This window comes from Lepeophtheirus salmonis, chromosome 10 (genome assembly GCF_016086655.4).
Source record: "Lepeophtheirus salmonis chromosome 10, UVic_Lsal_1.4, whole genome shotgun sequence".
In the NCBI taxonomy this organism is placed as follows: domain Eukaryota; kingdom Metazoa; phylum Arthropoda; class Copepoda; order Siphonostomatoida; family Caligidae; genus Lepeophtheirus; species Lepeophtheirus salmonis.
Genome location: NC_052140.2, coordinates 10,457,999 through 10,602,177, shown reverse-complemented (window position 1 = coordinate 10,602,177; position 144,179 = coordinate 10,457,999). Strand labels below are relative to the sequence as shown.

At 32.7% G+C, this 144,179-nt stretch overlaps 4 protein-coding genes and 2 long non-coding RNA genes across 6 annotated transcripts; 4 read left to right on the top strand and 2 right to left on the bottom strand.

Annotated features, from left to right (window-relative positions):
• Positions 1–26,331: 26,331 nt before the first annotated feature.
• LOC121125310 (protein TEX261) lies at positions 26,332–75,505 on the bottom strand. Its single transcript, XM_040720473.2, has 6 exons — positions 74,992–75,505; positions 74,837–74,916; positions 53,000–53,153; positions 37,030–37,097; positions 28,249–28,363; positions 26,332–26,640 (listed from the first exon to the last, which is right to left on the bottom strand). The coding sequence occupies exons 1-6, from the start codon at positions 75,059–75,061 to the stop codon at positions 26,522–26,524; spliced, it is 606 nt and encodes a 201-aa protein (XP_040576407.1). The 5' UTR covers positions 75,062–75,505; the 3' UTR covers positions 26,332–26,521.
• Positions 26,621–27,928, top strand: LOC139906458 (uncharacterized). The gene is made up of 2 exons (XR_011782005.1): positions 26,621–27,144; positions 27,274–27,928. It is a non-coding gene; the product is annotated as an uncharacterized lncRNA (long non-coding RNA).
• Positions 75,506–76,658: 1,153 nt separating the features above from the next.
• On the top strand, positions 76,659–77,754 carry RpL7 (ribosomal protein L7). Its single transcript, XM_040720412.2, has 3 exons — positions 76,659–76,846; positions 76,905–77,303; positions 77,364–77,754. Exons 2-3 carry the CDS (start codon positions 76,910–76,912, stop codon positions 77,699–77,701), a joined length of 732 nt encoding a protein of 243 aa, XP_040576346.1. The 5' UTR covers positions 76,659–76,846; positions 76,905–76,909; the 3' UTR covers positions 77,702–77,754.
• A 455-nt stretch (positions 77,755–78,209) lies between these two features.
• Positions 78,210–80,798, top strand: LOC121125703 (uncharacterized). The gene is made up of 4 exons (XM_040720907.2): positions 78,210–78,775; positions 78,842–78,987; positions 79,039–79,479; positions 79,692–80,798. Exons 1-4 carry the CDS (start codon positions 78,471–78,473, stop codon positions 80,147–80,149), a joined length of 1,350 nt encoding a protein of 449 aa, XP_040576841.1. The 5' UTR covers positions 78,210–78,470; the 3' UTR covers positions 80,150–80,798.
• Positions 80,799–80,935: 137 nt separating this feature from the next.
• Prp39 (pre-mRNA processing factor 39) lies at positions 80,936–83,535 on the top strand. Its single transcript, XM_040720905.2, has one exon. The coding sequence runs from the start codon at positions 81,014–81,016 to the stop codon at positions 83,276–83,278; it is 2,265 nt and encodes a 754-aa protein (XP_040576839.1). The 5' UTR covers positions 80,936–81,013; the 3' UTR covers positions 83,279–83,535.
• Positions 83,536–83,740: 205 nt separating this feature from the next.
• Positions 83,741–99,864, bottom strand: LOC121125704 (uncharacterized). The gene is made up of 3 exons (XR_011782075.1): positions 99,471–99,864; positions 99,177–99,413; positions 83,741–84,272 (listed from the first exon to the last, which is right to left on the bottom strand). It is a non-coding gene; the product is annotated as an uncharacterized lncRNA (long non-coding RNA).
• Between the last annotated feature and the right edge of the window lie 44,315 nt (positions 99,865–144,179).

Below are 144,179 nucleotides of genomic sequence, written 5' to 3'. Positions count from 1 at the left end.
CTCATTTTGTACGTGAGAGTGACGTGGGATGCTGGAAGAGAAAGATACATTCTGTAGTTTATTACGTAATAACACAAATTTTAAATTTAATCATTCAAATTTATTTTGTCGCCATCAAAGTAGTCTCCATTGGATGCAATACATGTATGCATACCAACGTTTTTCCAGTCCTCGAAACATTTTTTGTAGGCACTTTTGAGCAATGCCCTTCGCTCCTTACACGAATTTTGTCTTATGGATTCAATAGACTCAACACAAGTTCCATAGAGTAGCAATTGAAGTTTGAGGAACAAAAAAAACTCTAAATTAGGTAAATATGGTGGTTGATCAATGGTATTTATTGCGTGTTTGGCATTGAATTCGCTCACAATCGTGGCTCTCTGCGATGGTGCGTTATGGAAGTGTAAAACCCACAAGTTCTTCTTCCATAATTCTCTCAGAATGACTCGTGAGAGATGTTAAGGCAATATGATAACTCCCTTAACCCTGTATGACGATTCTTTAGCACAATTTCCTTCACAGTTTCAATGTTCAGTTTGGTGGTAGAGGACAAAGATCTTCCAGAACACTGCATGTCTTTGGCAATCTCACGGACCTCCCTGAACTCTTTTGTACCACTCATATGCACGGGTTTTTGATAAAACTGATTCAGCAAAAGCTTTTTTTAAATTTTCAACGCGTCAAGGAACTAAGAACACAACTATAATGCATTAAAGTGTCACAAGTTAATGGGTCCTTTCGAAATAGACTCCGCATCCCTGATCCATGATTCCTTACTCCTTCTTATAATATTAAATATATAAGTAGTAAAAGATTACAGATTATTACTTTATTATTGTTCCTTCTTTTTTTTCTTCTCATCGAGATACAACAGCAAAGTTCGAACCGATAATAAAAAAACATAAAAAGGCGGCGAAGATGTCATGCGAAAAAATCTGCTCGTGGAAAAATTACCAGTGGATAAAATCCAGGCCCAAAAGATGTAAGGGTCAAAAATGGTAGGGACAAAATTACCTAGAACCTTTTGTGTTGAGACTTAATTAGGATCGAGGAATGCAGTATATTCAAGTCTTGTCTAACTCTTTAAGTCCTACTTGTCAGTCCTTAAAGAAGATAAAATGGATCCTTCATTGAGATTTTTTTTCCTTCTTTTAAATTTGTCTGTTATATAATAGAATAAACTATTTAACTAAGTAAATCTATGCAGTAAATTTGGATATACAAAAGGATATTCTCCAAAGTATGATAAATGTGATTGGAACATTGAAGTAAATTAAGAGAAATAAAATGGTGTTGCCTAAGTCATCTCCTTTGAAGCCCTGCAAAAAGGGCATAAGTATTTCTTCAAAATCTTTGATATCATTGAATATTGATAATGAAATTGACCTTCCATATATTTTGACATCTCGTTTAAGTCAAGATTGTCTTGAAAACTTTTTTTCAAGAATAAGATATATTGGACGAACACACTCCCATCCTAATGCTGTAGAGGTCATAGATCGATTTTGGATACTCGTACTAAGTGGCTCAGATAAAATAGTTGTTTAGAATGCTAATGATAATGACCAATGTTTTGTTTTTATGTTTCAACAAATTGCAGGTTGTCCTGCAAAGTCCACTATGGCAAAGTGATCCTCTGTAGAAACTGAGACTTAGCTACATATGCTTCACTACGACGTGGAAGATCCCCAATGTGTTTGAATTTTTTTAAATAAAATGAAGACTTTGTCAAATTGTAGAATCAAGAATGTAGATTGTTTCTTTTTTTATACGATGGAAAATGTAAACAAAACACGCATCTACTTATACACCATGACGTCACTATTAAAAGCGTTGGGGGAAGTCAAACATTAGTCGTAAACACGCTATGGTATAACCTTATATCTCTATTAACCTTGAGTATGAGTAAAGTTTTAATCCAAGTAGCGAAACGCGACCGTTAGCCTTAGAAAATAGTATGCTCAGTATTTCTCATGTTTTTTCGGTAGATGTCGGTTTTCCTATGAATTCATTCATTGATTTGTACTGAAGAATGTAACATGTGCTTTTGTTTATCAATATCTTATACTGTATCATATTCTAGTCTTTAAAGGATATATATTTTGTAAATTATATGATTAAAATTATTAGTATTCTTAAAAAAATAAGGAGACCGGTTGTTATTTTTATTAAATCGAAACTTCATCTGTCATTATGATCTGTTATTACGAGCCTCTGCTCCCAAGCAAGCTGGTTTAAACTCATGTGTCTTGGTTACCAAACCAGACAATAGAGTGTTTAGTTATGTTTTGAACAATGTGTGCTTTACGATTTGATATTTATAAAGGGTACTTTCAGCCCCCTTATAAGCCATCAATCTGATTGTCATCTTAAGGGTATGAGTTACTTACAATGATGGTCACATTTAAGAGACTCGTGCTCTTCATCAATTATATCCATATTTTGAAATAATTACTAATACTGAAACTTCTGGGTTTTGCATCTTTTTTTTTTCGGATAGGAGGTTCGATAAAGGAGATTGATGAAATAAAATTAGCATAAATTTGGATCAAATTATCCCCAAACTTGTCAATACCATCTTTGAAGATTACAAGTGTATAATACCTACGGAGATGAAATCAGGAAGCCTGAAGGCACAGTTTCAGCATAGCTTGAAGGGTAAGTAATTTGCAATTCAAATATCATTTATTTTATAAGGCCCAATTCCTTCCTATCTTCTTAGATAAGTGAATGTTGACCTCCCTGTTTCCCTGAAGTAATCCACTCGCTCCCATAGTCTGGCAATATATCTTCTGGATCTTCGCTTTCGGTGCCAAGTTTTCCCATGGAATGTGATACATGGTTTTACACCAAGATCGCCTTATAGGCTACATATAAAAAAATCAAGGGAAAATTGACCTTAAATGCGCTCTTATACCAGAAGCTTGCGATTTATGTGACTGGTTCATGTTTTAAGTTAATAGAAACTAAAGAATCACAACATTAATAGCAACAACCACTTAAGAATTAAATTAAAATCGTCAATTGTCGATATATTGTTTCAATTATTTTACATTATCATTGCAGACTAAATAGTTTAAACATCTTCAAGAGAAGATCTTCCTAATGGCGATACATTTGTGAAGTTAGTATCTTTCCATAAATGAATCTAAAACTAAAAAGCAAATAAAAGTTTTACAGCAAACAAGTTGAAAAGAAAAGACAAAAATTCAAGCATCAATTTATAAACTTTATTTCCTTTCATTTATTATGAAATGTATATCCTTTATCTGAGGTATACTCTAAAATTTTAAGATATTCATAATTCAATAACGGCCTTTTCTGTGGCTTTGTCTTAAAGGTTCCATCAATGTAGCCCGTGGTCCTTTTACCCTCTTTTCCGTCTAAAGAAACGAGCATTCCCTATGTAGACCAGTATTGAGCTGTCCAATTTAACCTAATGAATTTCCATCAATTTCTCCACCTCCGGAGGAACCCCTTCAAATTATTGCATGAAGGATTTAAAGATGGAGCCTCGAATTTTGAAGCCTTTTCAAGCCATTTCCGATCTCACTCAATTAGTTTCCTATGAAAAAATATAATTTGTTTCCGAGCAATACATGATAGGATTTTCAAATAAAGATAATAATTATAAATCTGAATAAGAAATAAGATTAAAAGTTACTTTAATATTGAATTACTCTGCATCGAGTGATCAATGTAATCATGTGTTTGTTTTCCGGCCTTGTTAACAGGCCGCAAAATTGAAGGGTGAGGCATGATTCCAATAGGTGATAGTAATTTCGGAAGGGATGTAGTTGTCCACGCTATAAGTATCCTAGAAATAAGACTATGCAAATTCAGGGGCAATTTTTAAAATTGGGGAGGGACCTTAAGCCTCCAGCCATGTAGACGCCCTTGATATTAATGTTCTTGTAAATGTGAATTAACCACTCTAAAAAGTATATAACTATTATTTATGTCCCTTTTACGCAGTAATAGTTTAATTTATCTTGTACTCAACTAAACACATTCTCACGCTCTTTGTTTTTCATTTTTGTCTGTAATTTTTCGTATGGATTTAAAGTAGTAAAGATATTTGAGTTAGATCAATCAAACGTTACTGGTTGCAATCAAAGTTAACATTTTTTCAATAAATCTGGACTGCAAAGTATTTTTTCAATGTCGACTACATATCGGGGTTTAGTTAAGTAAAACTATTTATTTTTATGAAAAATATACGAATCATATATACAAAGGTAAAATCATTTATATTTATAAAATGACATACTATATTTCAAAGAGATATTACGGTAAATTAAATACATTGAATTCAAATTTATGGGATGAATTGAAATTGAAGTTGATAATTTTGTAGAGAAAAACGCGTGCAAGGAGAAGGGGGGAGAAAGACTTATGGTATCATTGTTTAAAATACCGATGTGATTATCTATTTATTAGCAAAATGTTTAATCAATTGACTTAGAAACTACAGTAGATTTGAAAACATGAAATAGTAATTCATTATGAACCATATTCTCAGAATAATAACTAATCAAACGACAAAGTAGAGTATTTCGAAATATATTTGAAGTTCCAAGTTTAAAAAGAAGGCTTAAATTAAATACAATCTACATACTAAAAAATAAACCATCATATAATTAAGTTAAATATACAAAATTAAACAATTGTAATCATACAACTAATAATAACAATAAATTAAATATTCAGAATATTGTAATAATAGATTGATCCAAAAAAATATTTTCTTGTTCTGACATCGGAATTCAGTTAAATATGTCATAACTTTAAGTTGCTAAACACAAGCCATACTTGGAGTTTAATCAAAAAGATGATCACCCCTCTTCTTCATGTGGAAGTTGCTATATGCAATTGTGCACAGGATAGATACATCTCTACCAATGAAATCTAACTAATTATTAATAATAAAGTAAATGTCAAAATCATAAAATTAGACAATAAATATACAAATAAAAAACATGTTACAAATAAATCCATCTTAAAGATTTAGAGCAAAAGCTAACTATGTAGTAATGTCCGGCCATATTACTCCTTATTAAGAGCATCAAAAAAGATATTTTCCCCATCATTTATGCTTATATAACAACATACTATTATCATGCAGGATATACACAATTGCTAATTATAATGCTACACCCAATGCAACTAACCCCATTGTTGTGACCATTTAAACAGTTGTTTTTACCTTTTATGAGTTTTCTGATCAACATTTCTTAGAGCTTATCCACCATAGCTAATCATTAAGTGATAAAAAAGTAATATTTATTGACTATGTAATATTGGAAAACCTAATGATCATACCAAAGTCTTTACGTGAAGAAACTAGTGTCAGACTAACTAGTTGCAAACCATCCAAAGCTGCTACCCCCATTGTTGTAATCATTTAAGCAGTTGTTTTTGCCATTTAATGAGTTGTGTATCATAATTCTTGATCATTTTAGCTAAAATAGAATCATATTTTATGATTACACTTTTAAAAAAATGAATACTTACTGTTAGATGGTACAAAATTCGGAGTTCAATTACATAATTTGGTGTGGATGGCTCTAAACATGCTGAAAATTATCTTAACTTCACAATTTACAATGGGGGTATTTCTATAAATGACATCATTACCAGCCATAACGCGTGTACAATTGATAGTTGACTTCCACTATGCTTTTAATATTGACGTTATAGTAGATGAATGGTTGAACAGTCGGTTTCATACATTAAATTGAAAATTTTAGCAATAGTAACGTCATAGACTATGAGAAGTTGCGTGTTTTGTGAAAATCTGCCTGTCTTGCCCAGCAGTCGGTAAAATACATCAGATTTAAAATTCTTGCAAGCCCGATTAGATGATGGTCTAACCTTGTATTTCTATTAACCTTGTCCTATACAGATGTGCCATGTCTCCTCCTACCCTGTATCATGTCTCCACCTGATGTATCAAGTATCCTACTTTTGGTTAGTTTCGAAAACACCACTAAATGGCTGTTAGTTATTGGAATTCATCTAAAATACTTTGGAATTATTTGTCTCGGATAACAGCCTATGTCGTGTTGGGCGGGCATTGAATTATCTTTTAAATTGTGAAGCTTATGACACTTTAAAAATATAAATTATTTTTTATAACATGTATCCTCACTCTCCCCTACTCAAAAATACATGAATTTCTCCAAATCTTAATCCAATAATCGTATATTGTTACCGAAAGCCGAAGTGAGGAACAAAAAGAATTCTTATCCTCCATCCAATACCCCTTCAGTGAAATTCTGAAGTCATTTTCTTCTTCTCAATCAACACTGCTTTGTCTCTTACTCTAGAAAAAATATTTCATTGATAAGAATTATTCAGTTTCCCTGATGTCTATAATGCACATATAACTTATCTCAAGCCCAATTCCATTTATAAGGTGGAGTTTGTGATGTAATCTCTACTGGGTGCGTGTACAAAATCTGCCGCATTTGAAAGACGACATTACTCCATCAGCTGATGTTTGATCCGTCTGTTTTTGGTGTTAAAATTTTCCCGGGTCATGGGCTTCAGTTATAATTTACCACTTGTAGCGATAGCATTATTTGAAGTGACCAAGAAATGTTCAATGAGATAAATCGTAGGTGCGCTGCTATTCAGATTATGCTTAGTGATCACATGAAATTAAGCAATACTGACATCTCTGTCCTTCTGTCAATACCAGTCAGAACGGTCAGAAGTCTCAGCTGGAGGAGTCATCGGACCCGATGGACGGTCAGGATCAAATCCAAAACTCCCAGAACCATCGCTGGATTGCTGTGAACAACAGAGACGTCCCCAGGGTCACGAAGACCAAGTTTCCAGCTACTGTCATGGTCTTTGGAGTCGTGTCAAGTCTGTTGTCAGCGACAGGCCATGAATGTGGCAGCAGGACTCGGCTCCGGCCCACAATGCTAAGAGGACGCGAGAAGGGCTGAAAAGCAATGCTTTTGCGTTCGTACCCTTCTCCTCTTGGCCTCCCACATCGGATTTGAACCCGTTGGACTATTTTGTCTGGTCCTACATGGAGAACATGACCAACGGATCCTCTGATTACACCAAGCAGTCCCTCATCACGTGCATCAAGGAGAAATTCATGGAGATAGAAGCAGTGCAGATCTAAAATGACTGTTCTCGGTTTTGTAGCCGCATTGAGCGGGTTTTGGCCGCAGACGGCGGCTACGTTGAATAGATAGCTGCTTTATATCCTAATGAAGATATTCGTTTATATATTATCAATAGATATTATAAAATAAGCTTGTAGTTTTTTGTTTTTTTTGAAGCGACAGATTGAGTCCACGCACCCTGTAAATGGATAATTATATAGGCTAGACCCTTGATTCCTTTATTACTTGTGTGCCTTTTTTGTCATTGGAAAACGAGTGAAAGATAATTCTAAACTCTTAAAGATAATGTTTGTCTCTTTTCTCGATAGTTTTGTCTGCATTACCAATGCATATTCTATTTTGCTCATAAGTATTTTTATTTCTGTATAAAAATTTATCATTTCATTTTGTAAATTTATAATGTCACTAATAATTTTTGAGTCTATTTGTTTTATTTTATATTAATAACCGTATTATTTGTCATTTTAATTTGGTCTGATTCTCTCCTTATAACTTCTTTTAAAATTCATAATAATTATAGTTTTCCTTTTTAATTGTATTTTTGTTTACTATTATGAACAAACGTTATAATACTTTAATAAATTATCTATTAATTTTCACTAATTCAATAAAAACGTCATACTTTGTAATTAAATAATAATAATAATTAATATCACAATATAATATCGTACTTTGTACAAATTTAAATAAAGTAAATACTTATTATATTTGCGATATTCAAATTTCCTACTAATCGTAAAAGGATCTCTTCAAGGTTTCAATCTTTTACGCTCCTTTGCAAGGAAAGAGTGGAATCTTTTGAGATGGATGATCATTGATCAAGTTAGAAGTATATTTCTTCAATTTCCTCTATCTGGCTTTGGTCCTATCTCCAGGAAAACATGGCTGAAGAGTTTCCGTATTTTCGTCTCATCGCAGTTGTAAGTTCATTTCTATCTGGATTTACGAACAACAGCTGCCTGAATGGTCTCGATGGGGGTTTTAGCTTCAAATGGTGTGCAAGGTGATTGTGTAACATCTGTTTCTTAGGGTAAACATTATAAAGGGTTTTTAAATAGGGACGATCACATTTTACGTTGATAGGTTTCGAAAATGACATCATATTTGTTATTGTTTCTTTGACAGCTGTGCTCAAAAAGGATTGTAACTTCATCATGGAGCAGTACACACTCGAGCAACGCCTACAAATTATTAAAATTTATTACAAAAGTGGTGAGTCTTTGATCCAAACTTATAGAGCGTTAACGCCAATTTATGGTCAACGTAATCGACCTGTAAAATCAACAATTCAACGTTTTGTGAAAAAAATTTGAGTCCACATACACGCTACATAATGTTCCTGTACCAGTGAGACAAAGAAATGCACTAAGTGTAAAAAATATTGTTGCTGCAAGCGCATCAATTCAAGATGACCCAAATTTGTCTCTAACGCGCCGTTCTCAATTGTTGGGCATCTCTGTGACATCGTTGTGGCGAATTTTGCGAAAAGATCTTAGGCTACACCCGTATAAGATCAAGATAACACAAGAACTGAAGCCGCTTGACCTCTTCAAACGTCGGGAATTCGTAAAATGGGCTGAAGGAAAATTCGAAAGTGACCCTGATTTTCAACGTAAAATGATCTTCAGCAATGAGGCACATTTTTGGCTCAATGGCTTTGTTAACAAGCAAAATATGCGCTATTGGGCCGGAAAAAATCCCCAAATGATTCATGAGGCTCCATTACATCCCCAAAAATTATTGTTTGGTGTGGATGGCATGCTGGCGGTGTTATTGGGTCGTACTTTTTTTGTCGACAATGACACTCACCACGTTACTATGAATGGAAATCGTTACTGCACCATGACAACCGATTTTTTTTAGCCTGAATTGGAAGATATGGACTTGGACGATATGTGGTTTCAAAAAGACGGTGCCAGTTCACACACAGCAAATGTTACAATTGATTTATTGAAGAGTAAGTTTGGTGAGGGTCTTATCTCCAGAAATGGACCAGTCAATTGGCCGCCTCGCTCGTGCCATTTAACGCCTCTAGACTATTTTCTTTGGGGTCACGTGAAAGCCCTGGTCTACACCAATAATCTGTCGACGTTGAAAGAGCACAGAACAAATATTCAAACGAAATTGCTTCACTTTCAGCAGATTTATGAGGAAAAATAGTCCAAAATTGGGTTCAACGATTGGACTTCGTAAAACGTACACGTGGTGGTCGTTCAAACAACATCGAATTCCATTCATAAATTAACTTGAATGTATTTTAACGGCAAATAAAGTAATCGTCGATATCTCAAAATGTTTTCGTTTTATTTTTAAAAAATATGTGAGCGCTGTTAATGAAAAGCCCTTTTATATATATTTATAATTTAGATTTGTCGCTAATAATTTGCTTAATCCATTTGTAATATTTAATATTAATCATTTTTATTTCGTATTCCCTAGTCATTATTAATTTTTTGATTTTCTATGTATTACTTCTTTTAAAATTCCTGAATACTTTTTTTTTGTAGTAGTTAATCATTTTTTAGGTTGTATTTTATTCTATCCATACTTTTTTAACTTAATATCACAAATATACGTTATAATACTTTAACTTATCAATTTACTAGTAATCTACTGCTACTGCTAAAGTGTTAGCCATTAGTTTTTGATTACTTGTCGTATAGCATATGATATTAGCGACTTTAAGGGAAGAAATTTAGGAGAACTCAATGTTAATAGATCTATAATATAGAAATATGAAAGTTATTTTTATGAGTTTCACCAAGGCTACTAGAAATACAAATTATAGCATAACGCTTTTCCGACTGATGTTTGACTTCCACTACACTTTTTAATAGTAACATAATAAAATATGATTGGTTGTGTGCTTTGTCGAAATCTGTCTTTCTTGCCAGCAGTCAGTACGATCCTTCAAATTCAAAATTATAGAAATAGTGACGTCATACACTATGATTGGTTGCATGTTTTGTCAAAATCTGTTTCATCTTGCCCAGCAGTAGATACGATACATCAAATTGAATATTCTAGCAAGCCCGATTACATGTTTGTCTAATCTTTTATTTCTATTAACCTTAAGCTGAGTTTCACGAAGTAAATAAAATATTCCTGAATTTGAAAATTTCGACTACTTTTTATATTGACTGTGGTCAGGGTGGGCAAGGTAAATCCAGAATAACTTTAATGGCTAATTATGAGACTTTTATAAGAGATGGAAAGATTAATTTTATACATTTGAAAGCTACATTAAATATAAAATGATTATTTATAACGAAACCCTTTGTTCTCAATCACAATATGTACTCGGCGCCTGAATGTCTTGCATGCCTTTGCTACCTTGTACACATCCATGTCCTTCATTGTATTGACGATGGAAGCTTTCAAAGCCTCATCTGAGGCATGATTATTCTTACTGACGATCCTCTCCACCCTCCCCCACAGGTAAAAACTAAAGATCTGGGGTATTGGCGGGCTAATAGAATGGAGGTAAAAAATCCAGCACATTTTGTATTAAAAACTCTTGGACAATCTTGGCCTTATGATGAGGGTGTTAAGTCTTGCTGGAATGTATATGGGTTCCCATCAGTGACTTCATTCATCCATGGGATGACCACACCCTTGAGAGCCTCCTTGCAGACCTCCTTCGTCACCTTCTGGTCCTCTTTGAAGAAGTGGGGGCATAAATTATACCTCCGTACTGGGCCATAACCGACGCCGGATTTTTTTTTTCATAACTGGTTGAACCTCATCAGCTTCCAGACAGATCCATTTATTGTTTCTACGTTTATGCTTGGAGTCAATCGTGAAGATTTTCACACCAAAAAAAACACATAACCACTTTTGCTCTTCATTTGGTTAATAAGAATCTTGCCTTTGCTCATTCTGTCTGCCTTATTCTGCCCTTTTAGCAGATGTTTTGAAGTTCTGACCCAACACAAGAAACGCAGATCAATCCTGATGACATTTTTGATGGTATCTTTGCCAGCCTAGCAACTGGTGTGTCTGTATAAGTGTCAATTAATCGTTTCAAGCCACCTATGAACCTTTTAGTCGGGATTTTATCCGATCTTGTTGAAGGAGCTGCTCTCTCAGTCCTTCCCTCCCCATCAAAGGCATTAATCACGTAATAAACTTTTGATATTTGAAGAAAGAAATTATCTCCTGTACGGAATATCTAAAGTTGGGAGCTTCGATGATACATATTATCATGACTATTTCCATGCTTGAACGACAAGATACTCAAAAACCTGTTATTAAATTCGACAGCTAACATATTTAGCCTGTCGCAAGTATTACATTTTTTTATAGCGTAGCCTCTACAATTTTCATTATTAGCCGCTACAGTTATTCCAGATTTACCTAGTCCACCCTGTATACAGAATGTCCAAAAATTGATGGTGATATTAAAAATATCCGTTTTATGGAAAAAAAAATATTTTTAGTCGGAATAAAATGAAAAATGACTGATACAATCATTAGGCAATATTGATTTTTTGATCCAATAACTTTTGATGATTGCATCATACATAGATACAGTGACGGCCGAGTACAACGTATCGGAGATCCTCAGCAAGTCTTGGATTTCCGCTTTGTCTCATACTGAAGAAACTGTACCTCCATTGGAGAGGAAAATTTTGTCTGACACATCAAGAGCCATTTAGCAGAAGGATGGTACCCCTGTTCACCACTCCAAAAAGACACAAAAGTGGTATTCAAACAACTTGGATTCCTGCCAACAGTCCTGATTTGTCTCCCAATGAAAATTTGTGACCCTTGGTCCAGAGGGAACTCGATGAAAATGTGTCAGCAACTTCAGAGGATGAATTTTGAAAAAAACTGACAAAAGTTTGGGAAAAAATTTCTCCATATACTTTGCATAAAATGTATAAAAAATGTATTAAGCTTAAAGGGCGTCAAATTGGGAAGTAAATAAAGTTTTTCGCCAAAAAAAATTTACATGTTTAGGTTATTTCAGGATTTTTTTTTAAACCAACATCAATTTTTGGACATACTGTATACAACTAGTGTTATTTGAAGTATACAAAATTATCATTTCTATAGTAGAATCAAGTGATATTATATGCTCCAAAACAATAACTTTAATCAATAGTACCATATGTGCTTAAGACAAGTTTGGAGAAAACTTTGAAGCTCAAGATTTCCTCTTTGTACCACAGGGAGTCCATTTTCACTCTCATAAAATTGTAGAATATCTATATCTTTTGGATTGATTCGAACAACTTGAAATCCGCTAGGTATACAAATGTTCCGTTCTGAAATGAAGAAAAAGAAAACATGACTTTCAACTAAACTGTCCTTGAATGAATAAGTGATTTTCAACAAAAAACAGAGATGGCAACCAGATTCATGAATTATCCTTTAATAAGGAGCAGACAGTTTCCAAGTTTTCAGCTTCAAAAAAAAGCTTTAGATGCTGAATCTACCCTTTCTTTCTCCTTCTCAGAGTGAGAAGCTGAAGTGGGCGTGGAAAATCTTCTTGATGTTGAAAGAGGGGATAAATAACTGAGTAAGTTGGGCTAAATGTAAAGAACAACATCCTCTTTTAAGCGAGGTATCGACACTTTCTCATATGGGATTTTCTATTTCTTTCTAATAAGATTCCTCTCCAAAGACTCATAAGTGAAATCATCGGAACAAAAATGAAGCGAGATTACAACTTTAACTTTTTTTTTAATCTTCTTGATAACCCTAATTGTTTCGAACTTTCCAATTTTTTCTTCGAATGGGATTGGCTGGGAGCCGGTGAGTTGAAACGTAAGGCGGGATTTTTTCCTTAAGTTGACCCACAAAACAATCAGGTACAACACAGGCGTTTGGCATTGTTAATTAATCCCCTTAATGATTAACTAAAGTATTTTTCAAGGAATCCAAATGGATACTACTTGAATTTAAATAGAACTCACGTTATAGTAAACATATGAAAAGGAGAAGAAATATTTGTTCTACTACACAGGAAGAGAAGAGGAAAAAAGGAAAAATAGTTTCTCTCCCCGTTATATCGCCTGCCTTGATATTCATATTTCATAATAACTTAACAAAAAAGTCCAAGCGGCTATAAATATTAGTTGGAGGTTGAGCAATATTATATATATATGGGATACTTAAAGTATACACGAACGAATCACTCATGCAACAGAAAAAGAGTCGTTCAAAAGAACGAGTCGTTCGCGAACAACACAGCACTAAGAGTTAATGACGTGACTTATGTTTCGTTTCCAAATCAAATTTTGAGTATAGTCAAAATTGAAACTTATGACCCATTCAACTAATTCATGAGGCTAATTATCCGTTGTTAAATTAATAGGAAGAGAAGAGTTGTCAAATCGATAATGTAGTTACTACTAGAAGGTTCGGTTGGTCTATTTAAAGTTGGTTCTGCTGGTTGCTCAATCAAATAAATAGTATCTAAAAGCTTCTCCAGTGTCTCTTGATATCTGGTATTGTATTTGTTGTGTCTTGACGAAAAATCAGAGGGAAGGAGACACGAATACATTACAGTATTCCTCCAATTGGGTATTGTAAACATCTATTTGATCTGAATCTATGTCCATCAATTCAGTATAATGTTCTTCAAATCCTTAATAGGCTCATTGAAGACAAATTCTTGCTTCATCCAGGAATAATTTACCTTCAGAAGTTTTCCGTGCTAAAATGGGCTTAAACAAACTGTTTATATTATTGATAGCTCTGGTTACTTGTGTCTTCATACTAGATGATCGCTTCCTTAAGTCATCACCTCGTTCAACTATTTTCACTTAGCAATTTTTATATGTTAAAATATACTTAAATCCGCTTTATATTTGTTTATTTAAAGTTTAAGAAGATTCTTAAATGTAACTATCAGAAATTACCGACTGCCTCATGGTGTGTTATTAATTGCAATGATTAGGTTTTTGCATTTAGAAATAATTCATTACGTCTAGAGATACTTTTTTATTTTACTATCTACACATGATGTATAGATACGAAAAAGAATGACTATGCTAAAAATGACACACAACTCAATATACATAAATAATCACGCAACTCCCCAGTCAAGTAGTACTATATACAGTGGACCCGCTAATTGTTTTTTATGTAGTCGTACCAATTGAGAAACAAATTTTATCCTATTAATATAGATATCAATTGAACGCTAAAAACCAAATCCTTTCGTTAAGTAACTGGAACTTTTTAATCAAATTCATTAAACTTTGAAAAAAGGGCGATTGAAAAGAGTTTTTAGACTTTTTTCAATCCCAGTATTGAGGGGTTTTAACGCGTATAAGTTAGTTCTAAAAAGGTTTTAGGAACCCTAAGCTTGGATATTTTAACAGATCTAAACTTAAAAAATTTCCCTTCTATAATGTGATAAAAAAAGCTTTACTTATTACGGGAACCTTCCGGTCAAACAAATAAGGCTAAGGTCACAGTCAAATCTATTTTTAAAAAGGGAACTTCAAAAGATTTTTATAGTAGTGATTTTTCGGTTGGGAAAACATTTATCCAGATACTTTGAATAATCTGTATGAAGGGATGCCAAAATGTATGTACCTATTCATTCGATTAAATAGTGATATAAAAGCCTGTTAACCCTTTTTGTGGACTTTGGCTGACTTTTGACTTCCTGGATCTCTACTGTTCTTCGTTGGAAAATTATCAAGGGATTCGAGAATCAAGAAGTATTAGCTGTTCCTTTGTCTTCTACTAATTGTAATAAAATAACTATATATTGAACGGAAGTTTTCAGATTTCAATATTCTTCAACCTTTCTATATATAACTACATATATTACTTTATGTATAAATATGGAGGAGGATTCTAATATCGACCCAACAAATGGTTATGAAATGTGAAACCATCACCTACAACGAGTTGGGGATAGAGGGTTAGACCCCAATACAATGTCATAAAGAAGGAATCCAAAAGGGACTCGAAAGAGGCCAATAACAAGAAAAATTCTGATACAAAAAAAAAAGGATTCAATGCAAGCCCCTAGCATTATGACACGAGGGGAAGAGGGCCCAACTACTGAAACCCCTCCTTCAAAGAGGATTTATATTCCTCAAATGCCTGCTTAGGACAATAAAGAATATAAAACGAAAGTAGGACCAAAAGGCGTTTCTTGAAGCCGATATTGCTAAAGAGACGAGCGAAATTTTCATTATAAAAAAAGAACGGTGACCACATTTCCATCATTGAATGGAATAAAGTTATTAAAATACTTGACACAGACTACGTACGTGGTCTGTCTGCACCAATTGGAGACCTAATTCTGAACAATGAAGGGCGTTGCTATACTAATCAAAGAGCGGTCATTTACGTAAATGATGATGCTTCTGCAACATTTGTGCGAAAAAACATAATTGCAAATACACCTCTCTTCGCGACCTCATGGAATGAAAGAGAGCGAATGGGGGAACTCACGGGTTTCGTTCGTGGGGTGACCAGTAACATTGGAGACGAGGTTCTTGCTCGCATTATAGCACACCAATGTAATACTTTTCCGATTAAAGTTAAGGTAGAACTTGCAAAATCTGACATTACTAACTTTGGTAAGGTACTCTACATATGCGTAGACTCACTGGAATTGGAAGCCCTGAAATTGATAGACTACACTATCAGCATAGCCTCAGCAGGAAAGGTATGTTTCCATGACCCACGGAAATCACCCATTCTCCAACATTATCCAGGAGGAAGAAGAAGTAGAGGGTCAAGGATCAAGGAGGTGATAATGAATCAAATACAACTTATGACAATAGTATTAAAGATTATACTGCCAATAATAAAAAGATAATACTAAAGTTGGTACACAAACTGTGATTGATAATGGTAGCAATGAATCAATAGATGTTGATGGTGCCACTGATGCCAATTGTAGAGGAACTGAAGCTCTTTATGAAGATTATGGACCCAGATAACTAGCAACAGCCTAGCCAAGTACGAAAAAAGTCACTCTGGACCCAAACACAGAAGTTAAAAAAACCAATTAGGAAGAGTCCGAAAAAGCAATCCAAATTAGACATGCTCTTTGATAGTGTTGTAGAAGAATAGATAAAACTACAAAAACCACCCAAAAAATAGGAATGATTAGTTGTGTGTCATTTTTAGCATTTGGCATTAGTCAAGATTGTTTCTTATTTATATAATTTATTCTATGTGTTAGAGATAGTGTATTGGACCCTTCAAGGGGGTTGCGTTTGTTTATTTTATTAATTGTTCGGCGTTCCTTGTTTTGTTTATAATTATGGTACTTTTTTGTATTTGTAGTTGTTGTTTTTTCCTTATCGTAAATAAACGTGTTTTTCAACTGTGAAAAGAGGTTATCCCAGCCACAGATTGGGAATAGAGTATTTGTTTCTTACACTATAATATAAATTAAATCCAATTATAAAAAGGAAAACCCCCTCATTGACGTCATGAGGAATCAAATTTTACCTTCTTTAAGGACCAACAAGAGGGATTGAGCTTGACTTGATGGGACAATACTGGACTAGACTGTGGTCCTCCGTACTAAATGAGAGATGACACTACTATATGGAACACTAAATGCAATACACACGTTGACTCGTAGATTACTTATTTGGATTCTCATTAGATACATTAACATTCTTTACTCCGGCAGGTTACTTCACTAATACAAAAACAGAGGTTTTCTGATTCTTTCCCCATATCAGTTTTCTGAACGTTGAGCTATTGTTAAACTCTGAAATATCCTCCACAATGATTGAAAAAAGACACAAAACTTTTTGCATCCCTTGAAAAACATACTCTTCTATTTGGGGGTTAAATCTAAATCCAATAATTCCATAAAGTTACCATTTAATACTTAAAACCTTTCATAAAAGAAGGTATTATTAACATCTCAGCCTTATAAGGAGATATACAATATACATTATTAAGCTTCATACAATAGAAATGCAAGCATTTACACCTTGGAGAAAGAAATGCATACATAGAGATGACAAAGAAATTTCGATTGGTAGTTCGACGTGTAGTAATCTGTAGTTGATTAAAATCTTCATCAATTAACATCAGCTATGGCGCAAAGGGTAGATAAAAGATATAGGTTGTTATGACCAAATCCGTACATTTCTTAACAATCTTCAAATTGTCAGTAAAGTCATTTTTCTGCGAATTTACTTGAATTGTACATATGAATGTTAAGAAAGACCTCATTTGATGTATTTGCCTCCAACATCAATCACAGACTGGATCTAGCCCTGATGAAAGGTGAGGCTGATGGAAGATTGCAAACAGAGAGTCGTTGATGGATGGGAAGTACAATTAATTGTAAATTCAACGTAGAAAACAGACAAAATAATACATTGATTAAGATCCGAACTGATAGGGCCCATATTTCCTTCCCGTTGATGTCACAACAATGCTCACTCAGCCAACTCTGCGACCTCTCTGAGCCATGAAAAGGTGCTGAGTCTTGAGGCAAGGTCCGGATTGGGACGCTATTTACTTTATTAAAGCAACTAATATTCCGGTTAAAAAGCAAACATAAACTTTCAAAAATCAACTGTTGTCAGCAAGGAGGAGAAAAGGCAAAGGTCTGATTTGCTCTACGCCCAAATGACTTTGGAGGAAATCATAAAGATAGTAGTGTGCTTCTGGAGTCTTGTTCACAAGAGTAAAATCAGGCTTCAGTTAAGAGCATTGTGGTAGGTTTAGAAAATTGGGATCATGGAGGATGTGTACACTACAATGACCAGAAGTCAATCCAAGTCGATGAGGCAGCATAACATTGCTCTCAATATCAGTGATTGGACTGTGAGGAGGTATGTGAAATATTTTGGGAATACCTCTTATGTAGAACGACATCGGCAAATGCATTCAATAGCAACTGTGGTCAATCAGATCAAGAGACCCCATAAGCTGTTAACTTGGTTAAAACTTAATGGTCGGTACGGCCAATCTCCTCACCAGAGTGTTTCCCCTCGTCTATGCCATTTGGAGCGTACTTGAGCAGATAATCTGTGCTCCCCAAAACTGAATTTTGAATGATCTCAAGGGTCCTGTTGAGCAGGAGTAGGCGGCCATTTCAGAGGTATTCATCAAGCTTTAGGCCTAGTTTGCAGGCTATGGTAGTAGACATATGATATAATTTTGAGGAATAGAAAGATATATCATTAAAGAAGTTTGTGATAAACCCTCATTGTTGTACTCCTTTTCATTCTTGCAAAAGTTTACCTTATTTGTTCGTTATTAAAAAGTCCTCGATTTTACCTCACACGTTGGAGATTTTCTTTCTTCAATAATGATTGAATAATTGTAACACCTAAGGAAAATAAATAAACCATGTACAGCTTGCAAAAACTATAAATCTTGAACTCGTCTAAAGCCCACTTTTTACAACTCTACTTATAATCACGACTTCCCTCCTACTATTGACATAATTTGCTAAGCCCAGGGGCATCCTTAAGAGGTAGGCTGGAGGGGCTGTAGCCCCCCTCCTCCCACTAACGACTTTTCCTTTGAATAACAAAGTTTAATATTTGAAAGTTTATTTAATTTTTCAAATTTTCTTCCCAAAAAAATTTAATTACTTTTGAAGAGCTGTGGATTTTTGATAAAGTTTTTCAAAACATTAAATTTTTTGTAATAGCTATGAATTTTTTGTGAAGAAAAAGTAAATATTTAAATTTGTTTGCTAAAAAAAATATTTTTTCTTGAATAGCTGTTGGATTTTGATTTTTTTTTTCAAAAAAGTTCAAATACTTATGCTGTAGTCAGAGGTATATCTCCTCATATGGACTTAGATCAAAGGTATTCATATCATAGGTTTCCAAAGTCACAAAATCGGATCAAGGCTTGTCGTAGAGGAGACACATTTAATCCTAACGCAGCAAAAATTTGTTCCAGACATTTTGAAAAAGGAATTTTAAGGCCAAACTAATGATAATTATGGCAGGACTGCCGCCAACAAAGTTTGAAAGACACTGAAACACGGTACGCAATTTGTGTTTGAGTAATGCTACAAGGATTGCGAAATTTCATGTGTACGTTAAAAATCTTAGAAAAAGCTTTTGGTGAATCAGTTTTATCAAAACCCGTGCATATGAGTGGTACAAAAGAGTTCAGGGAGGACCATGAGATCGCCAAAGACATGCCGTGTTCTTGAAGATCTTTGTCCTCTACCACCAAACTGAACATCGAAACAGTGAAGGAAATTGTGTTGAAGAATTGTCATACAAGGTTAAGGGAGTTATCATATTGCCTTAACATCTCTCACGAGTCAGTTCGTACCATTCTGAGAGAATTATGGAAGAAGAACTTGTGGGTTTATACTTCCATAACGCACCATCGCAGAGCGAATTCAATGCAAACACACAATCAATTCCATCGATCAACCACCCAATTTAGCTCTGTGTGTCTTTTTTTTTGTTTCCTAAACTTGTATTGCCACTCTGTGGATCCAGTTTTGAGTCTATTGAATCCATAAAACAAAATTCGTGGAAGGAGGCACGTCAAAAAGTGCCTTTAAAAATGTTCGAGTGCTGTAAAGAACGTTGGCATATGTGTATTGCACCCAATGGAGATTACTTTGAAGGCCACAAAATAATTTTTAATGATTCAATGTGAAATTTGTGTTTTATTTAAAAATTCCCAGTAATTTTTTGACAGAATGTATAAAGAAAATAATTGATGTGTTGCTTGGATTAAAAGTATTTTATTCTGAATTATTTTATTGATGCTTGAAATAACTCAAGAATTTAGTAAAACTTGTCGATAGATAAGTTCTTCTATACTTTTGGCCATTATAATTAAGATAAATAGAAATATGTCCCTCCTTCAACCATAATAACACTTACTCGCTTATCTTCTTCCTAATTCTCTTCTTCAATTCGTATTCACTATAAGTTCTCTCTTGTTCTGTTAGTACAATAATTCGATATTCGATCTTCTTTTATGAAAAAAATCAGTTTATCAGGGATAAAACAAACTTGCCTTCACGAGGCCAGGAATAAAGTCTTATCATAATTAAACATATCCCTGGGTACATAACTCAGAATTCTAAACAACTTTTATTGTAAGTCTAAAGTCTGTATCTGTCTCTGTTTTTGATATAAATACCCCTTAGCTTTTTATTACAATCATAGAGTTACTATATTATATTATAGTAGATAAAGTCAACTTTTTATTATTTTGTATTTCTCAAAATGTTGAGGGGAATAAAGAAGGATAAATAAATCTCATAAATCTCATCTTTAATTGTGCTTAGAATCGCTTTGACATTGAAAGCATTTGTAGAATTGTAACGTGTTCCTATAGCTTGTGTTACCTAGCTTTCAAGCTTTCATCTACTTTTGAACTATAGATTTGTACTACTGACGTTACTTTAGGGAAAAGATACGTAAGTATCAATACTGTTTTGACGGAAAAAGGAGCAAGTTTAGCTTCTTCCTTCAGTACGCGTGTTAAAATTATGTAAGGTCAAATAGAGACAAACATTGGAAACATAATTGATTCAGATGTTGATTCCATGCTGAAATTCAATTATTGTATTATTTATCGATTATGTTTTATTGGATGTATTTATTTGAAAAACTTTTGAATTAATTTAACTTGAATTAATTACTTTACGTAAAATAAAAATTGCAGAGAATAATAATTATATATACATATATATTTTTTTCTAAATATTCATAAAAACGAGTTTTTCAACTTTTGATACAAATTCATTTAAACAGGAAATCCGGATATATTGTGCATGTATTTTCTGCAATGTACGTTATTTTAAAAAAATAAAATTTATAGTTTTTATATTTATATATATATACCATGGAAGGTTTTGCAGGGTATTTATTTGTGTAAGTCGTTTTTGGACTTAAAGTAGAATTGAGAATCGACATCAGAGTATTTCCTTCCTGCAACTTTACAAAATACAATGTGGGGTTTGAAGTTTGTTAAACTTCCTCTTACAGCTGCTTTTTGACGTTAAAATAAAACGTTTTGACAGCTAAACTGCTTTCCTTATAAACATTCTTCAAATTTTTATGATTACCAATTTAATTATCGGTTTCTTTTATTTTGACAACTGATAGTATTTAATGTACTAGTACTAAAACTACTATTGTTGTGCACCTTTGACATCAAAATAACAGGAACAGTATCGACGAGACCAAAGTACAACGCAAATAGCTGATACAATATCAGAACCATAAATATTATTCACATTTTGATCCCCCTGGCTTGCATTCTCAGCTTTGTAGAATAAAAACTGTAAAATATGGTGCACATCTTGGACGTGCGTTCAAATAATACTGAGTCGAACAATCACAAAATGACTAAGGAATTTTTTTAATTCGAAATCTTATCTTCCAAATCGCCATCATAATAATTCCTCATATATCCTGCTTTTGTGGTATTTGTGGTCGAATTCCTATATTTGGCTATAATAGTCTTCCTCTGCTCATTGATGGCTCCAAGAAGCGCATCTTTGAGTTCCTAGTTACTGATGTGGACCAGTCTATTTTAGGATCACAAACCAGTCTAGCTCTGGATTTGGTATCTCTCCATGGTTCCTCTGTGATCATATATAAGCCCCTGAACTTGACATAGAATCTTTAAACTCAAATTTCTACCACATTTTCGATAACACTGGTCCAAATGTTGCAAGTCATGCCAAAGCCGTCATTCATATCGATGAAAACGCCAAGCCTCGTTACTTCTGCGCTACCCTTGTTTATCTAGGTCTGCAAAACAAAGTCATCGATGAACTTAATGCCATGATTAATTAAGGTACTCTCTAGATAGTTTAAACCTCTGAATGGGCATTTCTTATCGTCGTTGTTCTGAAGCCTAACAGTAAAGCGCGCAAATGTGCTGACTACTCTCAGAAGATCTATCCACTCATCAACAAGCTCCGCCTGCCTCATCCTGAGGAACTCTTTGCAGGTTAGGCTGATTCAAAGTATTTCACAAAAATCAATTTCAGGCACGGTTACTAGCAATAAGAGCTGGAAGAGCAATCAAAAGATTTGCTAACAATTAATACATATTTGGGCCTGCTATGCTTCCATGTCTTTTCTTATGATCTGCTTCCACCTCTGTTATTATGCAGGTTGCCCAAGAAAGGTTTATGAAGGGGTATTCCTAATGTTAAAGACTACATAGACGACCTTATAGTATTCTCGAAGTCTCTGCCTGACCACCTTTTCACACATCGTCTAGTTTACGAAAGAATATCTGCGGCTGGTATCCAGATTGAACAAGAGGAAATGTGTATATGTCCAATGACTGGTCCTGTGAATCGGGCAATCTCTATCTCTCAAAACGTTTTTCCTTCCTCTTAGAAATGGATTGCTGTTTTGAGGTATTCGTTTAGTGGTAGTCTTCCCTATCCGTGACAAAGGCCTGGATGAGCTTCATTTGTCTCATCGTGGTATGGTTTAAATGAAGGCTCTTGCCCATACAAAGATCTGGTCACCTAACTTTGTTGCCGCATGTAGAACATGTAAAGCCACTGCTTTGTCTCCTGCTGATGATTTCATATAATTTCCTCCTTTTGATGCTTAGCAACGTCTACACATTGACTATCTTCAAATGGGCTAACAAAATATCTTAATTTTAATGGATTTGGGATGCAAGTGGATCAAGGGTGCATCAATGCCGAACATCTCAGCTGCCTAACCCCTTCAAAAAACCTATTTAAAACCCTATTTCCAAAACTTGGGACACTGAAGCCGTGATCAAAGACATCCAAGATCATGGGAGATCATATATATTGATTAAGAACATTCGTGAATTGATTCGCTAAACAAATCAGAGATAGGCTGAAAGAGAACTGAGAAGATACAATTAATATATCTTCTACAGATGTTCCACAGGAGCAAAGTTGTGTGTTTATTTAGGGCTGAAAGTTATTCTGAAAATAGTTTTCCTATAAAAAGGAATAAGTAATAAATATTTAATTGTGATTTGAAAATATATATATAGGATATGAAAATTGAAATACTCGATCTAGAGGGATAGAGGGTTAGACCCCAATACAATGTCATAAAGAAGGAATCCAAAAGGGACTCGAAAGAGGCGAATAACAAGAAAAATTCTGATACAAAAAAGAAGGATTCAATGCAAGCCCCTAGCATTATGAAACGAGGGGAGATGGCCCAACTACTGAAACCCCTCCTTCAAAGAGGATTTATATTCCTCAAATGCCTGCTTAGGACAATAAAGAATATAAAACGAAAGTAGGACCAAAAGGCGTTTCTTGAAGCCGATATTGCTAAAGAGACGATCGAAATTTTCATTATAAAAAAGAACGGTGACCATATTTCCATCATTGAATGGCATAAAGTTATTAAAATACTTGACACAGACTACGTACGTGGTCTGTCTGCGCCAATTGGAGATGGGTTTCGTTTGTCGGGTGACCAGTAACATTGGAGACGAGGTTCTTGCTCGCATTATAGCACACCTATGCAATATTCGTCCGATTAAAGTAAAGGTAGAACTTGCAAAATCTAACTACGGTAAGGTACTTTACATATGCGTAGACACACTGGAATTTGAAGCCCTGCAATTGATAGACTTCACTATCAGAATAGCCTCAGTAGGAAAGGTATGTTTCCATGACCCAAGGAAATCACCCATTATCCAACATTATCCAGGAGGAAGAAGAAGTAGAGGGTCAAGGATCAAGGAGGTGATAATGAATCAAATACAACTTATGACAATAGCATAAAAGATTATACTGCCAATAATAAAAAAGATAATACTAAAGTTGGTACACAAACTGAGATTGATAGTGGTAGCAATGAATCAATGAATATTTTACTAATATTTACCATATGAAATATTTAAAAGTAATTGTCAGTATACAACATATCGCCCATATTGAATAAATTCATTCAAAATATATAAATGTCAGGGTTTTTTTATGCATCATGTATTTAACTCAAATCATTGTCTTGTTTTTTTTTGTTTTTTTAGTGCACACTTGTTTTTCTTTAGCAAAATTTTTTTATTAATCATGTATTTAACTCAAATCAGTGTTGTTTTTTTTTTTGTTTTTTTTTCGTGCACACAAAGGAAGGAATTTAAATATATTTAATTCATTATTACAATACGAGTATAATATGACGATTTACATTTAAATAGTTACCTTTAACTGATGCACTGCCATATTTCATTTAAAATTGTGTACAAAGTTCTGAATAGCCTTAAAAAATTAACTCGATTAAAGTATATTATAGGTATATTCTCATATGTATAAAAACCCTTAACTGTACATTAAAAACAATAAAATATTGACTCATTTTTATAGGATGTATCCCAAAAAACAAATATAAATACAATATTAAGAGTTTTGGCCATTTTTTTGGTTAAATCAAGTACTGTGAGACAGTGGGAGTGAGAAATATGGTACATCTAAATTAAGACCCTTGTCAATATTACCAACCTGTTATTTTATTTTTGGGGGACAAAATGAATTACTGCTATAAAGAGAAGACCTTCTTCATGTAAAATATGTCGTAAGTCAACTCAAAATGACGCTTGAGTTAAGATCAAGCTATTGAGAAATTTTCCTTTTATTTATTTACTTAATAAATATTAACGGCCAAATAGTTTATAGTCATATATTTTCTATTATGAGATTTATGTTCAAATTCGAGGGATAGCATGAGATCAAGAATATTAGCTATAATTTAAAGCGATTCATGAATTAATGTGACTCTAATTAGACTCGTGATGACCTTTTGAGTATAATTGGTCATATTCATAGCCTCAGATGCTTTTTAATATTTATTAGAAATAATGGAGTTGTCATTAAAATAAAAAAAGTTGATGCGATCTAGTTTTACACGTAGAGGAACAATATTAGCTCTTGCAATGTTCTTTATAGCTACAACTATACACTATTATACGATTAACCGTCATTATTATTAAGTTTCCAAACTCTTTAAATTATCAATGGCAATATTTATGCCACCTCCTATGTCGATACATGACCTTTCTGTCACGTGACACTTTGTTGTGTGGGCGAGGAAGAAGAAGGTGTATTTGGTAATTTTTTCGAAATGGGATGCAATTGTAAATTTCTTAAATTGATTGTACTATGTAGGTTTTATTGATGGTAACTTGGACGACAATTTGTAGCAGCCTCACTCATCAGTACACATTTAAGTTGTGCGTATAAAATACCCCTATTACTGAGCTTTAATATATCAAGAATGGATAACGTTATCATTGTTGATTTATTGATTCCATGACTGTTTTCATTCAGACCTTGAGACTAAATTTATGTGATCGACGTAGTAATCAATTAATTTCGATGATCACCAGAATTAATAAACAATTTAATTTTTCGCCACAGAGATATGATTATACAAGATTTGAAAACTATCAACATGCCTCTTCTTCATATCCGATATAAAATTTAAAAAATCAGGACTTGATTCAATTATATTTTTTGAATAAAGCCTCAAATTATTATCGTGAATACAACTTTTATTATGTTTTAAAATTTGAATTTTCTAAAGGCTTGGCTTCCAAAATCACAAAGGCCCTTTGAAAAAAGTTCTGGACGTCTGACCATTAATTAGAATATAATTTTGTAGTTAAGAGACTAATATGATTTCAATATTTAAAGGAGATGACAGTAGGTATAATATTGTCATTTCAAAGATTTATGTAGTCAAATCTTCCAATGCTTTTATTGAGAGCAATGTCATTTTAGGAGACAAATGGTCCAGGACTGGATCATCTGTAAGTCATTCAACCTAGTCAAAAACGGAGTATGATAATGTATTTACATGTATTTATTATAACAATTCTTGGCAATACAACATTGATTGAAAATTTATGATTATGGTTACGATCAAAAGTCTTTGTTGGACTAAGAATAGAGCTTAGACAAATCAGACTTTTGCCTTTTCTCCTCCCTGCTGACAACAGTTGATTTTTGAAAGTTTCTGTTTGCTTAGTAACCGGAATATTAGTTGCTTTAATAAAGTAAATAGCGTCCCAATCCGGACCTTGCCTCAAGACTCAGTACCTTTTCATGGCTCAGAGAGGTCGCAGAGTTGCCTGAGTGAGCATCGTTGTGACATCAACGTGAAGGAAATATGGGCCCTATCAGTTCGGATCTTAATCAAGTATATTAGTATCGGAAAAATTTGAATTTGTGTCGGAGTATTTGAAAAAAAGATGGGGAAAAAAATCGGCTACATAAATATCCTATAGACAGCCCTGATTGGCATGATATTTATTTTATTTATCATAGCTCATTATGTAATTTGATAAAACTCAATAATTGATTTACTTTGATATATATTGATATTAATATGTAAACTATAATTAACACAGACTCGTTTATAGTAACAATAACATTTGTAAACAAGGATAATATCATTGGTCTTTCAATCCTAATAAGACTTCTTTCCACGACTAGGGAGAAGGATCTCCTTTAGGGCTGCGAATCCTGCACGGAGTCCGTATTTATTCTCTTTCCTCAAAAAGTAATTGCTCACCACATCGTTTTCCTCTAAAAAAATATATATATATATAATGGTAATTTGGGAAATGCTAAATATGTATGTAAATACACTAGTGTTTAGATTTGGTCTGAGATCTGTTTTTTTATATTATTATTATACAGCCTACTTCAGTGATGATGTTAAGCCATGGTGCGTCCAAGAGAAGGTAATTAATCCCGTATGGTTCCCTTTACTTTCCCTGATTACGTCAAAATTCTAAGTACCAAAGGTCTACCATGGATCAAATCCATCTTTGGCAATTATCCCTGGGTGTTCTAACAAGATGGAAACCCTGCCCACATCACAAACAAAACTGAAGAGTGGATCCAAGCCAACATGCACTTCTGGCCGCCAAAGAAGACAGACTTCCACCCCCCGCCGGAGACGCCACAACAGCACCCTCCCCCTGAAGACTTCTGTCAACCAGGATTGGGCCTCCATGAGCGCCAAATACCTCCAGAGCATCTACAGCAGTATCTGTCAACAATTGGAGCTCAACATCAATTCGGAAGGTGAATTCATTGAATAAAACATGTTCTTTGAGTATATATTAATAGTGAATATAGTATAATAAGCTTATAAAGAATAATTACAAAGTTATTTTATCAAAAAATATGTTATATTTCGTTATTTGATTCAAGGGTATATGGTTGATGGAGTCTTGTTCTTCATATTTTATACACGTTTGAAATATTTTAAGTACAGTCCTTCAGACACATTTTTATGGATTTCTGGGTCAAATATTAAAAATAAACAAAAAAACTCAATCTTCCTATGTGTACTAGAAGCCGAGAAAATGCCGTCTTAATGCGACCTACGAATGTCAGTCTGATCACTTTTGGACGCTGGCAAGAAACCAACGGAGTAGAAGTTGTTAACATGGGTCCAGAACAACTACCAGACATGAACGTGGTGATCCTACACACACACGTCCAAAAAGACCCAGAAGCAGTTTGAGGACAACTTGCCTTTATGGCCAAAGAAAATATGGCCCCTTACTCACCAGATGTCAACCCATTGGACTTCACTTTTTGGGTGCATGTTGAGTCCATGGCCTGCATCCTCCGTCACACAAATATCAACAACCTCAAGGACACCGTGAACTAGCAATGGGACGCCATGTCTGAGTACTACATCTGTAATAGGAACAAGGGCTTCCGTGGCCCCCTAGAAGTCATCATTGCTGCCAAGGGGGGCTAACTTGATAATTAGGGTAGCCAAGACATCATATTAGTCAGTTTTTTTACATAACCTATTACAAATGGTTGCTGAAATACATCTTTATAAATTTCTAGATTGAAAGTGTAAAGATTTTTTTGTCGGACCCGATACCTTTCCAGACCGAACTTTTATTAAAGAATCAAGTTCTTTAGGTAGAACTAATGTTATAAGGGACACAAACTGGTCTAGGACATTCAATCTGAAACTAGTTTCTTTGGAACAAACCCCCGAAATACGAATGAGGAAAAATTACTATGAGGCCGCCCCAGACCAAAGTTGAACCGAATTAGTTAACATTATAATCGTCTTAAAACGGTCTAGGATTCCCAGACCAAAAACCATCACTAGTAGTACATACATTATATTATCAAAACAAAATACAGGATAAACTTTACCACTTAAAAGAGGTCTTCTTTCGGATAGTGTGGGTAGACTATTTTCATTGGCGGAAAGGGATACGAAGAAGATAAAGGGAACAAACCAAAGGCAGAGTGTAAAATATGCCATTACCTGAAATGAAATACATATGAAATAAAATATAATCATTAACCAATTTCGTGCACGAAAAATTGACCGGGAGAAAATTGCCGTTTGGAAAATTTACTTTCATTTACTAACAAAATCTGAATACTTCGTTCCAAAACTTGTTTTGTGCAGTAGCGGGGGCACCAATCAGGTTAAAGCCCAAAGCTGTATCTTCACAATGCATTTAGGGTCCATCCTAATACTTCAAAATGAACCCCAAGCCCATACGTTGTTTAAGACTAAGACAGACATAGCATAAATGTTAAACCTACAATTGCCACCTCACATAGCCTTTAAGCCCCTTTCAAAATAAAGCCCAGTCCCATGGGTTGCTAAGACTCTGACAGGGAGACAATGAAGGTTAAAAACCATCGCCACCACTTTGGCAGGGCAGTTCTAAAGGGTCAAAAACATATATATTTTTTTTTTAATATTTGGAGGGAGCCTAAATGCTTTGTGAAGTGTTGGCCGTAGTTTTTAGCTTTTATCGTGTCCCAGAAGTAGTCTTAAACTATTGATGAATAAGTGATTGGAAATTTTCGACCATTGCAATTTTCTCCAGGGCAATTTTCCTACAACCAAATAATTTTTATAGGAATACACAGATAAGCGTACAACCAATTTCATATACAATACAACCCAAAAATTATTTTCTTAATTTTTAAAATTAAATCGGGTGTTTGTACAAACAAACCTTTACAAAACTACTCTGCACTTTGGTAATAATAAAATTAATTAATTCCCTTTCTGGACCGGTATAAATATAGCAGAAACTCTTCAATATACAAAAAATTTTATGTTTCCCATAAATTACTTTTGTCAAATGATCCCATTCATATAAATAAGGTTTTGTGGTCTCTAGTTCACCTCCAGAAAAAAAAAAAGCAACGGATCCTCTAATCACTAGTCTTGCCGTATATACTTCCAAAAGAAATAGTGCTGCTAATGACGATATACTTGAACCAGTATAGAGAGTAATCCATCAAACCACTCCCTAGACTCCTTAATAACCGTGTGACAGTAATCATCATGCCCTTTCTTGCTATCTTTCAAACTATCTGACCCAATAAGACTGTCTTAAAAGACTTTTCGATCAAACCCTGTCTCAAGTATATATTATTTTGAAGATTGCAATTGTACAATTATCTGGAAAAAGTAGATTGTACCAAGGTTAATAGAAATACATGGTTATACCATCACACATGTACGACTGATGTTTGACTTCCACCACGCTTTTTAATATGGACATCAGTCTATGAGTGGTTGCGTGTTTTGTCAAAATATTCTTGCCCAGCAGTTGGTAAGATACATCAAATAGATAATTCTGAAAAGCCCGATTACATTATGGTCGAACCTTGTGTTTTTATTAACCTTGGATTGTACCAGTTATAAGGAGCAGTTAATTTTCCACGCCGAAAACGCTATTTTTCCGTTGTATTCATTAAACGTCAATGAAACAAACTGTGATCCCCTGTATCACTCAAATAACTAGGGGCCACTCCTGGTTGTAGCAGCAGGACTCTGCACCTTGCAATGTATCCAGCAAGTATTGTACCTGACATGAGGATAACTGCTACGACATCGTGACCAAGGAACAGTGGTCCCACAGTAGCCGCAATCTTAATTCGATGAATTATTTTGCCAGAGCCTACCTGAAGGCACAGACTAATGGACGTCCACTCACAACTAAGGCTATTTTCGTGGCAGGAATCAAAGATCACTTCGGATCCATGCCAAGTGAACTCATCATCAAGGTCTGACCCAACTTTAGAGTGAGTTTTATTTTTTTTTTAAATATGAGAGAAGCCTGCTATATATATTTCTAGCCTTATAATGAAAATGATTAGATTTATCATAAAAAAAAAATGGTTTTATTGTTTTTCAAAGTATTCTCCAGCATGATTTATACACTTTTGCATGCGCTCTAACCAATTGTCGAAGCTCCGATTGAGACACCTCCATGACATGGTTTTTAAACGCTTCAACAGCACCTTCTGGTGACAAAAATCGTTGACCACGCATTTTTTTCTTGATGTGCAGGAATAAAAAAAAGTCATTGGGTGCCAAGTCAGGGCTGTACGGCGGATGACCCATCGATTCGACGTTTTGGCTGGTCAAAAAGGCGCTGGTTAGAGCCGATGCGTGAGAGCTCGCATTGTCATGGTGAACAATGATTCGTCATGTCTTTTTCGTTTTTCGAGTTTCTCCGAAGACTTCAGGCAAACAAATTGTGATGTACCACTCAGAATTGACCATCCTACGATGCTCAAGTGGAACAGTCGCCACATGACCAGTTTCGCCGAAGAAACAACAGACTATTTGCTTCGAAGTGCTTCTTCCACGAACAACCTTCGTTGAATTTGGTTCATCTTCGAAGAACCACACGGTCGATTGTTGTTTTGTGTCGGAATCATACACATAGTTCCATGATTCGTCACCTGTGACGATCTTATAAACGTCTTTTGAAGCACTGCAGCGTATTTTTCAACATTTCTTAGCACCAATCGACACGAATCTTCTTTTGAGCCATTGACAAATTTTGCGGGATCCAACGAGAACAAACATTTTTTACGGGCAGGTGTACATGCAATATCGAATGTATACTGGTGGAAGAAATTCCCAAAGATGGCCCTATCTCACTGTATGTCACATGACGATCTTGAATTATCACTTCACGCAGGGCATCAATGTTCTCTGACACAACGGGCGTTTTTGGACGACCTTCACAGAATTCGTCTTGGAGCGAGCGGCGGCTATGATTGAATTCATGCCTGAAGGCACAGACTAATAAACGTCCACTCACAACTAAGGCAAGTTTCGTGGCATGCATCAAAGATCACTTCGGATCCATACCAAGTGAGTAGATTTCATCTTCGAGCCTTACAAGAACTGGGGTATCTTATTTTCCAGGAAATTGTATTTGATCGGGATCACGTTTGTAAACAATAAATACTGTGAAATTTATGTATTTCTTTTTATATTTTAGGAAGAAAAAATCACTTTAATCTTCAGAATATGCAACATCCTTTCCGACCACCCCCTAAAACCGACATTGAAAAATTTTATTTAAGGCATAATACACAAAAATGACCTTTAAAATTTTCAATCACATCAGATATGGGCAAAAAATCTTCTTTAAAAAAAAAAAAATTATGTTTGTAGAGCTTAGTTACGATTTAGAACCCTGATAATATCAATTGATAAAAAAATTAGAGCATATCAAAATAGATGATTTAGTTTTTTGTTCTTGACTAAAATTCCTACAAAAAATGTGTTTAATCATACAAAATCCATTACAATGAGGGATCTTTCTTATTTGGAGCCCATATCTATTTTCAATTGCTTTATGGTTAATTCCAAGCCAAATCAATCACTTACAAACCGCATCATCTTCGATTTTTTTCAAATTTGCTATATATTTTCATTCTTTTTATGAATTAAAAATGTCAACCTTTTTTTCGCATTTCAGAATTTAGAGGCTTCTCAAGTTTTGGTCTCAACCCGACTCACCCTAATTTTAATCCGCTGTATTTTGAATGTTTTTAAAGATTTCGATTCCACTTAAATACTACAGATGAAAATGGTTTTTTAGATTCCGTTCCAATAATTTTGATGTCAAAGATGCACCAGGCTATTGAAGGCCAATTGCCAAAAATGTGGATAAAATAATGGAAATCATCAAGTGTGCCCATGAGGAACAGCACTGTTTTGATTGCCAAGGAGATAAATAGAAAAAACAACATAGATTTTTTTTTTTTTTTAAATCCATTAAAAATAATAGATTTATTTTTGCTAATCTTAAATATTAAAAACATCAAATAAATTTGTCTTTCTTTTACTATCGACTAAAACATTAACCAATAAACTAAATATTGTATCATTTGAATATGAATCTATTGACAAACGAACTTAAAACAAAACAAAACAAACTCTTTCCGGGTAAGAGTATAAATCTATTTATTTGTAAAATATCGGATAAGAAATCATTTTTAAACTTAAAAGCCTAAATCTTGTTTGAGACATAATATATTTCCAGTTTGGTGGGTAAATGTATGACGAAAGAGAATGGTGTAACTCTCACATTAAAAGAATATAACAAAAAGCAAATCAAATATATGTTTGAAACAACAATTTTCTCAGCAACCGTGACATCTTAAATGAGATTTCCGTATTTTCATGTTTATTATATGCCCTTTAAATGGGTTTCTTGGAAGGGCAGGGGAAGATTTATATTCCTAATAAATATAAAGAAAAGCAATACAATCAGGCTCCAGATGACTCTGTTTCTACTCAATTACTTTGCTATCAAATCGTTATTTCTACATATCATTTATTAGTCGTTCAAAATTATACATATGCAATATCTGTTCTATCCGATGCATCTGTTACCAACATAGGGAAAATAAATCATTGTACTTCTCAGTTCATGTTTTTTTCATTTTCCATTAGGGATCGAGAGCCTAGTTGTCATATTGACTTAAGGACTCTAGTACTATCATATTGCTTAGTAATATTTCATTAATACATTTCTATAGTTAATAACTGTTGTTAAGATATTATTGCATTTGTACATGATAGGAAAAATTTAATCATAGAAATAATAAGATGCCCAATATATATATACAGGCTTATGAACGGAACGCAAAATTGAACGCACGTTCAATGGAACGTGCGTTTGATGAACGGAATCAGATTTACAATAGAACTTACCAAAAAATTCAAGAAATCAAATTTGATATATTTTTTTAAGTACGCTTTAAAGTGCCGATAAAGCAAAGACGAACGCTTGGTGAACATATTTTGTGGTAGTGGCACAGAGGGACGGGGGGAGTCTGAGGGAGCACTTTTTCAAGGCTCTTATCGAACATGCAAGTTTCTAGAACTCTACCTTAACTCGAACATATGAACTGGATCAGTTCAATAATTCTGAATCAATGGGTCAAGGCTCATCCTTTAGCCGTAAACGTATGCATAAGGGCCACTTAATTAAAATTCTGCTCTTGTGTGTTGCAAGGAACGCAGTATAGTCCTGTTGGGACACATAGTTTCCCTCTGGGTAGTTGGACTTCACCCAGGGCAAGACAACCTCCTTGGTACTAATTAATCCCCCGTTTTTCAGGGCTTTCAGGATCAAATACTAGGGTATCCTCATCCGTAAGATGCCACGATTCTCAGCATCATTGCAGAGGTTGGGAACTTAGTCTGGTTACCAGCGGAACCTGGTTCTCAAATGAGGCCTCACTGATACTATAAATGTGGACGTTGCGATTTGCTGTAGTACAAGTATATATGGTACTACCTTATGGTTGAGGATGTGGAACAGAACGGAAATACTAGCTGAAAGATGAACGCTGAACGAAAAAGAAAATAAATGGAGCAGAACACTTAAAAACCTGTATATATATATATACCTATACGACCGTGCACAGACACTTTCCCAAAAAACCTTATTGCTAAAAGACACTTTTCCGAACGGGCACTTTGTCAAAAAATTATAAAAATATTTAATGATGATTCATGCTCTAATAATATGTAGTTATGAATCCCATTCATGTTCTACAAATATTAAAAGGTAAAACAATAATTAATTATTATTACGAATTGTAATGATGAAGTGTTAATTAATTAATAGTTGATTCATTTCGTTGTATAGATGCTTAAACTGTTGGCTCAAACTACTATTAGAACAAAAAATAATACAAATGTCCAATGATTAATTAAAGTCCCGAGGTTGCATCTGACCTTATAATTATCAAGATGTCATTGGAGTAATCTAATAGATAATTACGTAGTATTGCAATCTGTGCAAAGTCTAAGAGAGGGCACTACTGGTGAGCATTGAGGTTATGTTTTATTTAGTAGCATCTCTCTCAACACCAACTTTCAGCCAGATCGGTCAATTTCTTTCTGTTTGGCATTCGTTTGAATCGAGTAATTTTCACATCGCCCTGTATGTGAGTAACATATTTTTTTTTTATTGAGTAACGGTATTTTTATTAAATAATGCTATCAGTATTACTATTTTGCCAGAAGACAGCGCTCCTTCCAGTCACTTTATTTACAAAATAAGATAAGGTAACAACAATCATGCCAAATTGCTATCTGCTTCCTTCTATGAGATATTTGTTATGGCAATAAATAATCAGTACTACTGATAGAACTGTGACTCGTACTTGAACCAACTGTTATATTTCTTTCTTTCCTTAAACTCAAAAAAATATAATCCTTTTAAGCTTTTCTCAGTCCAATTTCTTGAAAAAAACTTCATATTATATTAACATTTATCACAAACTTAGTCATAAATAAGAAATTTGCATTTTTTTCTATTTATTGAGCCATTGACTTGTATACAATTATTAGGTTTGCAAAAAGTAATTTCGATTTTTTCGCTTTTTTTCAATTCTTGTTTAAGAAGTGGGTACGCAGAATCATCCAATTTAAGCCATGTATTATGCCCTGTTCATTTCGATAAGTTGTTACCAAGGAGAATTCCACTTCGTAATACCCTTCTCCTAGACAAGCCTTGTCCCCAGTTGCAAAAAACTGGGACACCCAATTTTCACAGCAGACCAATTGAAAACCAAATGTGAACTGCCCAGGCCGTTGTAACATGTATTAGTCACTAAGTGGCAGGTCTAGACTATAGGGTGAATGCATAAGAACTTCTTATCCGAAGACTTAATATTTGGTTACTCTCAGACCGCCAAAGCTAAGAAACCTCACACCATTACCAAGGATTTGATGCTACCAGGAACTAAATACATTGTCAGCTGAATATGTTAACAACGGGGATACAATATCCCCGTTTATTAACTTTGTGACTAGTTAGCTCCAAAAATGCAGTGAATAAGGATCGACTCAAACATTTTGTTTCCTTGGGATTACCCCAACTTGGTAGATGGTATTAAAGGGTAACGGCATCACTCAACAATAGTACTAGTATAAGGGGAAATGTTCCCAGCCTGACACAGAGAAAGTGCTGTAATCGGCAAAAAAATAATGTTTCCTCCACGGTGCAAGGGTCATTCCTTTTTATTATTATTAGTTTTAACTAGTTTCATTTAACTACTCAGTATATTTTTAAATATATATTTTGCTGAAAAAGGTTTCCTTATGCTAGGCATGCTGAGACGTCATTAGGAAAAAGTATATTTCAAATGGAGCTCTATGATTAATATAAAAACCGGATTTAATTTCGAGGCGGCTAGGCATTCTGCCTGTCCATGTTTCTTTTGACTGTTGTAACAAGTCACAGAATGGATTTATAATATGTTTATTCATATCAAAATATAGAATGCTAAATTAATCCCAGTAAACTGTCGACATTAATGGGGTAATCAATTTTGTTGTCAAATATTAAGGGATTCCCGCGTTTATCGCGCTCTATAAGGGAAAAAACTTTTACCAAAACCAAACTTTAATATTTTTAACAGATTTAAACATAATATTAGCAAAGAAAATATTTTTAACATAATAAAGCAAGAATGTGCACTCGGAAGAGTGCAAAACCTCTGCTTAATATCATTTTATGTGACTTTTACCTCTCAAAATTTAATGACCTCTTACAGTGAGCATAGTCCATTGAAATCTGAACATTTACTAATTCAATAATTAATGAAGGTAAAGTGATTGAAATTCATTCATATTTCGATATATTAAAGTATAAATAGTTAGTTAGAATACAAACCTGAGCTTTTTAGCTTGCATACAAGTCGTTAAAAATGACACTTGAACGTAATCGACAAATTTCCATTGTCACACTTCAAGCAGTTGAGCATCGCCAGGACCACAGTCTACGCCATCAGCAAGTCCAACACGTTAGAGAGGAAGAAGGGCTCTATCAAAAAGACAAAACTGGATCCGGAGGAGTTAGAGAAAACAGTCCAGGCCAATCCCCTCAATTACGTGTAGGCCCATGCAAGAGATCTTGGGGTTTCAAACCAGACTGTCCAGAGAGACATCAAAAAAGTGGTCGGAAAAAGCCTGTGTGGCTGGAGAGAGCACATTTGCCGCCAGCAATGAAAAATATCCATCTCCTCAGTTGCAAAACTCTTTTGAATTCTTTTTCGACACTTTTGCCCCCCCCCCTTCCTCTAGCTTAGTGTAATCCCTTTGACTCAATTTTTTAGGTGCGTGTCGAGGGGCATGCCTGCAGTGTCTTTCATCCAAACACAGGCCGCCACTGACAGCCAGTACTGAGACGCCATGACAGAAGCATCCACAGCGAGTCCCAATCCTTCCGCCGCCGCCTGGAAGTAATCGGCTACTGACCTTGGCTACATTAATCATAAATATAACTTAGACACACATCTACCTATAGTATTAATTTCGTTGAAATTCTATTTTTAATTAATAAATTATATCTTGTTAAATTTGAAAATTGAAAGTGTTCAGATTTTAATGGACTACTCGGTATAACCTTTCTACATACAAAGTTATACCAAAAGCACTGCGTATCTTTTTCCGTAGTCCTGCTTATAAACAGATAAGCAAAACAAGCAGGGCAAAAAATGAATCTCCGGTCAACTTTTTTGGGAAGTTCTTTACTTAATACGGAAACATTCCACATCAGCGACTTTTTAACAAATTCTTATTTCTTCAAATGATATATAAAATATAAAATCCCCATTTAATACAATTAACAAACGTACCTCTGTAAATGAATAGTGGGTCTCTCCGAAGAATTGAAAAGCCAAATAATGGTTTACAAAAACAAAAACTAAAAGAAAAGAATGAATAAAACCATTAAATAGACATTAATTTTTTACAGTATATAAAATGCATTAAATACCAATATTTGATAAACGAATCTATATCATGTAGATGTGCATTTAACATAAATTAGAATATGCAGGGATATTCATAAGTTGTAAAGGTTCCATTATGGGTAAGAAATTTTTCAGACCTTCATCTATCAATCTACAATTGATGTGCTTAAAAAACTCAATCACAGTTTTACTCAGACAAAATATTTGAAAAAGTGTGAGGAAAAATGGTCCCACATTCAGTCATTATGCATCTCTTAACCAAGGGAAGTCCTACAGGTGGACCGCAGGCTGCTTTGCAGTACGCTTAATGTTCAAGTACAGCCCACTCCTCTTTCTCACAAAATCTTCAAGAATTCCAGAAAATACGAGATGACGTCAAATATTTTTCAATGTTTGTACCTATGCATAATACACGTAGGTACAAAAATTGAAAAATATTTGACTTCATCTCGTATTTTCTGGAATTCTAATAGCAAGGATGCCCACAATGGGGGAGGGGGCTGTAGCCTCAAATAAATGAATTTTTGCAAAAATTATCGTTCTGGGGGTGAAAAATTATGAGAAAACAGAGAGATTTTTTTTTTTTCGCAAAAATTCCAAAAAACAAAACCTCCTGACAAAATAAGTATAACCTTGCAGAAGCTTCTCAACAAGGTTACCCTATTGGCTTTCTTAAGCAGTTTGGCCATCAAAAATTAGATTTGATCTTCTTTTTTTTTATTTGGCCTAAATTTGAAATAAATATGTATTTAATTATTTTGTTTTATGAAGCCATTTTTGATGAAATTTATTTTTATAGAGCCACTAAAATATTTCAAGTGGCGGCAATGCAGCCCATTATAATACAAAAAGGTTGGACATCCCTACCTTAACCCATTAGTAGAGTTGAGTACTTGAGGGGGGGTGTTAACGAAACCTTTAAAAATTAGAAAAGGAAAAACTGTTGTTGCGTGTACTTTTTCTTCTTTTTTGTTCTTATGTGTTAACTTCTCCCTCTAAAGTAGGCATTCTCGCCTATCTGTGCTGTAAATTGTTTTGAAAATAGATATACATAAATTTAAATATAATTACAATATTTTCCCTGCACTAAAAATATTTTAAATGTAGAAGGTTCTCCTATTTATGCCAGAAATTCATTCTATCCCCCCCAAAATCATATAAGAGGCAGTTGATATTAAAAAGGGTCTTAATTCAGACATACCATATGTCTCACCTATTTTCTCCTTAAACTCTTTTTTTCCCCATACAAACCCATTGCCCATTAGTGCCAGAGGAGTATTTATGAACAACGCTCATGATGATCTAAATGAGGGATGTCTAATCCACAGAACCTATTAAATTAAATTTCATGAAAGATATCTTCATAAGACGAAACTATTAAATACATATTGTTTTCAAATTTAGACCAAATCTATTTTTTGAAGGATTAGAGCTCCTATATATATTTATATTGTGGGGTCTTGATTTTTTTGGTTTTTTTATTCCCTCTGTTTTCTCATTAATTTGTTTCCCCAAGATCGAACCTGCATCAAAAAATCCTTTATTTGGGGTGGGTTACATACCCTCCACCAACCCCTTCACCCCCATGCGGCCATCCCTGCCGTTAGAGTCTCAAAAAATACTTTTTCAATGTTTTTACGTATTATAAATGAATCGGCAAAAAGGCTAACCCAGTTAAACATTTAATTTTTAAACTAAAATCGGCGTCGTTAGAATATCTCAATTTTAAACCCAAGTTTACAATGTGTCTCCTGATATTTTTAGACATATGGAATAAACATCAAGTAATGTTTGGAATATGAAATCCACGTCCAAAGGGATTAAGAATTTCCTTTTCAAAACCAATCAAGAATTTTTTAGGGAATAATGATGTTTGTAGATACTTTAAAGTCGTAAACAGTATATTGTATGTAGCTTCATACTCATTTGGGAGTAAGATAAATAATCTTGGTACCAATAAAATTCCAATAAGTATATGTAATGCAAAAAGATGGAATAATTTTCAGGGCAGCATTGGAATGCCCTTCATAGGGACAATCTTTACATGGAGAGGGATCCTTTAATTATTTATATAGATACATTTTACCATTGTACTCAAATATTTTTTTGGTTATCATCAAGATTTATGGTAATTATTTCTAAAAAGTATTGCAGTCATAGAATTAAGACAATTTAAAATGCAATACTGTTTAGAGAAATATAAGGGGGATTGATACCTTGGAGGGCCTGGAACCTTCCCAAACATACGCATCACAATTAACCAAATTAGATAAGTATGTGATGTGTTGAATAAAAAAATTTAGAGCCGTTTCTGTAGTCATTAAATATATATTTACATTGATATATGTATATAAATAATTTTATTATTGGAATTTAACATTGACAAAGGAATTATCATTAAATTAATATCAGTATTACAAAGTATCGAAGTGGGAGACGGATTCTCATTCTGAAATTGAATGCTTGAATATATAGAGTTGTATTATTAATATTCTTTGATAAATATCACTGAAGTCAATTATTACAAATGAAGTTACGGATTCAAATGTGAATGTATCATATTATGAAAATACACTCAAAAATTCGTTAAAGGAGTTTATCAGTCATTAACTAAGGTTATCGAAACTTGGCTTAGATCCATTAGAGTTATGCATTCCCATTTCAAGATATATAACTCCCAGGATTCAAGTCCCTTGAGTATCTACGTAATGAAGCCTGCTTCCTACTCTTCGAATAAGAAAGAAGGTTCATGAAGAGACGAAGAACATCGTTCTCATCTCTTTATTTCAATTCTAGGTTGCTCCAAATGTACAGTTTTCCTCACTTACATCCCTCATTTCCTCGTGATCTCCTACGACCCGAACTTTGAGTGACTCCTCGCATCCTTTCAGTGATTTGCCTCGCCACATCCAAGCAGCTCTTCCACTAACACACAATCATGGGGCATAACGAAGAGAAAATCACTGTTCTTGTCTAATATGATAGTATACTTGTTTTTTCCAATATGAATAATCAATCATGTCTACAATCTACAAATGATAATTGATAACGAATAAGTAAGAAATTATCACTTCTTCCATTCGAATTGATGTCTTGTTTGTTAATTGTTCTTTTCTTTTATATTTATTTTTGAGTAATATTACTTATTTTGTCTCTATTAGAACTCATTAGTCATTACATGGGTGAGTTTATTATTTACATTGAATCAAGGAAAGCGAGTCTTCCGCCCAGCGAGCTTTATCCAAGATAAATTTTTACCAGGGCGAGTAATCCCAGGACAAACTTTCCCACGACGAATTTTCCGTAGGCGAGCTTTCTTGACACCCAAGTAATATTCTTTTTTATTCTTCTTTAGATAAACAGTACTTTCAAAATTAGGTATTTAAGAGTAAAAAGATGGCACATCTCAATACATAAGGATTCTCATTATTTCCTTTTCTTTTTTTCTTGTTGTTTAAACATACTTTTTATTTAATTTAATTTTATAGTAAAATGGAAAAATGTGTACCAAGACTTATAGATCCTTTTCTTAGTAAAAAATGTATAATTTCAATAGAAAGAAGTGTTGAAATGTGTAAAAAAAATTGATTTAAGGCTTTGAAGCTTGTCAGAATAAAGAAAAAACAAATTCACAGGAGCCTAGGTCACTCGATAAGCCGCAGTATAATGGAATATACGATCCAGAAGCTTCGTAAGGCTGGTAGCTTTGATGACAAGCCAAAACGTGGCCGTCCAAAGTAATCAAGGAATCAGAGGAACATCGAAAAGGTCTGAGTATCAATTTATAGGACCGTTAACAATTGATGTTCAAAATGGCGTCAGAATTACGAATTCTACACCTATCAATGCATAAATTCGTCTGGAATGACTTGAAGATGACTCTTTTTAAGAAACGTTATGATCAGAAATTCACAGAGGCTATACGAGCCAAAAGAGAGAGGGCAGAAAAATTGTTGGAAATTTATACATGGAAGCTCTGCATTGTTTTTAACAAGAAGAAAAAATGTAATAATTTAACAGGTTGTCCTTCCTTGGTTTAAAGAAAACAGATAACAAGAAAATAGTTTTCCAGCAAGGTGGAAGCTTCAATTCATACAGATCAAAATCGATATTCCCTCCTAAGCTCACCTGCACGATTACTTTGTAAAGGTTTACCTAGAGGCAAAGGTCCTATCAGAATTTGGTATATCTCTGCAATGCCATCGATGAAGTGTGTTTGGAAATTTAGAAAAAATACATCCGTACAGCACGCAAACTATTCCACTTTCGTTGATCAGCTGTTGGCTAACAACAGCAGTTATATTGGAAGTAACTTATAAAAAATAAGCTCAGAAATTTAGTCTAAAAATTTTATGTTTACTGCTTCCTCAATATAATCCAATCTGATTGATTATCGTGTTAAATAATACATAAAACCCTTGAATACCCTTGTACAATTAGATTAACACGGTATGACCCCTCAACTTATACACCGAAAGTTTTCATATATCACAGGGTCCCAAATAGGGATGAAACCTACTTACATCAGATAAGTTATTCCAAAGGCAACTCCCAACACCTCAATTTATATCCAGGAAGTTTCCGCTGCTTTCATGTACCATCAGTTCCCAAAATGTGAGAAACGTGAAGCAGCCTCAAATTTCAATGTGAATGTAAGTAATGGCTGTGGTTTTCATCGCATTTTGGGGCCCAGTGGCACACCAAAACAGAAAAATTGGTGTGTAAATTAGGGTTTGTGAGGGGCTCTTAGTGGTTGCATAAATAGTGGCGGTGGTTTTCATCACATTTTGGGACCAGGTCGTACACAACAACTTCTCCAACATTTGGGGGTAAATAGGGGTTGTGAGGGGCCCTTACTGGTAATTCATATAGGAGTGGTGGGGGTATGTTCCAGGCCAGAATTGTCTGAATGGGATATATTGCAACACCATTGGGAAGATCCCCCTATTTTGTATTCTACGGTCGACCTTTTGTCCATTTAACGCTTTTTCGGTCAACTGTCTGTCGGTCGACATTTTGTCCATGCACCGATTAATGGATACGAGTATTTAACCAGAGTTGATTATTCAAATATATCTTGCATTCATTATTATCAACAGAGTTACGAATCCTTATTTGGACTCCCAGTTAGGATATTTTTTGACCAATACATAGAGTTGCAAATTCTAAACATTTTTTAGCGAGCACTTATGTTGTTGTGGGCAATCTAAACAGTGTTTTTTATTTTATAAAGCTGTTCTCAGCATTATTATTCATTAAACTTTGAAAAGATAATACAGGGTGCAAAAAAGTTTCTGAATGGAAACTGTGGTGTCAATAATGGCCTCGACACGACCTTGGAAACGAGAGAAGGTCTTGATGACAGCTTCCAATGGCAATTCCAGAATTCCTCCCAGATCCTACCACATCAGTTCGGATTTTGCGTTGCAGCATAATATTTTGATGTGTCACTCAGCTACACCTCACACAAAGAAATCTATGGTGTTGAGGTCCAGTACGCTTGGAGACCAAACACTGGTTCCAAAAAAAGCAAAAAAAAAAAAAATCTTAAAACTAGGTTAACTTTTTCTTTGTTTCCCCCTACTTGAGCTCTTGATTCAGTGAAACCCTACCATTTCTCCTGTTTTGAACAGCGTCCACTAGTCAGCTTGTGCGCCGAGGAGATCGTACACCCTCTTTTTGTTGGCTCTTTAGAATGGCGCCAAGTACAAAATTGTCATACTTTTAAAACTGAGGCTAGACGACTTCAAAGAGGATTCTAATTTTTGAGTCCTCGCCCTGTAGAGGGTGCCACGGTTAATTAGCACAGTCAACTTGATAATATGAAGAATGTTGGGGAGGAGCTTAGGTGTCATGATGTTTTATTCGCTCCTATGCAAGGAGCTTTGGGAATAAATAAATAAAACCAAGACCCATTGACCAAGACCCCATGCAAGAGCATAGCAATTACTCTGATATTGATTATCAATTATACTTAGAGTCCACCAAGGACTTTAATTTACTCCCATAACCAATCTTTGTGAATCCGTCATTCATGAACACATGCGCTTTAAACTAAGATGCTCCCTCATTATGAATTATAGAATAATAATAACAGATTTAGAAGAAGAAGAAAAACACTGGTCATGTTGCCAGCAACCACAAAACTTGCACACTAAAAAAAGCACAGGATTTATAACCTTACTTTATTCCCTTTTTTACCAAGTGGTCCATTAAGATCTGAACACTGAATCTTAAAATTCAACAAGATATAATTTATTAATTAACAATAGAATTTCAAGGAAATGGATACTATAAATGGATGTGTGTCTGAGAGCCAACTTACTCATTAATGGAGCCGCTCTTAGTGGAAAATATGGATTTCAAGCAGCAACGAAAGATCAGGCACCGTCTGCAGATGTAGCCCTCTGTCATGGCGTACCAGTGCTGGCTGGCAGTAGCTTTGAGGGCATCGGTGTTTGGATGACGGACATTGCAGGATTTCCCTCGACATGCATCCAAAAGGTGAGGGCCGAGAGGTTTGCATCAGGGGTGTAGGGGGCCAAAGCTCTTTTCATCCACTCTCTTGAAAACTCTCTGGACAGTCGTTTGTGAAACTCCGAGATCTCTTACATGGACTCTCATGTACTTGAGAGGATTGACCTGGGCTGTTTTATTTATATCATCCGGGGCCAGTTTGGCCTTTTTGACAGAGCCTTCTTCCTCTCCAACGTTTCTGACTTGCTGAATGTGTAGATGGCGGTCGTAGAAACGTCCAACTGCTTGGAGAGCATGAATAAAAATTTACATGTCATTTTATCAACTTGCAAGGACGCTCGAGTGCTCAGGTTTGTTTCGTTTTGGTACATTTTTTTATTTTTTTTTACTAAATAAATCGAAATATGAGAGTTTGCTCAAGAGTCCTAGCTTGACTCAGAGTAGAATTAAAGATTGACATGGGAGTAATTCCAGCCTATATGTCCTTGTTATACCAGGTGGTCCGTTAAATTCTAAACACTTACTAATTCAATAATTAATTAAGGCACAACGATTGAAATTAATTCATATTTCGATATATATTTACTTTTGACAAAAGCAATGAAAGAAACCCATCTCCTCAGCTGCAAGACTCTTTTGAAATCTTTTTACCTCCCTAAAGCCTGATGCCAACCACCTTGGTTACAATTTTTGGGTGCATGTCGATGAAGTGTCCGTCATCCAAACACCAATTCACTCAAAGATACTGTTAGACGCCACTGTTACGCCAGGACAGAGGACTACATTCACAGCAGTTACCAAGCCTTTTACCGCCCTCTGGAAGCCATCATTGCCACTAAGGGCGGCTACATTAATAATTAAGAGAGCTCAAACACACATCTATTTTCTAGTATTAACTTTGTTGAAATTCTGTTGTTAATTAATGAATTATATCTTGTTGAAGTTTAAAATTCAAAATGTTCAAATTTTAATGGACCACACGGTATTTTCAGAGGAAGATTGACGCCTGTAGTTGAATCTATAGTTGGTTGGTTTGAGGGATTGACTTCACTATAATTCCCCTCCCCATTCACGTAAGAATAAAATATTTGTGAATTGCTTAATTAATTTTGAGAAAATAATCATACTATACATTATCCTGAAATTTTCCTGATTTAAAATCATCACCCTATATATCTTAGCAACTTTCATAGACAACATATCTCCTGGAAAAGATCACTAAATTAAGTAGAGGGCTTGATACAGACTAATACGTTCGAAATTTCAAGATAAGGAGAAATAATTAGTATAAGTACTATTATCTTGCAGATTACCAACATTTTTCCTTTTGTGTTTTAAATGTATGATCTCGAGAATTTCGACAATTTCCACCTCCTTAATTATTAAAAAGATAGGAAAGGATTAAGGCGAGTCCCCCCTCCCCCCCCAAAAAAAAAAAAAAAAAATTATCCTTACAAGAAAGTGTAATATTTGAAAAAAAATTAATATTTGAAACATAATTAAATTTTTTCAATTATTCTCCTAAAAATTTAATTGTCTGTGAATAGCTAAGAATTATCTAAATTTTTCTCTGCAAAAATTAAATATTTGAATTTTTTTCCCAAAAATTTTATATTACAAATTTAATTTAAGAATTTTTTTTTCCAAAAAAAATTTAATTATTTGAGAATAGCAATAGATTTTTGAAATTTTTTTCCAAATAATTAAATTTTTTGTGAATAGCTGTGGGTTTTTGAAATATATCTTTAAATTTATTTGTTTTTTTTTCCCAAAAAATTAATTTTTTCAACTTATTTTCCACAATTCAATGTTTTGGTATTTTATTTTCAAAAAATTCCAAAAATTAAGCGCTTTCCGCCCTCAAAAAACATAATCCTGCGGACCCCCCAGGGATTAGATGGCTAACAATTACTGATTTTGGATCGTTTTTCTTAGAATTGAGAGGTAGGTAACTATCAAAAAATAAGAAGGATACATAAATATAAAATATTAATTTTGTATTTTAAAACAGCGGGGGAACAGAAAGGAATGGGAATCACTTGAATCTTAACGAATGCACTTCATCGTGAAAAACAACCATTTTTAAGAAAAAAAAATGTCTCATGATTTATGTGTATTAATGGTTTATTTTTTTAATCGTATTTCTTATCCCTCTTGTTATATACACTCACTTACACACACTACTCTCTCTTGAGGATCAGGAAACCCTTTTAGTGCATAAGAAAGTCATTTAAGAAGTTATGTCAAAAAGTATATATACATATATATATTTTTTTTTTTTGATTTATTTATCCCGGGTTTTCAAATGGATTCAAAAATATAAAATTAATAATAAAGATAATATGCTTTCATTATTTATAGACTAGAGTCTTATACAAAATACAGTTACATAATATTCAGGGATGTGACTTATGTAGAGAAAAAATACAGTTTTATTATTACAAGAGGAAAACCGATTATGTCCTATTCTTCTTTATTTAAATTATGTTTCATATAAAGCTATAACATAAAGTGGTGAAATGCGCCAGCTAGCTTAAGTAGATTTATGGTCGTGCCAATGTATTTTTTAAGGTCATATTTTATACAATTCTACATGTTTTATGAGAAATATTGTAGTCGAAGAAATAGGAAAAATATGTTATAGTTAGTTGAGACACAAGTTTAAAAAAAAGATACATAACCAGTTCTTCTCCTATGCAAGATATCATTTTTTATGTCAGAGTATCATCATTTTCATTATATTCTTCCCTCATGAGGTATGCAACTTTTTCTTCCCTTCGCAAAATTTCCTTTGTTCATTCACATAAACTGGTAAATTCATTGAGGTTGTATATTTAGTTATAGAGTAATATTCAAGTATAATCGACGCTTCTAGCGAACAAAAAAAGTGTTACTAAGGCCATTATTTTCTGTAAACACTACGACTTCATTGATAACTTTGGTAGAGACCACTGAGAAAGATAGACACTAAATTTAGAAATAAGGTGAAGTCAAACGTATTTTACAGTCAGCTGTCCCAGGTAAGATATACAGGATCTTAAGATAAAATAGGTGCCATTTTCAAAATTTGAAACTGACACTGAGCCCACACGTTTTTCGACTGATTTACTTAAAACGTCACTGGACCTTTTATTCAGTAGTCATTCCTCAAAGTCAACTGTTTTGTCTTGTCGATGCGGACCCCCTTAATTTTAATCAAACAATAATTATAAGAAAGTTCAGTTCTTTCATTATTCTTTTGGAGGGAGTTATTCTCAATAAGGAGCTCTAGGGAAGGAGCTTTAAGATTTTCTCCTATTTGATCAGTTTAAAAGTGTCTGTTATAGATTGTTCCTCATTTTGAAGATATTTAATATGCAAATTTGAATTCATGTATTAGATTGAAACATGATAGAAATGAGCTCATTTGGCGTTACTACTTTATACAATAATACTTATATGTATAGGTAAATTCAAATGAAGTGTTCTCTCCTAAAGAATGATGAATAATAATAAAATTTCGAGAAAAAATAATAATATGCTGTGATGACTTATTAGTCTCTAGAGTGCTCACTAACAAAAAAAAACATAAATCGTTCTCCTTGTAGACATAGCTCATCTCTACATACAGGCACCCACAACCTTTCGTAAATACCACTCATTTGTATTCAGTACACTGTGTATATAGACTTGTTGCTACATGTACGCACCTGTGATATTTATGTTTTACACATACTACATGCTCAACCAGTGGTTCTCAAGTGGAGGGTATGCGTTCTCTTTGGTGTACTAAAAAGGTGTTTTCGACGCCATTGCGATAATAGCAGGAGCAAGAGAAAACGGACGACGGTTCAAAGTCTAAAAAAAAATGAACAAACTATTTTAACGGTATCTCCAACTCTATAAACAAATGATATACTATAAACTACTTATATATAGTTTTTTTTAAATTGTTACCTTCTAATCAATAATATGAATGACTGTAGTTCAGTTTTCTTTTTCCAGTCTATATAAATCATAAAATAAGTTTAAGATATAAAAACGTAAGTAAAATTGACCAAATTTTCGGAAAAAAGTAACCTAACTTTGAGATCCAACCCTGGGGACTTTGATAAAAAAAAACGACATTATTTTTGCCACAATGATACCCCTATTTATGTGAAACATGTTCCCAAAGTTTCATATTCATGAGAGTTAGCTAATTTTTTTTATTGTTGATCAAGTACAACTAGTATGTTCAAGATTTATTTTTTAAACCAAAATTGAGATGATACAAAAATATAAATATTCAAATTTTGACTTCATTTTTGTAAGCCTCACACTTCAAAATATTTAAGTACAAAATTTCAAGAGTTTTCTTTTGAATAAACAATAATGCAAGAAAAAGTAGCGTCCGATAAAAAGACATTAAAGTGACGTTGAAAATTTTGGTCTGAGACGAGTATCTATATCTCAGAAAAGACTCAGAATGATGAGCTGAAATTTGGAACACTTAATTTACTCATTATTTGTGTGCCAAAAAGCATCCAAATCTGAGAGGGTTGGGTGACGTGCCCTCGTTGATTTGACATGGAATCACTCTCCATCCCTTGTTCTCCTTAGTGAGAATAACTCCCTCCAAAAGAAGAATTAAAGCACTGAACTTTCTTTTAATTGTATAATTAAAATTAGAGCATTTTTTCTCTCAAATCCATTGCGGATGATCAAAAAAGATTTTAAAATCTGAAGCAATTCCGACAATTCAAGCTCTCCTATCACTAGACATAACTATTGTGATAAATTTATAGTGGCTTATGAGCCGATGACAGATGTAACACCCATCAGAATATTAGATAATCATGTAACCTCATCTATATTTGATTCCGAATTTATGCAAGAAGTCACAGTGCAGACTATGTGTCATGATTGCCATAATTATGTACAAAAGATAGAACATCAAGATGGTCTTATATCTTCTTTGAAGGCAACTATTAAAATAATGAGTCAAAAAATATGTCGTCTGAAAGACAAAAGTATTCATCGATTGAATTGTTAAACTCTGTATGATCAAAAATATTTAAGTTAAAAATTCTAAACGCCAAAGTTTTTGTAATGATTTAATTAAAGATGCATTGAAATTAAGAATGGCCTGTGGGAAGTTTGGTTATGACTTATTAAGAGAGTATTAACCTCTGCCTTGCATAAAAACGTTACAAAAAAGGACAGAATTCTGTATGTTTCACGACGGAATATCTTATGAATTCTATGACATGTGAAAGATCAAGGTCAGAAGTATGTCAGAAATTAATAGGAAAACATCTTTAACAATAGATTAATGTTCCATTAAGGTTTCACTTGATTATCATGACAATAGTGGATTTATAGTGGGAGAATCATCTTTTCCATATTCCGCAGGTGATGCTACAAAATCTCTTGTTTTTATGTTTTCAAGAGTTTCCACAATAAGATGGAACCAAATAGTAGCATATCATTTGACACTAAAGATTTATGACGAATCAAACTTTGGTCCAGTTATAAGATATATAATAAAAATGCCACACGAAGTGGAAATTGATATTGTGAACATTTCTACAGATATGGAGTCTCAAAATTTAGCTATGTGGAAATGATTTGTTATAAATTGTGGACAAAAATCTCAAAGAATAAATAAAATCAATAACCCAGCTATTCCTAATCATAAACTTCATTTTCTTGCTGACCCCTTCCATTTGATACAAAATTGGAGAAACTTTCTCTACTCAAATTACATAATTTTATCTGAGGAGACTTTAAAATCTGAAAATCTTCCGTGAAATATAATTTCTTCAAATATTTTGAGATGATTTTGCACTAAAACCAGCATTCAAATTTGATCATAGTACAATAACTCTGAGCAAATGAATTTCTTGTTCCATGAAGTGAGTAGGACAATAAGATACATGGTTGAAGAGACTGTTTGTGACAGGAGTATGTTAATGGATTCATGGTTTATTGACACATTAAGGAATTGGATTCACCTAGTCTCCTCAAGAAAAATTATGTTTATTTTTAACAATAAAAGTGAGGCTCAATATGATAATTCAATTATTTTTCTTATGAGCTTTATTAAAACAATTAAGGAAAGAAAAGTTATTTCAAAAGCAAAAGGAAATATTTGTCGGAAACCAACTCAAACAGGATCTATTTTAACAACATTGTCAATCATTGATATTCAAGAAAAGCTGTTTCATGTAGGACTGAATTTTGTCAAAACTTCTCATTTCTCTTTTTCCATTTTTATTAAAAAAATGTATTTTGGATGGTAAGAGCCACCATTCCCGCCGCCCCTTCAATGAAAGAATTCAAATATATACTTATATTAATATGTTTCAGTAAATTTAGGAAAGATGTACGATTGAGTAATTATCACTATGACGATTCTTCTTTCTGGCAAAGATTCGTGATCTAAAAAGGACTTACGTAGATCAAGTCAAAACCTCCAAGGAAATTGATTTTTATTCCATAATTTAATCATACTATTTATTGGGTTATACTATTTTTAAAATAGAAAAATAAGATTTTCATAGTAAGGCATAATTAACTGTTTAAAAAAACTGTTACCAATAATTATTTATAAATATCAGTTTACCAATTAAAGCACTGTACGGAATATGGAAAAAAATTAATACTCTGCTCAAAAGAAAGGACTTTCTGTTAAAATAAAACATACATGTGATGTCGTAACTAAAGATTTCAATGTCATACCACAGTAATATTCGTTAAAAGGTAAAATTATGAATAGATTTATAAGATTGAGCCTTTTGTAGAAACATTAAAAAACAGCAAAAATAAAAAAAATGAAGGCAAATCCAATAGCCAACTTGCATAAAAAGTATAGCAATTAGAATTCCCAAAAATAATTTTCTTCAAAATGACTCTAAAAATTAATGAAGAATTAGAAGCTGAGAGATGTATTTTCAGATAAAAATTAATTAATCATTATTTTTGAAAAGTTTTAGCTTTATTTAAAATTCATTCAAGTATGCGTTCGTGTTCGGAGACATTAAATAACATTTCATGTCCAAAATAAAGCCAAATGAATTAATAAGATTTAAAAACAAAATAACGGAGAACTCATAAACAGGGAATTTAAATTGAAAAAAATGTATTGGTTATTCTAATTTTTTTATTATGTGTTTAATCAATAATTGAAACAATTACATTAAAATTTTCTTACATTTTAACTATTATCTTCAATAAAACAATTTATTATGGTAAACATTTATTAATGATATTCATTGGGCGAATGGGGATCCCTATATGTTAGGAAGATCCATTGTATGAGATCCCTCTGAACACACTGTTTTTGGGATCCAGGGAGTTCCAAGTAAATCGTCAGTTCTTTTATCTCACATCCCTTCTTTTCCTGAGTAATGGTCACTTTAATTCCAAAGCGTATCCAAATATATCTAAATTTCAAATTATTATATATTTTAGACTTATGGTTACAATTTCATATTATAATTTATGGATGGATAGATTCTGAATTATTCTGAATGTCATATGTATACAGTAACTTATCTAGAACGTATTGTGTACTTTTTAGATTTACAAGATCTTTGTTTAACAGTATAGACATCAATGACGGTTGATCTAGATTTAAAAAATCAGTCACTCATAACCAGTGACGTGAATGATTCCATAGTAACAGCCCCGATTACAAACTACCAAAGTTTCCCCTCCAAAACAAGAGAGCACTGTCTCTTAGGTTCACCAACCTATCATATCCATCTTGCAGCCAAAGCTATTGAGTTTTTACAATCCATTTGCCTCTCTTCCCCAAGACTTTGCCTTAATAAAGTCAAACTTCAAGGTTCTAAAGTCAAGCTTCAAGATCCTAAAACTACAGATCACTTAGCTCTAGAAATGATTGCCTCTTGTTGATCATTAAGAAGGTCTGCGGTAGCCTGACCATGACTAAGTTTGCCAACAGCTGGAGGAGATTCTCAAGAAGACCCCACCATTTGAGAATACGAGTAATATTGGTCAAGTGCTCTCTGGTGATAATGTGACTGGCGTGAAGGGGAATCCCAGCATTATCGTATTTTCAGACCATCACCGATATTACCCCAACTCTCGATGTCTACCCTGATCTGAGCTTTAACAACTGGGCGTTGGCTCGTTGGTACTGACCTCACCAGGATTTCCTTGAACACAGTTTCTCTAAAATCCGGTACAAATGCTGGGTTCAGAATCCTATTCAATCCAGTCAGAACCATTGTTGCAGAAATAGACTCGTCTTTACTGAGTTCGAGTGCTCTCCTCATTCTTTCGTGAGAAGAAACCCTACAAAAATTTAGCACATTAAAGTTATTTGAACTCTTTTTGTGAGCTGCAAAAGCCCTCCTGAGGCAAGTCCCTCATAATGCGTGTCAGAAGTTTAGTTACTACGATATTGAGTTTGTCAGAGCTAAAAGACACTCCGTGTCCTCAAAAATAAATCTTCTTCATCAAGCCTGGGAGTCCGATATCATCGCGTGAAGGCGGATTCGGAATTTTTGATAATCTATAAGCTGGATACCACATATTTATAAATAGGTATAATTATGTATAGTACAGGGTTGATCTTATCTAATGGTATACATTTTATTTTTACGGAACTTTTCTCTGGCCCAAGGTGGCACTTTCTTATCCAGAAGTTCAATATAAGTTTTCTCCTTGAGCTGCTCCGTTCTCTCCACGACCCCAAAACCATGGTTACGACTGGATTTTTTTGTTCTGAAGACATGTATCACGGAAGATTAAGCATTGTCTGGATGTTCAGGTGTGATGTAGCGACTATTCTGTTGAATCAGAGTGGGATTAACGGTAAAAAAAAATTTCATCAGAAAAGAGAAAAACTTGGACCGAATATTTGGTGCCCTTGAGAAAATTACTAAATTTCTTTGCTCGTTCCAACCGACTCAGCTTCCTCTGTTCAAAGATAAGATGTATTTTTGTCCTACTCCGTGATTTGGGACCAATGTCGTTCCAGCTTGAAAATAATAAAATGTGTGTCAATAGATAAGATCAACCCTGATAATGTCCGTTTTTTTTCTAAATTAATAATTAATTAAATTATCGGTTAAGACCTTTGAATTGTAAAAAAGACTGGACAGCAAAGAAATAAAGACTTAAAGGGAGGGATTAGTAAATCAGTCATAGTAGGGATTTAACACATCACATGAATGAATATAAGGAGGTGACATTAATACCTAAATAGATTAGTAAAATACATTCCTAAATCCATTTAAAAGAGCTTTGTCTATAAATGACTTTATATATTACAACAAAAAATGAAGCTAAATAAATTACTTTCATTATTGAAAGGAAAGAACATGAATTTGACAAAATAATATTTAATAAAATATTTACTACATACAAGTAATTTATTCCATACCTATTGCAATAATGAATGATGGTGAAAACACTGCAAAAAAGGGAAAGGATGAGAGGAGAAGTAGATGATTTGTTTGTGATAGCAAACCACAGAGAACCAGCGTGGTTGGGAATCCTTCGAATAGAAATAATCCCACATAAAGACCCAGAGTTGTCTGAAAAAAAAATAGTGAATTAAAAATTACATTTTTTTTATCTGGGAGTCAATCATCAATTGCTAATTATTTGGGCAAAAAGTAATGCTTAATTACAAGCCTAAACCTACTGTGATATCACTAATGGATAGTGTACGTTTATGAATAAATATCAACATAGGTATATGTATATATGTAGGTTGTCAGACATGTTTTTACGTTCGAATATTTACTACATAAATAGGAAATTTAACAATAAACCATTTGCATGTTATCTTATGGAATAAAAAGGATTCTTCTTCGATTGTACTTTTTTTTCCTTCTGTCTGATACAAAGTAATTTCGTATTTTTGTCTTTATTTGAATGATTTTTTGTTCAGATCATCTGATATAAGCCAATGATGTCCTGTTCTGTTGGATAACTTGTTGACAACGATAATCCAACTTCATAATGCCCTTCTCTTGGAATCCCTAAAGGCAAAAAACTCGTACAGCCAATTTTCACAAGCCACTATTGAGGCCAAATTTGTATTGCCAAGCGTGTTGGCCTTATACAGAAACAAGGTTATAGTCACTTGGTGGAAGGTCCTAGAGCTTCTGGCACGGCATCAAAGATATGTGAAGCCTGGCGTTCTCATGATGAAAGACGATTCCTCTCTAATTCAACATTTATGTGCACCTCTCTACAATTTTCAGCTTTAAACGGTCGAGTTGTTCACAGTAGAGGACAGAATTGAGCGTTTGCCCATTGGAGAGCAGCTCATTATAGATTATTCCCTGCCAATCCCACCAACCACACAACAACACCTTCTTGGTAGGTAATCCCGTCATGGTTACGGTCAGTGCCGCTTCCTTGGCTTTCCGCCACGATCTCTATCACTTTTCATTCATGTATTTTTCATCGTCAGTCAAAAAAGCGAAGAAAGAACATATGGTATTACTGAATTAAGACTCTTTTTAATATCAGCTGCCTTTCATATGATTTTGGAGGGAGAAAATGAATTACTGCAAAAAAGAAAAGAACCCTCTACATTTCTATATAGAATATTGTAATTATATTTAATTTAATATATATTTATTTTATTATGATTTTTTTTTAAATTTACACCAGAGATAGGCCAGAATGGTTAGTTCAAAAGGAGAAGTTAACGTCATGACGACGGATTAAATATTTCTCCTGTACGTGCATGTGAATTTCTCTTTTTAATTATAGATTTTTTGTCCAAGAAAATATCGAAATATCAATTACCGTTATTCTGTTTCTTTTTAGATGATAGGTTGCGTGATGCAATAAAGATAATCACGTGCAACTTATTTTATTCAAAACAAATTACATTTCAACCATAAACAAATATGGGGGCGGGAGGAGAAAGTGTTACATGTAAAAGAACTGAAAATTAAGAAAAGCTCATATTCATATTATAACATGTGCTTAGGAATAAGCAACATCCAATAAATCAAAACAAAAACAACATTTCCTAATAGGATTTGTGCTTTAGAAAACCTTATTATAATCTAAGTTTGTGTAACCATGTTGTATAATATATAAATTGTCTATCACACATTTTATGAGTTCACAAGTATCTCAAACATGGCTAAATTGTAGTCTTTTGTAGTGTTGTTATCTCGGTCCTTATTTATCCGGTCCAGTTCAATCTAATTTTAGGAGAGGTCTAGGATGTTTCGCCCTGGGAACTTTTGCCCTCATATACAGGGTGAGGACTCAAAAATTTGGAAATTTTAAAAGCCATTTTCACTTCTGCATTTATTTTTTTTGTGCCATTTTTATGGCAAATTTTGAAGCAAAATTAGGTAATTCAACAATTTTCTACACTTTACATTCAAAATGTTCCCCTCCTCTCTCAATGATGGCTTCAATACGGGGACGAACAGTAGCACAACTGGCCTTGATGAAGTCCAAAGACCAGTCGTTATACTCCTCAGTGATTACAGCCTTCAGGGCATCGACATTCGGGTGATAACTCTTGTTCGGTTTGCCTTTCTTTGCCGGCTTTGGTAAACACATAGTTGTCCCTGGGGGAACGTGTTCTTCAACAATGTCTGAGGACCTTGTAGTAGACATTACTAGTGCTCACATTAACGTTGGCCTTGAAGAAGTAGGGATGCATCTTGTCACCATGCCAAGGACCAGGACCTGAGTTGGATGTTTGGTCCTGAAGGTCCCAGTCACTTCCAAGTTATTCCATGTAAAAAAATTGTATGCCCTTGTTGGACTCCGAGTAGAATTGATGATCGACATCGGAGTAATTCTTGCCATTATCTTCCTTTATTTCCTTCCTCCCCCTCGTGACAACTGATTGTAGGTGATCTAATTGAATGTCTAGACAGGTAGACTGCTTTCCTCAAAAACATTCTTCAATTGTCAGAGTGCCCATGTTGATTTTCGATTTTTTTATAAATGCCAAAAAATACCAGATTTTCATCAGTATTGATAACTATAAAATATGAATTACCTCATTAATTATTCATACTTATTTTGAAAGTTATAACCAGTGATGCAAAAAATTTTTTTGCAGTATATAAAATAAAAGACTGATATTACTAATATTATTACTATTTAAAAAAAAGTTTACAGATAACTTTGTTTGCAATACGTGTTTTGTTTTATGGTTCTTTTTTTAAGCACAAAAATGAGTTCATCAAACAAAAAGAAGAAGACATAATCAAATTTTTTTCTTTAATTTTTTACAAGTAAACTTTTTTTAAATTTATGTATAAATGGATCCCAATAGTTAAATGTGAAAAATAAAAGGGTAGAATGTGTACGCAGTATGGCACAAAACCTCCGCCTAAAATCAAATTGAGTGATGTATCTCAATTTGATAAAAATTATGGTCGATTATTCTTTTTTTATGTTTTGCATTACTTTGACATGGCCTTTGACTTTGACCTGTCAAAATTAATGACCTCTTACTTTGACTTGTGAAAATTAATGACCTCTTACTTTGATCTGTCAATATTAATGACCTCTTACTTTGAGCATATATAATCTTCGTACCAAGTTTGACCAAAATCCGTTTTGGTGTAATTTGGGTCACTAACAAACTAGAATGGGCACTCGGTAGAGCGCAAAACCTCCGTTTAAAAGAGAATATGATTTTTATTTGTCTGTCAGTTACGCACTCATTTCCTAGAGAAAACACGACATTGACAAAACGAAATCATTCTAATGGGCATAAAATATAATTAAAACATTTGATAAACTGTAATGGGCACTCAGTTTAGGGCAAACCACTTTAAATCAAACTCAATTTGTTCCAAAGTTATGGTCGATGATGTATTTTTAACGTTTTGTGCTACCTTGACCTTTCAAAATTTCATAACCTCTTACTGTGACTAGATATAATCATGATACCAAGTTTGATCAAAATCGTTTTGTAACTTTTGTCATAATCCTAGTGAGTAACAAACAAACAAAGGCAAAAACATTAAATGATTATGATTGTATTTATGAATAATATAATTGTAAGCATTTGAACTAAATAATCTGTCACAGAATACAATAGAGGGTTGATCTTCCCTAGTGGTACACATTTTATTTTCAATCCGGAATAGCATTGGTCCCCAATCACGGAGAAGGACAACGAGACGTCTTATCCCTTAACAGAGCCAGCTGAGACCGTAAGAAAGAGCAGAGAAGGTTCTAAATTTTCTGAAGGCCAACCAAAATTCAGGCAAAGTTTTGCTCTTTTCTGATAAAAAATCTTTCACCGTTGAAGCCACTGTGAATTGGTAGGACAGCCGTTAGATCACAACCCAACGCCCAGACAATGTTTCAGCTTCAGTGAGACATGTCTTCAGAACAAAAATCCAGTTGCCAGCATAAACAAAGTCAGCCCTCTTATTTTTGCGAAAAGGAACGAGGGGATCAATGCAGATGCTTACACGAAACCATTGGACTAATACATCTAGGCGCATCTGGAGGAGTTGGTGTGTGCTTCTCCTCAAAGGAGTGTTCAGTCTCTAGAGGCTTCCATCAAGAAAGAGTGGACCAAGCTCGAGTATTACTACATCGTCAAGGTATGAAAGGGATTTAGGGATCGTATTGAGCCAATTACTATTGCTGAGAGCTCACTTATGTGATAAAAGTTGTGCCGATTTAAATGTCTTCACAAAACCTCCCCTTAAAATTTTACTCTTGAAAAATTGAAAATAATAAAATGGGTACCACCAGATAAGATTAAACCTGTATATAGACTATCCATGGATCATTTATTTATTTAATTAATTATCCTCTCCCAAGAGTTGTAACTCCTTTATTTCAAGTTATTCCTCTCAATTAAATTGTTGCAACATTTACAATTTGCTTATACAAGTTACAACTTGTACACAAGATAAATACAGTATAAAAACATAAATTTCCAAGATAATACAAGGAGCTTAAACATCTGCCAAATATACATTTTATTTAAATGATTTTAAGTCATTAAAATACCAAAATAGGGATCATAAATAAACATGAATGCCAAGGATTAAAACTAATAGACATAAATTACTTAAAATAAAACGAAAATTCAGAAGAAAGCAAAAGCAATAAAATAAAATTTTTAATTTATGAGCTGGCTTAGTTTAGATGGCATAATTTGCAATTTTGCAAGGGCCTCTTCATTCAAATTATATGGGATTGTCGTTTTACATAAAATGTAGGTCATTTTACCTTTTTTTCGTCTACCTTTGTTTCAAATATAAAAAAGTAAGGTGAGACGAGGGACACACATTAGTTTAGATCGTTTCCCCGGGAATTGTCTTGAGCTGGATTCTGAATACATATTTCATAGAGGGTAGGGTGAATCAAACACCCAAAGATTAGGTGATTTTTTTACTCATTCTCTCAAATGTGGGACTCGGTCTCCCAAGTTTCTAAGAATTTTAAATGTAGCAAGATATAATTTATTCATTTACAATAGAATTTCAACAAAATTGATATCAACAATACAGGGAGCGGGATCAAATTGTCGCTAAAATATTTTTCTACAAAAAACAACACAAAATATACATTTTTTAACTTTTTTATTGAAAATCAAAACTATGACGGGCATATAGGTATAGAGTAGCCTTTCATTCGATATAATCGCCGTTGACATCAATAACGGCCTCAATACGGCCTCTGAACCGGCCGCAGGCTCTTTTGACCATCTCATTGTCCATGTTGCCGAATACCTCCTTGATGGAGTCCATCAGGCTAGCCTTGGTGCTATAGGGATGTCTGTGGGTATGTCTCTCGACATAGCCTCAGACAAAATAGTCCAAAGGATTAAGGTCGGGAGAGTTAGGAGGCCACATATCCTTGGTTACAACGTCATAACAGTTCTCGGTTAACCATTGCATGGAGATTTTGGACACATGGCAGGGTGCTGAGTCCTGTTGCCACATCCAGGGCCTGTCTCCGGCCACCCCTTGGATCCAGGGCAGAACCACCTTCTCTATAACATCCAGGTAGACCTCTGTATTGACCTTTAGGCCCGTTTCAAACATGTTGGGAGGCATAACATGACCTTCACTGCTGACCACCCCGAACACCATGACCATTGCAGGGAACTTAGTCTTCATTACCTTCCTCACATGGCTGGTGCAGGTGGCTATCCACCTGTTGTTCTGCTTGTTGACCTTCTGATCTTGACAGAAATTATTTTCATCAGAGAAAAACCACAGCATCCCGGGCTGCTTTGGGTGCTTGAGCTTGTTGTACTTTGCCTTCTGGGTCAAGATCTGGCCCACCTGCATCTTGTAGCTCCTGCACCTTAAATTCTCAGATACACAGTCCCTTATTGTTGTCTCATGGCAGCTCAGATCCCTCGCCATGCCTTCATGGACCTGGTAGGGTCATCCTCAACCATCTTCTTCACCTTGTCGACAAAGTCGGTGTCCCTGACCTTCCTGTCGGCGCCCTCCTCCTTGGGTGCCCTCTTTATGGTGTCATCAACATCCCAAGTGTCCTATAGCTTCTTACGGATACGCTGAACAGTCTGTAAATTCACTCCTAAGGTTGAAGCAATCGTTGAATTGGAGATATTACCTCCATTATTAACCAATACCATGACTACGGCGGACCTCGAAAGCTCCTCGTTCCACTTATAGCTCTTTATCTCCTCATATGATGAAGGCATGATGCTAACTGAACTACGTATCGTGAGCTGACGAGAATAGCTTTCCAATTTGGTAACCAGTTTTTATTTGATAATGTCGTCTTCAAGTTATCAAGGTTTAAAGTAGGCGACAATCTGATCCCCGCTCCCTGTAGATGTGTGTCTGAGCTCACTTAATCAATAATGTTGATTTAGTGGCAATGATAGCTTCCCGGAGGCAGCAGAAGTCCTGGCACCCACTGCCGATGTAGTCCTCTGCCATGGCGTCCCAGTGCTGGGTAATAGTGGCTTTGAGGACCTCAGTGATTGGATGCAAGCCTTCACCTCGACATGCAACCAGTAGGTGTAATCTAAAGGCTTAAGTGGCCAAAAGTGTCACAAAAGAGTTCAAAAGCACTCAAAGGACTCATTTAAAAGAGTCTTGCAACGGAGAAGATGGGTTTCTTTCATTGCTGGTGTCAAAAGTGGGATTTCCACCCTCACAAGGATCTTTTCACTCACTTCTTTGATATATCTCTGGACAGCCTAGTGTAAAACCCACGGATCTCTTACATGTGATCTCATGGACTTGAGGGGATTAGCCTGGCCTATTTTCTTTAGCTCGTCCACGTACAGTTTAGGCTTTTTGATAGAGCCATTCTTCTTCTCTAACAGACTTGCTGATGGCGTAGTGGGTGGTCCGGTAGATGCCCAATTGCTTGGAGGCGCGAATGGAAATTCGTCGATCACGTTCAAGCGTCATTTGCTCAACTTCTAAGAAGGAAGTCTAAGTAGAATATTTAAATTGATCATGACCTCAATTTTGATTTCTTTTTTTAAATCTAAAATACACTAGCTGTACCAAAAACCGTGTCAGCTTTTTTATCATAGTTCTCACGGTGGGATCTATGAGCAGTTAAGATAGGATTCTCCGTAAATTTGGTCAATTTTACGTACGTGTTTATATCTTAAACTTATTTTATGATTTATATGAACTGATAAAAGAAACTGAACTACAGTACTTCATACTATTGACTAGAAGTTCACAATTTTTTTTTAAATATGAGTAGTTTATAAAGCTAAAGCCATCATATTATTTTTTTTAATCTTATTCGATTTCTTTCATTCTTGAGAAGAGAACAGTCAAATGAATAGGTATAAGTATTGAGTCGTTACGTGTGAGTTTGCTCATGAAAAACGGAGAGTAACACTGATTATTTCTTGGAGTTTTATCTCCTATATTAATAAAGCAAAAAAAATCTTTTAGCCGGAGCTTAACTACTCCGGGCAATTCCGGGTACTACCGTAAATAATAAAATTTATTGGTGTGGGGCCGCTCCTTGAGTGTTGTAAAGTTTATTTCGCCCGCCCATCCTGTCAAGGCTTTTTACTTAAAAAATTTGGGGTCTCAAATCAGCGTATTGAGCCAAAAATTAGAAAGTTTTCCAACTATTTATGACTTTATATTTTTCTGTTAAAAATTGTTGCTTTTCAAAACGGTTGTTTCTGCATCTAAAGAGTTTTATGTTTGTATAATGATCAAGGCGTTTGATCCTTCTTTTTTACTAATAACATGTTCTTTAAAACTTAATATACTATATACATATATCTTAACATTTAAGGAAGAAAATAAAACACATAACAGCTACACTATTTTAAATACATAATGTATGGTCTTGCACATACTCAAAAATTACATAAAATGATTAATGCCTTTTAATTAAATTTAATTGAATCATCAATCTTGAAAGAAAAAAAATCTATTTAATACCAGCGTCTATTGAAAAATAGATTGAAATCTCTCTCCTGAGGGAGCGATATACATTTTAAGGCAGGGTTTTTTTTTTGTGACCTTTTTTTTTATTGCAAAAACTCTTGATAGCGAGACTCTTATATATATTATTGAATTGAACTTTATCGTTGCATTTCTAATTTATAATTACGTGATTGGAAATCATGAGTCAATCCATTCTCTATGGACTATGAGTAAGCTATAATTATAAGTAAAGATGGGATTTTTGTAAGAATAGGGGAAGAAGACCGGAGCAAAATGTATGGTATTACTGAATTAAGATTCTTGTTAATATCAAGATGACTGTTCTATGATTTTGGATGGTGGAAATGAATTCATGTTATAAAAAGGAGAAACTTTTAAATTTAAAATAGCATTACATTAAGTAAAAGGAAAATATGATTACTATATATAAACTCATATATGTTAATTCTAGGTATTATACATTTTAAATCAATTTACAGCAAAGATAGGGGAGAATTCTTCTTTTAGAAGGCGATGCTAACCCCCCTACTACCTATTAAATACTGAAGAAAAAAAAGAGCACACGCAGAAACCGTTTTTCCTTTTCTTATCGCTAAACTTAGTTTTTTCTTAACACAGATCCCTTCTTTACTAATGAGTAAATTTATATATATTTGTAATAAATAAACTACCTTTAAATCTGAAACATGAAACTGATTCAGATAGGAGATCAGGGAGTGGAACAATCAAAACTGTGATAGCTCCAAGGTTGGTCAAGGATGTCCGTCAAAAAATTTGGCAAAATCCAGGAAAATCGATACAAAAGCTGGCCCAGAATCACAATCTAAGTAGAAATACTATGACGAAGATTGTAAAAGATGAGGGTCAAACCTTAGAAAATTGAGTATTGTCATCTTTTGTCAAAGGGTGCCATTATAAATAGAAAGGAAAGAAACAAAGTTTTGCTCAACTGGCATGCAGAATGGCATAGCGATTGATTGTGATAAAAAGTTATTTATTTTAAGTCAGAAATTCAACAAGCAAAATGGTGAAGACATGTGACAGCATTGATTCCAGCCAAAAATTGCCTATAAAGTGCAAAAACCAGAGGCAATCATGGTTTGGAGCGCTGTGGCTTCAAAATCACTTATATTCCGGATTCCTGATGGGGTAAAAATTAATAAAAATGTTTTTTTATACATTTTAATGCCAAAAGTGAAGCACTGGATTAAAACAGCATTTCCACGTCAAGAAGTTTGCTTCACCCAATATTCAGCTTTTGGTGCCCACTCAGATCAAAACTGCTGTTTAAAAAAAAATCCAGCATTATTTACACGAGTCTATGTGGCCTTTCTCTTCAACATTTCAACAGTAACAACAGTGATATCTACATGTAACTTTTTTAATTGGAGAGGTTCTGTAGGGTGTTTTTGTAACTTTCCGAAAGAAAAAAATATAAACTTCATGAGGATCGAGTACCAAAAAAGTTCCGCTATGATCGAACTGCATTGTGCAGGACATTCTGCCCCTGACATCATCAGACTCCTGATGTACCCAAAAAGTAACGTCTACACCTTATTCAAGAGTTACAAAAACAAAGGTATGTCTTGTAAGTACCAAGAGCACCAGAAAGCAACAAATAAACAACAGTGATATCTACATGTAACTTTTTTAATTGGAGAGGTTCTGTAGGGTGTTTTATTGTTTTTTTTGTTACCCCAAGTTCCTGGCTGGGCTCAAGAATTCCAATCCTTGCCAAAAACTGCTCTATGCACCGCAGTACCATCTCCCGGACCATAACTGAGAACTTAGGGTACAAGAACTACGTCCTAAGAGTAAGACACCTGTTAACAGATTCATTTAAGCTCACCAGAAAGGCCAGGTGCAAGAAAATCCTGTCTTCATGCAGAATGTGAACAAAGAGATCTACTTGGAAGTGCTCAAGGATGTACAACCCCAGGATGGACAAAGTGGCTAGAAGAACAAGGTACACCATCTACCTAGACTCCGCAGGAATAGCTTAAGGACAATGTGCCTCATTTTTGGGACTTCAAAACCTGGTTCTCCAACTCTCCTGATCTGAATCCTTGGTATTATTACATATAAGGAAAGTTGAAGGGGGGAGTCCTGTGCAACCTACCTTGACACTGTGGAGGCCCTAAAGTCGTCATCAGTTCCGTGGCCAGCTTTAGAGACGATGCAGAGGTCTCAAAGTCCGTTCAAGCTTTCAGGCTCTGTGTGAAGGTTGTCCTTGAAGCAGAAGGACATATGGAATAAAAAATATTCAAAATGTATCACGCTCATTTTTTGTTAAACTATGTATTCTCCAGAACCATTCATTATGGATATTGGTGGCCTTAAACTGGGTCCAAATTTATCTTCAAGACTCTGTACATTTCAAGCTAATTTTCAAGTAAATCAAAAAAAAAAAAATGTTGTCCCAGTGACAGATTTTGCATTATTTTTTTATTTTATATAATGTTCTTTTCTTTTATTAGTATGAGCTTCAGCTAAATGCCGTCATTTTTAAATATGAGTTGACCTATATGCCTGTGAGATTTCATTCATTTTTAGATAAGTTGATCTTATACAACTCTACAAATACATTGAGCATGGCAAAAAATATGGATAAATAACTGTGTTGAGAATAGAAAAGGAAAAACGGTTTAAAGTATTAGGGTGACCACGTTAATTTTCGGTTTAAAAAATATATTAGAGGAGATCATGACGTGTCATTAAATTAGCCACGATCAGCTGTTACGAGAGGGGGAGAAGGAAATAAACGAGGATATTGGCAAAAAATTACTCCGACGTCGATGCTCAATTCTACTGAGGAGTCCAACAAGGACTTACAATTATAACTCATTGTGAATTTCTGTCTTTAATTAACACACAATAATGTTCAATCAAGTTTTGAATATAATAGAATGCAGAAGAATGCACCAATTGAAAAAAAAAAAAAAAAAAAAAAGGTTATCTAAAAAGTACACACGATTTGCATCTCTATTTCCATTCACTCACCAATGTGTTACTAATTATTATTTATAGTTATATATAAAATAGGGAGCGAGTCGAGCACCAAATGATGTTACTTTAATTTAAATCATCATAAAAACTTTGAGTAGGTTTTTCCAACATTTTGAAATTTGTAATTAAAACACCCCAACCTCCTCCACTTAATTTATTCTCCAAAATCATACCCTTAAAGAAAGAGGAGGGAAAGGTCATCTTTAGACTGATTTAACTCATAGACATTCATATTTACTTTTTGCACAATACATACTCCAGTAATGTACTCAACAAGGATTAGTATATCATTTCCTTTGATAACGAAGATTAAAAGGCTTATTAAGTAACATACCAATTTCTCTCAACAAGCAGTTTGATTCAAAAGATAAGGAGTATAATCTTAAGATGACATATACATATATATAGACTATTAATTGGGAAAGTTCAGTAGTATTAATTCCTTTTCATTAAATGATTTTGTGACTAACATCGATACATCCCTTGACACCTTCTACTTTTACTCTCGTATCACGCCTGTGGTAAAAGTAGTTGAGCTGAGATCTTGAGGCTTTATAAGGAGAAACTGAGCTCTCCAAACGGCGAATATGAGATATGTTTTCAACATAAAATTCGTCATAGCCAAAGCAGGGGGAGGGCTAAAGGGGTTGTGGTCCCTTCCCCCTAAATTAATGAATTTTTTATCCTTACTAGAGGATGTAATATTTGAATTTTTTTTTTTTTAATTTTAATATTTAAAAATTTAATTTAATTTTTCAAATTTTGGGGAAATAGATATGGATTATTGAAATTTTTCTCCAAAAAATTTTATAATAATAAATTTTTCTCCAAAAAATTTAATATCATAATTTTTTTCAAAAGTTTAAATATTTTGTGAACAGCTCAGGATTTTTGAATTTTTTTGCAAATAACTATTGATTTTTGAAAATTTTTGAGAATAACTATTGATTTTTGAAATTTTTCCTCCAAAAATTTTATATTGGAAATCTAATTTTATCATTTTTTTGACAAAAATTTCAATTCTGTGAAAAGCTCTAGCTTTTTGAATTTTTTTTCTCGAAATATTTTAATTTTATTACCCATTTTATTATTTCCATAAATAATTTTGGGCCATCATATAGAAATACAAATTTTTAGCTGCTCTTTCAATAGAATATTACAAAGGAATGTTATAACACAGTATCGAATAAAATATTATATAGATTTTAATATTATAAAATATATTTATGTAATTCATTTTAAAAATGGTGACGAAATAATATGACGGTGATAGTCTGGGAGTAAACAAGAGATATTTACGAGTTGGTATGATTGACTTATTTGCCTAACCACGAGGAAAGGTTGCGTGACATAATAAAGATAACCACGTGCCACTGTCAAAAGGGAAAGGAAAAATTTGAAAAAAAATAGCTAGTATTCTGAATTTTTGTCGTTGCAAAGTGTTAATTATTTTTAGAAAATATTTATTAGTTATTATGTAGGTACATTGAATTGATAATTTTATGACAATAAGAAGTTCACATAAATCATACAAGAATCAACTTTGTTCATAATATCATATGGCTGTTCAATCCCGCCTTACCATCTCTTAAGGAATAGTTCCTGCATGGATAAATGTTTTAATACGGATTCTTTTGTCTGGGGTACTATTGAGGTGTTAAGCTTGGGCACTATTCTGTTATAACATGTTTCGTATTGTTCTGGACATTGTCAACTTCAAAAAATTGAATTTATCTACAAGGACCCACCCTCTCTTCCGCAGAGTGGATTTGACAGCCTCATACACAACATTGGGGTCTCATTTAGACTTTTTTTCTAGAGCCGTTTCCTTCCTCATTTTAAGAGTGTAAATGAGAACTTGGTTGTTACTACCCTCATTTAGTTTTTTTCTTTACACAGATCCCTTCTTAATACATACATACTTAGAGTTGACATGTTTGAAATGAAACAGTTGATGCGTGTGCTCTTTCTTCTTTTTTGTTCATTATTTAATAGGGCGTGGTGCTGTTAATTTTTTCTTCTGAAGTAAGCATTCTCGCCCATCTTACGTGTAAATTGTATTAAAAATACATAATAAAATATTTGTAATACTTTCCATTCACTAATGTTATCTTAAATGTAGAAGGTTCTCTTCTTTAAAGCAGTTATTCATTTTATCCCACCAACATCAAATAACAGACAACTAATAGAACAAGGTTCTTAATTCAGAAGTATCATATGTCTTATTCTCGCCTTCTTCTTGGATATTTTTTCATTACAAAAATGTCAACTCTAGCAATAGAACATGACGGTTGTGATACATCCAAAGATTGGGGCCCTTTAACAAACAAATTAGAGAGCTCTCCCCCCTTTTTCTCCATCTTCTTATACAAAGACATCTTCATAATATATGTGTGTCCGCCGGTATGTAAAATTTAAAAAAACAGAAAATTAACGTCACCTTCACAATTTGAAGAATGTTTGAGAGGGGAGCAGCTTGATGTTATGACATTTTATTAGAAATAAACACAAATCCTACTCTTCATATAGGAAGGACATATAGGCTGGAATTACTCCAATATCGATCCTCAATTCTACTCCGAGTCCAACAAATGCCTACACTTATAACTCCTGAGGAGGAACCCCTCATTGCTACTTTTCGTCTTCCAAGCCTCATTCGCTAGTTATTACTTTATAGTAAAATGTTCATGGAATCGCAGGTTTAGAATGTTTTCTTAGGTGTACGGTACATTTTCATAAAACATAATCGTATAAGGACAATTCGTATAAAACATTTCCATATAAAGACATTTCCTATAAAAACAATATCGTATAAAACCATTCTGTATAAATTTATGAGGAAACTTTAATAGACTGCATGAATTGATTGTCATTTTGTACCCCGAATGTTAGGGGTATTTTTAAGTAGCGGCGATCCTTAAGTACCTACAAAGAGCCCCTAACAGCCCCTCAATTGTACCCGAAATGTTGTAGGTGTTTTCGAGTCCTCCTGGCTACCAAAACGGGATGCAACTTACCGCCAAAACTTTAAAAACAATTAAGAGTCCCTCAAACCCCCCCCCCATTTGTACACCGATTGTTTGGTGGTGTTTTCAGGTTCTTATTGACTTAAAATTATAATCTACTATATGTTCGGGATACAACTAGGGGCTAGTGAAGGGTTCTTAGTAGTTTCTTCAAGTATCAGTGGAGGGTTGTATCCCGTTTTGGGACCCTGTGGTACCCAAAAACACCTCCAACATTCGGGGTAAAATTTGGGGGTCGTAAGGTACTTCTAGTAGTTTCTTCAAGTGTCAATGGCGGGTTGTATCCTGTTTTGGGACCTGGTGTTACCCGAAAACATCCCTAACATTTGGGGTACAATTAGGGGAGGGTGAGGGCTCTTAGTAGGTTCTTCAAGTATCGGCGGTGGGTTGCATCCCGTTTTGGGATCCGACGGTACCCGAAAATACCCCCAAAATTCGTGGTACAATTTGGGGAGGGGGTAAGGGGCTCTTAGTAGTTACTTAAGTATTTATCGTACTCGAAAATACCTCCAAAATTCGGGGTATTTAATAACAATTCATAAAGTATAGGACCGTTTTCTCATAAATTTAAAGGAAAATGTTTTATACCAATTGTCCTGATACGAGTATGTTTTATACTATTACCATTTCCTTAGGAATGGGACTCAACTAAATTTAGTGCGAGTCCGGAGTGATTCTTCTCTGTTTTGTATTATTCATAAAAGGGATGATGAGGGCCATCTCAGTCTGGTACTGAATGGTCTGTTTTGTTTTTTTATGCACCTGCGTTATTTGGAAACTAAAAGGTTTGAAAGGTTTAAAAGCATGGGCAGTGTACTGTGATCTCCTGAATGTAATCCTTTTCTTAAAAACAAGTAATGAAAATCTCGTTTATTTTGCAAATAAGACACCAAATATCATTATGGATTCCTTACAATCTGAAGAAAGTTTGTGAAGAGAGCAACATGGCTGGAAATTTCGTTTGATCAGCTACAATCAACTTGAAGGGAGGAAGAAAATAAGGAAACAATCAACGGCATGAGCAAGAATTACTCCGACGTCGGACATTAATCCTACTCCGAGTCCAGCAAAGACTTTCACTTATTACTCCCGAAAATTTTCCCGAACTCTCGAGTTTCTTTCCATCCTTCATGAGCACACTTGCTAGTTATTTTACGTTTCTTTTAAAAAAAGGGCATTCTGTCAAATTATGGAGCAGAGCAAAAAATTTCCCCGAATTAAAAACTTTTTCCCAAAAAATTTAATTTTCTGTGAATAAATATGGATTTTTTTTTTTTTTTTTCAAAAAAATTTAATATTTGAAAAAAAAATTCAAAAAAAAAAATATAGTTTTTTGTAAACAGCTGTGGATTTTTCATTTTATTTATAAATTAACTTTTTGTGAATAGCTATGGATCTTTGAGAAAAAATTCAAAAAAAAATAATATTTGAAATTTTTTTCGAAAAAAAATTTTTTTTTGTCAACAACTGTGGATTTTGATTCTTTTTACAAAAAAAAAATCATTTTTTGTGAACAGCTATGGATTTTTGAAATTTTTTAAGCAAAAAAAAAATATTTTTATGAAAACAGCTGTGGATTTTTGTTCAAAAAAAATTATTTTTTTCGGAATAGTAATAGATTTAGATAAAAAAAGATTAATATTTTAAATTATTTTCGAAAAAAAAAATATTTTTTTGTGAATAGCTTTGGATCTTTGAAAAAAAATTCAAAAAAAATTAATATTTGAAATTTTTTTCGAAAAAAAAATATTTTTTGTCAACAACTGGATTTTGATTTTTTTTACAAAAAAATCATTTTTTGTGAACAGCTATGGATTTTTGAAATTTTTTAAGAAAAAAAAATATTTTGTTCTTTTTTTGTTCAAAAAAATTATTTTTGTCGGAATAGCAATAGATTTAGATAAAAAAAGATTAATATTTTAAATTATTTTCCAAAAAAAAAAATATTTTTTTGTGAATAGCTGTCGATTTTTGAAAAAAAATTCAAACTAAGGCTTAAAATAAAACAACAACATTACTACTCCTCTATTTTTGTATTATTTTAATCTAAGGTGATAATCATAAAATGAATAACATTCATTTTTGTGAATATATCATGTGTAAGAGGAGCTTAAAATATATTATTCCTCCTTAAAGCAAAAAAAAAAATACTAAAATTTAAGACTATTCATTATTTATGAACGGGATTTAATATTTAAAATAATATTTCGTAGGAAATACAGATACCATCATAAGTAGTCCAAGGTAGTTATGGCTGGTGTCCAGTCCGGTCCCATCCAGTCCCGCTTGTCGGTCCTTCACAGTGTTACCTACCTCCCTAACACAAAAAGTGAATTTTGTTATCAGATGTGGATTACCTCGTCTCGCTTGTTACGTCATGGATATTTAATAATTTATTATTTTTCATAAATAAACAAAGTACTTTTGATACAGGACAGGAATACAATTTCTTGATGATCCCCTATCGTTTATATAATATATTTACTGGTTATTAATAAATTTTGGCTATCATACATAAATACAAATGTATAGCTACATTTTCAATAAAATATTACTAAGCAATATTTAGGGGTAGGTAGTAATAGGTCATATTTTCAAAAACAGCTTGCCTGCCTTTTTTTTGGTGAATTTCACTCCAATTGTGAAAAAAAAAAATTGATCTTTTTTGTTTTTGCCGGTTTGCACCCCAAAAAAACTCAAACGAGCCGTAATTTCCACTAAAAATTCATTTTGCCACATTATTTTTCAATAAAATTGCACTTACACCCATTTTGAATCTGGTTAGTTATGAAAAACAGCACGAAGCTTTAACCAATCTGATCTCTTTGATTTCATTCTACAAAGAGAAAATCAGGTCAAACACATGAACGTTTGCTCGTAAGACCTTGTTGGACTCGGAGTATAATTGAAGATCGATATCGAAGTTATTCCAGCCTATATGGCCTTGCTTTATAAGGAGTGGGATTTATGTTTATTTCCGTCATCTCACTGCTACTTGCAGCTGATCCACGACAGCAAAGATCCTTAAAATGGTCAGAATTACAGAGTTGATTTTCGAGTTTGTTATATTATCACATACAGACAGGTCATATTTTAAACAACTACACTACAGCAACAGTATACAAATGTTGTACTGTTTGGCAAAACGGTCAACAAACATGTACAAAAATCCAGAGCTTGGGATCTTTTAGATAATAAATTGCAGGACTCTATTTTTTTAAATGTCAATCTTTTTTTTAAATTATTTTAAATGTATGTATTTAAAATAATATACAGCTGTTAGCCGGAACCAAAACCAGGTCCTGAGGTATTTCCCCCCCCCCTCCAAAAATCGACCATGCAAGAAATAAATATGCAGAGGCATGGGCCATCTTATGCCTCCTTATGTAGAACCACCACTGCCACCACTGTAATAAACAAATATGTTATATGACAATGTTTCTGTAGTTCTATGATGGATCTCTAAATAAAAATGTTTCTGATATTTGAAAGGATATTTTTTTTTTTTCATCTCAAACGGACAAGATAAGGAGAAATACAATCTAATATTGCATTTTATGCATTTAGCATGTCAAATAATTATGCAGACATTGATATGATTGATGGATACTTACATTGTAAATAGGTCTAACTGCTTTCAATGTTATGTAGACCGTGCGTCACCAAATCACAGAAAGATATTTAAAGCCAATTTTGATTTAAAAAAGGAATTTTTTGAGGTTTTGAAGAACACAAGTTTTAAAGTTCGGAATTTCAGGTTTCAACTGATATTTGTTTTGATCAAATCAGACAACAACAAGTGTTTGAAATGGAAGCAAAAAGACAACGAGTTTCCGACAGGAATACCAGTGCCCTCCATTTGTGAGATTGTCCCTTGCAGAAATACTCTTGCTATTGAGGCGAAGAAGAAGATCAAAGATGGGGAAAGTCTGGAGAGAACGCCCCAGTAGTAGATGACACAACAGAATGAGGACTGAGTAGTTTTTGGGGCAATTAAGGGACACCATCAAGGACAATACAACACAGGCAATGCGAAAACTTTTAGGAAACTTGAGTGTCTCAACCACAGTGCGCAGAGTTGTGGATATATGATCTCATATGTATGAAGAAAACGTCAGGTACATACTGAATCGGCCAAAATTAGCAAACTGAATAGAGTAAAACGGGGCATTCCAACTTTTGGTCCCAATCATCTCCTGACTGTGATTCACAAGATTATGGAATCGGAGGCTAAATGGAAAGTAGAGCTTGTACAAACCCCCACTCATCTGTCAACACCATTAAAGCTGATGTTGAGGAGAAATGGACTGACATGCTGGACGACAATGTTGTGAGGATCTGCAGGGTCTTCAGAGGCAGAATTGAGGCCATGAATGAGGCAGAAGGTGGACATTTTGATAGATGAAAGTTGAAGATGTAAATTATTATTTGTATTAATAATGATTTTTCTCCCACTAACTCCGCAATCTCGACGAGAAATTGGACTTCTAAGTTTTTTCCATGACTTGACGACGCAAGCTGTATATTTAGAGAGTCATGATAAGAGAAGCGTCCCAGTCCGGGCTGACAGTAGATTTGAGGGCATCGGAGTTTGAATGCAAAAGGTGTGGTCAAAAGTGTAAAAAAAGATTTCAAAGAGTCTTGCAAAAGAGGAGATGGCTATCTTTCATTGCTGGCGTCAAAAGTAGCTTCTCAACACTCACAGGCCTCACCCACCCACTTTTTATAGCTCTCAGGACAATTTGGTGTGAAACCCAGAGATTTCAATGGGCCCTCGTGGACTTGAGGGGATTAGCAACGGCTGTTTTATTTCATTCATCCGGGTTCAGTTTGGCCTTTTTGACAGAGCCCTTCTTCCTCTCAAACGTTTTGAATTTGCTAACGGCATGGACGGTGAACCTGGAGACACCTCACTGCTTGAAATGGTGTAAATGGAAATTTGTCGATCACATTCAAGTGTCATTTTCTCGACTTTTACGTAAGCTAAAGAACATGGGTTTGTTTAGTTTTGTGACTAATTGCTTATGCTTTAATATATCGAAATATGGTTTAATTTCAATCACTCAACCTCCATTCAATTATTGAATTAGTAAGTGGTCAGATTTCAATGGACCAGTCCGTTATAACGATATTACTTTGCAAAAGAATTAATAACGTATATAAACACTGGGAAGATCAACTAATTCTGAGCATATATTTTTTTCTTTCTTTTTTTGATCAAAGATGGTATAAGATACAAAAAAAAAGGTTATGAATAATTACAATTTATTTTGAATGCACAATAAATTAAGGTTGTTTTATTAGGGGTTCAATTTGATATTAGTTACTTATTCATTTGAGATTTAAAAATCATTCATTAATCTTGTAAGGATATTACAAATATGGTAAATTAAAGAAAAAGAAGCTATATAATGCATTAATTTATGTAAGCTTATAAGCTCAACTACAAAACCTAGGTACTTATAACACTATGTTTATAAATGCATGGTACAGCTACTTACACATGGGCTGAAAAGTCCCAAAATTCAACGCATAGTTGGTGTACTTTTTTTAAAATTCACCTCATTTTCAGTTAGTACTAACTTCCAAAATACTGCTATCAAAGTTTATGAGCACACATGAATTTTCAATCAGGTTTTGAATATAATTGAATCTATTTAGGAAAGGATGTTCAAAACTGAGGCATTAAATAATAATGACAACTTTTAAGGAGAAGAAAATTCATTATTCAGATTACCAATTCCAAAAAAAATGGGGCACCTAAAAAATACGCAGGATTTACATCAGTATGTCTGAGCCTACTTTTATTTTTTCGAAAACAATGGATCAAAAACAACTTCTTGATGTGAAAAAATATCGTTTAAGCTAAGCAATGGCTTGAAGAGTGCTGACTATAAATATGATCGTAGAGACACCAATGATACAGATGCCGTGGACGTCCAAATGCAACGGTAACAAAAAAAAACATCAATTAAATCCACAAAATCGTTTTGAATCATCAGAAAGTGAAGTTACGTGGGTTAGCTGACTTTATAAAGATATCCAATGACGTGTTGCCTACCTTTTTATTGAGCAATCATGAGAAAGCTTGGTTCAAAGGGGTTACAACGTTGCTCACATCTTGTCAAAAAGAAAAACGTGCTAATGATTCTGAGCAGATTTGCCCATGTTTAAACGTAACAAGCCGGAACTCTTGCTTCGATATGTGACAATGGATGAAACATGGATCAATTATTTCTCTCCGGAATATAAACGATCATCATCTGAGTGAACAGCAACTTGGGTGAACCTCGTCCAAAATACACAAAAACACAAAAATCAGGTGGAAAGGTTAAAGCCTCACTATTTGGTCATAAGGTCAATAATAATTTAGGGAAAATTGAGAGAAAAATTCTAAATATGAAAGAAAAAAATTATCTTTAATCAATCGTCTACTCAGAAAATTAAATATATAAGTAACAGAGATTACTATATTAAATTATTTATCATTTGACAGTGATTGAAAAACAAGGTAATGAAATAAGCCATTAGAGATAGGACTTTAATTGATTAAAAGTATTTGAAAGAAGAAAGGGGGGAATAAATATAACATCAAAAACTATTACGTATATCTTAGAATTACATCTAGAGATTGAAGTACAGGGGCGTTCAAAGGTATTGGGGGGAATTTTTAAAAAAAAATTCAAATAAATATTTATTCTTTGGAAAAAAAGTTCGAAAATCTATAGAAATTCAGAAAAATATTAAATTTTTGGAAAAAAATTTGAAAAGTTAAATTTTCAAATTTAACCATGATAACCTTTTTTTACATAATATTAAAGAAAATATTAAACTATTGTGTGTCAAAATTGAACCAACAAATAGAAAGACTTACGCTATATAAAATTTTTATTATTCTAATACCTAGTTTTTTTATATAATTGACGCTAAAATGTATGAAAAATATGTTATTACATAGTTATACAATCTTATTTCCAAAGCGTAGACGATAAATTAACTATTTGAAAGTAAATAATAAGATACTTTTTTCTAATTATCCTACTTTTTTCGTCTCTAATCGATCAAAAAAGAATAATAATTGTAAAAACCCAAGCATTTTTAAAGATTTTCAGTACATTTTAAATTGATTTAACTCAAATATCATTATTTATCATTGGCATCAAGTGGTATCCGGTATCCAATACAAGTGTTATGTCTTTTTTGTATTCATAAAGTCATTTAAAGAAGTTTAATCAAAATTTATTGGAAATTTGAACATATTATGTAGTATTTATATCAATTTTGACCTCCCAAGATGGCGTCTTCTTCAATTATCGTACAATTTATGACGTCAGTAGAGCATTTTTAAGTAATATGTACTAAAAATACCTCAATATGGGTAGATTTGTAGAATTACTATTTTCCGATCAATTAGAGGTTGTAGATTTCTATCTACAAAACGGAAAATACATTATATAACGATTTAATAACATTTCTAATACATTTTAGAGTCATATATATAATAAAACAAGACAATTGAGCGATAACATTTAGATAGAGAGTAAGGCATAAGTCCTTTTATTTGTTGGTTCCATTTTGGCATCTAATACAATTCATTTTTTCCTTAATATGTTTAAAAAAGTGGCTTCATTTTTATAAAACATTGGTTGTGTAGAACCCCAAAAAAGAAAGGACATCCAAATTGTGATGTTAATGAAAATGTTCTATTATGTTAATAATAAGACCTGATATAAATATTTAAGTACATTGAATGGGTGAATTACATTGATTTTGTACATATTATATTACTAATAATTAATTCAGCCTTACCATTACAGACCATTTAATCACTTTCGAAGTCATCATCGTATATTCTTCTACAATATCAGCTAAGTAATATAGACCAGCGGCTAAAATTCATTAGGAGTATTAATTAATCAATGCATAAAACATTTATAAATTATAATTAACTTATAATTACATACCTATCGTCATCACAGCAAGAAATATGTGAAGCATAGTTGAAAACCAGGATAAATAATACAAAAACCACATTTTAATTTAATAACTAAAACAAGTCCTTATTATAATTATTAATTATTATGGATCTATTGACTAATATTTATCCGTCTAGAAAGTAGGTCCAACTCAATAGCAAATCTAAAACGTCAAACATAAAAAATCAAATAATAAAATTGTCCATTAACGAAGATAACTTTGTTATTATTGATGTTGGAAGACCGAAAAAACAAAACAGGGGTACCATATGAATATTAAAATGATTGTAAATAAATTAAAATATTGTTTTAAAATAAGAAAGGATTCCTTATAGGGTCAGTCTTTGCAAATAACTTAAATAACATTTTTAGGCTACAAAATATTCAATCAGTTTCCATCATTGCAAAATGTAACGTAAATAAAATGGATGATGTATTTTATTTATTATGTAATAATTATAATAATATACTGTTAAAATCTGCGGAAGCTTTGAATTGACTCACGCAAATTATTTTACTTTCATCATTGACATAGTATTTTTGGCTATAATATATACGTACAACTCGATTGATTTATATTTTTTATGAATATATTCTGAAGATATGATTCGGACAAAACTATTAAATAATAAATATAATGATTAAAGTTCATTTATATGTATGTTTTGAAAAATGTTAGAATAAGAGGATTGATATATAAATATGGTTCATACTATTATACTGTTTAATCATTTGTGAATGATGAATATATCATAATTCTTGTAATGAAAAATAACTCATACATTTAGATCCTAAAAAATTATCATGCACGTGACCGTATGACATTCTGCATAAAGTTGATCACTACAATACTATTTCAATGAGTTCTAATATCTGGAAGTGGACAAGCTTCAATCACGCAACCTGTTTTGTTGAAAAGCATTATTTTCAACTTATAAATTCCACTTGGTGAACTCATATGATTTTTGTACAATTATAAGGCTATAATATTTGTCGTAGTTGTAATTTTATGTTCACTTCACGTGTTATTTTAAGTATTAAATTTTAATTCTCAGTCCCTTAAGTAATAAATAAACATCAACCATTTCATTTAAACTACACACATCTAAAAAAAATTATTCTTAATATATAGTTTGGGATAATATTTTGTGATTTTGGAGCTAAATCCAAGTATTTGAATTATGTAACACCAAATCAATTTGACTCGACTCCACCAAATTTATTATCTAAAGATCAATCTAATGAATTATTTGAATGAAACTTACTACATACTGATCTAATACAAACAAGAATTGAAGTGGATACTTTACTTTTAATGGACAAATTCATCAGTTTAAATAATTAGTTTTATGATATGTTGAACGTTTACGTTAGAGTCCCCTTTAATATAAATCTAATTTGATTAAGAATTGTATACATTTAATCTGGAACAAACTTTTGGGGTTTAAAATACATATAATCACAATGTGGAAGAGTTGCCTAAAATACGACGTAATGGTCAGATAAAATTACAACTACCAAAAATATTATAGACTTATAATTATAAAAAGTTCATATGATGGAGATCATCAACTGAAATGTATCATCAAAAAATTTATCACCAACAGGCTGCGTGATGAAAGCTTGTGCTCCTCCAGAAAAGAAGAACAGTATTAGAACTCATTGACTATTGATTGAATAATGTAGGATATTTCTTTCTATAGTTGTAGTTCACATAGAGGCCGCTTTTACGGCTTATAGCTATATTTTAGTGTGTGGAGGTTGTGTGAGTATATTAGGAAACGGAAATAAAACTCATTCTTTCTCTCTTTCTTTCCTTTTCGAGTGAACGTGGACAACGAAGGTAAGTCCCGGGTTTGATCTCCAATCCATCAATATTCTCACTATCCCCACCTTTTCAGCAATCATGCCAGACAAGAAGCTTCCGGCCGTTCCTGAGACCGTTTTGAAACGCCGTAAGAGGCTCGCAGAAAACAGAGCCACTCGTGCAAAGGCCGTCATTACCTCAAAGAAGACTCGTCACGCTAAGAGAATCGATGTTTTCAAGAGAGCCGAGAGGTACGTGAAGGAGTACCGCAACAAGGAGGCTGATGAGACTCGTCTTCAACGTGATGCCAAGAAGGAGGGTGGTTACTACGTTCCATCTGAGCCTAAATTGGCCTTTGTCATGAGAATTCGTGGTATCAACAAGGTTGCCCCCAAGGTACGCAAGGTGCTTCAACTCTTCAGACTTCGTCAAATCAACAATGGTGTCTTTATCAAGTTGAACAAGGCAACCATCAACATGCTCCGTATTTGTGGTAATTGAATCATCAAGTCTTGGGATCATTCCCGCTCATGATTTCTTTCCTTTATTCCAGAGCCCTACATCACCTGGGGATCTCCCAATCTCAAGTCCATTCGTGAATTGATCTACAAGCGTGGGTTCGTCAAGATCCAAGGAAAGAGGATCCCCATCACGAGCAACACTCTTATCGAGTCTGTGTTGGGCAAGTACAACATCATTTGTGTTGAAGATTTGATCCACGAAATCGTCACTGTGGGACCCAACTTCAAATATGCCTCCAACTTCCTATGGCCATTCAAATTGAATACTCCAACCGGTGGATGGAGAAAGAAAACGAACCACTTTGTCGAAGGAGGAGACTTTGGATGCAGAGAGGACAAGATTAACCCACTCTTGAGAAAAATGGTCTAACCTTGTTTCCCTTTTCATCTTAAATATATAGAATAAATATGATTCTAACATACTGTCAGTTAAAAGTGTTTTTCTTTGTGATAATATATTGTTATGTTAGAGCTCATCCAATTTTCTCAGTGAAACTAATTTAGTTCTCTTGGTGAGACATATTAATCGCTGTTTGTACTAAGTTGTTTTTGTTGTGGAGTATACTATTATGTATCATAACCGTGGAGGGATCTGTATCTCATTCAAAGTTTTACATTTGTTATCTATGTACTTCTTTATGAGTTACTTAGGTACTCGTCCTTCGTACTTTTGGCCTTGCTTCTTTTTTTACTAAGATTCGTTGCAATAAATTCATCTCCGACTAGGTTTGTTCAACATATCTTGGGTCTCATGATATGATTTTACTGTGGAATTGAATTATAGTGGAGGTATGGGGATTACAATTATCAATATTTTTATTATCCTCATGAATGAATTATTCAACAAAGTACGGTTTTTTATACATATACTATAATTTTTATAGTATAGCAAGTTTAAAGTTACACATGAGTAAAAGCTCGTTTTTAAAAATAATTCAAGCCAATGATGCACAAATCTATTTTACTAGCAGGGAAAACAAAAAGCATGAACGTTGTGTAAGAAAGGATAGCAACGTTTCTGAGCGCCTTCCTTTTTTTCAACTGCTTAATTGTCAAGAAACGAAAATAATAATTTTTAAAGTTATATAAATATAATATAACATTAATTCATTTCCAACAACTAAAGAGGAAAATGAAGAATGACAAGGATAGATAGGAGCGTATGCATTGCCAAACTACGACTGATTGTTGGAGGATTGATATTTGGATTGTGGAATAATGTGGGTACTGTCATTAATGCCATTACCCTCTCTAAGAAGGGCCATCATAGTATGTCCGCTCTTACGATCTTCTGGCTTTTTTTCCCTGGGATCATCACATCAGGAGCTTACTTAATCATCCGAATATGTAAATACAAATCAGAAGGAGGAAGTTTGTATCTTCCTGGGCTTATTTTGAGAGTCTCCTTGCTTTTATTCTGTTACCCAATCCTTCCATTTACATAGTAAGTCTTTAAATAACTCAATCACTAAGGCATTCAAGTAATTTATATGGATTTAATATTTATTAGTTGTATATTATCCATATGGAGTGATCGATATGTATCAACATACAAGTTCTTAAAACTTTTGGAGGGTTTTATGGATGATGGGCCGCAATTCGTATTAAAGTTGATCATTGTAACCCTTTATGAAATTGGTTTGGGAAGGGAAAAAGGTATATTACATTACTATGTTTCATAATGTTTGTATCAAAATTCATTTGCAGGCGACATTATATTCCTCTTGTCGATGTTTACTTCGTTTGGATCAATCGTTTTTTATGGAATTAGATTTAACGAACCATTTACCAAATGGTATATAAAGCTCTTTCTACTCCTTCCTATGTATTCTACCTCTGTTTTGTCCCGGAGTTTTACGCTCAGTGTATTCTTGAAGGAAACCATTCATAAAGACTCCAGTGATTTATTGATTGGAATAACTGTTTTCATAATTTATGTTTGTGCAAATATAGTCGCTTTTTATGTTGCTGGACAAGACAAAATTAGAAGTGTCATATTTGGTTGTTCCAGCTTAATCATACCCGCTGGATATAACAATGTAAAAGAGTACTATCAAAAGCCTGGTCAGCCTCTTGGTGAATCGTTAGTCGGCGCTGGAATATCAAACAAATCATCATCCGATGATAATCACACTCCTGAATCAGCAAGTATGAATTTATTTACTCCAATAATGTCTTATCCTTATTAATGATAGTTTCTAGACGTATAAAGTATTTAATAAAATACTTTGTAATGCTCTACTTCGATATGATGTCATTTGATACCTCAATTAATTTGTTCATTCACAATCATTAAATTAAATATAAAAGTTTAATATTAATGCATAATGATAATATGAGTTTGTTGTTCTCATTTCCAGCTTTATTTCTGCAATTTTCCATATCTTCGCCATCTGAAGATAGATATCAAAGACCGGAAGAGAATCTCGAAAATGATGGAACAGCAGATAATGAGAATGATGATGGCAGTAGGAATATGAAAAGCGGACTCTTCTTGCTGATACACAACTTTGCAGACGTATTCCTACTCTTTAGCGCCACCATTTATCTGTATTTCTCCAAGAAACTCTCCGAAACTTCTATGGATGCCCTCATCCTGCCTCAATTTTTATGCATTATCCCAGGTTTCTTTTTCGTTTTGGCTCGAGCTGTTTTGTATAAGGATCTCAGATCTAGATGCTGCGATGAAGCGTATGGATATAAATTTTGGAAGATATTAGTTGGTTTTTTATCAGTGGGATTTACGGTTATAGGCTATGCATCTCTCGTACCAGCCTCACTCTGGACTATTATTTGGAAGTTGGTGGACTATTTATAAGCATTAATGAACATATATTTACATATAATGTTTGCGACATTTTTACCACTCAATGAAGAATTTAAAGTCTATTGAGTCAATAGAGGGTGGATTACATTTCTATTCTTCGACGAATTAGCGTCTATAAACAAATTATTTTTATTAATTATTTTAAAGGGCTGCAAATTGCACTTATAGTAAGCAGAATTAATTTACCCAATAAAAGGATGAGGATTTGATAGATTTCATTCGAAAGAGGATATCGGGGACAATATAATAAATCTTTATTATATTACTCTTTAATAAAACAAGAGTTTTAAATGTGAGCCAAGATTATAGGGTATATTTTTTCATTCCAAAAATTAAATTCAAAGTCTATGATAGTTGCAAATATGTCTATAAAATAGTGCCCTGAATGAAAATATATGAAGTAAAGTGATTCTTTTGATTTTTGTTCAAGATTGTTTTTATGTTGACTCTGCATCATTTATGTGAGTTGATCATAGTAATATATCAGTTGCTTGGTGCTTGCTTTGTAAAAAGGGCCGGGGTAGCTTAAGTTTTAATTTCCAAAGAAGGTTTCCATGAAATATGTTATATATTTTATTATATTATTTAAATGTTAAAGTAGCAATGCTATAGATGAATACAAAATATATATCAATATCAATGTAGTATTGAAGGGATTGAGAAGGCGGTATGATGACGTCAGTGGGTGGCGATAAAGAAGCTGAATCCGCCGCCATTCTACGTAATAAATTTATTTGAGAAGTAAGCATTGTGAGTAAATAAAGAGGGGAAAAATAGATATTTATTGTAGTCTTCTGTGTTCTTGGAGCGTTGTTTTGTTTTTGGAGTTAATTATTAGCAGAATTCCGTGATTCAATGACTCGTTCAACTCGGCGTACTCGTTCTAGCAGCTCCAAGAAGGAGGAGGAAGAGATGGAGGGTTGTGTGAGTCCGGAGGAAGAGGAGGATCCTCCATCCAAGAAAGCGCGACCTACCGTTGAATCCGTGGACTCTAAAGAGGAGGAGATGGAAGTCCATGCAGAAGAGGAAGGAGTAGTGGAACATCCGGACAATGGATTGGAGCATGCGGAGGAGGAAGAAAAGCCGGAGGATCTTCCTCATGATGCGGAACCCCTCCTTGAAAAAGAGGAAGAAATGGGATCTCCGGTCAAAGAAGTGGAAACGGAAGAAGAAACCGCCAAAAAAGAGGAATCTGAATCTCCAGAAAACGCTAAAGTGAACGGCAATAAAGAGGACGAAGCTAAAAAGAAGAGTCCGGAACTGGAACGGTTTTGGAAAGCCGTGACAGATGATCCCATGGACTTTAGCTCCTGGACTTGCTTGCTTCAATTTGCAGATGCCAATGGTGACTTGGAGGAGGGGCGTGAGGCCTACGATGCCTTCTTGGATCGCTATCCTTATTGCTACGGGTATTGGAAGAAGTATGCGGATTTAGAGAAACGAAAAGGTACTCCCGAAAGAACCATGATGGTCTTTGAGCGAGGGATTGCCTCTATTTCTCTCTCTGCGGATTTGTGGATTCATTACCTTAATCATGTACGTACTGTTTATGATGAAGACTTTATACGGACTCAGTATGAGCGAGCAGTGGGGGCTTGTGGCTTAGAGTGGCGCTCTGATAAACTCTGGGATCATTATGTTAAGTGGGAAATTAGTATTAAGTGCTTCGAGAAAGTACTCTGTCTGTATGATCGTATACTCAAGAACCCTACTCAAGGCTTGACGCATCAATTTGAAATGTTTAGAGATTTTGTTAAAGAGCACAAACCCAAAGAGATCCTGAGTCAAACAGAATTCTTATCCTTACGAAAAGAAGTTCTTCAATCCCTTGAACAAGAAGAAAGTAGTAAGAGTGAGGAGTCTGTTCCGAAAGAACCTCCGCCTGATGCTGATAGTACGGAAGAAGAAGATATTGCCATGAAAGAAAAAATAATATTTTTACGTAAACGGAACTATAAGGAAACTGAAGAGTTCGTTCAAGAGCGATGGAAGTTTGAGGATAATATCAAGAGACCCTACTTTCACATGAAGCCTTTAGAACGAGGTCAATTAAAAAACTGGTCTGAATACTTGGATTTCGAAATTGGTCGTTTGACGAACAAAGTAAAGAAGAAGCGAAAGTCTTCCAAGGAAGAGACTGATGATCAGGGAGAGGACAAAAAAGAAGCCGAAGAGAAGGAGGAGGAAGATTCTCTTCCTGTGGATGACACTAGAGTTGAGATATTGTTTGAAAGATGTCTAATCGCTTGTGCTCTTTATGAGGAGTTTTGGTTTAAATACATTGATTGGTTAAGTAAAAGAAAAGGGGATAACACGGAAATGATACGAAGTGTTTATCGAAAAGCATGTGAGCATCATCTTAGGGGGAAAGTAGACATACATTTAAGACGTGCAGAATTTGAAGAAAAATTGGGCAATCTCTTACTCGCCTCTGAAATTTTATCAAAACTAGAATCCAAACATCCTGAAGCCGTTGGGTTTTCCTTGAAACGAATTAATCTTGAACGCCGTCAAGGAAATCATGATCAAGTTCGTAAATTGTTTGGAATAATTATAGAAAAGAAATCAGGAAGTATAAGAACGGAAATCGCTGTAAAATATGCTCGCTATCTTCGGCTCTGTCATGGAGATATGTCAAGTGCTCTTCAAATACTTCAAGATGCCATTCCTCATGATGAAAAAAATCCAAAGATTTATCTTCAAATTTTAAACCTTCATCTTCATTCAAATCCTATAGATCTCGAAAAAATAACCATATTACTCGATTCGGCAATGGATAAAGTATCAACACAAGATGCACTTATTTTTTCACAAAGGAAGGTTGAATTCCTCGAAGATTTTGGTGCAAATATCCATGAGCTTGAATCCGCTAAGACTAAGAATGCTCAGTTACGTAAAGAACATAGAGCCGTTATAGAGGAGTCTTCGAACGATAAATCTGAGGAAGGTAAAAAAGATGAAGATTCGTCGAATTCAACGTCCAACAGTGCTTCGTACAATGCTCATCATAATAGCCAATATCAACAATATGGAGCGAGATATAGTTCAAACTACAACTATAATGGCAGTGGTTACGGAAGTTACTATCAGGGATATGGAGGAAGTTACGCGGGTTATTAATTTTTGTTGTGTGTGTTTTGTTTTAATCAAAGTCGTTGTTGCACATCTAAGAGTTGCATTTATAGATCGATTTAGAGAAACTATACAGAATCAATCATCGGAAAGAAGAGTATAGACTTAATAAAATTCGACTCTTTGCACTGGTACTTTAATGTTCCATGCGTATATTCAATCTCAATAAACTCGCATATTCATATAATTCATTTGCCCTTGTAGATTCGTACAATTTATAGAAATAAAAATACGTGTGAAATGTTTTTTTTTTTTTTTTATAAATTGATTAATTTCAATAGCCATCCCGTTTGTGACGATTTTTGTTCTATAATATTTTCTCATTAATATTATGACTAAGTAAAACCATGTAATAAAAACATGAAGTGTACATATAATTTTTAAAAAAGAAGAAATAATGATGTTTCTTGCTTTCCTCGAAAAGTATTAGAAGTAAAGGGCTGTAGAACGTTGCTTTTTTAGACGTGCGTTTATTTCTCAAAATAGGAATATAACATTATATTATTTAACTACATACACAGGTATTAAATATTTATGAACACATTTCATTCATATGAAAAACTTGTTATTCTCCTCACTGAGGGTTAATATAGGGGGGGGGCGGCGGGGGGATATTTTTGCAAATATAAGTAAATATTATTTAGATTTTGCCTTATAACATGTACAAAAAATCAGTATTTATTTATTTCCTTCCATAAGGACTCTTTCTATAGATCTTGTAACGAGGTGTTCCATCTGATAAAAGATACTCAGACCCTTGAGGAATGAGTTCTCGATTCAAATCCTCTTTATAATAAATTGGGCTATAAAGTGGAATAGTGTTACGAATAAATCTTTCTTGTAAGAGGGAATTCACTGCTTCTTCAGCAGACAATGTTTGCTCAAGTGCTGGTCGGACTTCCCTCCCTGTGGCTGGATCCAAGATTACAAATGCTTTGGAGCAGATAATGCTGGATATTAAAGTAGCTAAAGCGAAAAGGATCTGGAATAAGAAGATAAAAAATATCAAATTATGATCATAATCTATAAATATTTTGTAAAAAAGATTTTATTTATATTTGGCTTTAAACTAAATTGATCTACTATCATTATATAATGGTAAATTCTATTCTAAAACCTCCTTGTAAACAACATTTTATGTTGTTTTCTATCCATATGATGTAAAAGTAGTCAAACCTGCAACTCCTTTTGATGTTCTTTAAAATGCACATATATGTAATTGACCAAATGAAAATACTGATTTTGGTAAAAATCAACCAATTTTTCAAAATGTTTGACTTTGTGATTTATTAATTGACATTGCTAGCTTGCCATGTTCCTTCTTTAAGCATAATGAAGATTGAAAATACATGCTAAGATTAACTTGCCAATCCTCTTCTTCCTTCATTTAACTAATTCTCTTTTTTATTCGTATTTAATATACGTTTTCCATTTTTCCGTTAGTATAATCATTCGTTTTTTTGGATTTTAATTTTTAGGTGCATTTTCGAATCGACAACCCATACCTTACAAAAAACTTTGAGACACGGGAAATCGATCTTGTTTTATGAAGAAAAAAAATCAACTTATTAATGAAAAAACAAACTTAGCCTTGAGAGCCCAGAAATCTTGTCTGAACCATTTTTATTGTATATCTAAAGTCTGTATTTGTCTCTGTTTTTGAAATAAAAGCGTTTTTATCTCTTTGTTTTTCTAAGTGGGACGTATATCACAGACACACACATAAATTATTTTTTAATAGGATATTGTTTACTAGTTATGAGTCATAACTTATGCCCTCCTACTAGCAGGGGTGTCGCCCCTCAACTATAATTGTGTCAAGGCCCATAATTTGGGTTTTTCATTTCCCGATAAATTGGCTTGGAGTGGCCTACCGGGATCCCTTTAATAAATATTTACAATTTATTTAAAAAAAAATTTAAGATTCTTAGAAATTCTTAAAATTTTAAGTTTTCCAATTCATTTAATTGTTAACTAATAGAAAACATTATCTAAGAGATCATCTGGACTAAGCAGTTGCTTTTTTAGTTTCTCTGGCCTGACTCCTTAATACTGGTTTGACATTGTATATGTAGGTTACTGAATGTATGACCTATGGGATATAAAAATGAACTTGGAACAGGTAGGATTGTCATTGTAGTAAAATTACATCATTCGAAACATTTTGCTACTTCATTAGGCATAATTTATTATCAAATCAAGACTAAATTTTGAAATAATTCATTGCGTGTTTTCCTGGAAAAACAGGATCTCCTTGGATAAACCCTATATGTGTGTTCACACGAATATTGTTCATAATCGACATATATATATATATATTTTAAATAAATTACTGTTACCTTCAAAAATATTAGTTTATTTCATAATTATTCAAATATCTACGTATTTACTCACTAATTACCTATTTAAAATCATTGTTATATCTTTTAAACCCTTTATTATAAAAAGCCATGTTTTTTTTAATTGATAAAAAGAATACAAAGAGCAATTTTGGATCTATGGATCGTTATGTGAATTTGAAGTCCTATAAAAAAATTACGCTGTTTATTTCATTAATCTAATTATACAAAAAAAAAATACTATTTTATTTTAGAGATTCATGTACGTGGCTCGTCAACAAAAAAAAAACAAGCTATAATGTTTTTTCTCAAAATAAAGTCTGGATTATGATCATTCCTTGATATCGACAAATTATTCTGATGAATCTTTTGGAAGTAACTGTTATTTTCGTCGGAAAATAACAGCTAAATACGGAAAAATTCAAAGACACAATAAAAGAATTAGAAAAATTGATAGATTTGATTTGAAAGAGGCCGTATGATCTGGGTCAAATTTTGTCTTATAAATCAAATGAAGACTATAAACTATTATACCATCATCAGGGGCGTCCACAAGGGGTGGAGTGGAGGCCCGTTACCCCCTCCAAATGAAGGAATTTTTGTTTCTTAATATATATTTTTTCGTCTATCGGACAAATTATGCAGTAGAGCATAGAATAAATTTAATATTTGAAATTTTTTTAATAGCTGTGGATTTTTGAATTTTTTTTTCAAAAAAGTCTCTTAGACTTAACCTTGCCTGACAGGTGCTGATGCCTCTTCAATATGAGGGGATACATCCCAAGGTGATCTTCGATAAGATATCTCATTGTTGTTGCACCCATGTTGAAATCCTTAACTATCTTGGTGAGGTTCCTCCTCGAATTTCTTGCAATCATTGCCTTAACACCCTTGACAACTCCGAGCGTCATTTTTGATCTTGGTCTGCCTGATCTGGGTCTGTTCTTGATAGATTGAGTCTCTTCGTACGTCTCAATGTTTCTCTTCATGAGCATGGGGTTGACCTCCAGGCTTTTCAGGATCCTCAAGATGTCTGCTCGAGATTTCCCTTCAGGTACAACTAGATTATAGCCTCTCTCTCTTGGCTTCCATTGTGGTTAACAACTGTGGATTTTGAAATTTTTTCCGAAATATTTAATTTTTTGGGAATAGCTGAGGATTTTTGAAATTTTTTCCAAAAATTTAATAATTGAAATTTATTGTAAGTAGCTATAGATTTTTTGGAAGAAATCTAATATTTGCAATTTGTTTCCAATAAATTTAAATTTTTGAGAACAGCTGTGGATTTTTCAATTTTTTGTGAAGAGTTATGGATTTTAGAAATTTTTTCCAATAATTTAATATTTGATTTTTAAAAGAAAAAAAAATATATTGAATGTTTTTTTTTCCAAAACATTTAATATGTGAAAATTTAAAATTGAAATGTATTTATTTTTGAAAAAAAATTTCATAAAATGTTTAATTTTTTTTTCAAAAAAATTCTACCCGAACCAAAAAAAAATATTTATAATGATTGACCGAAATATATCCATGATATATATTTTAGGCCAATTTATTTTTACACTCTATAGAATGTTAAAGTAAATAAATTAGCCATTTATTTTTTCTTGATTTTTGTTCAAAATTGTTTTATCTTAACTTCCCACATATACGTTATAAACACGTAATTAAGTCTTTTCTACTGTTTTTGTTTTGTTTTTTAGCCGTTATTATTCAAAAACGGCCAGTTTATATGTTGAAGCCGTTTAGTGAAGTTAATAAAAATTGATAGTTATTTTTTATTCGGGGAGGAATTAATAAAAAATTGAAGAAATTGGAGAAATGGACCAAATATATTTAAGATACAAAATATTTTCGTTGTGTTTGATGTTTCCAGCGTAAATTTCAAAAGCAAAATTCATCATTTCTACATAACTACTTTTCTACATTTCTACTATTTGATATTTTTTTCATTCAAACATGTGTTGGCTAGGATTATACTCCTTGTTTCAGAAGGATTTAAGAATGATTAGAGATCACAATTATATGAGTAATGACACTTATAACTAGACATTTTTAAAAGATTAATTATAGATATTACAAAACTTACCAGACCACACGCCGCTTTATACATTTTGAAGTTTTACGAATTACAAATGAAGAACAGATGTTGCTCATTGCATTGAAAAAAACATACAGAATATATTACAATTATAAAATATTTTTTTAATATGAATTGTAACACTAAGGAAGTGTATATTAGTGCCTACGTATGACCACAATTGGCGCTGATTAGTAGACTAAACAAATTAAAAGAGAGTCTACCAACAAAAACATTAAACTACTAAATTTGTAGTTCCTTGTATAATGTAACATATTAAGCACTGAAAATTGAACGTAAATATTGGTGTTGGATTAGAATAAAACAGTCAAGTAATTGAGTTGAGTTCAAGTTTTTCAGGATTGAGTCAAGTCGATTTTGAGTAAACATATTAGCAAGGTTGTGCCTTTATCGGTCTAGCGGTTCCGGTTCTTGGACCTGCTAGAACCGTAACCGACAAAGTCCAACCGAGACTGCTATATATTGCTTATCGGTCTCGGCTCTTCTGCTTTTGTTCCTATATAGAATATATAAAGAAAATACAGTATATATTATAATAATGATTAAATTAAGTTTAATCAATAAGTCAATTTTTAAGGTTTTTTTTGTTGCGCAATTGCAGCGTTTTGAAATTATTTTTTTACGTTGCCAATGAGATACAGTTGTATCTGACTTCCAAATTGATAAAGGCTTATTAAGGTATGGGAAAAGTGGTTGTAGGCGCCATACGGTGTAAATAAAAGAGGAAAGGGGTGAGCTAGATTAGGGATCCAGGTCCGCTACAAAGCTTGTCATGGCCTTTTCGTGGCCCTATAATATGATAACTATAATATTTCATAGGCCAGGGGGTTTCCAAACTTCACTATGCCATGCGAATACAATTTTTAGCTATGCCCCCTTAATACGAAACATGTGAACTATGTATGAAAGAAATCCTCCATTTTCCATCTTCCTACACACCCGCCCTAGCCTCCTCTCATGGCCCCACTTTGAAAACCATTGTCTGAAGCATCCTTAGTTTTGAGTGTCCCTGGTGGAATTTGGGTCATTAGGCACTCTGCATAGATGGTAGCTGCGGCCCTGATTGTATCTAATATAACTTCCTGGGCCTGAATTTTCTAAAGACGCACCTTGTTTTAAGTCCCTGTTACCAAACTGAGTCTGTATAAAAAAAGAACCGAGACCGGAAGTGAGACCGATACAGCTGAACCGAGACCGACACCCTTGAAATGAAAGAACATAGACTGGGACCGATGGAACCGCTGAGCCAGCACCGGGCACAACCTTGCATATTAGTTTATTGAATTGATAAAATCTAAGTTCAGCAATAAGTGATGGTTTGAGAAGAAATAAATTTAAATAGATTTCTTTTCCAAGGAGCGAACCTACACACATTGAGCTCAACAGATTAATATTGAGCAACGTCACTCGAGGAAATCTTATAGTCTTTATAATAAAAAAAAAAAAAAAAAAGATATTCAGACAGTTTTCGGATTAAATTTAAAATACACAAAATCAATCCGAATATAAAAAAATTAAAATGGCGAATATTACTTGAAAAATAATATTTTTAAATTAGATAAAATATAATTAAAAGAACAGTTTTAGATGGAACTATCAAAAAAAAAAATTGAAATAGATTGGTCCATTACCAAGAATAGAGAGAAAACGTAAAAAAAAAAAAACTAACTTAATAATGGATAATAATGACATCAAAAATAAGTTTACACTTTATAGTATAACAATAATTTTTAGTAATTTGAAAATTGGAGTGTTAATAAAATGAGTCTGCAGATCGGTGCGCAATATACGCGGTACATGTATAGCGTTTGCAAAGTTATTATCCTTTTTCGAATAGGAAAGTCATTTTTTGAGGGAAAACATAACGAAAATTTATGACAGATTATAAAAAATTTAACCCATGTAATTTATAAAATGCAAAACAAAAATCTTCATATAATTTACATTTCTAAATATTTAGTATTATAAATATTTTAATTAAACATCTTACTGTAAAGATTTTTAATGTTGAGAACAAAAAATTAAAAGTTGTAACCAAGAATTATGATGAATCATTTTAAATGTATAGTACTTCGTATAATACAATATTTGAATATTCCATGGATGATCAATATATTAATCGTGGCAATTTTGGTTATTTTAATACAAATTACTAAAATGTAAGTATTATGTGGCACGTTATAAAGTTCAAATGCGGACTGTTATACTACTCATAAATATATAATAACCAGGTAATTTGAATAGATCAAAATTAAATGTTAGAAATACTTAATAAAAATTGCTAAATAAAGTGACGAATATTATCATTATATAATTCAATTTAAAAAAAACATAACTTGTACTTGTTTCTGACTTCTGAATATAAAATTGTTAGTTAACTTTAATAAACTTAAAGAAATTTAATTAAGAAATAACAATCTACCTTATTTTTCATTTCTTCACAAGGACTAGCAAACACAAACAAACAGAATAGTGATGAAATAAAATAAAACTTTTACTTATTTTAACTTTCGATATGCGACTGATACCACAATGAACGTAGGTCGTTTGAAAATAATATTATACGGCTTGAAATAACCTTTATTCCGGCCGTCGTAATTTTTATAACTTTACTTAATTAAAAAGGCTTTTTTGTGTTTAAAAAAATATATGTACACACATAGATAAAAGGCAAATAAACATCAAGGATGATCCACGACACACTTAATGATTACTACCAGAGAATTCTTTGTCTTTAAATTATTATTATTTTAATATTTCATTGTCAAATCTTAGATTACAAACAATATTTTTTTAATGCCTATCTCTTGGTACTTCCTTCCTGGTCAAAAATAAGTGGATACGACTTTTTCGAATCATCCTTATTGGTTAAAAAATGTTTCTGTAGAAATTATGAGAACTTTCAGAGGTAGTAAAAAGTCCTTATACTCCAAGTTTAACTGGAGTCTCAAGTCTTTGCTCACATCAAGTCCAAGACGACTACATGTCCTTGAATATTTTCATTGTGTCCAGTTCGAGTCCTTGAATATTTTTACAGAGTCCAGTTGGAGTCCTTAAATTCCAATTGAGCTCATTTCAAGACCATAATTACCTCTGCCGACGAAGATGAAGGGAGGTTATGTATTTTCCTCTATTAGTTTGTCAGTTAGTCACTAGGATTAAAGCAAAATATAAAAAATGCATAATCCACCGTAACTTTGGAATAAATTGAGATTTCACTATTCAATTTGATTATATGCAGATGCTATCGCTCTATCGAGCGGCCGTTCTAGTTATAATATAGGATCCATAGTGGTAGTTTAGCCTTTTCTTGAGTTTAGTACACATATACTTACAGTCAAGTCTAAGTATAGTCTCAATTATTTGATTGTGAGATCAAGTCGAGTCATTAGTCTTAAATATCGCGTCTTTGATGTTGGGATCAGGTCAATTCGCAAGTCTGCAATATAGAACTTACGTACAAATTGATTTTTGCAATATATGCAAAAATGAACCAGTTATCGAGTGTTATTTTTTCGACTACATTTGCAAATTATAAAAAAATCTTAGTAGTTTTGTGTGTTCCCTGTATAACGGCAATAATTGGTATTAACTATTATTCTTCACGAATTTCGATATGACAATTTTTTGGGAAAAATAAAAGATAAACCTCTTATCTAGACCATTTTTTTCATATATTATATGTTGGTATGTTATTTAAAGTTTATAATACATTTTTACAAAAAATTGATAATAAAACAATAATGTTTGCCTGCACCGAAGGCTCTAACCCACTGGTTCTTAATCTTGTTGGAGGTACTGAATCCCACCAGTTTCATATGAGTATTCACCGAATCCTTCTTAATAGGTTAAGTAAAGTGTGTCATCAGAAATCATGTTTGTTTTAATCTCTGACTCACCGAACACCTAGGGTTCGATCGAACCCAGGCTAAGAACTACTGCTCTAAATATTAAAAAGAAATAATATTAATCATTGTCAATGTGATTTCCCGAGAAGGATGTAGTCTTGCCTTTTTAATTATATTGTAATACTTATTATAATATAGATTAACATATTGTACATGTTATGAGAATAAGTTAAATTGGAAAAAATATTCAATATTTTAACACGAGATATGAGGTCTTATTTTAGTGTTAAATAAAATATTGTAAGGATTTTGAAGATGATTTTGAAGGATTTTTACTTATAATGAGTCATTATTATTAATATTTATTCTTCGAGGCTGAAGGATTAAACAGACTCTAGGTTTTTGAAATTTGAAAATATACTCGAAATTTGAGCAAAGTTCACAATTTCGTGAGTCAACACAATGCCTAAGATCCCATCTAACAATCTAGTTTTTGGCCAGAATGTACTATTAACCATTTTTTTCAAGGCCTAATTACATAATTTGTTAAGCATAATTTCCATCCTTTTTGTAATTAACAACTTCCGTATTTGGCTTCTCACATAATATATAATATGTTAAACATCTTCTATAATATAATGGTTATATGTATGATCGCTAATAGTCATAAAGACGCATGACCAGGGTATTTATTTCAAAAATGGAGATAAACACAGGCCTTAGACATAAAATAAAAGTTGTTGATAATTTTGAGTTACGTACCTAAAGCTAGGTCCTGATCAGATTAGATTCCTGGGGCTCCGGAGAACAAGTTTTTGTTCGCTAATAAGTTGATTTTTTTCATACAAAAAGATCGATTCCCCATGTCTCAAAGATTTTGGCTAAACTCATATACGTCTTACTTTCTCTTTCTATCTCAAAATTGGAAAAGGCGATAGTGGAAAGTTCAAATTCTATTATCGAACCTTTTAATAATAAAGGAATAACTTTGTTAAATGAGGGGCCGCAAAATTATACTATTGGAGTAGAAGGAGAACGACTAGGAGTAGATCCGTGGACTGAAGATGAGACCGGAGGAGATCACATCTCATTATGTAAAGTAATGAGACTATTTCTAAGATGTGATCTCCTCCGGCCTGTTTTTTCCGTCTATGGATCGACTCCGAGTCCCCCTTATACTCCATACGAGAGAAACACATAACCTTCTCCACATAATGAGACCGTCCATCTACTTTCATAACCTCCAAAGTGCTAATTGTTAGAATATCTCGAAAAAGTTGAGGTCCCTCTCACCTACTCCAATAGTAATAGTATATTATTTGCTTCCGAAAGTTATTTCCTTAGTATTTTTTAAGGTTGCGATAATTCAATTTCAAGTTTCTGCTGTCGCGGTCTCCAATTTAGGATAAAAAGAAAAAGTATGACACGTGGGCAAACTTACACAGTGGAACTAAGTGTTATAAGGGTATTGGGTGTTCGATTCGAAAATGCACACACACACACAAAAAGAAGAGTTATTGAACTAACAAAGAAAGGGAGAACGTATATTAAATTCGAATTAAAAAAGGGAATTAGGAAGAGGATTAGCGAGTTTGTTTTAGTATGTATCTTCATTATGGTTGAAGGAGGAACATCTCCTCTTAATATACAGTGTGCAGCCGTTGCTAACAACGAACTTTGAGCCCCTTAAACAGCTATGCATGTGTAGGTAGAACTTTATTTGTTGAATTGGGGCTGGCAAGCCAAAAGTGTTTGGATTCAGTTTAGAAAAATGACATAAAAAAAAAAAAAGTATCTATTCCTCAATCGTGGAAAAGGCAGAGTGTTCTTTTTGCGATCTGCGCCAGACGAGGCAAAGTTGAGACTACATACTTCCTAAACTTAAACATGTGCATTGTCCGGAGAGTCAAGAAGAAAGTGGATGAATATGGAGGAGATAATGACTCTATTTCATGGCACAATGCAAAGCAAACGCTGACTTGGGTTTCATATTTTTTTTTTTTTGGTCTTTGTTTGACCAAGAGTTTGGCTTCGAAGCAAAGCGGGCCTTAACTTCATCGACTTCTTTCGATATGGCATGCCAAGAATAGAGGGCTTAATAGGATGATAAAATTTTGTATGAAGTAAAGAGTGATTACAACCTTATTAGCCTTGGGTAGTTTATATGGGGGAACATCCGAATACCTGCTCCGTTTTCCAAGTCGAGTCAAGGCTGTCATTCACACCAAAGGCGATCATATTGAACAGAAATATTTCATTTTGCATTTGTTTTTATTAAAATTGGATTACCAGTTTAGGAGAAAATCCATTAAAAAAAAACCCTGTGTTGGTTGTTAAGAGGTCTCGGAGAAGGGTGAATTAAGGTTAGGCAATGAGGTTAGGGAAAGAGCCGCAGCCTCGCTTTCTTTGGAGTTGTTCTTTGTACGGTTAAAAAGAAGTATGGGGTACTCACCTACTACTAAGAAACAATGGCCTTCCAATCAACTTTTAAATCCTTAGATTAGATTAGGGTTAAAAAGCCGTATGTTTAATCTTCTTGAATGAGTAAAAACTTCAATATTAATTTTTTTGGAATAATATTTCAAAAATTCAATGCTATTCAAAGAATATTAAATTTAAAATATAATTTTTTTTCGAAAAAAAAAAGTTCAAAAAATTACAGAATTTTGCAAAAAATGAAAAAAAAAATCCACAGCTGTTTGCAAAAAGTGTAATTTCGAGGGGAAAAAAACGAGTATTAAATTTTTTAAGGGAAAAAATTTAAAAATCGATAGCTATTTACAAAAAATAAAATTTTTTCTAAAAAAAAATTTAAAAATTATTATTTTTGGATATGAGGGGAGGGGGCTACAGCCCGTTTAGGCAACCCCCTGCAGACACCCACATTGAAAATTCGTGTATGCTCATACAACATGGAGAGTATCCTTAAAGATCTGTCTTGTGGAGTTATTATTGTAACTCCATGTTGGACTCAGAGTAGAATTAATCATGTTGATTTTCGGTTGTTTTTTTTAACATGACAAATACTCACGATTTTCAACACTATCTATTGATCACAGAGTTACCTTTCTATTATACATACATTTAGAAATATATGATTATTCTCTGCAACCTTTGCCTCCTGATGATGAATCATAATTTCCCCCTTCAAACTAAGCATTAGATCAAGATAAATCTCTTTACTTTCAAGGACGGAAAAGGATGTGATATTTTTCGTTTCTTCCTAATACAATTTATACATATTTTAATTTCTCTTTTCATTGTACAACAAGAACAATATACTACTAAAAACGTTACAAACATAACGCAGAAGGAGGTAACGTCCTAATAATGAAATTAGGGGGATGCCTTATTTTACAACTTCACAGCCCTGGTTAACTTAAGGAAGAATTTTATCTAGAAAATGAATAAAATTGGTTTTTAAAAGGGCTTTGAGTAAAAAAATTCACGCATAAACAATTTTTGACAGTTTTTAAATATTTTTTCCCACAATTAATATTTTTCCTCCATTTTTTTCAACAGCTAAAAATCCCATATACCCTTTTTCTATGTCAAGAACAAACTAATAATGCCAACGTTGCCGACATGGGTACAAGCATCATAAAATTAAATAAGAATTGAATTCGAATTTAGAAAATCAACATCAAATCAATCTTGAACAAATTAATAAAAAAGTGAAAATCCCAAGTCATTTTTTGTACATTATATACAGCCCAACATTTCGTAGACATGTTTGGGTCAATTATATGCTTTATATTCAAATTTGTGGAATGGGTTAAGATATCAAGAATTCTAGCTAAAGTTTAGAATCTTTATTTGATTTAAAAACCTTATAATTCCCCCCATATAGCCTACAAATAAAATCAATAAATTTCTGATTACTTTTCCAATGACAATGAACGGAGGCTATGTTATTGTCCCTGTTTGATAGTCCCCAGAATTACTCCCAAATTTACAGATGGATTTAGATTAAACTTGCCACGAAGATGCTATCTGATCACAGTAAAATGCTATTAACTTTTGAAAGGTTAAGGTGAAAGTAAATTTTACACAAAATGTAAAAAATACATAATCCACCATAACTTTAGAACAAATTGGTGCCCATTCTATTTATATTATTGAGACGAAATTTTTTTAGCTACTTTAAGTTTAATTTGCGATACACTAAAATTCCAAAAAAAATCCCAATGACGATTCTTTAATAGTTAAAAAATAAATTTTTACTCTAAATTTCTAAGAATTACATTTGATAAAATTAATTGCTTTGCATATTTAATGTAAATAATATTTATATTAAATAAAGGATGGTGATTCCTCTTTATAAGGCAAATTTTCCAAAGGCAAATAATCCCAGGCAAAATTTCCAAATGCAAGCTTTCTTGGACACTATGAGACATCATTTACTACATTTATAAAAACTTGATTCCTTCCTAGAGAATAAAATACCAGGATCGAAACAATAAAGCGATCCCTTCACGATGAGTAGAGAATTTTAACTTTTTCTCAGAATAAATCCGGATTCAATTACCCAATTTCGACAAACCGTACTAATTTAAAATTCTAGTATAACATTGTTTACATCAATTTAAGGTCTCTAGCGTCATCCTCTGTGGAGTTATTTGCCTCCTTGGACGTGCTTCCCGCTCGGAAGCAATCAATAATGGCTGCACGGCGTTCATATTTAGAGGACATCTAAAGGATTTTGTATTTGTAGTTACACAACTTTGTCAGATAAATCTGATGAACACTCTTTCATAAACATACATAGATCTCAGGGTTGCCAAGATAGTTAAGTCTAAATTTCTGCCCGATTTAAAAACTCTGTATTCAAATAAATGAACTTTTAAATAGGTTATGTGTGGTTTTAAAAAAAAATTTAATTAGAAAAAGGTAATTTATGTCTTTTTTAGATACAATTTCATCTATTGTCACCACAGGAAATCATTTTTTTGTAAAAAAAAAAACAGTCAAAAAGTAATTACCTTGATATACATAAGCACGTATATGTAAATAGTTATTCATATAAGGTTCCATGACTCGGCTTGTATATGTATATTGTGCCTACAACAATAAATAAGTAAAATTGAAGGTTTTTTTGTCTTTTTTCTACTCAAATAAATGTATATAAAAATATTTCATCATATTTTCTCTCAAAGAAATTATATTTTAATTTCATACTTCCATACAGAGGAGAAACGTCATTATGAAACTTTTCTGCTTAGCCTATACCACCTAGCAACTTAGTATTTATGTCACGCTGTTATTCCACGTATACATACAAATTTCAAATGTATTTTTCTTTTAAATATTAGCTGCCCATTTTTCTGTTACTTTTATCTTTACAAGTGTTTTGAAGATTGATTCCTTGATCTCGAATGATATATTAACTACAAACTTGGGTATTTTTTATTTTTCTCTTCGAACAAAAGGTTGCATGACATAATAAAAGTGAAGGATAATAGGTGTAGTAAAAGGAAATCCATTATTTTTCCGATAGACGGCCATAGTAATGTGTATCTCGCGTTCTATAAGGGGGATCTGTTTACTGTAGATGGTGATAGATTGATAAGATTTTGTACAAAAATATTTTTTATACAGATTTGTGATTGTTTAACTCAGTAATATTGTTTAAGTTATCGTCAAAATAAACACCAACAAAGAGGAAATACGCCAATATTGCTTCAAACAGGGGTAAAACGCAAGTCAGGCGGCTTAAAATGTGGTCCTGATACTTTAATATCCTATCACACAATATATTGTTTCGTAAATTTTATTTCGGTAATTTTACTGTGAAAGATGCACCAAGCTCTGGACGGATAACTGTCGAAAAATAGTCGAGTCCGGCGGTCATGTAAACACTGTTTGGATTGGCAAATAAATAAACATTCATGGAAACTTAATCCATTAAAAAAAATGAATTTCTTTTGACTACATCTCCAGTTACCCCCTGCAACTCCATTTGACCGTATAAAGCAGCGGTCGGCAACCCTCGGCCCAAGGACCATATCGTCCCACGAGTGAATTTTGACCACCTCGCCATCTTATCATGAACAATCATCTAAATATAGGTATACTACTCCACCGTGACTCGGCAGCAATAGCTGTTTGGGCCCTACTTTTCAAAAGTTTGCCGACCCCTGACATAAAATAACATAAAAAATAATATTAGCAGTAAAATATGTAATATTTCAGGGGCGTCCGCATGATGATATATTTTTTTCGGTGGGTGGGGGGCTTGGTTATTAGATTTTTTTGAAAAAAAATCAATTAAGAATTCATACCTATTCTTAGAAAATTAATTTTAATTTTTTTTTCTATTACAAAAATAATTGATTTATTTTTACTACGGAGTTTTATGTCGTTGTTAGCTAAATAAATAATATTAGTGTATAAATCTTTAAGCAATATTAAAATATAAACTCATATATAATACATCTATTATGGTATAATTTATGTCACTAATTAAAGGGGACTATTCTAACCACAAAAAAAAAATAATGATTCCTTTTGGTCAAATGAACAAGAGAGAATCAACAATTAATTTCCGTACAAATAAAATAAATATATTGAAAGTGGTTATGGGACAAAAGCTATTCGCTTTTTTTTTTTTAATGATTAATTAATTATTTATTATTCATAATTCAAGGTCGTTAGGAATTCATAAGGAAGCTATAGCCCAGAGTTTAATTTTCAATTGTACTTTTCTAATACGTAAATGCAACAGAATAGGCGTCCGCAGGATATATATATATATATATATATAAATATAAAACTATTGTTTTTGGAAAAAAATTCCAAAATTAAATTTCAAATATAAAATTTTTCTGAAAAAAAATTTAAGAAATACATTGCTGCTTACAAAAAATTTCAAAAATTCACAGCAGTTCAATAAAAAATATATTTTTGGGAAAAAAAATTGAAACATTAAATTTCAAGTATTAAATTTCGAATTAAAAAAATCCTTAATTTGGGGTGGTGGGCCACAGGCCTTCCAGCTCACCCCTTGTGGACGCCCCTGAACAATACCGTTAACACAAAAGCAAACTAGAATTATTTTTATCAAAATCGACTGCGATTTGCATTTGTATTCTTTGACGAATTATCGTCGATTTATAACAACAAATTATTCTAATTAGGTATGTCGCAAATTGTACTAAAGTTTGAAAAAAAAAAAATGATTGTCGCAATAAAAGAATGAGAAAATGATATATAATTAAAAGGCATTCTTCCTCAATCAATCAAAGACAATCAATCAAACAAATAACTTTTGCTGTATTAAAATCATATTTTAAACAATTTTAGTTTTATGTAAGGTTATATAAAATATGACTTTAAAAGTAGAGAGATGTCCCAAATGTCGTAACGAGGATTGATCTCATAAATATAGCTCAATTGGACAGAAAAAGACGACAAATCCATCATATTTTTCTATCAATTTGCATCAAAAGTCTGACTTTCACTAATCATAAACTAATTAGTTAGAAGACTACTCTTAAAGGAGTAGATCATTATGTTATTAAATCTACCGAGTGTCCCTTAAAATCAGAACATTTTGAATTCAAATTTCAACAAGATATTTAAGTTAATTAATACTATACCTAAATAGATTAGTGTCTGAGCCTTCTTCATTTTTAATGTAGCCATCGTTAGAGGTAATGAGGTCTTTCAGGCGGCAACGGAAGACCCGGTACCCGTTACGGATGTAGTCCTCTGTGTTGGTGTCCCAGTACTAGTTGGGAGTGGCAATGAGTCCCTCTGTGTTTGGATGACGGACACTGCAGGCCTTTCCCTCGACCTTCCCCCAAAAGGTGTAGTCAAGGGCATTGGCATCTGGGCTGAAAGGGGGCCAAAAGTATCAATAAAGAGTTAAAAAGAATTTAAAAGAGTCTTGCAACGGAGGAGATGGTTTTTATTTTAAATTTCTGGTCTCAAAAGTGGCCTCTCCATCCTCACAAGGCTCTTTCTGCCCACTTTTTTGATAGATCTCTAGACAGCCTGGTGTGAAACTCCGAGATCTCTTGCATGGACCCTCATGGACTAAGGATTGACTCGAGTTTTTTCATTAATTCCTCCGTGTCCAATTTGATCTTTTTGAGATAGCTTTTCTTCCTCTTCAATGTTTTAGACTTGCTGATGGCGTAGATGGTTGTCCTTGAGACGCCTAACTGCTCGGAGTGTCCGAATGGAAATTAATAAATCACGTTCAATTGTCATTTTCTTGACTTGTACGTAAGCTAAAGAGATCAGGTTTGATTTGTTGTGTAACTAATTGTTATTCTTTAATATATCGGAATATAAATTAATTTCAATCACTCAACCTTTCTTAAATGATTGAATTATTAAGTGTTCAGATTTCAATGAACCACCAATATTATGGAATCATTTCTTAATAATTATTTTATTGTAAACTAATATCATCCTCTATTTTGACAGACCCTTGAAATATTTGAAAATATTGATTTAAATTCATAGAAATCATACACATATGAAATAGTTCTGTTCGGTTTACCGGTACTATAATGGTTCCCAGGTACTGATAGATTTTAAAAGGTACAATATGATAAAAAACATTTCCTCCGTTAACGTAAACTTTCAAATAGATCCTTCCACAACTAGCATTTTGAAATAAATACAGATACAATGTCCTTCCCCTTTCCGCTGTTTACATGTGTTGCCCATAGAGATACAAGAACATACAGAGTGCAACATGGAAATTTTCCGCAATCAAGAAGCAAAACTAAAACCTTCAAAACTTTTTATTAGAAAAGAATAATGAATAATCTTATTGAAAAAACTTTTAGCAATAAATCATGGCAAGAATTATTCAATATGGCCGCCTCCAGCCTCAATCACATGTATTTGCAGAAAATTTGGTTGTTTGGAAGTTTTTTTCAAAAACCATAGATATTCACAGAAAATTAATTTTTTGGAGAAAAATTACAAAATCTAAGTTTCAAGTATTTAATTTTGTGAAAACAAGTTTCATATATTTAATTTTTCTGGAAAATATTTCAAAAATTAAATTTCAAATATTAAGTTTTTGAAAAAAAAAATCCATTTATTAAATGCATTGAAACAAAAATTCATAGCTATTCACAAAAATTTAATTTTTGTCAAAAAAATTGCACATATCAAATTTTAACTCCTATTTTCGCCTTATTTGTTTTCCTCCTGACCAAACAAACATCCCCTTCAGCCCACCCCAACCCATGAGGACGTACCTGCTATAGAATAAAGGTAATTTAGTATATATTAATTACTTTTTTTACTGTTTAAAAAGCCTTTTCAGCATAGGTTGGTGCGATTTTTCCTTAGATTTATCCAGTTCTTCCGTAGGTCCTTCTTCGTATGCCTCCATATTGGGGGTTAGACCTGTTCAAATGTAGACTTTTTTTTCTTCAAACCTTTTAATATTCCACTTTTTCCCGTTCTCCAAGGTCTATAGAAACTTAATATCCTAGTTATTTGTATTTTGGACCTCGGCTATCCCTGCCGATTGGGCCTTGAAAATGTATTAGTAGTGGCTCTAAAAAAATAGCCAAAAAAATGGTTTGTATTCTTTTGACTATAGCTTCCCAATGCCTTATTGTATAGCATTGATTTCATATCAAATTGAAGGCAGTAAATTTTGCTTTTGTTTGTGCCCATGGGTAAATTTTTATTTCCCAGATTTAAAAAAAATACCAGTTCTTTAAATTTTGTCCACTTTTCCCCCTGTCTTTTTAGGTATTCTCCCAAGTTATTTGTATCTTGACGTTGTATATGTATACAAAAATAGAATACAATATAATAAAATACATTTTATCCTTGAATAAAGCTAATATCTCTAAACTATAAAACAATGCAATATAACATACGAGAAATACATTGATTCTTTGATTCATGGGGAGTCTATTTTTATACTATTAAGAATAAATGTATTTATAGATTGTTATATTATCAGGTACTATTACATTGTAACATACAGTAGAAATTGAAGCAAAATTTACTGGCTTTGATTTGATACCTTTTAATATTTGACTTTTTTTAAAGTCACTAACAATACATTTTCAAGGCCCACGCAACAGGGATAGCCAAAATCCAAATAACTTGTAACTTAAGTTTCTATAGACCTTGGAGAATGGGAAAAAGTCAAATATTAAAAGGTTTTAAAAAAGAGTTCAAATTTGAAAAAGTATAATCCCCAATATGGAAGCAAACGAAGAAAGAACATACGGAAGAACTGGGGAAATCTAAGGAAAAATTGAGCCAAGCTATGCTGAAAAGCCTTTTAAACAGTAACAAAAGTAATGAATATATACTTGATTACCTTTATTCTATAGCAGGTACGTCCTCATGGGGTGGGGTGGGCTGGAGGGGCGATTTGTTTGGTCAGGATGAAAAAAAATTACGCAAAAAAGGGGGTGAAAAACTTCGAAATAATGGGCCTTTCGCCTTACAGGCCTGATTTGAAACCCAATGACTTCTTTTTATTTCTGCACCACATCAAGAAAAAAATGCGTGGTCAACGATTTTCGTTGCCAGGAGATGCTGTTGAAGTGTTTAAAAACCATGTTTTGGAGGTGTCTCAATTGGAGAGGGAAAAAGAGCTTTTAGGCCAGAAATATATATAACAACCTACGTAAATGTATATTAGTTGTTAAAGGTTAATAGAAATACCACAAGGTTATACCATAACGTGTATACGACTTATTTTTGACTTCCCCCACTCTTTTCTAATTTTGACGTCATAGATTATGATTGATTGTGGGTTGTGTCATAGTTTGTCTGTCTTGCCCAGCAGTCGGTACGATACATCGAATTAAAAATTATAGCAAACCCGATTACATAATGGTCTAACCTTGTTTTTCTATTAACGTTAAAATTGCTCTAGGGATGACGTTTTTGTATCAAACTTTTAGGAGAAAAAGTATGGCTTTTACCAAAATACCAGCGGCGTCTGTAGGATTATATAAATATATATACATTTTTTTTTTTTTTTTTTTTAGGGGGCTTAGTTTTGGAATTTTTTTTTAAATCGAAATTTTTTGGAAAAACATTTGAAAAATTTAATTTTTTAAGGAAAAATTAAGTTGGAAAAAAAATTCAAAAATCTAAAGCTATTCAAAAAAATTAAAAATTAAATATCAAATTTTTCGTAGAAAAATTTCAAAAACCAATTGCTATTCATAAAAAATTAATTGCTTTGAATAAATATTCGAAAAATGAAATTTTTTGGACAAAAAATTAAAGAAAAAAATTTTATGAAATTTTTTCCCAAATATTAAATTTTCTAGTAAAAAGGAAAAATTGTTTAATTTGGGAGGGGAGACCCCCCCCTGCAGACACCCCTAAATAGAGATACTTATTCTTAGTCGTGAGCCGGTAGGAAAATATTTTTATCGTGACAACACTTTTTCAAAGTCAATAACTTGATATGATTAAATGAATAATGTAAAAATCATTCTATGTAAAATAAAGAAAAATCACGAATCATGCATCATAACAAATAATTTATTTTATCATTTGTAGATTTTCTAAAAATAGAAGTATTACTATATACTTCGAGAAGGCATGTGTTACCATCCAATTTTGTTCCTTCTTTCATTCTTTATGAAGGATGATGATATGCTTCATCTAACATCACGATAACAGCATTTAGAAAATGATTGCTTATGGTTGGTCCAAGGGAGAATAATGTACCTAAAAGGCTTTTTCATTTCCTGGATTTCGAAATCAAATAGAGAAATAAATTTTAAACTAGTATTTCCTTCTAACGCAGAGTTTTGGGAACTTTTTTTTTAGTGTTACACCAAAATAACTTGTAGTATTGTTAGAACACCTTCGACCCCTCTACTACCGTTCTTTCTCGTTTGGACAGAACGTTGATTAATTAATAATATGTGGACTGTAATATTTTCTTTAGATAAGTTATATTCTATTGGTATCACACAGGAGTCAAATTGAACATTGTAAAGAGAGTATCTTCTAATGTCCCCCTATCACATACATATATATATGTATATATATATACATAAACCCTACCCTATAACACACTCAATAGTTAAAGGGTGAACAAGTATAAGTAATTTACCGATTTTTGTATGAATAATTTCTGATGTTTTAATATATCGAAATCTGAATTAATTTCAATCACTCAAACTTCACTAATTATTGTATGATTAAATGTTCAGATTTCAATGGACCACCCGGTATGTGGAATAACGCCTTGTCTAGCGTGTAATATATGAATACTTTGTCAACATATGACACATATATTTAGTTTATCAATTAGTGTTGAAGCTCGGTATACGATCAAACTTTTTTAAGTTCGGTATCAAGTGATTTTTTACAGACTGATCTACACTGATATTTAGGTATAGAGCGCGATCCCAGAGTGTAGACCGAAATTTAATCGTTTTCAAATTTTGAACTTATTTTTTTAGTCTCAATTTATGGGCCTATTTTCTCCCTATATGTCTAATTTATGTGTTGTACAAATATGATATATGCAATACGTTTAACTTTAATAGTGTGTCGATTTTCACAATTTTGACACACATATAACGGAATCAACAATTTAAAGAGTCGGGCTATTCCAAATTTTAATCAAGACTGACCAAGAGAGATTTATTTGGGGATTCATCTATACTCAGGGGCGTGCGCAGGAATATATTTTGGGGAGGGCTTGGTTTTAGGAATTTTTTTTTAATCCAAAAATTAAAATCATTTGGAAAAAAATTTTATATATTAAATTTCTAGAACAAAATGTCATAAATCCATATTTATTCAGAAAAGGTAAGTTAAAAAAAAATTGATAAATTAAACTACAAATTCAATTTTTTTTTTTTTCAAATTCCAAAAATGAAATTATGGATAAGATTTTTTTGGGGAAAAAATTTCAAAAATTCAAAGTTATTTACAAAAATGTAATTATTTGAAAAAAAATTCAAAAATTAAAGTTCAAATATAAAAATTTTTCGGAAAAAATTTCAAAAATCTAGAGCTATTCACAAAAAATTTCAGTTATAAAATTTTAAATATTACATTTTTTGATTTTTTTTAAATCATTGGCTATTCACAAAAAGTAAATTTTTTTGAAAAAAAATTAAGAAAAAAATTCAAATATGAAATTTTCTAGTAAAAATCAAAATTCCTTAATTTGGGGAGTGTTATGCCTCTCCAGCCCATTCCTAACAGACCCCCCTTGACTACCTTGAGGACCAAACATCCAGCTCAGGAAAAGGTCCTCGGCGTCGAAGCGTCCGACGGTAGCAAGATGCCTTTCTACTTATTCAAGGCTCACGAGAAAGTTACACGGACGTCTACTACAAGGTTCTCATGTATCATTTCTTGCCATAGTTAAAGAGCACGTTCACCAGGTCCAACTATGTCTTTCCCCAAGAAAGCACCCGGCACACACCTCCAAGAAGGTACAACAATTCTGTAGGGAGAACATGGTCTTCTGGGTACAAGACTTCTGGCCTTCGTCTTCACCCAACCTGAACTCCTGGACTTTGCTATTTGGTGCATCTTGAAAGGCAAACCCAACAAGACTAATCACCGGAATGTCGATGCTCTGAAGGGTGTGATCACGGAGGAGGGGAACACCTTTTCTTCAGACTTCATCAAGGCCAGCTGTTCTTCTATTCTTCCCCGTATTGAAGCCATCATTCAGTATGGAGGGTAACATATTGAATAAAAAGTGTAGAAAATTGTTGAATTACCAACTTTTGATTCAAAAATTGCCATACTAATGGCACAAAATAGAAATATGCAGAAGTGAAAACGGGTTTTTAAATTTTCTCATTTTTGAGTCCTCACCCAATATATAAACAACGAGGGTTCAACGAGAAATTATATTTCTGTCCTTTTGGAAACGGTGCATAATTGTAGAATAACTTATCACTTCCTTTATTTTTCAAAATGAATAAATTATAAAATAGCCATGACGTATTATTTTTTTGTCCGCTATCAATTGCTTCATCTCGCTTGATACGTCATGGCTATTTCATAATGTATTCGTTTTGACAAATTAACAAAGTAATAAGTTATTCTAAACATATCCTCCGTTTTTAAAAGAACAGGAATACAATTTCTTGTAACATCTTTGTCCTTTTTATGATATATATATATATATATATTGGTCATTATATTATTTCTATGACGAAATTTTGGCTATCATACAAAAATACAAATAAATAAATACTTTTTTAATAAAATATTACTAAGCAATATTATGATACAGTATCGAATCAAATATTATGTAGATTTAAATGATGAAGAAATAATATGACACTGATAGTCTAGCTAATTATTCAGCTTACTACCAGATGATTTTAGGCCTTTTTTCTATTTCTTTTTGGAGGAAAGGTTGCGTGATTTATCTACTTCTCCCCTCTTCGCTTCTCCTTCTAAGGACCAACACACCTCTAATCTAGACCAAACTTCTTTAAGAACCACATTAGTTCGGTCAGTATACATTATAACGGTTTCAAATCCAACTTGCAAATGATAATTTTTGGGACTAAGACACTCCAAAGGAGGATCCATTGACATATATATAGAAAATGTCAAGGATTGACGTTCCTAAGAAGTTATCTCAAATTCTGACAGTCGTAAAAATCCATAGGACCAGTTTTTAAACTGCATTGTACTGAAAAACTAAGGACGGACACAACAGCTTATTTATTGCAAGCTTCTCTAAAGAACTGTTCCGTCTAGAAAAAAATCCTAACGGTCTCAAACGGATCTATGACTTTCAGATCGAAACCCAACTATATAATAAATGTATATGTAATTCCATGTGTATTACTTCCCAAAGTCATTCAAGTAGTTGAATAGGTAGATAATGCCTACCACCTACTTAGGTGAGTATTTACTCTATCTACATACGTTTCTCTTTCTATCTCAAAGGGCATACATGTTTTGGTTATTATTTCATATTGATATTGAACAAACAAACAAAATATTTTGTGTCAGAGTCCATTCTTCAATAATATTTTTATGTATAATATTAGTGTTGGATTCGAGTAGAAGTCAAAATCGGCCGAAAAAAAAACTCCAATTTTGTTAAGTCCAGAATTTACTTCAAATTACTGGAACTCCAGCGAAATATTACGATGTGAATGGTGGACGGTACTTTTGTCGTAAGCTAATTAGTCTAAGGACAATGCACCTTAACCTTATTTATTATTAAAACAAGGTTTCAGTCCTGAATATTTATAATAACATCAACCCTTGGTTCCTTCGATTTAAAAAGATATCCTATTAAAGAAATTAGATTAAAAAATAATTAAAGAATGTACATATGAAAATATGTGACTGGGTAGACAGTATATAGTCCTCCTTGATTCATATATGTAGGTATTATATATATATATATAAAGATATAATATTCAGAGAGCATTGTATAAAATGGATGAAATGAAATCACGCTGAGGTTCAGTTCAACTCATATTAAGAAAAAAAAGCGGGCAGTACTTTATATAAAAAATTTAAAAAAATGAATTTTACTTTAAATAAGTTTTAGCGACAAGTTTAAGTACTCCCTGGCTCATCAAATCATCCGGGAAATAATTCCCAGTATGCTGTTTTTATTTAATTAATCTTCACGACAGCTTAGCTACTCTCCTACATATCACTCTTCCCATTCTCAGGGTTATCATGTTGGTTTTTTCCTTCTTTTTAAACATGCCCAAAACACTCCTGATAAGCTATACTAGCTATGGCTATACCCCTCTAACGAAATTCTTGTTGCAAAGACAACTCTTTAAGCATAAAAATTTGTCTTTTCCAAAAATCAAAGGTCAGAAACACTTTTTCAAAATTGTCAAGAAACAGAACACCAAGAAAAAATATCGGCTCTGAATCTCCTCTTCAGTTGTTTCTACATTTGTATAGAGTAATTAAAATGTATCAAACATTGTTTATCTGTTTGATTGTCTAGGGAAAACTCATTTTAACAAGGAGTTTGTGTATAAGCTATTACTCAGGACGCCATATTAAAAAAGAAAAGAAAAGGAGAGCGGCTGCCTCATCGACTTGGCCGGACATCTAGTGTCTACGTCTTCCATGATCCCGATTTTCGGGGTCTACCGATGCAAGGGGACCTCTCAAGGTCTCTGAACTGGAGTCATCATGCTTTTAATCTTGTAAACAAGACTCTGAGAGGACCCTAGAACCTTCTCGATCTCCTCCATACTCACTGAAGCATGGAGCAATCACGTAACCTAGTATTTTAAATTATTGCCAAGTCTACAATTTTACTTCGTAAACTAAACACTCAAGATAATTATAATATCCCTATACATTATATAAGGAACTACAAATCCAGTAATATGTATATAGAATGCTTTTGTTAATACTCTGCTACGATGACTCGAACTCGAGGTTTATAACTCGAATCCAACTCTAATATTGTACTTAAAAAAACACGCCTCTTCCAAAGCCTTTTTCCTTAAAGGGAAAAAGGAATCCACGTACTTTTACCTGCAACTTTTTACTACGCAGTACATTGTATGTGTACAGTCATTCAATAAAATTATGTAGAAATATATATTTCTTGAGATACTAGTAAGTATTATTATATAGACTTCTGGGGTTTCACTTTTTATCAGGAATGATATTATGAATAATCTGTACTAGGGTTTCTTAATTCAAGGGGAAATTGTCTTTGAGTTTTGAGATCCCAGGGAACAAATCTTTAAATTACAGGATCCAAGTTAGTAAATACCGTATTTCTTTTTATATTTTAAGAAGAAAGAATAAAATAGAATCAATCTAGACTCAACGTATGTCTTAGAACATAGCAACGAAACACAACTGTTAGCTTGATGAGAATACAATTTTGCAGGGTTTTAATATTTGTTCACTTGATCTCGCTTTTCATTTTCACTCTGTTATTTTTATTACTGACGTAAAAGCCTTATTTTCCAACCCCGGACCACATAAATCTAACTTCCTCTTTTGCAGTGTTGATAAATTAGTGGATTTTCGGCTAAATCTACCTTTTTTTTAAAGTTTTATAGCTGAAAAAAATATCATCTAGCTGATAGCTGGAAAGCCTAGCTGAGTTTTGCAAAAGTTTTGCTGATTTTGATCCATTTAAGTCATGTCAGAAATATAAATAAATAAAATATATTTTCGATTTTCTGCGTGTAAATTGATTATACAAATTTAAGGTTCATTCAAAGAGTACGCCCAGGATTGAATCAACCTTATAGAATGCTAATGAGTCAGTGTGCCATGTATAGACTATACTGTAGACCCCATCCCCAAATTGAGAAATTTTGATTAACATCATATTAAACTAACTTTTTTTTTTTTAATCCATATGTCATTTGTAAAGTTTAGTTGCCTTCAGAAAAGCGTCCGTCCTCTCAAAAATCCTGTAAACGACCCTGCACTTTCAAGAATAACGATTTAGGGGTAATATATTCATTTTTAGATAGCCGAACAGATTTTCTAATATTGTTAAGAAACAATATTTTTGAGCTGCATCATTTTTCCGTCTCAAATTTTCAAAAATTTAGGAGCACTAAAAAATTAAACCACTCAAGCTATAAACCATTAATATATATATAACTAATTTTTTTAGCCGTTTGTTGTTCAAACTATCCGATTTTAGAAGTAAATATATATTTTTTGGTCTGAATAAAAAATATTTTCGAGAAAGTAGGTTTAAAAATTTTTTCCTGAAAGAATTATTTTCTTAAGAAAAAGTTATTTGGGCAAATTATACAAATTATTGGGAAAAAATTAAATATTTGAAATTTTCTTCCAAAAATATGATTTTTTGTGAAAAGCTATGGATTTTTTAATATTTTTTCCATACAAAATTTAATTTTTGAAAATTTTTTCAAAAAAATTAAATATTTTGTGAACGGATGTGGAGTTTTGAAAAAAAAATTGGATTTTTTTTTATTTTTTATAAATAGCTGATTTTTTTCCGAAAAATTTAATTTTTTCAGAATAGTTATGAATTTTTTATTTTTAAAAAAAATTAATTTTTTGTGAAAAGATATAGATTATTTTTTTTTTCATATAAAATATATTTTTTTGAACAGTTCTCAATTTTTTAATTTTATTTCGAAAAAGTTAAATAGTTGAATTTTTTTTTGAAAAAGTTCAATAGTTGAATTTTTTTCCGAATTAATAAATTTTAAATAAATAACTATATTTTTCATATTTTTATCCACAATTTTTAATATTTGAAATTACTTTCCAAAAAATTAAATTATATCCAAAAAGCTATAGATTTTTTTATTTTTTCCAAAAATATATTATTTGAAATTTCTTTTCAACAAAAGACTTATTTGAAATTTTTTTTCGCCCACAAAATTTTTTTTTTTTGATTTTTTTTTTCTTTTAAATCCAAAAACCAAAAAATAGGGCCCCCCCCCCTTCTTAAAAATATATTCATGCAAACTCCCCTATATATACCATACATACATATATAAGACAATTAGTATATTACATCAAAAACAAAGGTATTAAATATGATTAGTCAATCCGTACGCTTTATTCTTCTACGAAAATCCCATATTTATGAATGACTCCACGCAGTAATTTTTGTTATTATTACCTCCCTCAAACTAACTTAATAATAATATGTCATACTTTCAATGTCTATTTATCTTACGATAAGGAAAAGGATTAGGAAGGATAAATCATGAGTCATAGGGAATTATAATTAAAAATATATTTTCAGCTTGTACGCATAAAAAAAAAATACTCTTCTTGTGAAACATATGTACATCATATTTGATTTAATCAAGGTGACTAATCCTTCTCTTTTCCCATGAGATGTGCTCTTGTTACATCCTGAACGACGTTACCCTTATTTTATTACACAATCTTTCAATCTAAAAATAAAGAAAAAAATGCCAAAGATCATTTATTAGTTCAGGGGCGTCTGCAAGATTATATTTTGGAAGAAAAAAAATTAAAAAATTAAAATTTTTTAAATAATATTTCGAAAATCCATGGCTATTTACAAAAAATAATTTTTTTTTACTATTAGTTATTCTCAACCGAAACAGGAGAACATTTAATTTTTCGAAAAAAAATTTCAAAAGTTCAACTGTTTGATACAAAACTTCAAATATCTAAAAAGAATAAATTAAATATTTAATTTTTCAAAAAAAATTCACAAAAAATTCCTAATACTGAATTCCTCGTGAAAAATTCAAAAATTCACAGTTATTTACAAAAAAAAATTTTGAAAATTAAATTTTACGAAAAAAATTTAAAAAATTCAAATATTTAATTTTTCAAAAAAAATTCAAAAATTAACAACTATTCACAAAAAATTAGTAATATAATTTATTTTTTTTAAATTCAAAAATTCAATTATTTACAAAAAATTTCAAATATTAAATTTTTCTGGAAAAATTTCTAAAATTCCTAGCTATCTACAAAAAATTTAATTTTTTTTTTTTTTTTTTTCAATTAAATTAATCTTTATTTTGCTTAACACACAAATTGGTTCAAAAGTAGATAGTAATGATTCCTAATGACTACATAGAGCCTGATAGATTAAATTTAAATACACCATACAAGTTATCATTGAAAAAAGAATTAAACAACTACTTCAATTTTTGGGACGAGTAAAATATAATTCAAACTGCAGTAGTAAAGTACTGTCTGCCTTAATAATGAATCATTCTACAATTGATAAGATTTGTTTTTTTTCTCTCTCTCTCTCTTCTCCCCTTCTCCTCCCTATACCATTTCCCTTCCTACCTAAGGACCGGTCCTAAGACAGGACAGGACCGAATAAATAAGGACCAACACATTGTTCTCTCTTAAGTACACCCAGGGGGGACTATCATTGTTATATTATTTCTCCACAATTTTTAAAATGAATTACAACTTTTCAAGAGTAAAGTTTAAATCAGAGGTTTGATGAGAAAACACATTTAACAAAATCATCTCAAAATACTGATCGGAAGCACTTTTATTCAATATGTGAGCCCTCAGCTCTAATAATTGCCTCAATAAAACTCCTAAATCCCTTGCAGACCTTGACTATGTAATTAGACTCGAGCTTGGTCCACTCCTTCTTGATGATGTCTCTAGAGAATGGACACTACTCTGAGAAGTAGCACACACCCTTTCCTCCAGGCGCGCTTAGATAGAGTAGTTACAGGGGTTTGTAACTTGACATCCTGAGGTTCATAAATTCTTGAATATTTTCTCTCATGAAAACCTTTGTCTTAGCGGTGCCATAGCAGGGACCTCCGACTTGAGTCATTACAAAGTTGTCTACCGAACTTTTATCTGGTCCAAAGTAGCACTTTCTTATTCAGAAGTTCAATGTAAGCATCCCCCTTGAGCCACCGCTCCTTCCTCTCCACAAAAAATGGGAGGGCAGACTTCGTCTCTGCTATCCACTGGATTCTTTGTACGGAAGCCATGTCTCGATGAAGCGGAGACATTGTTTGGAGGTTCAGTTGACATGTAGCGACTGGTCAGCTTATTCACAGTGGGATCAAGGTGAACATTTTTTTATCAGAAAAGAGGAAGACTTTGCTGGAATTTTTGTTGGCTTTGAGAAAATTTAGAATCTTCTTTGCTCATCCAAACAGTCTCAGCTTACTCTGTTCAGAGAAAACATGTCTTGTTTTTCTCCTCTGTGGTTTACCACCAATATCATTCCGGATTGAAAGTAATAAAATGTGTACCAGTAGGTAAGAGCAACCCTGTATATATTTCATAAAATCAAACTCCAACAGTTTATTTTATTCGCTATCCTATTCTAACATTGCTAAGATATATTTTATTGAAAGCGTAGCTATACACTTCTATTTCTATATGATAATCAAAATGTATTTATAGAAGTAATAAGGTGGCCAAAATATATATACGACGAAGGATCAACAATAAATTGTATTCGATCTATTTCATAATTCATTACTTTAATTTATTTAACAAAATAATCATGACGTATGATGTGAAACAAGGGCATCGACAGCTGACAACAAAATACACTATGTATATTAGGGGTATCGAGGTAACACCATGCCTGTCTTGGGTTCGTCCAGGGTAGTGTTGTATTAATCCTTATTTATTCAGTCCAGTCTTAATGACCAGTTGAATCGGTCCATAAGGATTGACCACAAAAGTTACGTTGAATTTCCTTTACTGACCGACAAGTAAGACCCGAACTGTACTTGACCCCGTTCCTAGGTCCTAAATCAGAACCGACACAACATTAGTCCAGGGACATATTTCATACATGAATGAAATGATCTCTTTTATGAAGGAATTGACTTAAATGGTTATATATTAATCTATATTAGTGATGAAGTAAATCATGCGTATTTTTTGTAAAATGTGATTGGTGTTCCAATCCGGAATCTAATGCCATCAAGGAATCTCTGATTGCCTCCATCAAAGAGACAATGGACAACATGCCAAGAAACTACCTGGACAACGCCTGTTCCTTAAAGTGTGTCATACGAAACCAATTTTTACTAATCCAAAATCCATTTCCACCATGAGTTGAGGTTTAGTATGGGTAAGAATGTCCTGCAATATTTTATTTTATAAAAAAAAATCGCTTTGTTAATTAAAAAACGAGGTTTTTTACTACACTTGTAGACTTTATCAAAGAAATATAGTGTAAATAATTCTCTTGCAATGTGTTCTGCTTTTCCAGAAATAGGGGGTAAATGTAGGCTATATTTACCTTCTGACTCTAAAATTACTTTGATATGCTCCTCAAATACTTCAGGTCTTTCAGACCCGGCCAAGGTTTTTGTAAGATCTTTGCAACCATCAAACTTGATGTAAATGAATTCTTTGTTTTCTTCAGCAATTTGATTAATATTATTTAGATATTTTTTTGCTTGTCTAACCACTTTCGATGTTGAAAGTAAATTTTGGGGGAGTAGCTAGCTTCAAATTTCCTAATAATGCGCAGCAGAACAAACTGTTGACATACTTGATTATTTGGAGTATCATAATGCTAAGTGCTCTTGGCTCCTGAAGTCATGATAAGTGCAAATAAATAATAGTTGTTTGTAGTTCGATAACTTATACAATGAAGAGATTGATTTTATAAAACAAAGGATATAATCACATAACTACCTAATGCGTAGTTATGTTTTTTGTTCTTCAAAGTACTCAATAATTAATCATGATACTGGTAAGACTAAACAACCCTACGGCAATACTGTTACTTGCTATAAAAGTAAAATTGCAATGATTTTTTAGGCAATAAACATTTTACACCAATGCCCATTTCGGGTGCCTAGAAAACGCAAATTCTGTTGTGTCTTGATCAATGTCAAGGTCTCAACTACAAACTCAATTTGATATTTGTTAAAAAAGCCAATAGTTTCTAAATTTTTACAAATCAAACTCCCAAATACCAAACTTTGTGTCTTATTTATATTCATTTTTTTGCTATATAAAAATAGTTTAATTTACTATGAAGAAGTATACAATTTATATTACAAATGTTCATATATGTGTATTGTGCATAATTCAGTTACCTATAATTTGTTGAAAAAATTAAACGAAGGAAGAAAAATTGCAAAGCGCTTTTTATTACTCTACACTATATTTCTTTGATAAAGTCCACAAGTGTAGTAAAAAACATCGTTTTTTTAATTAACAAAGCGATTTTTTTAAGAAAATAAAAAATGTTTTTTACACTCATACTACATTACAAAAAAAAATTCTTGTGTATGAAACATCATTTTTGGAGAAGTTTTAGAACTAACTGGAAGTGTTGACCGGAAGTAGCCCTTCGAATTTTTGCTGCAGGGAAAAAATATTAAAGGACATTCTTACCTATACTAAACCTCAACTCATGGTGGAAACGGATTTTGGATTAGTAAAAATTGTTTCGTAAGACATACTCTACGAGTGTTCCTGTTTTGTGTTAATCGTTTATTTACTTTTATTAATGGCACGTAGGGATTAGTTTTAACCATAGTCTATGAATGTACCTCTTTAGCAAGAACTGTCAACTTGTATATATATTTTATTATCGTAGTTTATCTACATCCTTTTAAATATTGTAATATCTCTAAAATATCACTTGGTGTATGATTGTACCCCCAATCCAATCGTCTATTTTATTAGTTCTTCCTCCAATCCATTACTTCCATACTTAGGTGGCGGTCTTGGAACACTACAATTCCTCCTTTGGAGCTCGTATACAGGCTGTGATTGAAGGTGAAGGCGGATACATTAACTAAACTCTTTTTCAATATTCATATATATAAATAAAGCCATTTTTCAAATAAATCGACTGAAAAATGGGGTCTCAGAGACAATTTAAAAAAAATGTACCGATTTGATCTGAACACCTTGTAGTTCTGTTTCAAATGTGTCAATACCTCAGTACAAGTATTGTATCCGTATATCGAATCAGTATTCTGTCTGTCTTTATTTTTATGACAGAAAACCGCAGTATGTCCTTCTCAGTATTGGTCCGGTCCAATTTATCCCTATATTAAGTCTCCAAACTTATGAAGGTATGTCCTTGCTTATCATATTTTTTTAAATTTTTGATACTAAATTTTATGAAGTAACGAAGGGATGTGTGTATAAAAAAAATACATTTTTGCTAGCATATATAAATGCAAATGCTATGCTTTTAATAAAATATTTTTTAGCAGTATCAATAAGAATACATTTATTTGATCTACATTAATTTCTGTGAGTGTCATCTTCAATGATATAATTCCACGGTATTTTTTAGCTGGCCCGTTAATTTATAATTCGTAATAAAAAGAAGGAATTTTCTTTTCATCAGATGTTTTTCATTATTATTCCATTACTGAGTAGTGATCATCCTTTCCTAAATAGATTCAATTATATTCAAAACATGTTTGAATGTTCGTGTGGGCTCATAAAAGACGGAGCGTAATCCTGAGGATTGATTGCAGAGTTATAATAACGCGAGCACACTGCCCGTTCCTGAGAGACATATCGTTCACCCTTATAGAGGTTAAAGGCACACGAGCACCCTGCTCGTCCCTGAGGGACATATCGTTCGCCCTTGTAGAGGTAAAGGCACACGAGCACCCTGCTCGTTCCTAGGAGAAACATTGTTCACTCTTATATATGTTTTAGGGACACGAGCACCCTGCTCGTCCCTGGGAGACATATCGATCTCATTCGATATACTCTCATCCAACTGGGGATGATCCAGAGGAGAAGCCATTGTACATTCATAACCCAATAAGGTGAACGGGAGAGTAGGAACAACGGAGAACCAGAACTTCATGGGATAAAATCCACTTTGAATTATGTGGTCCCTGAGACGGACACGCACTTCACTTCTTGTAAGTGTCCATGGTTCTCTTCCTTCCTCCACGAGGCCCAAACTGAGGCCCATTCCGTATTGCTCCGCCTTCCGTAGATGAACGAGCGTTCTCCCTGTCGACGAAAAAGGGCTACCCAACTCCAGCAAGACTAGCATCGCCGACGATCCCACAGCAGGGAGGTCACATGATCCTTACCTCATCCTCGTCGCCAATGTTGCGTGTTGACGAAGGTGAGGAGAAGGAAACTATTTAAACCAAGGAATCCAGGATGACTGAGAGAAATGAGGAGAGGAAAGACGTGGAGGAATAAAACAAAGGTTGTCTAATAGGAACAATTATATTCTTAGTTAAACAAAAACCTACTCTGATACATACATAAACTACACGACTATTTATACTTAAAACGACGTAAAAGACTGTACTTTACACATATATATACATACAAGAAAATAAGAGAAGAGAACAAGGGGGAAGGAAACACGAATACATTACAGTCCTTACTGGACTCAGAGTAGAATTGGGGATCGATATATGAGTAATTAGAGTAAATATCTTTGTTTATATCCTTTTCCCCTTCCCCTCTTATCACAGCTGATTGTAGTTGATCTAATGAAACGTCATGAGCATCATTCTTTATCTCCTCCAAAAGATTCTTCAAATTGTCAGGGTTACCATGTTGATTTTTATAATTGAATATTAATATGAATGCACGCAAATACATTCATTTGAGTAACATTTATTTCAGCGAGTGTCATCTTAGTAACATTCCTTTGACCTAAAGACATCTTGTCTTTTATTTGAGCGAGCTTATTTTCAGCGTGGTTCATTTCAGCGACATTTTCATACACATAGTAAACATTATAATTTATAACTAAGATAAATTATGTCATTATTAAACGTTATCACTCACCAGAGCAGAGTTCAAAAAAAAAAAAAAAAAAAAAAAAAAATAGGGAAGTTCAGGAGAAGGTGCTTATCGAAATTTGTATTTTCTTATTAATGAATCCTATTATAATTTATACATATATTATTTAATGCTAATTGTATACCTATTCTATTCATTATTTATCGTCATTACTCATTCACGGTTCATTTACCATAATTTTGTTTGGATTAATTATAAATTATTGTCGTAAATTTTTTAGTTAGCATTTTTTAAATATGATTATACTATTCGCTTAGAATCAAGAAAACAATATTATATTAATATTTTGTTTATAAACTTTCTGAGTATGATTGGTTTTGCTGGATAAGTTTTTGTGGAAAAATATTTATTAATAAATGGAAAAGAGCACTTCCAAGAAATTAGGCATCAAGTATTATACTTGTATTATCAGTTACATCGAAACTTATAAATTAGATTAGTATGAATATGATTATTACCTAATAATATGTATAGCATCTACCCAGAGTTACACAGAATAAATCTATTAGTATAATATTATGATAGGGACCTTTTTTCTTCAACGATTAATATCTTCATCTAGGACTGTGCTGTCCAATATTGGCATCAACGACACTGTTTAAGTTATGTTAAAATAATGTTAAGAGTAATCTTTACATATCATACTTTTATTTATCTAATGATGTGTGCAAGTTGATAGAACTCCACCATTACAAAGAATAATGATGAAATACAAATAAGAGAGGTGAATTAGATTCACATTCTAATATAATTTATTTATCTCGTGTCAAAGAGAGCTCAAATCTATATTAACAATTATATGTGATAAGGAATTGATTTTTAGTTCAGAACCTTGGCAATTTCAGTGGGAGTTTTTCCTCGCGCGGAAAGTTTCAAAATTGCGACTCGACGTCTTCCATATTATCGGCTGTTGTTTCACTGTTGCTATTTAGATTTTGCTGGAGTTTTGTTTATAACTAGACAAGACCCTCACCTCGAAGTATAAACCGGTTTCAACTTAATAAAATCACGAATATGTGCATGACGTAAAAATTTAAAGTAGTGTTCAGTTTTAGACACGCACACCTGTACAATAAAGGTAAGGATGTGGTATATGGGATCTGGAACAAGAGGTTTATATCTAAAGTGAAATTCAAAATTATGAAGTCTGAGTTGGGCAGATTCGGACATTTCATGTACCGAGTACGTAGCCCCGGTATAGTCTCTCCATCTCCGTTTTTAAAATATTTATCATTTGTTTTTATAATTTCAATTTCAAGTGTTTAAATTTTACCATTTTAATTTTGTATATTTTATTTTAACATTTTAATTTCAAATGTTCGTGTTTTTTATTTAGTATATTTCTTTTTAACAATTGGGATTTCATTTAATGTAACCTTGAAGCAAATTCTAGAGGGAATATTATGAGATTTCTAACAATAAGTTTATATTTACACGTTTTCTAAAATTGAATTCAATAAGAAATACATTCAATATGGTCAAAATACTAAGGATGTTCACTACCTTTTTTTATAAGGTTTGGAGAAAGTAATTTCGTATTTCCCGCCCTTTTTTTAACTAAGTATATCTTGTTCATTATTGGTCACATCGAATGGGCGTTGTAAAGGTGTAAGTGTATACTACATACTACAGATTTACACTTGGCCGGTTCCGGCGTGAATTACCATGCGTCGAGTATGGAGGTCTCAAAGAACGAAGTTCGCCATCTTTTATTTTTTTACTAGCTGAAAGGGGAAAATGCGTCAAAAGCGACATAGAAAATTTGTGATGTATACGAATCCGATACTCTTTCTGTTCGTGTTGCACAACAATGGCTCGAGCGATTTTTTTCCTCGCTGAATTCTGCCCTCTACTTTGAACAACTCGACCGTTTAAAGCAGGCAATGGAACAAAAGGGGCCATCAATGTTGAATAGGAAACAACAAGAAAACATTAAAAGAATGCCAGGCGGTACACCTCTTTGATGACGCACCAGAAGCTCCGGGAGCTCGTACGGGAAGTTTTTATGAATCTAATCTTCAGTCTGGATCAGGCATCAAGTGACTACGACCTGTTTCCGTGTTTTGCCAACGCACTTGAGGGTAAACATTTGTCTACAAGTTATACACCCGAACGGGGTATATTTGGCTTAAATCGGATAATTGTAACGATTCTTATAATAAAAATACGAAATCACTTTTTCTCCAACCTATAACATACATCCCAATATCAACGATAGGCTTTCTATTCAAATTTGTGGGATGAGTAAGGTACCCAAGATTATAATTTACAATATTTATTGTATTTCAAGGATTTATATGACCCTGATGTGTATCCTTTCAAATAAAATATATCTATTTCTTATTCTTTTAGTGTGACAATCCATTTTAGCTACTCTAAGTAGAATTATCGGCCTCTCCAAAAGATTAATGCGAATAATTTGTTGATATTAAGGAACAATAATTCGACCAAAAAATCCAAATCTAATCAACACTCAATTTTGAGAAAAATCATTCTAGTTTGCTTTTGTGTTGACAAACCACATCCTTTGAACTCTAAAAAGTTAAAAACATTATAAGTAGTTATAATTTTATATAATCTGGGGGTGATGCTATATTATTTATTAGTATATTGCTTGTTTTTCTTTTTGTAGACACTGATTAAATCAGCCCCATCTGGCGGATATTATTGTTTTTATTGCTCATGTCCTTTTCTGTGACATTTTTTTTATATAGGATAATTTTGGTCTACGATTTCAATTTCGGATCACGTTCGGAATTTCGGTCTGGACTAAAATATTGGACCAGATCCGCATTGAAAGAATCACTTTAGACAAAATCAAAAAATAAAATTTCAAAAATTAAATATAAAAAATAAAATTTCAAAAATTAAATATAAAATATAAAATTTTTTTGGAAAAAAAATCAAAAAATTTCAAAAACCTCTAGCTATCTAGAACAAATTAAATTTTTTGAAAAAAAATCAAAAATTTAATTACGAATATTACATTTGTTTGAAAAAAATTTCAAAAATCCCGAGTTATTCACAAAAAAATTAATACTTTTTCGAAATAAATTCAGAAATTAAATTTAAAATATAAATTATTTGGAAAACAAATCTAAAAATTGAATTTTTTGGAAAAAGTTTCAAAATTATCTAGCTATTCAAATCACATTTCATTTTTTTTTTTAATTTCAAATATTAATTTTTTTGCAGGATTATTTCGAAAATTCACAGAAAATTAAATTTTGTGGAAAAAAATTCAAATATTAAATTATCTAATAAAAAGAAAAATTCCCACCGACCCACTGGGGACGCCCCTAATCATCCTAATGTATGTTTAAGTACATATGTACATTGCATCAACTTCCTAACCTTTATCGATAACGACTCATAAAAAAGGGTTCAGTAACTATGATAATTTTTACATATTGAAAATGCAATCAAAACAATAAAGATTGGATGAGGAGGATTATAATCAAAAGAAGTTCTTTAGATGTACGTTTCATATATGTATGTAAATGAATGTGTATAGAAGGGAAAGGTTGCTTAGAAACATACATGTAAATACGGTTTGTTTTTCAGCTGGACCGTTAATTTGTAACTGGTAGTATAAAGAATGAATTTTCTTTTCCTTAGCAGTTGCCATTATTATTTAATTCCTGAGTAGTGAACATCCTTTCCTATATAGATTCAATTATATTCAAAACCTGTTTGAATGTTCGTGTGGGCCCATCCATAAAAGACGTAACCCTGAGGAATTGTTGCGGACTTATAATTGTAAGTCCTTGTTGGACTCAGGGTAGAATTGGGGATCGAAATATGAGTAATTATTAGGGTTAGCATGTTGATTTTCGGTTTCTTTTTTTTAGCATGCCCGTTCCCCACTGGATTTTTACCTTTGCTCATACATAATCCATGGGTAGAGTTGACTTTTTTGTAATAGAATAATGCACGCGGAGAGGGAAGGAGTGCGACATGAGGGGGGTACTGGGTGGAAACTTGAAATTTAAACACTTGTATTGTATTGAGTACGGAGGTTCTGTGTGAGGAAATTAGAACTGTCTTTAATTGTAGAGCTAGACATGTATCTCAATCAACGGCTACTTATTGACTTTTTTTTTATCGGACAATGAATGTCCTCGATGTGAGATTCAAGGCTTAGGACATTAACTCTTCTTCGTACGGGTTACACTCCAAAAGAGGTGGCCAGGCTGTCGGTATTGGCTCGTAAGAACATGTACAATATTAAGAAGAGGCTAGACCACAATGAAACCATAAAGAGAACTCCGGAAAAAGAAACAATTAAACATTAATGTGGATGACGCCATCGAAAAGGACCTAACCAAGATTCTGCATGTCCATGCTAAGAATATCAACATCAGTCACACGGCTGTTGTCAAAAAGTTGGATGGAAAGTCCTGGTGAGGTTGGAGAGGGCCCTCCTCACAGCCTCCATGAAAATGACCCATCTTCAACGAGGGACTTCTCAGTAACATGAAGAGTGCAGGCCCAGACAGAGGCATCCTCTTCTCAGACGAGAAGACTTTTAAAGTTGATCCCGTCTATTATCCCTGTATTGACCGTTATGTCAGTGATTGGACATTGGGAAAAGTTACCTATCTGATATATTTTTTTAAAACACTCTAAAACAAGACTTTAAATTGCATACTATCATTATGAAACAAAAACAAAACTTGTATGATTTATAAAACTTGCTTTTTTTGCCGATTGGAAAAAGGAAGTTATATATATATTTGGCCAATGTTAGAAATTATAGTTTCAAAAATGATCATAAGGACATATAAAGAAACGTTTTTAAAAAAGGTTTATTATGAAAAATATGTTCTAAAAAAAGTCAAGATTAAAAGAAAAATGCAAGTCACAAATATTTGGGGAAAACTTGAACGCCTTGGGAAAAAAAAATCCAACTCCTCTACGCCTTCAATATCCCTTAACAATTGTATCAATAACTCCTTCCTATCTTTACAAAGTGTTTTATGAAATGTTGATCATATTTACGATTAATATCTCTTTACAATTGGACTAATAACGTCCTTATAAAAAGGTGGATTTGGTCTAGGCCCGAGACCGAAAGCCCACCATCTGAACCTCATTTGACCAAGTCCAAAAAGTCAGTGCCCGAACCTTCCAGTACGACATTTATTTCTTATGTAAAATAATTCCTTTACAACTAATCGATGACGTCATAAGCTGAAGTTGGCGTTATTGATTATATGTACGTGTCACATTTTTTTAAATCGTATTTTGATGAATGCTTTCGTACCCAACACATATGTTAAAAACATAAAATGTCTTATCAACCAAACTCTAATATGAAAAATTGAAAAAATAGATGTAAAAAGTCATAAGAGCATGGAAATAAGTTTATCAATATATAAAGCTTCAAAATTAATGCCTTTTTATTAAATTTGTTTTAAAAAAAACAAGCCCCCAAAAAAAAAAAAAAAAAAAAAAAAGTATAATCCTGGGGACGTCTCTCTTGTGTGATATTTGACTTCATCAATTAGTTATTACATTTTGATGTTTCAAACATATTTATATCTCTTGATTATACATTTGAATAATTTTTAATTTTATAGATTTTCATATTTTAGCCCGCAAGCTGGCCCAAAAACTGACACCTAGTAGCCCGCCTTAGCCCAAAGCCCAATATTTTCTATCCCGATCCACCTCTAGTCCTTATACAAATATGTCAAAATGTTTTTTTTGTGGATTCCATACATGACTTTTTTTTTCTTTCCGCCCTTCCTTAGCAACAATGAGTAGCAGTTCATCGACATGACTAAATGCTATAGGCACGCACATGTGTTGCCATTTTTAGTAGTGTAACAAATCACTTGTGTAACTATTTCCCTATAGTATGTATTTTTTTTAAATGGCTTGCCTACAAATGTATTGGTTTTTATTAGAGATGTACCGATACGAAAATACGCTGTACTTTTTAGCTGGCCCGTTTTTTTGGAAATGATAATCTGAAGAATGAATTGTCTTTTCCTTAGCAGTTGTCATTATCATTTAATTCCTGAGTAGTGAACATCCTTAATAGATTCAATTATATTCTAAACCTGATTGAATGTTCCTGTGTGTGCCCATAAAAGACTGACCCTGAGGAATTGTTGCGGACTTATAATTGTAAGTCCGTGTTGGACTCAGAGTAGAATTGGGGATCGTCTTTGGAGTAATTCTAGCAAATGTCCTTGTTTATATCCTTTTCTCCTTCCTCTCATGTCATAGCTGATATAATGAAACATCATGACTACCATTCTTTATATCCTCCAAAACATTATTCAAATTGTCAGGATTACCATTTCGATTTTTGGTTTCTTTTTTATTAACAAGCCCTTTCTACACTGGATTTTCATCATTACTAATTAATATTATGTATAAAAAAATGACACAAAGAAATATCAAAATGATTAACTACTTTTAATTTTTTATTAATTAGGATTTAGCAAGGAAATACGTAAATATATCAATCATAATTATGATTAGTTTTAAATAATATGAAATTAATATTATTTAAAAATTAGTTCCTCTCCACGCTCAGGAGTCAATTCATTCCGGGTTGGCTCATATATATTGCCCGCAAAGGGATCTCAACCTGTCTTGTCTTAAAATTCCTATAATACTCCCCCAAGAATCTGCGTCAATTACGACCCATTTATTTCTTTGTAAAATAAAAACCCGTAATTAAATGAGTTACCAGCGAATAAATTAATTAGGTAAAATGAAATATGGATTAAATAAAAGTATTTGATTATTAGATGCAGATTCTTATCAGGTTAGAGTCACCAATGAAGGAACTCGCCACTTAGAATTACTTACATCAACTGAATGGATTTCATCAACGTACTTAAATAACAAAGAAAAGGGATCTCAACCTATCTTGTCTTAAAAGTCCTCTCTCTCTATATATATATACCTATATAATCGAGTTTTTGTGTGTGAGTCCTTCATGAATGCCCACACCGTTGGGCCTAGGAGGGTTAAATTTTGCGGGTATCTATTTTGAAACATGTCATGCTAAGACAGAGGTACCGATTTTCAGGGGGGGAGTACTATAAGGTGGGCTTATTATATACCAATAGAAAACCACCCAAAAATTGGTATCCGTTTATAGAAATTTGTTTGGAAATTCGTTTGTATATACTATATTTGACGGATAAAAATTCATGTTTAACAGAAATTTCTGTCATTTTCTGAATAATTATTTCAATTTTTTCTCTCTATTTTTTCATCAAACGTCAATTTTCAATTTTTATGAAGAGCTAATACAAAACAATGCATTTTTGACCTATAATTATACATATATTTTAATATTTCAACGTAGTATTTTCAATTTTCGGAACATTTTATTAATAATTTTGGCAATATTTACAAAGATGAACCAGATATCGAGCGTTATTTTTTCGAGGACATTATTCTCCATAACTTTTTTTTTGTGCAAGTACGAAAAAAATCTTGGTAGTTTTATGTTGCTCTTGGCAGTCTTGATAAGTTTTATTTTAAACTTTTTCTTCTTTTTTTTTTCAAAATTAGTGCAAAACAGGTTATTTTTTTTTTTTGTTTTTTTGCGAAGGACATGAAGGAAGATCTTTTGAATAAAAAATATTTTTAAATATAGTATTTAAACAACAACAAATTCTCAAAGTTACTCTTCATCATTTATGAGAACTTACAGTTATGGTGTCTTTCTATAATTTGTTCTTATCTTTTCAAGAATAATAACAACAGCTTTTGTATATAAAAAACACTCCTACCCTGAAAAATGCCTAGGATGAATAACCCTAGTTTGAACTATTTCTTTATTTTTGTCAAACCCTATAATTGAAGAACATTTCTATGAAATTTAAGTATATTAATTGCATCTTTGGAAATAACAAAAATATTCCCCCTCCCACGTTGATAATAAAAAAATAAAAATTGATGGAAGGAAGATGCAAATGTATTCGTTTTTTCTTTATTTGTTGACCTAGTATTGAAATTCGTCTACTGCACAGGTTCTTTGACAGAGATAACTTCGTATATGAGAGCATTGTTTGAGACCCTGGGTTCATTTTCAGAGGTTTGAGTTAATGTGGTCAGTTTTATCTTCATTAGAAGAATCCTTGAAGAGATTTTTTCCGTAATTGAAGTTCTCTACTAGATCAACTCTTCTTGGAGTGTCAGTAACAAAAGAGGATGTCCAGCGATCAGCATCTAACGCAAAGAGAGTTTTAGAATATATTTATATTACTACGTCGTGGTATGTTTAGTACAATATAAATATCTTAGATAGGGTTAAAATATGGAATTCGGTTGCAATACCCCAATTAGTCGACTTACGTAGGTATACTCCTTATTCAGGTAAAATGAGAGACATACTATACTAGAAAAAATTATATGGGGTTCAAAGTGAGCTTATCTTTCAAAGATATATATACTCCAATTTCATCATAGGGCAAAGGTAAAAAAAAATATAGAAACTGTTTGGAAATCATTTAACTTCACATGGCTGATTATACTCAGAAGTTGTTCGGATTTCTCGGCACAATGCTTGAAAGACACTTTTAAAAGGAATTTGGGATTTCTATTCGACGAAAGTATGTTCATGGGTCCAGCAGTGCTCTTTAAGTCTTCAGGTATTGTTAGTGCTTACTGGAAGCAGATAACCAATTCATGGAAATCCATTGTGGACTCCGTTCCATTGAAAACCAAATTGTGGGTTTCCTCGCTGATTTGGTACGTAAACACATCCTTTGCGTAGGTTGTAAACCGTCAGAAGATGTATCAAAAAATATTTTGCAACACTTTCATGGACTCTAAAGAACAGTGGTTAAAAAGACTACTTCAACCCTTTTTACAAATAAATCAAGAGTCAAAGATACGGAGAGTTACTGCACATTCTGTAAGTCCAGTCTAGAGGGATTGTCCAAAAGGGGTTCACTTAGTCCACATGACCATTGAGTTTTTAAGGGGATATTACAAATCAGCAATAACGATTGGTAATATTGAAGCTCTTAATATCACTGCCTACACAAATATTTCACTTCAAAATAAAGTACTTAATTACTAAAGCCTTATTTATTCTTTACGCAGCAAGAACTTAGAACTCTTACATACCTTTTGGTCTGGAAGGACTCCTTTTAAGATCCCACAAAGTGCTGGAGAGGTCCGATGTGAAAAGAGCGCTTATTGTAAATGGAGAACGACACATGTTATATAATTATTTTTTTTACAGGGGGTTTTGAGATTGAAGGAATGTCAAAAAGTTAATAGACATATTGCAGATAGTCATGATTTATTTCATTTTACAACTGTAAATGTTCAAGAAATCATGCCGAACCTTTCTTATGTACGATCCTTTTCTTCATAGTTGTGACTGGCCCTTTCATCTAACAAAAATCCTTGGAACTATCGGTCAATATCTTGGGATTTGATCAAATTGAAACTATTTAATGGATAATAAATACAACTTTTGTTTTTGTGTCTAATTATGTAGGCTCAATTGCATCAAACTTTATTAATTCATGCAATATTTATCAACTATTCAATCGTGTATGTACCATGGTATTTATAATATAGTGAAAATTTAGTATTTAGTTTGTATTAATATATTGAAATATAAAGTCAACTTACAAAAAGAATTTGAGAAAACATATTTAATATTTTGGGATGACTGATGAGTAGACTTTAGACTTTAGAGTGCTGACCATAAAGAAACAAATATATAGAGGCGACAAGGTCTAAAAAAGGTTGAGTAATATACTCCAGCTCACAGTGAGGGTACGTTGAAAGAAATGATGTCACAATTGATTTTTCAAATATCAAGTTATTTTAATGGACTTATAAATATGGGATTGGGGGACGTTTAAGTTTAGAGGCATCATGACTTGGGCTCATCTCAGTGCATGAGGAATTGGACACAGAAACATCATAACTGAGAAAAAAATATTGTCCTATGGACATCTAAGGATCTGTATACCGATGGGATGACAAGCAAGTTGAATGAAATTAATTCGTAGGTGAATAGATGTTCATATTTTTATGTAAATTAAGTAAATCAGGAGATAATTATGATCTCAAAGCGTTATAACTAAGAAACATTTCAGTCAGTGTTTGTGGCTTGAAATTGATGATATGACTGGATGGTAAAGTGATATATGTTTCATTTCATCTGTAAAGTGATAGGATTGTGTCCATGTATTGCTATGAAGTCGGATACTATATGGTTAATCAGATTCAACTTGGACAAGATAGCAGGAAGACACGAAGGCATGGTAACTTAAGAGTAGTCCTGGAATCTTTAAAATAACTGAAACTCGGAAAATATAGATTCAACTACAGCACAGGACCTTAGCTTCAAATGAAGGAGTCTTCTGTTAAAAGTGTTTTGGTAATCTAAGGATTTATGCGTACTAAGTCAAGAAGAAAACTGATATGACTTTAGTATTTATGCTAATAAATGAAACAGTTTGAGTTAGGAAGAGTATGGAACTGAAATGATCAAGCAAGCAACTAAAATGAAATGTTTATATATTTATTCATTATATATTTTGATAATAATAATTGAATATTTTAAAGATATCAGATAACAATGATCTATTCAAGAGTTTATTCGTATAATTTCTTTATTTGTCTATTCCCAAATGGATCATTGTTTGATCTGTAATTCTTCATAGAGTTCAACACGCTTATCTTGATCTAAAAGATTGTTGCAATTGAAGTATTTGTTTTCCAACAAAATTGAACGAAAAGTTTTCCCAGAACAGTAAAAAAAGATATTCTTAATTTCTTCTAAATCCGAAAAATTTAAGAAATCATCATCATCCAAAAAAGAGAGCCATGACATTAGGATTGACGTTTCAATTTTTTTAATGTTCCTTTAATTGGTTAGACGGAGCTGCACTAATTAAGAATAAGTAAACATTACAATTACTCCTACTAACCAAGGAATCTTGTGCCCAGTCCATATACATAAAGTATATTTCTTTCTCTTTGAATAATCTGGGCGTCACACTGAGTTCAAAAAACTAATTTCTCCCTATCGCATTGTCTATGAGCTACGGCGATTCAATTTTTTTTAGTGATTTCATATCAATTATTTGTTTCAATTACCTTCTTTTGCAACAGTTTGATTCCTTTAACTTCGATATTGCTAAATCTTATGGGAGGCTACATTAAATTTGAAAATAACAGCATTGTATTTTAATTTCCGTAAGACCATCAATGTATTTTTGGGTATTTAACAGGGTTGGGCATGTTAATGCAACTTAACTTAGATAAGTTAATAAATTAAGTTAATTAACTATTAACTTAACCATTTAATTATTTAAACAGGCCTATTTTAACTTCTGGTTAATTTTTAATTTATCAAAATTAACTTTTAACTTAACTTGTTAATTATTTAAACTGCATTATCTTAATTTTAAATTAACTTGATTAAGTTAATTAGTTAAAGTTAAAATTATTTTCTTATTCTGAGTTAACATACTAAAAAACTGTCTTTAAGTAGCCGTTAGTTCTCCGATGATTTAGTTAAACACTGTATCGACAATATTTGTTTTATTAAACTTTTCAACTGTGTCATCAAATTGATAAAAAGGATATTTTCTCAGTGTCGTAGAAAATGTCGTTTTTATGTTACCTTCGATATTTTTATGACTTTACATATAGTTATAGATTAGATAGAACCTCAAAAATCTAAAATTTTAGCTATCTTTGACTTCCATTTTAGTAGTAACTTGAATCTGTATTTTTTTCTTGGTCGTTCAATTGGAAGTCGAGAAAATTTCAGGCAGAGACCGACATAATAATTTTTATTATAAAGTATCGATAAATCTCTCTTTTTAATATCGAAATTAATTTTAACTTAAGCAAGGTTGAGTGAGTTAATTTAACATAAATTATTCTAAAGTTAATTAACTTGAACTTAAATAGTTAAAAAAAAAATAAACTCGAAATTAACTTTAACTTTACTAGTTAATTTCCATAGAAATCGAAATAAACTTTAATTCAAATAGTTAGTAAACTATAAAATAATAATTAACTTTAACTTAACTATTTAAAAAGATAAGATAACTTGCCAATCAATGGTATTTAAGGAGTAAGACAAGGAGATCTCTCCCCTGCTAAACTTTTTATTCTATGTTTAGATCTCTTAATCCATGAGATTCATAAGGAGAGTGACATAGTTGGTTTTTCCTCAATTGCATCCCAGCCGAAGTGTCTTTGCTATGGTATAATTTAAATATACCTAATTATAATATTTTCTCTCTAAAAAGCTATTTTAAATGTAGAAGATTATCTTCTTTATTAAAGTAATTGATTTTCTTCCCCCAAATCATATAACAAGCAGCTGATATTAACAAGGATCTTAAGTCAGCTCTACCATATATCTTGCTCCCCCTTTATTCTTACGCTCTTACACAAATCCCATCTCTATTAAAGAACCAATAACCAAAACAAACAGAAACAGTGATCCTGTTACACATGCGCATTATGCTGTCCTAAATATGTACTTTTTTTTTAGCTATGCAAACGCAAGAGGTATACAAATTTGCATAATTTTGCAATTAGATCACAAAAATAGTAAAAAAAAAAAATTCAGCATCATTTGGAGGGTCTACCGCTCTTCAAAGTTTTGTAAATAATTACGTCTTCACAGATTTAAATCGTATGTCTAAAATAATACAAAAATGAATTTTGAGAGTTATTTTATTATTAAAACAAGGATGGGCACTCGGTGGAGCACAAAACCTCTGCTTATGGTCATTTTTTTGTATGATTTTGACCTCTCAAATTGTAATGGCCTCTTACTCTAACCATATATAATCTTAGTACCAAGTTTGTTCAAAATCGATCCGTTACTTTTATTATTATGTTATATTTTATTATTAAAATCAATTATACTAAAGTTTTGCATCATTTGGAGGGCTTTCCGGTCTTCCAATTTTTGTAAAAACTTACATTTTTCTATAATTAAACTGATTGCCTAAAATAATGCAAAAATGTATATTGAAAAGTATTTTATTATTAAAATCAATGATCCAAAATATTGAAAAATAATATAAGTAAATAAAAATTATAATCCACGACAAAACTCATAGTTTAAACATATTTTTGTGTTCAAAATTTGGCATTCCTGCTGGAGTTTGCAATCTATTCCTTATAAAGCCATCTCTAGAACTATAATTAGTTACACTTTGTGAAGCATCTGTTACCAGTTTAAAACATATTTCCAGTGATTGCATGTGACAAGGAAAATCAACTATTTCTTATATTTGCCCATGATTTGAAGGTGTTCATTATAAATATTTTGTAAAACCATGATACTGTAACTTTACATTCGTGCCACACAGTAATCTCGTTATAGTCTCTTGCCTAAAAGTTTACTTTCGGTGGTTTAAATATTTTACTTTTAGTGTTAATTTCAGTTCCCCTAACTTTTATTATTTTTTGCAAAGCTAACTCCCGACTGTGGCCCCGCTCATCAAACAACTGTGTGCGCCAAAAAAATATTTCCCCGACAGACCTAAAATTGTCTGGTAAAAATCTAAAGCAAATAATCAGTTCAAAAAAATGCTTAGGTCCATACTTAAAAGACGTTTTTTACTTGATTAGGAACCACACCGGAGCGTAGATTCTAAGCATGTATGTAGTTGAAAAGCACTTGTAAGCTTTTTGATGGATTATGAGTAGTAGCATAAAGTCTGAGTAAACGATGAGCAGCAGTAAGTTATATTGAGTGTACCAATTTTCCAGGTTTACAGTTTGTCAGCTCAGGAGAACAGGAACCAGTTGAAACGGTTTGACATATTTTATACAAATATTTTAGATCTGGTCTTAGTTGATCGACCAATTTCTTCGGCAAGTTAGGCAAATTGTCCGTCACTGCAGAAAAAGGAACGACAGTTTCATTTTGATAGCCAGCCAATCGTTTTCTAATTGGCCCGGACTATTCTTTAGGACACAAAGTGCCACCCTTTAAACTCCAAAATAAATGACAAAAGAGTAACTCATTGTCATGAAGGATAAAAATGCACCATTTCAAGAGGCTCTTTAAATATTGAATCACACCATATTTCCATATTGGTGTTGGTTGCAGTTCTGCCACATCCAACGGAAATTATGCATTTAAATTCCAACCTTGTCTCAAACCCACTGTCAGCCAGCAATGGGACGCAATGACTGAGGAATACATCTGCAGCGAGTGCCAGGCCTTCTGCTTCCACCTGGAATCCACCATTACCGCTAAGGGCGGTATATTATTGATTAAAAGAACTCAGACACACATCTATTGATAGTATTAGTTTTGTTGAAATTATATTGTTAATTGATTAATAATTTCTTGTTGAAGTTTAAAATTCAAAGTGTTCAGATATTAATGGATCATTCGGTATTAGATAGAGTATATAAATATTAAATTAACATTCAATGTCGTGGAAGGGAGGGGATACATCTTTGTTTTTTTTTGTTTTTTAATTTTGATGTATAGGATTCATTAATTAATTCATCAAGTGTCATTCTGTTTGTGCCTGCATAAGTAATACACATTCCCCATCCTTCTCTAACTATGTTACGTTTGTGTGACTTTGCACCGAGATGGAAAGAACATCAAAAACATATTTCGAACAAGGGAAAAATTACACAACTTAATTAGTTCCATTTGAAAAAACAAATCACACGTTTCAAATACATTAATAGATTGTTTTTACATGATAGATATTATGTCGTTATTATATTGCCGGTACTTATTTGTTCGGTCCAGTTCAGTCCTTAATCATCTCAGTCCTTTGAACTGGTTTTTAAGCCTGTCAGTCCTTGGAATTTTTCCTTAAAATGTCGATGGTTTATTGAGCCAAAATAGATATATAAAATATGTATTAAGAGCATTGCACATATCTTGCAAAAAAAAATATATACGGGGTGTGGATTTTAAATCCGGAAAATTAAAGGATAATATATATTACAATTATTTTCCTTGGATTAATTAAGGCATTTACTAAACATTTGCTCGTACATGACGGGTCCATTATAGTGAAGTCAAGCACTACAACCAACCACCTCTAGCTTTAACCACAGCCTCGTACCTGGTCCTTAACCTAGCACAGCCCTTGATTAATAACTCATTGTCCGCTGCCTCAAGAATGGAATCCCTCAAGGTGTCAAAAATATTATGTGCACGTTTATTGGACTCTCTCTCCAAGACGCTTTACTCATAGAAGTCCAAGGGGTTCAGATCTGGTGAACTAGGAAGCAACATGTACATTCATTTCCATCGTGTATTATATTAATTTATTGTCAGTTATTAGCCACAAAACGATCATGAATCTTCCTTGCAGGTGTACCCGACACATCAAACTCCTTGGAAGCCTTGACAACATTGGAAACAGTTGATTTTGGGTAGCTTTGTAAACCAATAATGTCCATGGGCGTACTCCCAGTATATATGCACTCATTAATGGCCGCACGGGGTTCGTATTTGGATGACATTTCTTGGATTGTATATTTTTCTTCTACAATTTTGTCAGCTGAATCTGAGATGAGCACATTTGTTACATAATAGCTATGCATTCTCCTCCAATAACCTATCAAACTGGAGCACAATGTATAATTTTTATTATGTAACATGCATGTAAATGTAAAATCTGTTTCGATTAGCTAATTAGTTAATTAGTGGGGATTAAGTCAAGTTAATTTGTTTGGTAATAAAAGAGTTTCTAAATAAAATCCGAATAATTTTATTTATTCCGTGAAGACAAGACAAAACAACAGAAAAACATGTCGATATTAGGTTTTACAAACAAGGGGAGGTGCAGTTTAAGGATAATTAAGTAGTAAGCTAATTTTAATGGAGTATCTCTTTTAAACAGTCGAAGTATTACTGTACAATGTTTATATTAATTAGTCATTTAATTAGGTTCAACATTGAGCATAGGTGGATAACGAGAATATAAATATTAACAGCTGATTACAAAATAGAGGGTTCATTTTTATGTGATTTGTTTGTAGCTTGAAATAAGAGCACTGTCTAGATTTGTTATTCAAACGAGTTCCTAATTATATCAACACTTGTTTGAGATTTAAAAAAGCAGTAATTAAAATAGATTATTTTTGAGCTAGTTCATGATGATATAAAAAATGTACCAATTTCTATCATACCATGAATTACTTGATAGAAAGGGATTATTATTATGAACTTTTATTTAAATTTAGTTTGCTAAGAAAAAACTTTTTTCTCAGAAGATGTACATTTTATGGTAGCACAGGTGACGTCATTAATTATTGTTCTTCTTCTTAACGTAAGCAATATATTCTTTCTTTTATAGAATTTTCTAAGTGAGCACGTTTTTTCTTTTATTGTATCCCGTAAACTTTCTCAAAAATAAACAGAAAAAAGGCCCAAGATCAGTTGGTAGTTAGCCAAATAAGTCAATCATTCATTTTCTCCCCAAAAATCATATAACAGGTAGCTGATATAAAGAAGGGTCGTAATTCAGTTGTAACATATGTCTCGCTTCTGCCTTCTCGTCGCGCTGTTGTTTACCTTACAAAGATATCAACTTTAGTTATAGAGTAATATTTAGTGATGAAAATCGTGTGTATTTCGGGCATGCTAAAAAAAGAAAAGAACCGAAAATCAACAAACCTGACAATTTGAAAAATTGTTTGGAGGAGAGTTGCTTTGCTGTCTTGACGTTCCATCAGCTACAATCAGCTGAGAGAGGAGAGGGATAAATAAACAAGGTAATTGGCAATAATTACTCCGACGTGGATCCTCAAATCTACTCTGAGTCCAACAAGGACTTACAATTATAACTCTGCATCAAGTTATTAAGGATACTATTCGTATTCTATGACCACACAAAAATGTTCAATCAGGCTTTGAATATTAATTGAATGCAGTAAGAAAAGAAGTTCACTACTCAGGACTTAAATAATAATGACAACTGCTAAGGACAAGAAAATTCATTCTTTCGATTACCAATCCAAAAAGGCGGACCAGCTAAGAGATGCACACGATTTACTGCACTTGTAACCCCAGCGCCACTAGTGTAAAATAAGTGTTATTGTACCTATTTAAATTTGTAGAAAATTTATCAAATGGTCGCCGTTTCGCGATTTGGTTTTCAGCTTCGGTCTTTGGAGAACAATAAAAAAAGAGCAAATAAATGGACGCTCTTCAAAGATTTTTTTTTTTAGTTTAAACGCTCAAAAATGAACAATAAACCTCTATTAATTTCGTCAGGATATGACTAAAATAAATGCATATAGCAAATAATGTTTTTTTGCATAAGCATGAATAGACACAGATGAAACAAAACATTTTTTTTAAATGTCTAACTGAAATAAATCTTTTCTTTTTTAGACGTAATAAAAACGAGTTTAAATTTGAGGGAGACGAGATTATATGCAATAAAACGAATTGTTACGAAATCAACATTGCAGAAAGCATGAACCGTTCATGTTTATTTGTTTTCTTAACATCCAAGCATGTTTATATGTTTAGATAAAAATTATATATTTATCAAAATAAATTATAAAATAATGAAATCCCATTTTCGTTTAAGAAAATGTGTGAAGGGTATTACTTATCAAACACTAATATATATTATACTATTTTATATTTATTATTTCAAGATTGATCTTATCTTGTGATATAGATTTATTATTTTTTTCAAGAGTAAAGTTTAAATGGGAGGTTTTATGAGAAGATTTATTTAACAAAATCATCTAAAAATAGTGCTTGCCACAACTTTTATTCAATATATGAGCCCTCAGCTATCATAATTGGCTCAATACGAGGCCTAAATCCCTTGCAGACATTGACTATGTTGTCCGACTCGAGCATGGTCCACTCCTTCTTGAAGGAAGCCTCAAGAGACTGAACACTCCTTTGAGGAGTAGCACACACTATCTCCTCCAGATGCACCTAGATAGAGTAGTCCAAGGGGTTTGTGTCTGTAGAGCAGGGTGTGTACGTTATTACAAGCTAAAAGTCAGGAAAGTTGTCTCTCAGGAAGGTCTGGGTTTTAGCGGCGCGATGGCACGGAGATCCATCTTGGTTGAAAACAAAGTTGTCCCGAGTTTTTTTCTGGCACAAGCTACACTTCCTTATTCAAAAGTGTGATGTAATAGTTATTAAAGACTATTACTCCAGAGATACTTAAGCTATATATGGATCTTTTTAAGTATACCTATATTCATAAAGCAAAGTTTGTCTGTATGAATAAAGGAAAACAAATCACCGTATGCACCGTATATTGTGCTTCATGATGTTTACAATCATGTGATCTAAGAAATAAAAATGTACCCCTATGCATTAAGGCCATAATAGGGGCTTGGTTTTTAATTAATTTTTTTGGAAAAAAAATTAAAAATTAAATTTCGAATATTACATTATTTTCACATAATCCACAACTATTCACATAAATGAAATTTTTTTTTTTTTTTTTTTTGAAAATCACTTACTGTTCACATAAAATTAATTTTTTGGGAATTACAAATATTAAATATTTTTGGAGGAAAATTTCCAAAAAAATTTCAAAAATTAAATGTCAAAATCCATTATTCTCTATTCTCAAAAATTAAAATTTTTTCAAAATCAAAATCCATTTTTGGAGGGTATTCTCAAAAAATATTTTCCATTTTTTCAAAAAAAATCAAAAAAATTCTCAAAATATTATTTTTTTTAAAAAAAAAAATCAAAAATCCGCAACATTCACAAACATTAAAATTTTGGCAAAAAAAATCAAAATCAATAGCTATTCACACAAAATTTAATTTTTCGCAGAAAAATTTCAAAAATCTGTAGCTTTTCTCAAAAAATTAATTTTTTTATAAAAAAGTTACAAAAATCACTAGCTATTCACAAAAAAATTTAACTTGTGGAAAAAAAAATAAAAAATTACTAGCTATAAGAAAAAAAAAGTTCTAGAAAAATTTCAAAAATCCATAGTTATGTAAAGAAAATTAAATTTTTTGTAAAAAAAAATTAGAAAATTTAATTTCAAATATTAAATTTCTGATATACAGCAAAAATTTCTTTATTTTTTTTGGGGGGGGCTAGAGCCCCTCCAGCGCACACTCTGTGGACTCCCCTGTATATGCACACACCTGTAATGTTTTATTTATTTATTGTTATGCTATTTGATATAGCATCCAACGTGTATACAGGGTGCGTTGTATATAGTGCACCCAATAACAAGTTTCTATTTGTTTTTGAAATTGCCAAAAACTTTTTGGTCTCTTATATATATATGTTATAGCCAATGTGGAAAATCGGTCGTATTGCGAAATGCCAGGTTAATTTGCAAAATACCCGTGGAATCTATAAAACTTCCAACAGAGTGGTCATTTTACGTTCATTTACATTCTCAGGTAAAATAAGTGTGGGTAATTTGATTATTAAACAATTCATTGATAGCAATTTGATACTTGAGGATTTAATTATGATACAATTTCATTGAAATCAATTTGATTATAATAGAATTTTCATTTCCACTTGAAATATTTTACTGTGCGCAGAATCTATTAAGTTAAATTTCATGAAAAATAGCTATAAAAAACAAAAATATTAAGTACAAGTTTATATCAATTCTAGGCCAAACTATTAAAAAAGTATATCTAATTTTTCAAGGTAAATCTGGTAACCATATCAGAGTCTCAGAAAATACAAGATGACGTCAAATATTATTCACTGTTTGTACGTATTATGAGAGTTCTACCCGTTTTGATGATATTATAACAATTTTGCTAAAAAATATTACTTCAAGTGAGAATGTGGTTCACACCTAAACATTAGACGGTCTACAATGCAGTCCGCGATCCACAGGTTGGGCATCCCTACACTAAATTATCAAATTGCTCGTAATGAAATTATATCTTAATCAAACTCCTTGCAAGGTATTGTTTAGTAATCAAATTAATCATAATCCAATTAAACTTGTGATAAATAATTTATTAACAAGTGGTTTTGATCTTCCGAAAGGTGGAACCCTGAAGAAAGAAGAATTCCAAAATCTTTTAAAAGCTCAGTCAAAATTTAATTTGACTCCTTCAGCCTTTACGTATTCATTGTAAATATAATGATCGTCATCGGCTGTACATGGTAACTCAATTACTCCGTCATGAAGTTTCCAGCTTCATCAGACTTAAATGACCAGAACTTGATGAACAACAGGCTTTCATTAATTTGATCTGCAGTTGGTACAGCGTTTTCTTATCGAGAGAAAAATATGATACAGACAAACTAAAATGCGGTTATGGTGGATATCATTATATTGAGCAAAAAAAACATTTTTAGAAAAAGTAATAAGTGTAATGGAGAAAGTAACGGAATATTGCACTGACAATGTAAATTAAAGTTACATTTTCCATATTGCCCCTAACATATATATTCTTAATTCATGTCCTCATTTGTTAAGATTTGAATAAAATATAAACGGCCGTATGTTAAAATGAATTGTGTTTCTTTTTATTAGTGAAAGCTCCTTTAGACGAAAGTAATCATCAGTCATCCCAACATATTATAATAATATTTTTTTATCAAACTTTTACTATTATTCTTGAGGAGGGAACACGTGATATGAATTGATATGTGTATTATTGTAGTGAGTAGTTACGTGGAAGAGTACAAATGAAAAACAGAGAGTATTACTGAGGATGTCTTGGGGAGTAGTGATCTTCTATTTTAACAAGGAAAAATTGTTCTTTTAGGGGTCGCTTACTTACTCCGAGTAATGGCCGTTTAATACTACTAGTACACTATATTATAAGGAAGGCCAATCGAAACTTGTGAATCATTAAAATAAGTTTCAAAATGTGTAACCCTTTTTTAATGGTGAAACTTTATCAACTTTATGCCCCCCGATCTTAATGTACGGATCTGAGATCTGGATGGAATTCTTCCAGAAGCTATCTGATTGAATCTCTGGAGAAGGTCCAAGTTGTTAGGCTTCAGTCATTTTATCCTTCATTGGGAGATGACGACAACTGTCCATGCAAAATCTAAAAACATGCTCTCATAAATGATGTTATTAGGGTCCACAAAAATTTTAAACAAAAAGGTAAACCTATATCCCCACCCTGGAGACTAAACAAAGGACTCCTCTTCCTTTTGTCAATCTGTTCGTCGGTGGTTTGAGGTGGACATCACTTATGAAGAACGACATATTAAACTAAAAATATAGCTAAATATAGTATTTAAACATATTACAATTTGGTTTTGAGTTATTTGTTCTTCATTAAATAAAAATCACGTTTCTCTTAATTTAGTCACTACTGCAAGTTTATGGTAAAAAGATGTTGTAAGTGATGATCAAGCTAATTTTGGTGGATTTTATCAAATCAAATGAAGATATATGTATTAGGAAAAGTGCCCTGGGGAAAATCCTCCGTATTTTGTATAAACTTCATGATGAATAATAACACATTATAAATTTGGTTAATATTATTTATGTCAAATATATCTAAACATATTTGTTTGTTCCATCCCTCAAGGGAGTACCTTCAAACAAATCTTCTAAGAAATAGATCGAGAGGATTGGTAAAGAAGGGGGGGGGCTCAGACCCTCTTAAAATATAGAAGTTTAGCCCATGAACACTTGGTTTTAACACTACCAAGACTTCCACGCCCAACCCGAGGGTTTAAACAATTTTTAGGTATTAGAGGGGTTCCTTGAATGTATTTGATAAATTGGCGGTGGTTTTTAAGGATCCAGGGGTACACCCAAGTATCCCGTACAAACCATGGGTTTGAAACTATTGTTTGGTATTAAAGGGGTTCCTTAGCGGAGGACAGAGTGTCTTCAGCCTTATTTTAAGAGGCCCTAAGCTATTTATTCCCCGGCCCTATCATCCTCCTATATTGGAACAATATTACTCACATTTGAGGGTAATTTATAATGTGTTATTATTCATCATGAAGTTTAAACAAAATACGGGGAATTTTCCTAATTGGCAATTTCCTCCAGGGGAATCTTCCACGGGCAATGTTCCTCAGGTGAACATTCCCAGAGCCATTCCCCAAAGCAGTTTTCCAGTGAAAATTGCCAGTTAGGAAAATTGCCCGTAAGGAGGGGGAATAAAAGGTTGATGACCTCTTAAAATATGGTTGAATACCCTCCACCCTCGGATTGGCCCAGGGGTAGGGTAGGATTGCTAAAAACCACCGCAAATTCATCCAATACATTCAAAGAACCCCTGTAATACCAAAAAATAAAAATCACTTGGGGTACCCCTGGATCCGTAAAAACAACCGCCAATTCATCCAATATTCATCCATTATTCCACTATATTTTAAGAAGCCTTAAGCTATTGATTTACCCCCCCCCCCTCCTTGTTTCTTCTATATTGCAATAGTATTACTCATACTTGAAGGTACTCCCCTGGGGGATGGAACATTAATAATATAACTATTATTTATTTCTCATAAATAATATTAAGCGAATTTATAATGTGCTATTATTCATAATGAAGTTTTAAAAAAAAAAAACGGGCAATTTTCTCCTGGTCAATTTTACTAACTGGCAATTTTCCTTCATGGCAATTTTCTCCAGGGCAATCTACCACGGGCATTTTTCTCCAGGGCAATCTACTATGGGCATTTTTCTCCAGGGCAATCTACCACGGGCATTTTTCTCCAGAGCAGTTTTCCACTCACGCCATGAAATAGATCTCTTCACCTACGAAGTAGAACGTAGGTTATATTTTTGCCTCTGTTTGCTTGTAAGTTTGTCTGTTTGTTAGTCAACAGGATTCACCCAAAAGTACCAGATCGATTTTGATCAAAAACTTTGTACAGAGATTATATATGGTCACATTAAGAACCATTTCCTTTTTAGTGAACGTGTATCCAGGGTGCACTGTATAGAGTTTATAGGCGTGTGCATGTATACAAAGAGCATTGTTTCTCTTGGTCTTTGTTAAAGGTATCCATGATAAATTATATATGATAATCCATGTGCATTTTCTGTATATGTTAAGATTTGAAGTAAATTTAAAAACTAATATGTTAAAATGACTTTTTTTATGTAGCAATCTAAAGGCTAAAGTCCTCAACAGTCATCCCCGTCCAACTAATTAATTATTTTCTTCTCAAAACCCGATTATTATTTTTCATTCTAAAAGTGAGAACACATCGTCATATGAATTGATATAAGTATTGAGTAGTTACGTTTGAGGGTGATCACGAAAAAAGGAGAGTAACATTGATGATTTCTTGGGGTATTATCTTCTATATTATTAAAGCAAAATTTGTCTTTGAACCGAGGCCTAATTACTCCAGATTAGTTAGTTAGTTACTTTGAAATATACATTTGGATGTGAGGTGCAGCAGATATTGTACTCCAAGACACCCCAAACTGCAAAGTCCAGGTGGTTAAGGTCAGAGATGGAGAAGGGCTACATCGAGGAAAGCCAGAGGTCAGCTATATTGTTAATGAGTAAGTGTTGGTTATTCTTGCCTGTGTGGGGCTGTAATGGACTTTTTGATGCGTGCGCGGAAAACCGCACAGGAGACAATTGCCCGTGGAAGATTTCCCTGGAGAAAATTGCCATGAGGTAAATTACCCAGGAGAAAATTGCCCTGATTTTGTTCCAACTAAATAACGAATAATAACACATTATATTTCCTCAATATTACTGGATAAGTTCTTTTTGGCGGTCCGGTACTTTAATTGGCTTTTTGATGTTATAAAAATCGTAACTAAACAAGTTTTGTTTCCACATTCTATCATGTGTATTTAATACTAGCTTAAAATTTATTATTTTTTCTTAGATTATAAAATAACAATTTGAAAAAAGTGTTTCGGGGATCCCACTCAAAGAGGCCCCTGGGGAATGAGACAGCCTAGTATTGACAATAGATGCATAAGGAATATAATGTAACAAGTAATGGTCCTTCAGAAGTAGTGTTTGAAAAATCCAACCTTTAAAAAGTATAAGGAAAATTAAAATGAAAAGTTGGTGGGGGGTCAACTGGCGAATAGGAACCTTATCATATTATATTTATAGAGTATTGATAAGGTATCTTGTTTCCTTCAAAACTGTCTATATTTTATTCCTTAACACGAGCAAGATGCGTTTATAGGTCAAATTGGAAGGGGGATTAGGATTAAGTAGTTATTAATTATTAGGATGACAATATTCTGATATCCATGGAAGAGGACTCCCAATCCGATCAGTGTCAAAAAAGACTACGGGATTTATATTTTAAATATAAAGAAAACTTTTTTGTAAAAACTGTAAAATGGAAAAAATTATTTACAAAGTCAACTTTTTACTATTTTTTACATTTTTGGAACGTTTTCAAAAATATTCCCGATGCCGATTGAGATTCTTTAATACTTTAAATAATAGTTTCAAAATACCCTTTTGCTTTAAATTTCTAAGAATTACAATTGATAAAATAAATCTCCTTCCTTTATTTAATGTAAATAAACCATTCCTTTGCCCGGCGAGCTTTTTCTAAGTCGAATTTTTCCAGGGCTAGAAAGTCCTATTTACAATTTTCGTGTTTAATTTGTTTACCCTCAGTTTTAAAGCATTATTTATGATAAAATATTTTTTAAATTATAAGACTCAAGTCACAAATTTACATGGGCGTTTTTTACATCTTGACGGATATATGTAAATTTATTTTTTCGTAACTTTGAAAAGTAATAAATAGTTCAATGCCAGTAATAAATAAGAATCCGAATTGCTAATTGAACATTATTTTCCTGATGCCAATTCTGATTCTAGAAAACAAACCATGTTCTCCGATTCCGATTAATTATCCAATCATTAATGTTTTTCCTTTTTTTTAGTATGGTTAATACAATAACAAAAATTAATTCATAATACATTATTTTAAAGAATGTATCCCAGACAAAATACTTATACACTAATTATAAAATTTAATCTTAATCGTGTGTTTTCTAGATTTTGAATCCACTCATTTCAATATTATAAAATTTCAAGAATTGGAACAACTTGACCAGTATTATTTCAGCATCTTTTTTATTCGCAAGTTTGTATAATACTGAGTGGTCCATTAAATCTGAACACTTTGAATTTTAAACTTCAACTAGATATAATTTATTAATTAACAATAGAATTTCAACAAAATTGATAATGTAAATAGATGTGGGTCTGAGCTCTCTTAATCATTAATGTAGTCTCCCTTAGCAGCAATTATGGCTTCCAGGCGGCGGCGGGGGAAGGCCTACACTCGCTACGGATGTAGTACTCTGTCATGTTATTCTAGTGATGGGTGACATAGGATTTGAGGGCCTCGGTGTTTGGATGTCTGCAGGCCTTCCCCTTGAGATGCACTCAGAAGGTGCAGTCGAAGGGGTTAGCATCATAACTGTAGGGGACCCAAAATTGTCAAAAAAGAGTTTAACAGAACTCAAAAGACTCGTACAATAGAGTCTTGCAACGGAGGAGATGGGTCTCTTTCATTGCTCCTGTCAAAAGTGGCATTTTTACTATTTACTAGAAAATTTAATATTTGAAATTATTTTTCAAAAAAATTGAAAGTTCATAAAAAAATTAAATTTATTGAAAACAGAGGTGGTTTTTTGAATTTTTTTTCCGAAAAATTTAATTTTTTGAGAATAACTTTGGATTTTTTTAATTTTTTGTGAATAGCTGTGGATTTTTTAATTTTTTTTCAAGATATATAATAATTGAAATTTCTTTCTAAAATAAATTAATTTTTCAAATTTTTTTTTTTTTTAATTTCAATTTTTTTATATTTATTTAAAATCTATTAAAATTATCTTTCTGAAAAAATAAATCCATTGAATTCTCCTAGAACCGTTTTTTATGGATATTTTTTAGTTTATGGTTAGAAATTTACAAAACAAATCTATTTAAATTAACTGATTGATGTTTATAAAAAAGTTATGAATAGTTTTTTCCGTTATATAACACCTTTAAAATTGAAATTTTTAATCATGGACGACAATTTCCTTTTCTCAGAGCGAAACACTGAAAATGTATTTTGTAATAAGTCTTTTAGCACGGCAATGATCCAAAACATACAACCAACCGTTATTATTTACTCATCTCCATAATGCAAATTTTGAAGGTTAAGTGTCATTTTTTTACATACTTTCCTATAAACAGTGTTGTAGAACCCAAGATTAGCTGTCGATTGATAAGAAAAACATTGTCTTAGTCGCCGCTATGAGCACACTGCACGAGAAGAGGATTGAGATAGTAGTGCACCTCAACACGCGGAATTGTCCCAGAAGGGCCATCGGGGAGCAGACAAGGGCCTTACAATATCTTCAATGTATGTAGATACTAAGGATTTTTGATTTTTTTTTTAAATAAAAAATTTAATATCAGAAATTTGATTTTCGAACTTTTTGTAAATAGCTGTGGATTTTTGAAAAAAATTTAATATTTTTATTTTTTTTCCAAAAAATTAATTATAATTCCTCTTAACATCTAAGGATATTTGACAATTGATTTTTTTACAAATATATTTAGTTCATGAATCGTACATCTTAAGAACCACTTTTAATTATAATCCTCTAGATCGAATCTTTGTTCTTTTGCTAGCGTTATCAGTCATAAAAAATGTTCATAATCACTATGTAAACTATTTTATCATTCGTACTCGATATAGGTCATAAAATTTATGTTAGGTACATTTGTACTTAAACATATATTAGAATAATACACGTTGCAGATTGTAGCTACAGGGGCGTCCGCAGGATTATATTTCGTGAGGTAGCTCGGTTTTTGGGACTTTCTTTAAAAAAATCTAAAATCCATTGCTATTCACAAAAATTAAATTTTCTGGAAAAAATTGAAAAATTAAATATATTGGAAAAACAAAAAAAAAATCCACGGCTATTTATTAAATTTAAATAAATGGAAAAAATTTCAAATATAAAATTTTTGGAAAAAAATTAATTTAAAAATCTACATTTATTCAGAAGAAATTTAATTTTTTGAAAAAACAAAAAATCCACAGCTGCTCGAAAACTTATTTTTTATAGAAAAATATATTAAAAATTAAGTTTTTTCGAAAATTAATTAAATAGTCCACAACTGTTCACAAAAAACTAAAGTATTTTAGAAAAAAAATTTCAAATATTTTATTTGATGGAAAAAAAATTTAAAATCCTTAGCTATTTACAAAAAGTTAAATTTTTCGCCGAATAATTTCAAATGTTTAATTTTATTGTTTGTTTTTCTTTAATTTCTAGCCCTATTTCTATAATTCAAGTAATTAGCGAAAATCCCTTCCCCACTGTGTATGTGCCCGATTATCTACAGTGCACCCGGTAACGTGTTTTATTATTTATTCATAAATTATATGTCACTCGCTACATGGCTCTTAAGTTGAATCAATTTTACTTTTCAAAGACTTTTTCACGACAATTAGAAAGATTTTTTGTAGAAGAACAGAAGTTTATGTCAAA

Excerpts from the sequence above, each read along its gene's own strand:
- LOC121125310 (XM_040720473.2), bottom strand. The coding sequence starts at position 75,061 with ATGTGGTTTTTGTATTATTTATCCTGGTTTTCAACTATGCTTCACATA. Across the intron at positions 74,917-74,991 it reads TCTTGCTGTGATGACGATAG|CCGCTGGTCTATATTACTTA; the intron begins GTATGTAATTAT and ends AATGAATTTTAG. Across the intron at positions 26,641-28,248 it reads AAGAAGACCTCTTTTAAGTG|AGGAAAACGATGTGGTGAGC; the intron begins GTAAAGTTTATC and ends ATATTTTTTTAG.
- RpL7 (XM_040720412.2), top strand. The coding sequence starts at position 76,910 with ATGCCAGACAAGAAGCTTCCGGCCGTTCCTGAGACCGTTTTGAAACGC. Across the intron at positions 77,304-77,363 it reads CAACATGCTCCGTATTTGTG|AGCCCTACATCACCTGGGGA; the intron begins GTAATTGAATCA and ends CCTTTATTCCAG.
- LOC121125703 (XM_040720907.2), top strand. The coding sequence starts at position 78,471 with ATGACAAGGATAGATAGGAGCGTATGCATTGCCAAACTACGACTGATT. Across the intron at positions 78,988-79,038 it reads TGGTTTGGGAAGGGAAAAAG|GCGACATTATATTCCTCTTG; the intron begins GTATATTACATT and ends ATTCATTTGCAG. Across the intron at positions 79,480-79,691 it reads TCACACTCCTGAATCAGCAA|CTTTATTTCTGCAATTTTCC; the intron begins GTATGAATTTAT and ends TCTCATTTCCAG.
- Prp39 (XM_040720905.2), top strand. The coding sequence starts at position 81,014 with ATGACTCGTTCAACTCGGCGTACTCGTTCTAGCAGCTCCAAGAAGGAG.